Raw genomic sequence first — 142,180 nt, 5'->3', positions numbered from 1 at the left:
TCCCTAGCTGGGTGACAAGGTCTCCGAGCCTCTTGTTTTTAAACTTACCTTTAGTTGAGTGTTGTTGTTTTGGTACAGCTTTAAAAACAGTTTTTAGTTATTTTTATGGTATGCTTGTAAATCGCCGTCAGACTCATGTGGAAACGGACGCAGAATTATTATTATTTTTAAATCCTTGTGCCCAAAAGCATCATGATGAATTTATTGATTTGACCATGAAAACAATTTATGGGTCTCCTACTTTGAGCAGGAGTGTAGAAAGGGGTCTCTATTCTGTTCTGCTTTGTATTGTCGGTGTGAAAAACTCGCCTGTCTTACAGGAGAATCCGAAGACGGACCTTGATTGCCCAGCAAGGCTTGGCAGAGCCCAGCAGGCTGCAATTTGCCAAATTCTGTCTAATCCAACCCCATCTCCCATCCGCATCTCTCCCTGCCAAGGTCATTGATCTAATGCCCAGCTCTTAACTTGTGACACGGGGACTCTGCCAAGAGCCAGACACTGGCACGGGTCTTGCCAACAACTCTGGCCAAGGAGTGACACCTGCTGGCAGCCTGTGGCATTGCAAGCTCCTGCAATCCCTGGGCAAGGAAAACAAGGGACTCTGAACCATGGGTAGGCAAACTAAGGTCCAGGGGCCGGATCCGGCCCAATAGCCTTCTCAGTCCAGCCCGCGGACAGTCCGGAATCAGCGTGTTTTTACATGAGTAGAATGTGTCGTTTTATTTAAAATGCATCTCTGAGTTATTGGTGGGGCCTGCCTGGTGTTTTTGCATGAGTAGAATGTGTGCTTTTATTTCAAATGCATCTCTGGGGTATTTGTGGGGCTTAGGAATTTGTTCATCCCCCCCAAAAAAATATATATATATATAGTCCGGCCTACCACATGGTCTGAGGGACAGTGGACTGGCCCCCTGCTGAAAAACTTTGCTGACCCCTGCTCTAAACACCAGTTGTGACAAATTCCTGATGGAGGAGCCTATTGATGGCTACTAGCTGTTTACGAACACTGGAGGCAGGGACCATGGAGGCAATGCTCTGCATCCATAGTCAGAGGCAGTAATGTTCCTGAATGCCAGTTGCTGGAAACAGCAGAAAGGAAGAATGGGAATCTGCTTAATAATCATGATAACAACAACAACAATTGTGTTATTTGTATCTTCTTCTTTGGTGATCACTTGTAGGCAAGTAGAATTGTCTTCAATGAACTTGGTGTGTCCGTAAGAGACTGTGGAGGCCAAGTCTGGCTCCACATGCCCTTTGACAGCGGGGACATATGTTCCCAGGCGGGAGTTGATCACGGTGGGGATTTGCCAAACGTGCCTTTCTCTTATCTTGTTTCTCCCTTTCATCCTGAACTCATCCTTCTTCAAAGTTCATGACGCCTTTGGTAGAGGCTGTTCTTCCACTGGAGTGTTCGTCCATCGGACCAGATTGCCCTAGCTACTCTGGGTGGCTCCAAACAAAATATGAAAATGTCAACCATTAAAAACTTCCCTGAACATGGCTGCTTGTGGGTTTCCCACAATATCTGGTTGGCCAGAGCAGGATGCTGTGCTAGATGGGCTACTGGCCTGATCCAGAAGACTAGTCTTATGTTCTTGTGCTTCAGTTCTGACTTCCTCTTTGGCTTCTCCTTGCTTCTTGGCTCTGTCTCCTGATTTGTCCTGTGGGCCTCACTTAGCCAGCAGTCAGGAGGGCCGAGGGGGTGGCTCTATTGCTCCTCGTTCACAGCTCCTGGCTCACCTCCGGCTGTTTCCCAGGAAACTGCCTGGCCACTGAGAAGATGGAAGGACCCCGGGAGCACCATTCTGCTAACCCAGCTGCCAAAACTACCAAATCATAGCAGGACAGAAGACTGTGGAGCGGGGCTACAATAAGCCTCTCAGGACATTCCTCAGCCCATGCCTACGCACACTCTCCCCAAGCCACAGTCATTGCTGGTGATGCATTTCACCCTCCTTGAATAATTTCAGCTGGCTGAAATGTGTCCTTGAATTCTGGTCATGCCTCTTGTTTGCTTGGATGAAGGATTGGGTGGTGGCACGTGTGTGTGTGTGTGTGTGTCCCCAAAAAACTAACCTGCTGTACAAAGGAACAATTACATCCATTGTTCTGCCCACTTTTGACTTTGTTCCCACTCGCCCCTGACACGTGGCCCTTAGAAAGTGGTCCAGAAGGGACTGTGGCCCTCGGGCTGCAAAGGTTTCCCCATCGCTGATATCGATGAAGGCTGCCATCCTATACTCACTTACCTGGGAGCAAGCCCCACAGCTTGGGACTTGATCCTGAGCGGAAGCACCTGCTAATTGCCCGACTGTCCGTTAGGAAACTTTGCTGAGCATGAAATTCATCAAACCAAGTGAAAGCCGAGACCTCACCCTCCAAAACGGGAGCAAGCATTTTGACGTTTAGAAACAGGTGACAACAAAGGGAAATTTTTTTGCAGGTCTGGGACGGTTACGTCAGGGGCTTGCCAAGCTGCTATGCTTCCAGCGACGTATAACTGAAACACTTTGATCTGTGTCAGAAAGGATGGAGCCAGCAGGGGGCAATAGCGGCCCAAATATTTTTTTTCATTTCTTCCACCCTCACCACCCCAAATCTCTGCCTGCCCTATGGAAGGCGTTCTTCAAAAAACACAGGGAGTTCGTCATCCCTGAATCAAGAGCAGTCTTTGGGCTGCCTAGCATGCCAGTCCTCTTTTAATCTCCTTTCTTCTCCCTCTCTTCTACCTCTTCCCCATCTGTAAGGCAGGGGATAGGAAGCTGTGTTAATCTTGTTGGAAGAAAGTGAGGCACGTTGATGGGCGACGAACACACTGTAGAAAAGTTGACCCTGTTATGGTCTGGCACCGTAGGAATCATAGAATCCCTTCGATAGCTTCAAGCCAGGATCACTTGTGAGAGAAGTGACTGGGAAAATGTGCTGGAAAGAGTGGATTAGTGGTGATAGTATCCTGTAACCTCTGGGAAAACAAATCAGAAAGGATGCTTACTAAACAGGTCATCTAGAAAAGCCCTTAAGGTAAAAGGTAAAGGACCCCTGGATGGTTACGTCCAGTCGAAACAGACTATAGGGTTGCAGCGCTCATCTCCACTTTCAGGCTGAGGGAGCCAGCATTTGTCCACAGACAGCTTTCTGAGTCATGTGGCCAGCAGGACTAAACCGCTTCTGGAGCGATGGAACACCATGACAAAAGCCAGAGTGCACAGAAACGCTGTTTACCTTCCTGCCACAGAAGTACCTATTTATCTACTTGCGCTGGTATGCTTTCAAACTGCTAGGTTGGCAGGAGCTGGGAGAGAAAAGCCCTTAGCATTATAGCATCAGCACAGTATGGTGTTGTAGTGCTATACCTTAAAAAAAAGTGCAATATTGTTATAAATATTTCTTATTAAATTAATTAATTTATATTAATAATAATTGAAAGATTGATTTAAAATTTCAAAAACGAGTTATAAAACAGCACCCGGCGAATGCCCCAAATGCCCCCAGCCCCAGCAGCACAGGTGTGAATGGGACACAGCAAGAGGTTCACATGGAAAAAGCACAAGACTCAATAGTGTAGGAAATCGGAGCCCCTCCACGCCGGTGCCTTATTGCAGGTGAATTCTGTAACATGTTCTTGACACAATCATAGTGCATTAATGGGGGATTCATTCTGCTTTATTGGTTCCCTGTGGCGCTGCCACAATACCGAAACAGAGCATTTTTGTGGTCTAAAAGGTTTGCAGGCACAAGCGGTATGGAAAGCGGGATTTCGTGTGACTGCCCCAATAGCAACCGTCCTGAACGTGCAATTAAAAGGATATCCGTAAGGGCCCTGGATGGCCTTTCTGCTTGCAGCTGACAACAGAAGAGCCATAACTCTTCTGGAAGGAGCTTTGCATTTCCCTCAAGTATTAAACGCTCCAGCATCTAACCACAGAGGCTGCTGCAGCACTCGGGTACAAATTGCGTCCCGCGTCCCAGGAATGGTCTCCAGCTTAAATTAAGCCCTCAGGGGGTGGGGGAGAGAGAAAAGAAATTGTTATAAATGTGGAAGTTGTGAAACGGGTCAGACCTTCCACTTCAAAACCAAAGCCAGCATACCCCTGGGGTTAGGAGGGCAACACCTTCTCAGTTGTTTGCCCTGAACAGCTGTTGCTTGCTTAGCCCAAGTGATACGGCCACAAAGACCGAATCCCATACGAGGGTAAACAACATGTCAACTAGTAATTAATGTCCCAAATGTCCTGGCATTACTTCGTCCTGCGTCAGCACTTGCCACAGATTAAAGTTTCCTTTTGTAATGGGATAAAATTAATTTTTAATAAAACGCCTGGCATATGTGTACAGCACAGTATGCGAGCTCATTTTAATTCAGGGCGAGCTTAAGGTCTGTCAGCTTTGGTGGAGGGTGGAGAGGCAAGGAGTTCATCTAAGACAGGGGAGAGGGAGCAGGAATTCGGAAACACCAGAGGGTGTGAGTGTGGATGAACCTGTTTCCTGCCTCTGTTTGGTGACCCTAACATCTGGGACAAGAAGCAGAAGGCCATTCTCCTGCCCTCACTTTCACCTCCAAATTGTGAATCACTTTGTGACCTGTCTACTTTGATTAATTTAAAGGAACTGCTAAGAACTCTAAGCTCCTTGGAGGAATGTTGGCATCTAACTACATGAGTTAAGCCCTCAGCAGAGTTATGTTAGTTATACTATAGGAGAGGCACATCCAACAGGCAGATCATGATCTACCAGTAGATCACAGGACGTCCGTGGTAGATAGAAGCTCAACAACTTTGGCTCCCCTAAAAACGCTAAATTTTTCCCCTGCACCCCCCAAAAACGGGGCTTTGCTCCTCCCTAAAAAATGCTCAGCAACTTTGACCTGAAAAAGGGGGTAGATCACTGCCAGTTTTTAACTCTGTAAGAAGTAGATCGCAGTCTCTTGGGAGTTGGCCACCCCTGCTATAGGAGGTACAGTGGTACCTCTGGCTACGTACTTAATTTGTTCCGGAGGTCCGTTCTTAACCTGAAACTGTTCTTAACCTGAAGCACCACTTTAGCTAATGGGGCCTCCCGCTGCCACTGTGCCACCGCTGCACGATTTCTGTTCTCATCCTGAAGCAAAGTTCTTAACCCAAGGTACTATTTCTGGGTTTGTGGAGTCTGTAACCTAAAGCGTATGTAACCCGAGGAACCACTATATGGGGAACCTTTACTGAACAGCAACTCCCACCAGCTTCAGCAAGCACAGCCATTGGCCAGGGGTGGTGGGAGTCGAAGTTCAGCAATATCTGGAGGGCCCAAGGTTCCCTGCACTTGTACTTGAGTGTGACTGAATGCTGGGAAAGTCAGACAGAATTTATATGGTTGTGTATATGCAGATATGGCTGTACATATTCAATGGTACCTCGGTTTACGAACTTAATCCATTCAGGAAATCCGTTCTTAAACCGAAACCATTCTTAAATTGAGGCGTGCTTTCCCTAATGAGGCCTCCCACTGCCGGTGCCCTTCCACCATTTTGCTTCCATTCTTAGACTGAGGTGGAGTTCTCAAACCAGGACACTACTTTCGGTTTTGCAGAGTTCGTAAACCGAATAGTTCGTAAACAGGGCTGTTCTTAAACCGAGGTACCACTGTACTATATATACCAAGAGAAGTGGGTGGCGCTGTGGTCTAAACCACTGAGCCTCTTGGGCTTGCCGATCGGAAGGTCAATGGTTCAAATCTCCGTGATGGGGTGAGCTCCCGTTGCTCTGTTTCAGCTTCTGCCAGCCTAGCAGTTTGAAAGCATGCCAGTGCAAGTAGAGAAATAGGTACCACTGTGGCAGGAAAGTAAACGGCGTTTCCTTGCGCTCTGGTTTCTGTCACGGTGTTCCGTTGCTCCAGAAGCGATATTTAGTCATGCTGGCCACATGACCCGGAAATAACTGTCCAGGGGTCCTTTTACCTTTACCTTTTACATATACTATTATCAGAGCCAGTGTAGAGGTTAGGGGACAAGACCACCCCCTGCCGATGAGTGGCTTGCCTAGGTGTTTCCCCACATTGGGAGCACCCTGTGGTAATTTGACAGAAAAGCTCTTCAAGCATACAAATCAATACTGATTTGTAAGCTCAATGTGCCTAAGGGTGTTCACCTGGAAGATACAACCTTTAAGATCAGTAGGACTTACCAAAGGGAGAGCTTGTTTGGAGTCAGAGCATTAATGTGACTGATGCCATTCTTATTAACATAGAGGTTTTCAGTCCCAGTCACTTAGTCAGATAGGGTTCTAGCTGAAGCTGGAGGGTTCCAGACAATCCTTCGGATTCTTGTCAAAGTTCATTTTTTGCAGAAGGCAAGGCAAGGCAAAGTTCATGTTCTAGGTAGCACCCTGGACAGCTCTGTGTGGTGCTAAGGCTGGAGATTCCTAAGTACAGGCTCAGATGTTGCTTCAGCAACAGACCATCCCAGACCGGGACCTTCAGAGACCTTCAGCCCCATCTGGGTGGTTAGCTCTGCCTTCATTGGAAGAAGCCTCTTCCAATTAATAGAGCATTGCCTGCTTCAGCAGCCACTGGTCCCAATCATAGAACTGTAGAGTTGGAAGGGACCACAAGGGTCATCTAGTCTACCATGACTGACCACCTTATCAAGGAGCTCCTAATAAGTTCCAGGGGGACACCATGAGTGGATTCCTGAGATATCACTTCAGTCTCCTTGTGCCTTTCAGGCTTTTATGCAACCCTAAAGCTGCTTTGCATGCAGGAACTTTTCCTGCATGCAAATTGCATTTTCTGGGTTGGGGTGCTCAGTTCTCTGTGCTCCCCCCTCATCATCTCCCCTCCCCTACCAACAAAGTTGATGACTATTCTGTAACAAAAAGAGACACATTATGTTCCATCAAAACAACCCAAAGTCATAAAATATAATTTAATTCCTCGAGAAGGGTGAATCTGTAAGTGGTAATTATCACAAATGTTCTTCTATTTTTATGCTAACACTCTCTCTTCTCTCTTTCTCTCTCCCCGTAACTAAAATTGCCGCTGCGGCAAAATGCAGCTTTTACCACCAGCTACAAAACCAGCATGGGGGCGGAGGGGGAGGCGTTCCAGTCTCCCTGGATCCACGAGATGAGGGTCAGCAGGAACCAAAACGAGATGAATGTCGCTCGCATGTGAGAAAGTGATGATCTGGGGAATGGGTCCACATGGAAGGGTCCCCTTTCCTTATGTCAGCAGGATGCCCTCCAGGTGTCATCAGACTCCAACTCCCATTAGCCAGAGCCAATGTGTCCAGTGATCAGGGATGATGGGACTTGTAGTCCAGTGAGAAATGGAGGACGCCACATTGGCTACCCTTGGTGTCTTTGACCCGCCATTCCTGCCAAATTTGCAACTTCAGCCTCTAATTAGTTCTAAGCAGTGTGGTGATTGCCTCACTTAAATGATAATTGGGAGGGGGGGAAAGGAAGGAGAACACCCCTGGATGCTTCTCTTGAGTTCCCTGGATGTTCCCCCAGAGTCCTTCTGACCATTACCATCCTCTTGAGCTGACACTCCAGCAATGGGAGCCCTTGCTTGTTGCTGGCCTGGGCTAGCTAAATGATCGACCGAGTTGAGTGATTTGCAGAAGCCGGCGCAATATGTCGATCATGTTTGACTTCCCACAACTCCCTGCTGTAGCATCACTCTGGGGCAATGTGCAACATTTTTAACAGTGGGCCGTCACATGCCCTGTGAAAACCAAGCCAAGGGCAATGGGTGACTGGTCAGCCCAATTGCGTAGTAGCTATGGAACCTTGGCACCTGCAAAGACTCAAAAGTCGAGCACAGTCTTCCCCAACCTGGTTGCCCTCTGGAAATTGCTGAACCACAACTCCCATCAGGCCCAGCCAACATGGCCAATGGTCAGGGATGATGGGAATTGTAGTCCAACAACATCTGAGGGACACCAGGCTAAGAAAGGCGATGTGGAGGCTTGTGTTCACATTAGCATTTAAAAAACAACAACACGGGGACAATGTATCTCTAAAATCCCCTTAAGGCAAAACAGGGATGTTGTTGTTTAGTCGTCTTAGTTGTGTTCGACTCTCCGTGACTCCGTGACCCAGAGCATGCCTTGGAAACTCTCACTTTCTTCTCAAAGCTTCTCCTTTTTTTATGTCCATGGAGTTTTCGTGGCAAAATACTGGAGTGGTTTGCCAGTTCCTTCTCCAGGTGGATCACATTTAGTCTAAACTCTCAGCTATGACCTGTCCGTCTTGGGTGGCCCTGCAAGGCATAGCTCATAGCTTCTATGAGTTATTCAAGCCCCTTCGCCACGACAAGGCAGCGATCCATGAAGGGGAAAACAGGGCTAGCCTCTGGTAATTTGAGAACAACAACTGGAGTGTATGATGGCAGAAAGATGCTTACTTTGTGCATGGCCGAGAGTGCAGACAAAAGAAATGATGGGAAGGAAGTCAAACGACCATGTGGCTGGTATGGTTTGAGAGTAGTAGAGGGAGGCCGATGAACCCTGAAAGCAGTTTTTGGCATCTCCTAAGCAGATCGCGTCGTGCTCTTCTGCACTCACAGGCCCCACTTGGGGCGTGGGGGACAAGTGGTAGGAGATCGTGCCGCATACTTGTCAGGCAGCAAATCCTGTCAAAGCAAAGGTGGGGGAGTAATCTCCGCGGATAAGTTTTTCTGCAGTTTCAAAAATCAAGGAAATATTATCTAATAGTACTTAAAACACACACGTGAACGCACATGCAGCACTTGTTGCTATAACAACCGTGCGGCCTTCTCAGTCTCCACTGTGCAAGCTGCATCTCATGTCACAGCTTCAGTCAAAGTAAAGGGAAAGTTTTCTTTCCCCTCCTATCTTCAAATGTAACCAGTCTCTCTTCACAGGCAGCATTTTTTTTTGGCAGTCTCAGCCCAGTATATCTGAAGGAGCCCCATCGTTCATCCTAGACACTGAGGTCCAGCGCCAAGGGCCTTCTGGCGGTTCCCTCATTGCAAGAAGCGAAGCTACAGGGAACCAGGCAGAGGGCCTTCTTGGTAATGGTTCCCACCCTGTGGAACACAGCCCTGTTCAGGCAAGTTTTTAATGTATGACATTTTAATGTATTTTTAATCTTTGTTGGAAGCTGCCCAGAGTGGCTGGGGAAACCCAGCCAGATGGGCAGGGTACAAATAATAAATTATTGCTGTTATTATTATTTCTCAGAGGTTTTAGCTTCCTGCTCCTTCTAAATGTCCATATCCACGATTCCCAAATCTATTTCCCCTCCACTTCTGACATTTAGTCTTCCGTCCAGTCTTGTATCTCTCGCTGCCTCACTGACATTTCCCTCCAAATGACTCACCGGTATCTCAGACTGAAAATGGCAGCACCTCAGAAACTCCACCAACCAGGAAGGCAGCTGAGGTCTGGGCCTAGCAAGCGCCATGTGACTCAGCTTAGGCCTCAGAGTCCCTGTCCATCCTTGAGCTTACCCAGGCTATCTGCTTTATGGTGTGGATGTGGCCAGCTTTTGGTTGGTGCCATGGTAAAGGTAAAAAAGGTAAAGGACCCCTGACAGTTAAGTCCAGTCACAAACAACTCTGGGGTTGCAGCGCTCATCTCGCTTTACTGGCCGAGGGAGCCGGCGTACAGCTTCCGGGTCATGTGGCCAGCATGACTAAGCCGCTTCTGGAGAACCAGAGCAGCGCATGGAAACGCCATTTACCCTCCAGCCGGAGCAGTACCTATTTATCTACCTGCACTTTGAGGTGCTTTCGAACTGCTAGGTTGGCAGGAGCAGGGACCGAGCAACGGGAGCTCACCCTGTTGTCACAGGGATTTGAACCACCAACCTTCTGATCGGCAAGCTGCTGCTCCCAAGCTCTTGCATGGAGCTAGCCAATGTCCTGAAGACCTTGCTTGCCACTGCCTGTGGGACATACTTACTAGAACCAATCCAGCAGTGATGGGAACCATCATGTTCATGTGTTCCACGCTTGCTCCATTCACATAGAGTTATGGTCTAATTGGCTTTCGTCAACCTGTCACCCCTGAGACGTTTGGGGCTGATGGACGTTATAGTCCAAAACGTCTCAAGGATACCTGGTTAGCCAAAGCTGGCCTAATTTTTATAACAGGTGAGCTGATCTCTCCCTCCTCACTTTCTAGCACTTTAGTTGGAAGTGAGCCATTGGCTGCAGAGGAAAATGTCTGACGTCAACCAGTTCAAGGTGATATGGTGTGAGAAGTGGGCAGAGTTCAGCTACACATACATCTTGTGTGGGCAACTTGTGTGGGAGCCAGTGTGGTGTAGTGGTTAAGAGCGGTAGTCTCATAATCTGGGGAACCGGGTTCGTGTCCCCGCTCCTCCACATGCAGCTGCTGGGTGACCTTGGGCCAGTCACACTTCTCTGAAGTCTCTCAGCCTCACTCACCTCACAGAGTGTTTGTTGTGGGGGAGGAAGGGAAAGGAGAATGTTAGACGCTTTGAGACTCCTTCGGGTAGTGATAAAGCGGGATACCAAACCCAAACTCTTCTTCCAAACTCTTCTTATTGTAAAAAAGGGGGGGAGATCCACTCTGCCTTCCCTGTGCCCCCCCCCCCAAATACTGGACACAACTCTGTGTGCCTGCTCAGGGGCCACTTCAGGCCAAAAGAGCTGTGAAGGGAACAAAGGCAGCTGTGTTAGTCTTGTTGCAGCGGAAACAACAAAGCATCACTTTGAAGACTAACACATTCATTAAGGTGCAATCTATCCTGAACTAAGTTCACACTTCATCAGATAAAGTGGACTCTAGCCTTTGCGGTTCTTTCTAGGCAGTGAGATGGGCAAAAGGGCAACCCCCCCACACACTGCTTAATTGGCAATGTACATGTTTTCTTGTCAGATGCTTCCAGATTCAGCTCCCAGCACCTCCATTCCCAAACAGGAGTGGTCAAGGAGCACATTCCCTCAAGGTGATCTGACAGATTCCGAATATCAAGAGCAGGTAGAGGCGGTGCCGGATTAAAACCTGTGGAGGCTCCTGGGCAGTCAAAACCTCTCCTGCCCCTCGCAAATTATCTTCTAATACTTGATTGTCATATTTTTCAATATCAAATCAATATTATCTTGATCCGTTGTTGTGGGGCCCCTAAAAGGTGTGGGGCCCATAGGCCTACTCTGCCTATTTTGTAATCCAGCACTGGGTAGAAGCAGAGATAAATGTGGCTTAAGCCACATCCCCTCTCATATCTTAAACCCCATTCTCTCTATTTACTATCACTCCCTCTTCTTTCTGCCACCTCCTCCCTCCCCACCCCCTCCATGCCCCATTTCAGCCACAGACCCCTCTCTTTCTTATTTCTGTCACCCACTTCTCTAACCCACCATTCCTCCCCACTCAGCAGACTACCAGGGGAAGAGATGATCATTTTTGCCCGATATCTGAACTGATGACTCAGCAGAAGGCTTTGGATATTAAGCCAGAGCCCCATGAAGATGTAAGTCTGCCCGCTGTCCATCCCTGGTTTCAAAGGAGAAGGCAGAGAACAAGGCTAGGAAACAACCCTTCTTGAGACACTGGGCTACCCATCACAGTAGACAGCAGTAGGCCAGATGGACCAATGGCCTCATAAGGTGGCTTCCTATTTTCAAGTCACCACCACTCACCCTTTTGGGGAAAGCAGCTGGAGGATGTGCTGGGGCTGAGCTCAGCTACTTGGCTCCTTAATGCACACAGGTGGCACTGTTGTCTAAACCACTGAGCCTCTTGGGCTTGCCGATCAGAAGGTCAGCAGTTTGAATCCGTGCAACAGGGTGAGCTCCCGTTGCTCTGTCCTAGCTCCTGCCAACCTAGCAGTTCGAAAGCACGTCAAAGTGCAAGTAGATAAATAGGTACCACTCTGGCGGGAAGGTAAACTGTGTTTCCATGCGCTCTGGTTTCCATCATGGTGTCCCGTTGCACCAGAAGCGATTTAGTCATGCTGGCCACATGACCTGGAAAACTGTCTGTGGACAAACGCTGGCTCCCTTGGCCTGAAAGTGAGATGTGCGCCGCAACATAGTCGCCTTTGACTGTGCACCACCCATAGTCCAAATATGCACACTAAGTGGAAATGCTACCACTTACTGCCCCAACTTACTGCCGCCCAAACACAAACACACGCACACCTAAATTCCCGGTTTATTAAAAAAATGCACAAGTAACTAGTCCAAAGCTCAAACTTTTAAACTGATAACAAAATACAGTCAAGTGACCCAGAGGTCGAAAAGCCATCTAGGCTAGGTTCCTCTCGCCCTCCGTCAGCTGTAACCCGAATCTTAGTTCAAAGTTCTGTTCCCCAGGATTACCTGGAGGGCTGATCATGTGTAGGGGATACTTGCCGTGTAAGCCAGCCCTATAAGAACAGGCAGGGAGCCTCATAGGGCTTCAGAACAGCACTCCTTGTTCTGCAAAGAGCCTGGCATTTATATATATATATATATATAAAGATGCTGCCTTCACGCTTTCAAGCTTCTCTCCAAAGCTGTGAGGATTGTATAACCAGGCAGGTATAATTGGCAGGCTTTCTCTCTCCCGCCTCCAGCTTTTGTACAACATGCAGGCAGAGTTTGCCTCTCCAGAGGGCCCTGGGTGACTCACGGCTCTGCTGTGCCCACCTGCGATGGGCTTTCTGGACCGCCACTGATGGGAAGCTCTTTTGCTCACTATCCTGGGGAAAGGGGAAATCCTCAAAGAGCCGAAGGAAAAAGAGGCAAAACACAGAAGCATGAGAAAGGATGTTTACTAGTGTGAGTCAACAATGGGCTTTTAAAACCATAAGATTGTGGTGATCTCTCGAACATCTCTAATGGCCTTTCAGGTGTTGATGGGCCGTCTCCAGGGCCGGATTTAGATGGAGAGACCCTAGGCTACTGCACTTTTGAGGCCCCTCCCCACCCCCCACCCTGACAACTAGAAGAAAATGGAAGAGTGTTATAAACAAAATTGAGTGAAGCCAAGAATGATGACGGGTATTAAAAATTCTGCACTTCACAATTTCTCCTCTAAAGGACATATGATATTATTGTTAAATACCATGGTGATTTTAAAAAATGCATAAAATTAACACTGAGAAACTTCTGCAATAACTGAACTTTGTAAACCTTCTGTAGCCTAGGCAGGTCGGCTCGTCCTCTTATATACCTGCTGTGATTGACAAGGCATCTGACCCTCACCTGAATCTCATAGCTCTCCTGTAGCTGCCTCTGATTAGTTCATTTAACTCTTGGGGGAAATAATTAGCATCACACGTCATGTGCATGGAAGTTCCCGAACCAATTTACCAGCTAGAAGGATTACTCTTAATAGCACCAGTTTTCCTATACCTTAATATTGTTGGATAGTTTTGATGAATTGCAAAAGCATTTTTAGTTTGCTTTCTGTTGCCACCCTGGAACTTTTCTTTATTAGTGCCACTTTGTTTTGTACGATTCCTTGCAAATGAAGGAAAACAACTTTTCTGCTTGTATATGTTGATAATATAATTTTGGTTACTGAGGACAAACAAGGTTTTACAAAAACAAGATTGGGTGCAGGCCTGGCCAGGACATAGGCGTCCTGAATGTGACAAAGGTGACCTGTGTGTGTGTGCTTGCTTGCTTAACAGCTGTTGGAACTTCAGGGTCCCTGCTCTCCCTTCTTACGGTCTTTGTAGTGGACCTGGAGACTCCAATAGAGAGCATTCCATGTCAAGGAGGAGGGCAAGTGGGCACCCTATCAAATGACAGGGCAGAGGCTACACAGAGCACGGCCTTTTCACTGGTGGTGCCCATTGTATGCCTCACTCTTCCCAGACCTGTTCTCTTTTGGCCTGTATTTTGGAGCTTTATAATTTAGGAAGAGTTTGTAAGAACTGGTTGACAAGTCTTATCAGTTGCTGACGTATGAGCAGATTTTATTTGCTACTATTCTGTACTTCTGGTGCACCAGGGTTTACACCAGCATAATATAGTTGGCCAGGATGCCAGAAGGGATACAATTTACGAGCTTTCTCCATTATCTGCACAACAGGGGGTGTTCAGTCAACAGTGCAAAGGCTGAGCGGAAGCATTTCCTGCTGGTTACCTGTTTTCAGCAATAGGGGTCACTGTTTGGTAGTACCCGATTGGTTAGCTGTCAGATTCTAGAGCTCCCTATTGGTGGCTCTTAGATAATTCACAAAATAGATAAATACACAAAATACACAAAATTCATAAAGCAGTAACATACCAAATCTCCATTGCTACATATTGGGTGTATATTTCAGCGGACTTCTTAGAGTTCATCTGCACTTTCTTTTGTTCCACAATTTCGAGGCACAGTCAGAGAGGTTTTTTCTTTTGCCTGCCACTTTCCTCAGGGAAAATACCCCATGGTTAATTGCTGAAACAGAACAAAAGTCAATCCTCAGAAAACCTTATTCTCTTTTGTTCCAGTTCTGCAGTAAAGAACAGGTTTGTGTTTTGTTTTTCTGAGGAAAGCGGCAGGATAAAAGAAAAACCTCTCAGACCCTCACCTAGAAATCACAGGACAAACAGAAGAAAACGTGGGACAAACAGAAGTGAGAATGAATCTTGAAAGCAGGGTGGTCCAACTTTTTATACCAAGTGGACTGCAAAAGTACTGTGACACGGAACTGCCTGGTCATGTGGAGAGGGAGGGAGGCCAAAATTTGACACCCTCCTAGCCCTCGTGCTGCCTTCCCAAAGCCAGATAACTGAGGCACTGGGCTTTGGGAAGGTGGCATGCAGCTCTGGCAGAGTCCACCTCCTTCCCTAAGCTGGAAAAGTGCTAACTAACTTTTGGGAAGGAGAAAGGAGGACTCTAGGACCCTGTGAGACCCCTTATACCTCTTTCCCAAAGCCCAGAGCCTTGCTTACTTGGCTTTGGGAAGGCTGCAGGGTGAGGTGTCCAATGTTGCTGAGGGCCACCAAAAAGGCCTTGAGGGCTGCATGCAGAAGCAACAAATGGGACTCCCCCTTCTCAAGTCAAGATGCATCGTACCCAAGATGAGGCAAATTTTATTTTGGCGAGCTGAGGAAGAAAATCCCTCTCACCCTCGCAGTAAAAACACAGCAACTATAAATTAGTTAGCCATTCGATGCCCTTTCATGACACCCAGAATTAGCTGCCTGAGGCAGCCGCCTCATTCTGTCGAATGGTAGGGATGGCCCAGCATTGGCCAGGAAATGGTGTACCTGAGTTGGAATCCATGAAAGACTGCTCTTTGAGGGCTGGTGCAAAGGAAGGAGCTGCCTGCAGGCAAACAGACAAACCAGAACAGCCCAAATATAGGCTGTTGAAAGGACAAACATGATGAGACTGTATCTCAGTGGTAGAGAAAGCTCTATAATCCAGAGGAACAATAGCATTATTAAATTCCACTTAAGATATAGTAACATTTATTTTTAAAAATGGAAAGTTACTCTTAGTTTATCAAATGCCTTATTAAGCATTATATACAACCATGCAGGTAAGAAAAGCCCAACAGTTCCCCCCCACTCTACAGAAATGCAGCCTGGGTAGGGGGAATTTCGAAAGGTAGGCTAGAGGCTGTTTAACCCTTTCCCCCACCCACTGCTTTTCTGTGCCAAGTCCCATCATGGCCCAGCTGCATATTTACTCACAAGTAAGCCCCAATCTACTCTGTGGGGCTTTCTCCCAGCGAAGCACCCATAGCATTGCAGCCTCTGTGACACAAATCGGGGTGGGTGGGAGAGACTTGTGCTGCCACAAGCCCGATGTTGTCAGGGTACAACTTCCATTACCCCTCACCATTGGGCATGCTGGTTGGGACTGATATGTGTTACGAGTCCAGCAACATCTGAACAGCTAAGGTTCCCCATTCGCAATTTAAACATTCTTCATTAAAGTGAGAGAATACAGATTTTCTGGGTGCAGTTTTTTAAAATATAAAATATATTCAATTATATATAGGCCTGAGTCTATACATAGCTCTGATAATAAGGAATGCATGAACTGTTCAATGCCTCTCACATCTCTCATACTCTCCAGGGGGTCCTGGCAAATCATTGCCTTTCAGGGAAATCTTAGGAGTTGTGTCATTTTCCTCGCGTGCAGTCGCACGTGGTGGAACAGCAGCGGGGAGCTAGGACATGTTGTCAGACTACCATTCCCATCCTCTTCACTACAGAGTTCTGCAAGGCCAACACAGAGACGAAGGAGAGGGAGGGGACTGCCAGGCAGTGACATCCTCCAGATTGCTTGTAAATAGGGAGGCTGGCTGAGAGCAGACTGGGTTCGGTGGGTCAGTGCCCCTTTTGCCCCAGTGGACCCTCCTCCTCTGGGTAGCTGCCACTGGCTGCTTGCTCCTTGGTTGTGCCTGGCAAGAGCAACCCGACGAGGCAGAGGAGCAGGAGCAGTTGGCAACACTAACAGCATACCCTCCCACATTTCCCCAGTGAAAATAGGGACATCCTATTCCATAATAATAATGATGATGGTGATAATTTTATCATTTATACCCCACCCGCCCATCCGGGCAGCTTCCAAAATATATAAAAACATAATGAAACATTACACATTAAAAGACTCCTCTATACAGGGCTGCCTTCAGGTGTCTTCTAAAGGCTGTATCTCCTAGGTTTGGGAGTCACATAACCCGCTACCGTCCAATGAAAATAAGGATGTCCTAAGGAAAAGCGGGACATTCTGGGATCAAATCAGAATCCGGGGTGGCTTCTGTAAATCCTGGCCTGTCCCTGGACAGTAGGGACACTTGGAGGGTTTGTGACAGTGAGCGGGTAGACTCTCAGAGATAAAGGGGGTGTCTTGTGGGTGTTTTGCCACCCCTCACAAAACCTGGAGCTAGCACTTTCATTAAATGAGTTGCAGCGATATTTCCCCCATTTTGTCCAGCAAAGCAAGAGGGCAGCTTAATTATAACACGGAGAAGGCCGCAGCCTGGAATCCTCTCTCATTTGCCCACATCCCTCTAAAAATATATAAAGAGAACAGACAGATTTGCTCCCACATACAAAACTTCTTTTTTTTGACAACAATCCAGGTATGTAGAAAACAGAGCGGAGCTTCTGGCTGGACGTTTCTGTCAGGGTAAATATTTTTCTTCTTGCTAGAACGGTTGGAAGACAGCCATGGAGGCAGTTGAGTTGCCTTGAAAATCCCAGAGTTTCAGCTGCTGAGGACTTTCGTCCCTGCTTTCTGAGCCAGGCTAAACGTCCTGTAATGAATCATGCCTGCCAAATTGTGGGATTTTGCTGCCTCTGGGAGATCCCCTGGAAAGGGACAGAGATCTCAGAACCTAGCAGAACCTAGCAGAGTTCTTCTTTTTTGAAAACACCACCACAAAACATTTATGAATGGGGACACTGGGGTGGTAAACTGTTTTACCAGAATTCTGACGGGGATTGCCATAAGTTAGAATATTGGTTGCCGGGATAAGCTTGGGCCCCTGAGAAATTTCTAATAAGAAGATTCAGTTGGGTTTTGCTCATGCACAGATCCTAACTGCCATACCTAGAAGTGGGAAATGATATTCCTCCAGGTCATTAGATTGGCTTATGACAAGGCTGTCTTCTCCTGTAATAGTAGAGATAATAACACATTCCCTAACTGTTGATAGGTCCACAGAATCATTTTCTCCTCCTGAAAGTGGAGTTCTTCAGAAAGCCTGTCCTGTTCCAACCAGCTTTGTCAGGGATGGCCCATCCTGTTTTGCCACCTGAGGCGAAATGAGAAGGTGCCGCCCCGAGCACACGCAACACGAAGTGCAGCCCACCCCCAGTGAAGCTTTGCTTACCTGCGTCACACAAGATTGCACTGGGAGCCACCATAGCTGTTTCTCCTCACTCCTCTGGTGGCAGAGGAAGGGAGTATGGCAATGGAGACGCCCCTTGGATTCTGCTGCCTGAGGCAGCTGCCTCAGTCTGCCCCATGGACAGGCCGGCCCTGAGCTTTGTGTTAACCCAGGGATGAGGAACCTGTGGCCTTCTAGATGTTGGTGGACTACAATTCCCATCTTCCATTGCTGTTGGCCATGCTAGCTGGGGCTGATGGGAGATTGAGTCCAGCAACCTCTGGAGGTTCAAAGGCTCCCCATCCATGCTTGGAAGGGTCAACAAGACCCAAATCCCACCCTCTTGAACCTTGCAGAAAGTGACCAATAATCTTGTCGACACAGATATTGATTATGGGGGACATCCGGTTTCCTATTCTGTCCCAAGGAGAATTCAAAACAGCCTGTACCAAAGCAAGGGCATTCATGACTTAAGTGTGCCCTTTCTGGAGCAGAAGCTAGCATTCGTTTTAAATAGAGCCCTAACTGTTTGAAACCAAGGGCATGTTGTGTTTGAAAACCATCCATTTATAATCCTTTTGCTTCCTACTGCAATCACTGGGACTTAAAAGTACTAAACATTGGCTGCATTGTCCCCCTGTCCCTGGTATGCTCTCTGGGCAGGGTCTCACCTTGGTTGCTTTGCACAAAATAAATGCTAAATGGTAGTAGGCAATGGGATGTTAAAAGGAGTTCTCCAAGCATCAATAATATCCACAAAGGGAAATGTTCTTACACCTCCGTCGCCTTGGGCAATGCTGTTGCCCTGACTTCTCAGCTCCCTTCTGCCAGCACCAAGTGTGTGCCCCCCCCCCCCGTTGGGTCGCAACCAATTCCTGGGGCTTATTTTATTCTGTCAGACGCCTCCAGAATAAATACCCAAGCCAAACAAGGAACGATGTGGCTGTTGGGTTAGAAGGGGCCACCCGGATTAAACTGGAGTCTGCAAGCTCACTAAGCTTGTTTGTGGAGGTGGCTTCTGAAGCCAAGGTTTTCCAGTTTGCTCTGCACATCTTGCTTGCTGTAAGTCAATGCCACAATGTCCAGAGAGGCTTGCCCCCTGGGCAAGCTGTTTTAGGGGGGCACCACCGTTTAATGGTGCTGGAATTATGGTGCAGGAGGAGACTCTTGAGAGTCCCATGGACTGCAAGAAGATCAAACCTCTCCATTCTTAAGGAAATCAGCCCTGAGTGCTCACTGGAAGGACAGATCGTGAAGCTGAGGCTCCAATACTTTGGCCACCTCATGAGAAGAGAAGACTCCCTGGAAAAGACCCTGATGTTGGGAAAGATGGAGGCACAAGGAGAAGGGGACAACAGAGGACAAGGTGGTTGGACAGTGTTCTTGAAGCTACCAGCATGAGTTTGACCAAACTGCGGGAGGCAGTGGAAGACAGGAGTGCCTGGCGTGCTCTGGTCCATGGGGTCACGAAGAGTCGGACACAACTAAACAACTAAACAACAACAACACTGTTTAATGGAGTTACTTGGCACCAGTAGAGGGCAAGGTGTTGTATCAAAGAATCATAGCATTGGAAGGGACCCTGAAGATCATCTAGTTCAGAGCTTTACAAACTTTCCATGTTGGTGACACACTGTTTAGACATGCATCATTTCATGACACAGTAATTCAGTTTTACTAGCAAACAAGAGGTTAGTTTAATCTCTGGTTTACTAGTAAAACTAAATTACTTTCCAGCCCCGGGCGAAGCAGAGGGAACATCCGTGTGACACACCTACACACTGCAACCGACACACTAACGTGTCACAACACAAGGTTTGGAAAGCTCTGATTTAAACCAACCCCCTGCAATGCAGGAATATGCAGCTGTTCCTTACAGGGATCGAACCTGCAGCCTTGGTGTTATCAGCACCACACTCTAACCACCTGAGCTATCCTTTGTCACAGGCTGCAGTGCTGTGCATGTTTGCTTTAACTTAACGGGTCTCACTTGTGAGCAAACATGTATAGGATTGTGCTGACAGCCTCTGTTTCCCGAGGAATGTAGAAATGAAAAACATTGGAGAAAAAGGTGGTGACAGAAGATTTTAAAAGGCAGAGCATGACAGACAGAAAAAGTTGAGCCATGGGTGAGTGCTTTGATTGCAGGCAGGGCTATACCTATTGATTCTGCACTTTCATCACACAGATCTGATGTCGAACACAGAATTCAGTACCCTAACAATCTTAGTGGTTCACCTTTAGGTGTGTTTATTATTGCCTTCTGATATAATAATAATAATAATAATAATAATAATAATAATAATAATAATAATTTATTATTTGTACCCCACGCATCTGGCTGGGTTTCCCCAGCCACTCTGGGCGGCTTCCAGCAAAGATGAAAAATACACTAAAATGTCACATTATTAAAAACTTCCCTGAACAGATGTCTTCTGAATGTCAGGTAGTTGTTTATCGCTTTGACATCTGATGGGAGGGCGTTCCACAGGGCGGGCGCCACTACCAAGAAGGCCCTCTGCCCGGTTCCCTGTAACTTGGCCTCTCGCAGTGAGGGAACCGCCAGAAGGCCCTCGGTGACGCAAGTAAGGCCCCTCCAGACTCATATTTTTTTATGGGTGTATTCTGCAACAGTGCATTGGTGGTGGATTTGTTCTGCTTTATTGTTATTCTGCAATGCTTCCTCAATGTTACCATGCTACTGCTGTCCGAAGGGACTACAGTGGGACCAAAAAACCCCAACCAAGAACATTTGTGACATGGAAAGTTACCGTATTTTTTGCGCTTTCACTGCGCAGCGATCCCTCTTGCTATTCTGGCTTCTGAGATTCAGAATATTTTTTTTCTTGTTTTCCTCCTCCAAAAACTAGGTGCGTCTTGTGGTCTGGTGCGTCTTATAGAGCGAAAAATACGGTATCAGATTTCAGCAGGATGTTACAGGATATATACTGATTGGAAATGAAGCAGTATAAGCACCTGAAAACATTTGCAGGTATAGTATTGAAAGCAGGATGCTTATGACCTCCCCAATGGCATAATGAACATGTGGAAGGGCCCTCGGTCTGCTTTTAAGGTTTCGTCTGCTGTTTTAGGTATGCTGAAAGTAGCCTGAAATCTGGTGTGCTGAAGGACGGTAGAAAAAAATGATTTAAATTATCAAACAAAACAAAAAAGGTTATTGTGGGACATCCCAGAACCCAGAGAAGAATGTGAGTAGGTTTTCTGGTCAGCATTCTATACAGACTATATCTTTAAAGCACATTCAAAGTGCATTCTTTCCCTCAAAGAATTCTGGGGCCTGTATTTTGCCCCTCACAGAGTTCCAATTCCCAACAACTGTAACAAACCACAGTGCCCAGAATTCTTTGAGGGATAGAATGTGCTGCAAATGTGCCTTTACGGTACAGCATGCACCCAGCCACTAGTGATAAAGCAGAATAAATGAGTAAACGACAGAAGCAGAATAAATGAGTAAATCTCAATGGCTGGGAGCCTTCATTCCAGGTATCACATTACAATTTGTTTTGCATTTATCCTCCCCCACTTGAAAATGGGCAAAGGGGTCGAACGGATGTTTGGACTGTGGACAGAGACTGTACAAATGTCCTAGTTTTGTTATGAGATTAGGATAAGGCCGTGCTCTGGGGAGATATCATATCACAGTGTTTTTTAAACCTTTTTCCTGGATGCTTTGAAAATGGGGCTCTTTCCAGGGGGAGTGTGTCTCCAGTTGGATTTGTCTAGAGGGCAAATAAGGGGTAATTGCTTCTCCCCGTCTAGGATATCCCTTCAGATATTGCTGGACTCCCATCAACCCATCTTGCAAGGGACGATGGGAATTGTAGTCCAACGAAATTTGGAGGGCCACAGGCTATCCATCCCAGCTCTGCATACCCTCCAACATTTCTCTGGTGAAAATAGGGACGTCCTATTCAGTGGTAATCATAATACCTCACCCATCTGACTGGGTTGCCCCAGGCACTCTGGGCAGTTTCCAACATACATAAAAACATAACAAAACACTAAACATTAAAAAACTTCCCTATACAGGGCTGCTTTGAGATGGCTCAGGAGTCGGGTAACTCCATACCCTCCAACATTTCTCTGATGAAAATAGGAGCATCTTAAGGAAAAGCGGGACATTCCAGGATCAAATCAGAAACTGGGATGGCTTCTGTAAAAGGTCTGGCTCTGGCGTTTTAACCCATTCACATGAAACCTGCATCTCTCAGAATTAAGGGCACTATTTTCTCAGCCTTACCTACCCCGCCGGGTTGTTGTCAGAATAAAAAAGAGGATGTCAAGAAGTATGTACGCCACTTTAAACTCCCTAGAGAAAGTATGTTTGCCCCCCCCCCCATGTACCTGATGTCATATGATGCCACACCTGTGACTTCAGGTACGGGGCAGGTGGAAACACGGTTGCCCATGCACAACCAGGAGCCTTAAAGCCTGCTCCTGATGGTGTGTCAGCAAGGAAAACAGCCTTAGGTTCTACCACCCATTGGCTGGTGGGAGCCGGAGCTGAATCTGCTGGATCAGCGGCACAGGGAACACCCTCTCATAGCCAATGCCTGGCATAGCTCTTTCTCCCAGGTGTTCATAGGCTGCTTGCGGTCACCCATCGGTGAGAGTGAGGTAGGAGCACAGGTAGTTAGTTAAAAGAGCCTAAACCCATGACCAAAAAAAAGTGTGCTTAAAATTTGCACATGCCCCTTTATATATACAGAGGTGGATTTACGGTAGGTATCTGAGCAAATTACTGGTGGCTGGGGTGTGTTATTTGCTGTTTGACCTGCAGCCCTGCAAGCAAAAGTTCTCTCTCTCTCTCTCTCAAAAACTAAGTTTGTTTTTAAAGTGGGATGGAGACAAGGGCAAGAGCATGATAATCCAGTGCAAAAGATTATGGACCAGGAAGTGCAAGATCAGGGTTTTAATCCCTACTCAGTCAAAAGACTTCACTAGGTGGCTTTGGGCCAAGCAGTGCCTCTCAAGCCTAGCCTACCTCACAGGGTTGCTGTAAGAGTAAAATGGGGGAGGAGAACCTTGAGCTCTTTGCGGGGGGGGGGGGGGGATATATAAAACATGGGTTGTGAATGTAAAAATTACCATATTTTTCTGTGTATAAGAAAACGTTTTTTTTACTTTATTTGTGTGGTTTTTTGTCAAAAGTTGGGTGTCATCTTATACATGGATGGTTAAAAAAAACTTTGAGAGCGATTGCCCCCCCCCCAAAAAAGGTGAGAAACTTTCCGCCACCGTTGATCGTCTGGATTTTCACTTCTAGAGATTTGGCAACCCTAAAGATTTGTTTTTTGTTTTAAGAAAAGGGTTTTTAAAAATAGGGGGGGTGTCTTATACATGGAACAATACAGTGATAAATAAAAGGTGCCAGCACAAAAGCACTCCGCACATGTTCAGAGGCACTCTCTTTTTCTTCTTCATTATTTCAAATCTTTCCATTTCAGTATGTCCTGGGGCTGAAGACCTGAACCTAAAGAAAGGGGGAGGTTTTCAGGCTGATGAATCGAAGCCTTGCCAAAAGAGCCAACTTTGGGTATTTGCTTTTTCTTTTTCCTGGTCACCTCCAGAGCTCTGCTCATTCACACACACAGCTGAAGGCGGGCAGTTGGCATCCTTTGACTGGCGTCCTTTTAATGGGCACCCAGCCGAGGGCTTGTTAAGAGGCTGAGTCCTCCTGGTGCCCACCTGCCTTGGGAGAAGAGGATTAAATAATTCAGATTGCCGTTGGTGAGCAGCCAGCTGCCCCTCCCCTCCTCTCCCCACCCCCTCCCACCTCCTCTCTTCCCTGCCTCCTCCTGCCCTCGCGTCTCTACCTACACAGTTCCCCAACGCAGCAGGAATGAGGTTTGAGCTCAGCTACCCTCAGTTGCCTTTCGCAGAGAGGGAAGTTGGCACCGGGCACCTCTGCTGCTGCTGCTGCTGCTGTTGAGGGGGGTCCGTCTCTCCCAGGGAGCTGGATCCAGAAGGGGGCTGGCAAGAGATCCAGAGACCCCCATCCCCATCCTTCACAAGAGGGGCAGAGTGAGTGGGGGCCACTCTTCCTTGGCGTAGGCTGGAAGAAGACACGGGCTCTGCTACAATGGACCCGAAGGAGAGGAAGAAGATCCAGTTCTCTGTGCCTGCTCCCCCTAGCCAGCTGGACCCCAGAGCGGTGGAAATGGTAAGGGGGACGAGGGTTAGGGTCAGGGGGGCAGCAGAGGCGGCTTGGGACTTAGGGATCAAGTTGCTGGGAAGTGCGAGCTGGCACTGATTTGCCGGAGTCTCTCGCAGGCAATCTTTCAGCTTGCAATGCAAATAAGCACATCCAATGTGCTTCATGTTCTAACACACAGAGAGAGAGACGGGAAACACAGGAACTTCGCTCTTAAAAATATATATTACGGTGAAGGAAGACTTGCTGAAATCTGTGGGACTTATTTCCGAGTCCTCGGGTTAAGCGCGTCTGTGAAATGCCCTTTGTACGATGCGTATTTCTTATATTCAATGTGTGTGGCTCCCACTCTTTTATACTGTGAGCATTTTAGTGCTCCCTTTTTTTAAACGTGTTAAGAGTTTTCTTGTAATTTGCATCATTGCAGTTTTAACTTTGTGTAAGCCTTCCCAGAAACCTGTTGAAGAGCGGGGTGTATGAACCAGCTAAGTAAGAGAATTTAGTATTTGAAGCATTGTGTATTTACGTAGGGATTTCAGTGACTTGCATGCAAGTAACACCTGTAAATCCAGGACCAAAATTAACTAATGAACCCAACCAGGAAAATACAGTTAATGAATTTGAAATGCACTCTGTTTTCTCCTTCCGCAGGTGCACATACACGCCCAGATGTGCACTGTTCGCTCTTCTTGCACAACCACCCCTGAATCAGAGCTTATATAAAAAGTAGGCACTTTTTTCCACGATGGGCATTTAAGTATACATTCCTGCACACCCCACATTCGGTGTGCATCCAAACTTTCTTTTCATGCTTTTATTTTTACTCCAATGAGCAAATTCTCACATCAGATGCAAATCCCTGCTTTTCACACTTGCCTTTGCGCTTTCTGCAATTTCACACTTAAACCATGCAATCACACACATACACACACGGCGAAGAAATCAACACTTTGAAAATTGAAACTTTTGGCCAGTTTTTTTGTTTTTTACAACCATGGTTTCTGGTCCTTATGGTCCTCCACATGCAACTGCTGGGTGACCTTGGGCCAGTCACACTTCTCTGAAGTCTCTCAGCCCCACTCACCTCACAGAGTGTTTGTTGTGGGGGAGGAAGGGAAAGGAGAATATTAGCCGCTTTGAGACTCCTGAAGGGGAGTGAAAGGCGGGATATCAAATCCAAACTACTACTCTTCTTCTTCTTCTTTGGAAACTTCTCAGTGGAAGTGTGAGGACAAGTCCTGGTGGAATCTCTGAAATCAGAAACAGGGTTCTTAAAAACAGGATCTCCAGAGATCAGGGGGTGGAGCATCTGCTCTCTACTCTTTGCTCCTCCCTGTGACCAACCGAAGAGAATGTGCAATGCAAAATAAGCAAATATATGTGTGTTTGCAGATGCTCGCTTTTTCAGAATTTGAGTTACCTAGATGCAGATTTCTCTCTCTCTCTCTCTCTCTCTCTAATTAGTTAATTCCACGTGCCCACATAGTATACATAGCCTCCGGCCAGAGGTTTTCTGTGAGTGGCGTTGGGCAAATAAGTCACTGGCTTGCAAACTCTGTTCACCATCCGTAAAATGCCAATACTTACAGCCTATCTCTTGGGTTTGTGTATGTAAGGATATGCACGCCCACATCCACACATGCATAATCATAATGTAATTTGCACACTAAAAGTGCTACAGAAATTATTATAATTTCTAGGGCCACGATCTAGTAAGAAAGATGCCCTTTCGAGTGTGAGAGTTAAGCACATGTTTAGACCTTTCTCGTGGAAATCAGTGGAACTTAACTGTATCAGTGTTGACGCTATCGACTGTACAACATTGGTGGATTGCATTTATAGACCACCTTTTTTCTCCACAACAACCTTGTGAGGTATGTTAGTCTGAAAGGCAGTGAATCTCCCTTTCTCTTACACACACAGAGCATGGATTGGCTAGAACAGGGGAAGAATTAAGAATCACAGCCTTGTGGAGTTGGAAGGGACACCGTGGGGGCATCTAGTCCAACCCCCTGCAATGCCCAGTGCCGGGTTCAAACCTACGACCCTGAGATTAAGACTCTTATGCTCTGCTGACTGAGCTATCTCAGGAGACTGTTAAATCTTGGTAGCAACAAATTCCTAATTCCAGAGGGGTACTAACAGCAACCAAAGCAAAGGAGACTCTTTTTGGACCTCTGAAGACTAACCAATATATGGCAGCTGGCGTAAGCAGGGAATAGATTATAGAAAAGATCTTGTCATATGCACAAAGCTGTCAGCTATATATGCATACATTCCATGAGTGCAGCTGCACAAAATTGTAAATATGAAATGCTTCTTGCAATAGGTGCAGCTTAATGGTTAACACCACCTGTGCTGCTTTAAAGGGTCCAGCCTTCTCCAATAACCTCTTACTGCAGTGGAGGTAAAGGTAAAGGACCCCTGGACAGTTAAGTCCAGTCAAAGGTGACTATGGGGTTGCAGTGCTCATCTCGCTTTCAGACCGAGGGGCACAGGTGGCTCTGTGGTCTAAACCACTGAGCCTCTTGGGCTTGCCGATCAGAAGAGGCTCAGTGGTTTCGGACTGCTAGGTTGGCAGGAGCTGGGACAGAGCAACAGGAGCTCACTCCGTTGTGCGGATTTGAACCGCCAACCTTCCAAGCGGCAAGCCCAAGAGGCTCAGTCTGAACCTCACAGTCTGAAACCACTGAGCTTCTTGGGCTTGCCAATCAGAAGGTTGGCGGTTCAAATCCGTGCAACAGGGTGAGCTCCCTTTGCTCTGTCCCAGCTCCTGCCAACCTAACAGTCCGAAAGCACACCAGTGCAAATAGATAAATAGGTCTCGCTGTGGCGGGAAGGTAAACGGCATTTCCATGCACTCTGGTTTCTGTCATGGTGTTCTGTTGCAGCAGAAGCGGTATAGTCATGCTGACCACATGACCCGGAAAGCTGTCTGTGGACAAACACCGGCCTGAAAGCGAGATGAGTGCCGCAACCCCGTAGTCAGCTTTGACTGAACTTAATCATCCAGGGGTCCTTTACGTTTACTGCAGGGGAGAAGTGAGCCTTCAGTCTTCCTGGGTCTTTGGCAATGGAGTCCAGTCAGATGATGGCAGTGCCTTATCCTTGAGAGAGGGAGGCAGTGGACAGATACTGGCCCTACAGGTTCATGAATAAAATATTGCGGGGCCCTGGTAAGCCCCACCCAGCGTAATCAATCACATGCAGTGGCGTAGCGTGGGTTGTCAGCACCCGGGGCAAGGCAAGTAATTTGCGCCCCCTAACCCATGGATTTGCGCCCCCTAACCCTAACCCCCAGATGTTGCGCCTGGTGTGGCCGGCCCCCCCTGCACCCCCCACGCTACGCCACTGATCACATGACACAGCACACACACATCATTTGAATGGCAATACCAGTGACGGATTTACATATAAGCTAAACAAGCTATAGCTTAGGACCCCACTCTCTTGGCGGGCTCCAAAAAATTTAAAGCAAAAATAACCTGGATGTACATTTCCAAAATATATGATAAAAAAAAACAAATAAAATAAAACCTACATACAGCAACAGTGTTTTGTGTTGTGTAGGCTCCTATGATGTAAGTCATGGGCCCCGCCTGCAAGCCTGCTCCCTAAAATATCACTGGTTTGCTCATTTCTATATATAGGATGCCTACATTCTACATGGACTGATTGCATGGCAACATGTGCAAATGGCTTTAGATACCTATTAGGTCCATAAATTACCATATAGCATATATTCAACACAAAAAACAGTGACAATTTGTTGTTGACAAAGGACAGCTGGACATTTATGAAGGGCCCCATTACCTTCAGTAGCTTAGGGCCTCATCAAACCTGAATCCAGCCCTGGGCAATACCCATCAACATTGGGGGCTCTGGCCCTCTCAAATATTTTATGGGGGACCAAGGGGACCTTGGCTCCTAGGAGTCGACTCCTATGTCTGAGAAGGGCTGTCCCCGAATGCCCTTCCCCTTCTGCATCAGGGTCTTCACCCCTAACCCCTGAAGATGAGGAACCTGACTCCAGAGTCACCATGACAGAAACACAAGCTGATATGAAGGTGGAGAACACCAGGAAGTATTCTTTGTTGCACATTCACGATGATTTGTTCTCATGATGCTCTTGGGGTCGTCACACACAACCCAGCTGCCTGCTCCTGCAAAGTTTTTTAGAGTTGGTCACATACTTCATGTCCAATCGGCGCACATCCTGTAACTCCCTGATGAAATTCCATAACTTTTCATACTACAGATGTCCTGGTTTATTTCTGTCTTGCTTTTGTTACGCTATAGCCCCTCCGGACAGCAACAGCACTGGGGGAGAATCGTGGAACAAATGAAAGCAGAATAAATCCACCCCCTATAATGCACTATGACTGTGTCAGAAACATGTTGCAGAATACAATAAAACAGAGGTACCCGAAGAGTAATGGGATATCAGCAAGAAGTTTCCAAACAGGCAATGATGGAAAATGAAGTACAGTGGTACCTTGGGTTACATACGTTTCAGGTTACATACACTTCAGGTTACAGACTCCGCTAACCCAGAAATAGTGCTTCAGGTTAAGAACTTTGCTTCAGGATGAGAACAGAAATTGTGCTCCGGCAGCGCGGCGGCAGTGGGAGTCCCCATTAGCTAAAGTGGTACCTCAGGTTAAGAACAGTTTCAGGTTAAGAACGGACCTCCGGAACAAATTAAGTACTTAACCCAAGGTACCACTGTAGTGTGAGCACCCCAAAACTTTTGCAGCCACAGGCAAGATTAGCAGGGCAGCATATTATTATAATTATATAGCTGCCCCAATATCATCACAAGCACAAATAATGAAGAATGCACAGGGAGGGGAAAGGATGCCTCGAGGGGGGCCTTAAGTGTTCCTAGGGAAATTTAAGTCCTTCCAACTCTTCCCCACCCCAACGCTTTCTCGTATGCTGAGCAGCAGAACAATAATATATTGAATTATGAAGAGCTGAGCTGGCTGCTTCTTTCCTCATTCGCATCTGATGTGTCTTTATTTCCTCCCCTCTGAGCAGCCAATGGAGACCAGCAGGGACCCAGCCATGTTCTCTGGCATGCCAGGGAGCTCTTGCCAGCCAATTCAGCTGCCTCCTCCCAAGATGCAGGCATGGGCTCTCTTCCCAAGCCACTTACGTAGCTGAGGGAGGCATCCCTGAAATCCAGGCACCTCTGGCAATTACCTAGGGCTGTGTTAAAACAGCACTTTATTCCTATTTCCTTACCTGATCATTTTTTTTTGCCTTTTACATCCTCTTCCACATGAAGTAAAGGCCACTTCTGGCCATCTAGCAAAATCTAGTTGACATTTAGCACTCATCTCCCTGTTAATTGCTTTGTCCGCAACCCCGTTAACCTGGAAAATCGCAGTACAAAATGTGGGGGGGGGGGTGGTTCTGGCATAGAGGTCCTCCCTGTTGTTATCGTGTGTGAATTGTGGGTGGGGGGGACAGAGGTGCACATGAAGGGTGGGGTGTGTGTGGCAACGTCTTCGATGACATCCGCTGTTGAGTCACACCACGCCCACCGGTGGGAATGAAATGTAGAGCGGCAGGGTGGTATATCGGTCAAAAAGCCACAGTTTCGTAACACAGCAGGTGATGCAATGAGAAATGAATGTTACGGACGGGGACAGAAGTGCTGGCATTTCAGCTAGGGAGACAAATGCAGCCTCTATAGCTCAGTCGGTAGAGCAGGAGACTCTAAAGCTCAGGGTCGTAGAGCCCCATATTGGGCAAAAGATTCCTGCATTGCAGGGGGTTGGACTAGATGACCCTCGAGGTCCCTTCCTATTCTACAATGCTATGATTCTATGATTCCCCATGTCCGAATGCACCCTAATTTGCTTCTATGGTCGTGGAAGGAACAGGAGAGGCAAGCCAAAAGCAGTACAGTGGTACCTCGGGTTACCGTATTTTTCGCTCTATAAGACGCACCAGACCACAAGACGCACCTAGTTTTTGGAGGAGGAAAACAAGAAAAACAATATTCTGAATCTCAGAAGCCAGAATAGCAAGAGGGATCGCTGCGCAGTGAAAGCAGCAATCCCTCTTGCTGTTCTGGCTTCTGGGATAACTGCGCAGCCTTGCATTCGCTCCATAAGACGCACATTTCCCCTTACTTTTTAGGAGGGAAAAAGTGAGTCTTATAGAGCAAGAAATACGGTACATACGCTTCAGGTTACAGACTCCACTAACCCAGAAATATTACCTCAGGTTAAGAACTTTGCTTCAGGATGAGAACAGAGGACAGGGCATGGATGAAACTGGTGGTCCCAGTGCTCATTCCCAAATCCAGGAATGGGGCCCTAGTTGCAGCTCCCAAACATGCTCAAAGTCTTGTCTCACAGAGAAGACCTTGGGGTACTTGGCTTGTGAATTTGTACAGGCAAAATTGGCAGGAGTGGTGTGTTCTCAGAACCTCACCCTTAAAAAAAAAAAGAATACATTGCCCATCTTTTTATGTGTCATGTTCCTCTGCAAAACTAACAAATCCTCCATATGATCTCCGTTCCAGATCCGCCGACGAAGACCAACACCAGCTTTGCTGTTCCAGCTGTCAGAAACATCATCCCCTGGTGAGTCTTAATTCTTCTTATCAGGCCAGGGAAGGGGGGAAGGAGAAGAGGACAGGTGGCCTGGGGTGTGGACTAGACAGGCCTTTGGCTTTTCTTATATCCTTACGTCCACAGTGGCAGCATTTGAATATGTATGAACATTCAAAAGTGGTTTATATCAAGTCAGAATGTTGGCCCATCTAGACCAAGAGTGAGGAACCTATGGCTCTTCAGAAGTCACTGGACTACAATCCCATCATCCCTGACCATTGGCCATGCATGCTAGGGCTGATGGAAGTTGTAGTTCAGCAACATCTGGAGTACAATGTTCCCCGTTCCTAATTTAGATCCTTCAGCTGGAGATAGCAGGGGTACAGACAGGGGTTAGGCAGGAAAACAGGTAACAGACTGTATGGCAAAGACCTTCTTTTGCAAAAAACAAAATCCAGACACTGTTTCCTTGAGAACAACAACAACAACAAAATTTTAAATCTTTTTGGGATAAGCTAAACAACCTTCCTTCTGGTTCCTGTTCTCGATTTATAAAATCACTGCATGTGTATGATAAGATGCATACCGAACATTTCAAAATTATTCAGATGCCTGTAAACCCCAGTAACCCAAGGCTGTTCTGGAGCTGTTACATTTGATTGGCTTGGTTTTACAACTTTTTTTTTTTATTTGTACATATGACGTCAGCCAAAGAACTCTGGTTACAGAGCAACTCAGAAATACAACGCTATAAATCAGCAATCCCTTAGCCTGCCCCCCCCCAAACAACCACACCTCTGTCAGGTTGGCTGGTAGAATCTCCAAACTGCAGATGAATAGAAGTTAGAAGCTGAGCATTTTGTGGTCTAGGCATACAGGCAAATGCCTTATATCAAGCCAGATGATTGGTCCGCCCTGCTGACCAATCGTCAATTTGGTGCCCTATTGGCGGTTTTCAATTAAAACTTCCTTCAGGTTGGCGAAAACCGGTAGGTGCTGACTGGCAACTTCTCAGACAGGGATCCTTCTCAGCCCTACCTAGAGATGCTGGGGCTTGAACCCGCTACAGCCTTCTTTATGAACCCCTCAGCTTTGAGCCTTCCCCACCTAGTGCGTTTGTGGCTGGGGTGAGACACGGCCTGGAGTCTGGCCAGTTCACAGTCTTAGCTGCTACAATACATTAGCTGCTTAAATATAAGTGATATCCTGCATAAACACACGCTAAACAACTTAAAGATTCAGAAATCTTTTGTAAGGGAAATGCAAACTAAGAACCAAGGAAGGGAAATACCGTCTCCCCCTGCCCCAACATGGAAAGCAGAGGCAACTTCCAGCTGCCTTCCGTCCTCCCCATAACAAACCTTGCTTGTCAAACTGCACTGCAAGAAAGCTCATCGCTGGAGTTTATTTCTGTGCTCAAGGTTCCATCCAAGCAGCTGGAAAATAAGACTATGTTCCTCGGTATCTCTTGCTAGAGGTGAACAGCCTTCCAGCCCTTGTTAGTTCCTTCTCTGGACAATAGCCTCCCTTGTTGTACAGGGACAGGCAGGGCATGAAGGACAGAATCTACCTATTCCACGGGCTGATTCCCTCCCAAGGAACTTTCCGCAACACATCCTCCAGCTATGTTTATGTGGCCAGGAAACTTTCACAGTCGGAACGGTGGGTGAGCAGCGTTGTTGCTTAACTGCAGCTGGAATTTGCCAGCGGTTGGCTCCGTTCCAGACCTCAGAGTTCAGCCCCGCGAGTGCAGCTTCTCACAGCGCACATTGGGGTGTCTTAACACACAACGGCTTAATTTCTGAAATGAGACCTTGCATGCTTCCAGACCGGGAGGCTTTATATCACACATAGTATTTATGAGTCTGTGATTGACGTATATTTCGCAAGACCTCTGTATTATTATTATTATTGGATTATTATTATAGGATTATTATAAATGCACTGTGCAGAGGTCCTGAGCGAACACTTCCTCTGAGCTGCCTTGTTGAAATTCAGACGTGTCTTTAGTAAGCAGCAATAAGTGGAAATAGGTAAAGGCAAAGGGACCCCTGACCATTAGGTCCAGTCATGGCCGACTCTGGGGTTGCAGCGCTCTTCTCGCTTTATTGGCCGAGGGAGCCGGCGTACAGCTTCCGGGTCATGTGGCCAGCATGACTAAGCCGCTTCTGGCAAACCAGAGCAGTGCACGGAAACGCTGTTTACCTTCCCGCCAGAGCGGTACCTGTGTATCTACTTGCACTTTGAGGTGCTTTCGAACTGCTAGGTTGGCAGGAGAAGTGGAAATAGACACACTTAAAAATCAAAGAAGAGTGTGCTGGATCAGGCAAAGCACCCCGTTCTCACAGTGGCCACCATGTGGGAAACATGCAAGCAGGATTTGACCAAAACTGCACTCTCCTCTCCTGTGGTTTCCAGCGGATGGTATTCAGAAGCATTGCTGGCTCCAACTGGGGAAGGCAGTGCATAGATCATAGATCATGGCCCTTTCCTCCATGAATTTGTCCAGTCCTCTTTTAAAGCCATCCAGGTTTGTGGCTATCCCTGCCTCCTGTGGGAGCAAGATCAGTAGCTGAACTATGCACTGCATGAAGAAGTACTTATTTTTATCTGTCCTGAATCTTCCAGCATTCAGTTTCATTATGAGAGAAGGGGGAGGGGACCTTTCTCCATCCACTATCTCCATGCTGTGCATCCCATAAGGAACAAAAAAGGCTAGGTTGTGCTCAAGTGAGGAACAAACGGAAGCAGCAGTGTGGCGATGGAGCCCACCCACAGAAATGTCACATAACAAACAGCCCGTCACAAAAATCCACTTGTGATTGTGGACGTACACAACAGGTAATTTTTTACTGGTCTGAAATCCAGGTGGAACCACTAAAAGGCAGACACTTTGGTGGTGGTGATATGTCCATGATGCAAAAACATCTGAGCAGTTCTGCAACAAACTCCCATCAGTGTCAGGGTCTGGGTGGAGGAGGAATGGTGCAGACCACCTCCCCAGCCTGACTCTTCCAGAGAAGAAGGAGACAGTTCAGAATGACAACAGAAGTTTGAGGGAGGTCACAGCTCAGAGGCAGATGAAGGGGAAAGCTGGGAAATAGTGGGAGAGGAGGAGGAGGAGGAAGAAGAAGCACTAGGGGAGAAACAGCTGATGGACTCAGTGTCTTTAGATAGCATTCAAGACCCGCCCCCCTTTCTCCCAGAACACGGTGGGCCTTGAAAGTAGGAGAGCAAAGAGCTCAAAGGCAAAGGGCACTTTCCAGGACCCATAGCACTGGCTCATGAGGAAGTGGGAGAGACAGAGGGAGTGGGGTTTCACTCAGAGCAACGCCATTATTCTGAGACGCCACACTCCCAAGCCTCTCTCTGTGAATATTGCATAAATGCAGATGGTGAGGACTTTTCCTTGTCTTGTCCATTCCTGGCAACCTGCCGTGGGGGTTGGATCCTCGGCTGCCTGACAATCAGGACACACTGCTAGCCATGTTCATGCAGAGGTAACCAGAGGTGGTGCCTATGGGTGAAGATGTGCCCACAGAGACCTTCTGTGCTGCCCACACAGTCCCTTAAATTAGACTTGAAAGAAGCGACTCTGTTGTAGCCAGTAAAATAGGTGTGCTTGGTCCCTGGGTGTGGGTGGTTACCTATATTTTTTACCTGTTTGGAATGTCCCCATGATTGGTGACACCTTGCTAATGCATTCCCATAAGCCAGGCATGTCCAACAGGCAGATCGTGATCTACCAGTAGATCACTGGATGTCTGTGGTAGATCACCGGTAGATCAGTGGCTCTCCCCAAAGAAGCTAAAAAACTTTGGCTCCCCTAAAAAAGCATCTTTGCCCTGCATCCCTTAAAAACAGGGCTTTCCTCCCTAAAAAAAGCTCAGTGTCACTTTCCTTCTCCCTAAAGAAGCTCAACAACTTTGACCTGAACCCCAAAAAAGGGGGTAGATCACTGCCAGTTTTTAACTCTGTGAGTAGATCGCAGACTCTTGGAAATTGGCCACGCCTTCCATAAGCCATTGCTTTCACTCTGGAAGATCTAAACTCCAGGTGGCTACATACTGGTGGGGGAAAGGAGCATGCGAGATGCAGGATGCTGCCTTGTACCAACTCAAACCACTGGTTTATCCAACTCAGCATCACCTGCTCTAACCAAGCAGTGGCCCTCCAGGGATTTCAGGCAGGAGTATTTCCCAGCCCTGTCAGAAGATGCCTGGGCCTGGGGCCCTTCTGTAAACAACGAATGTGCTCCACCACCGATCTGTGGCCCAACGTACAGAAATGGCTTCTGCGGAGCTCAGGCACATTAAGCAAGGTTACGATCTCTTGGGATCATGGACACGTTTAATTGGAGAGGCTCTTCTTCCCGCAGAAGATCTGGGCAGCTCCTAACCAAGACACAAACAGTATTTTTTAAAACGTGAAGATAATTTTCAGAAAACAAGATACACAGAGGAAGCATTGTTTATCCCTGGCAGTTGAACATTTTTTCCAAGCCAAAAGGTCTGGCAGAGGCCCAGGATGAAACCTGGGTTTTGGCTAACCACTGGAGGGTGGGTTCCAGAGTCCCATCTTTCTGAGTCCTCTCCTTGTTCTAAACGCCATGCTCAGCTGATCTAAAAACAGGGATGGGAATCTTGTAGCCCTCGAGATGTTTGCCGGACTACAACTCCCATCATCCATGGCAACTGGCCTTGTAAGCTGGGGTTGTTGGGAGTTGGAATCCAGCAACAGCTGGGCAGCCAGAGGCTCTCCACCAAAAACAGGGTGGGGCAGAATGCCCAGATGCTTCTTTAAGGAGCTAAGGAGAAGAGGGCATTTCAGCAGTCAGGCTTGGTAGCCCTCGTACTGTTCCACTTGGAAATGAAGCTCTACCCCTATCCCCATACCTTCCAACATTTCTCCAGTGAAATACGGACTTCCTATTAGATAATAATAATAATTTTACTGTTTATACCCCCCCCCCTTCTGACTGAGTTGCCCCAGCCCCTCTGGGTGGCTTCCAACACATATAAAAACATAATAAAACATTAAACATAAAAAAAACTTCCGTATACAGGGCTGCCTTCAGATGTCTTCTAAAGGTTGTATTTTCACTTATCTCCTGAGATCTGGGGTTGCATAACTCCATACCCTCTGACATTTCTCTGATGAAAATAGAGACGTCCTAAGGAAAAGCGGGACATTCCAGGATCAAATCAGAAATTGGGATGGCTTCTGAAAATCTGGGACTGTCCCTGGAAAATAGGAACAATGGGGGGGGGGGGTCTACGTTCCCAGTTGCTGACACGGGCCTGATTTTGAAGAAAGGCCTGTGCGTTGGATTGCGAGAGGGGTGGCTTCTCCACAGAAAAGGCACAGTTACAAAAGACTTTTTGGCTTGCACTGACTTATGCCCACCAATAGCTCCATTCATCAGTGGACCCCATGAAGCTTCAACAGGGAGGCAGCTGCTCCCACGCTAGGCATAATGGATTTAACCAGGTTATTACTGCTGAATAGGAGGTGAAACATTCCAGCCTGGTTCATAAATCCAAGCAGCTGAGCAGGTACTCTCTGAACACGACTGCAGGCAATTCCATGCAGGAAAGCTATTTGCGTAAGCGGCTCACTGTGCTGTTTGGGGTGGTTTAAAAACATGCTGATGAGCTCCCATGGTTTGCAGAGGCACTGTTGAAATCAACCCAATGCGGGGAGCCAGTCACACAAATAGATTGCTGTGCCAAGCTGCCTCCGCACAGTCAAGTTGCCAGGCGGTCACCTGCCTGGTTGCTTGAATGCATGAATGAGACGCCCTGTGCCACCAGCACAACTTTGCCACGAAACGCCTATGAGCGCCTTTGCACCTCTCCCGGTGTCCTGGAGCAGGCCTCCCCAACCTGGTGGCCTGCAAATCCCAGCAGCCACTGCCAATTATCAGGGATGGTGGAAGGTGTCCTCCACAACGTCTAGAGGATGCCCCATTGGGTATTTCTGTCTCAGATTGCGGAAATTCAGATTGCAATTCTACGCCTCTCTGTTGTTTGCTTTTACTGACGCTGCTCTCTTTTCTTGTTTGCTTCTTTCTTCACCTGCTCGCTGCAGAAGACGAAGGTTCTCCATACCAGGTCAGTATCACCGGTTATACGTAGGAGAAGAAGGCATGCAAAGGAAAGGAGCAGTTGGGTGGAAAAGGCTACAAGGGCATATCTGGTTTAATAGTCATTCCTTGTCCCCAGAGATTCCTGGAGATGTTGGGTTGCCTGTCATACAGTCATACCTTGGGTTACAGACGCTTCGGGTTGTGTGATTTCGGGTTGTGCACCGCTCCGAACCCAGAAGTACTGGAACTGGTTACTTCGGGGTTCGGCGCTTGCGCATGTGCAGAAGTGCTAAATCACGCTTTGCGTGTGTGCAGATGAACCAAATCGCATCCCGCATGTTGCGGCGCTGCGGGTTGCGAATGTGCTTCCCGCACGGATCACGTTCACAACCCGAGCGTCCGCTGTATCTCAGCTTTCTTCCATCCTGATGGAACGGCAATTTGCACAGGCAGGATTCCTAGGTGCAGTGGTGTGGGGTGAAATTTTTCATAACGGAAACAGTTAGGGCCAGAGGAGCCAGCTTGCAAGTTCAGTGTAAGGTCAACATTGTGCACGCCTGAGTATTGCACCTCCCTCCCTAAACAGGGCAGAAGCTTCCTGGGCTTTGGGAAGGAGGTGCCAGGCTTCTGACAGAATGCCAGAGCTCTGCTGCCTCCTTCCCAAAGTTGGGCTATCATGGGAAGGTGGCAGGAGGGCTCTTGGACCCCATCAGAGAGAGAACCAAGTAGCATGTCCCCATTATTCTTTTTTTATTGGTATACTTAGTGCCTCTTACTCAGGGCCGGATTTAGGTTTGATGAGGCCCTAAGCTACTGAAGGTAATGGGGTCCTTTATATGTCCAGCTGTCCTTTGTCAACAACAAATTGTCACTGCAAATTGAATATATGCTGTATGGTAATTTATGGACCTAATAAGTATCTAAAGCCATTTGCACATGTTGCCCTGCAGCTAGTCCATGCAGAATGCAGGCACCCTATATATAGAAATGAGCAAACCAGTGATATTTTAGGGAGCAGGCTAGCAGCCCATGACTTACATCATAGGAGCCTACACAACACAAAACACTGTTGCTGTATGTAGGTTTTATTTTATATGTTTTTTATCTTGTATTTTGGAAATGTACATCCAGGTGTTTTTTTCCTTTAAATTTTTTGGGGGCCCCCAAGAGAGTGGGGCCCTAAGCTATAGCTTGTTCAGCTTATACGGAAATCCAGCACTGCTCTTACTCAGCATTGCTTGGGAATTCTAAGAAACCAAAAAATCAGTGCTGTGCAAAAGCTTCAGCCCTCCATCTTAATTTATAATGGTGCCCCATCGTATCCAAACATGGACAAAAACCTGCTTCTTGACCTCAGGAACCATCATGAAGACTTTAGTTCGGATATCTCAAGAGGTGTCCAACTGCATAAAGAACAGACAGCATTCCAAAATACACAGTAAATTTCACAGTAATGGCACGCCAGCTTTCTTTCAGGGAAGCTTGTTCCCCATCATTGATCTCTTTGGCTACACAATGATAGGATTCTGAGGTGCCCTAATTTTCTCCAGAACACATTCTGAAAAGCATTGCTGCATTATATTCTGGAGGAATGCATTTTCACTCTGCACGTGTGTGTGTGTGTGTGTGTGTGGCTGCCAAGGAAGGAGGCTGCTTCTGAATTAAGTGCAGGGTGCTTACTACCCCTCAGTGCTGTTGCGTAAGCACAGCCAGCCTCCCCCTCCAAGTATCTATGGGTGTGAGGAGGCAGAATTCCTGAATATGGAGGAGTGGTTGACTTCCTTACTGCTTCTCTGAACAAAGGCTTAGAACAAAGGCTTGGAAATCAAAACTCCGGCTTTTATGCAATCAGTGGGTGGGGAAATGGTTCTGCTTGAAGAATATTGCATTCTCGCAGCATTCAAGCTTCTGCTTGCATGAGTGTCAGAGACAGTGCATGAGAGCCAGTGTGATGTAGTGGTTAGGAGCAGTGGATTTGTAATCTGGTGAACTGGGTTCGCTTCCCCGCTCCTCCACATGCAGCTGCTGGGTGACCTTGGGCTCGTCACACTTCTCTGAAGTCTCTCACCCCCACTCACCTCACAGAGTGTTTGTGTGGGGGAGGAAGGGAAAGGAGATTGTTAGCCGCTTTGAGACTCCTTCGGGTAGTGATAAAGTGGGATATCAAATCCAAATTATTATTATTCTTCGTAAATGGGGGGTGGGAATTGTTGGTTCAAGGTGAATAATTCTCAAAATAGGGGGAGGCTGAGGTTTTGTTTATTTGCTAATTAGTGGATCAGTGTATTTATTTGTTTATCAATTGAATATTGCTAATATTGCTTGCTACTATTTATGTGGCTTGTTCCCCACCCCCACAGATGTTATATGTAAAATTAATGTATGATATGATACCCCCCTTTCCCCCTATAATATTGTGTATTGTGTATTTTTCTTTGCGACCTTCAGATCTTTCTTTGGATACCTTCAGATGACAAGCGACTAATAAGTTTTAATAATAATAATAATAATAATAATAATAATAATAATAATAGTGAGCAACTCAGGGTTTATCTGCACCTCTGCATGCCCCACTGCTCCCCCAACCCCAGGGAAACCCATTCTTTGGCGCTAAATCCAAACAAATGGCAATTGGGTTTTCTGCAGACTGCCATTTGTTCCGATTTAGATCTAAAGAGTGAGGGAAAGTCTGGAAAGCATGGGACAAGGAGAAAAACACTTGGACCCATGCTTTCCAGGCCCAGGACAAACAGGAATGTGGACGAGCCTTTAGCTTCGTGTACTGTGCTGAATAGCAGACTTTAGCTAGCAAAGAGGAAACTCACAGGAGAACTGGAATGAATTAACCCAGGAATTCTCAAACTTTGTGCCAGTGCATGCTAATAAATTATTGTGGCGAGGTCAAGTAAATACGTAACAGAACCCAAAATACTTGATGAGGGGTGCTAGTTCGAATAAAATAATCACAAGACGCAGCGCATGCACACCATTTGAATGGCAATGCCTATCAACTTGGGGGGCAAGCCCCCTCAAATGTTTTCCTGGGGGAGGGGTGAAGGGACTTCAGCCCTAGTTGGCTCCTAGGTACTTGATACAGTGGAGTCTGCAGCAGGGTAGCTAGTCGCTCAGGCGCCCGGGGGCAGGGCAAGCCATCCATGGAGGCCAGGCGCTCTGGGCGGACCTGCATGGAGTCCACCCACCGCTCCCTGCATGAGTCCCTGCTCTGAGGTTGCCTCTTTCCACCAGCCTTCACTGGCTTGCTGATTCTCCCTCATCTCTGCAGCAGAGCGTTCAATCACACTTGGCACAGAATCACAGCAGAATTATCCACCCTCAAAGCAGGCTGCACATGACTGGCGTCTCTGCTCAGGTTGGCATTGCTCAGATCGGCAATTCATTTAGAAACTTCAGCAGGCATCAACTCTTGGCAACCTCTGAGACAGTTGCCAGGGCCCCAGCACTCTGGCAGACCCACTGATACCTGGGGGTTTCTTCTTCTTCTTCTTCTTCTTCTTCTTCTTCTTCTTCTTCTTCTTCTTCATTTTTCTGGCCTGATGTTCTGAAAAGCAGCAGGTCAAGCCCCCCCCTTTTTTTGCCACAGTACCTCCAACCTAATATCGCTGTGAGAAATGAAGTGTGGTTAGACCCATCAGCCCAGTCCTGCTTGGAGCTAAGGAAGTCCATCGGGCCCACTGACAGAAGAGGGGGCCGACCCAGGGCCTGTTGCCCAGAGGCCCCACAAACCTGACAGACACAGGAGAGGGTAGAACCCTTTGGAGGGAAGAAGGAAGGCTTTAGGTGTGTAAAAGTTGGTCCACGTTTGAGCATTATTTAGCTGCTAATCAAAATCCACCCCTGCACATATTTACATTTGTATAGGAAGCAAAACTTTGGGCTTTCCCATGCACACCAGTAGGCAATCCCTTTTGTGTTTGTCCTTGCCTTCTCATTTGCTGAGCCTATTGTGCCAGTTAAGTACCTACAGGGTGTGCATATAGATAGCTGTGCTTGGGGTTTGTTTGTTTGTTTGTTTGTTAAAAAAAAAAAAAGAAAATTCCCCACCCAAGAAGTCTGCAGAGGCCCACACTCAGGCTATTGCAAATTGCTTGTGCAGTTTTCTGCAAAGCTGAGGCATAGGAGCCAACTCCTAGGGGCCAATATCTCTTTGACCACACCACCCCCATAAAAAAATTGAGGGGCTGGGGGCATTGCCATTCAAATGGTGTATGTGTGCCATGACTTGTGATCAGTTATTTGGTACAGGACTTACTTGCCCCCTCCCCAATACAGTATTTTATTCAAGTTGGCCCCTCTGACTGAGGGATCAAAAGTGTGTGTGTGTGTGTGTGTGTGAGAGAGAGAGAGAGAGAGAGAGAGAGAGAGAGATCTTCTAACTCTAACACACCAGCAAACACACAGTAAACTCCATTGTGTGCAAACCCTGAGAGTGAAGTCAGAATGAGTGCTCAGTGAACAGTAAATAGTCTACCCTCCCTGGATGCTCAGTAAGCAGGTCGTCTGCAAGCAACTGTTTCCCCAGAACGTTTTTAAGATGGAGAGGGAAGAGAAGAGCGGCACAGCTGCCCTCCTGCCACACAGGAAGGCCCCCCCTGTGGCAAAGCTGACACCCCCTGTGCTCTGAACAGCAGCCTGAAACTTAAACCCAGCACGTGACACTTTTCGGAAAAGCTTCGCCTGCTAAATTTCTGCTTCTGCCAAGCCAGATGAAATAGATGAGGCAGCCACCCTGTCCATCGGTGTGGCCTGAATAATTGCTCTTTTGTTTTTTGAACTGAGGCATGAAAAAAGCCAGAGTTCTAAAAGGTGGCAGAGAGACACAGGACACAGTTTGAACTGAATGTGTGAATAATCCTGTTGCTGAGAGAGAGAGAGGACTGGCTGACTTTAGAAGGCAGAGCTAGACTCTTCCTTTCTTCAGCTGCTAGGTATCCTTCAGGCTCCCCCATTACAGACCCTCCATGTGTCCCTATTTTCCAGGGTTGTTCCTGATTTAGAGAAGCCATCCCGGTTTCTGATTTCCTGGAATGTCCTGCTTTTCCCTATTTTCACTGGAGAAATGTTGGAGGGTATGGAGTTATTCGACTCCTGAGCAGTCTGTATAGGGATTTAAAAAAAAAAAAAAAAAAAAAGGTTCAGTGTTTTATTACATTTTTATACAGTGGTACCTTGGGTTAAGTACTTAATTCCTTCCAGAGATCCGTTCTTAACCTGAAACTGTTCTTAACCTAAAGTACTACTTTAGCTAATGGGGCCTCCCGCTGCCGCTGTGCCACCGCTGCATGATTTCTGTTCTCATCCTGAAGCAAAGTTCTTAACCTGAGGTAATATTTCTGGGTTAGCAGAGTCTATAACCTGAAGCGTATGTAAACTGAAGCATATGTAACCCAAGATACCACTGTATATGTTGGAACCTGCCCAGAGTGGCTGGGGCAACCCAGTGGGGTATAAATAGTAAAATTATCGTTATGGAATAGGGCGTCCCTATTTTCATCGGAGAAATGTTGGAAGGTTATGCCATTATTTCAGTACCTCAGGTTACATACGCTTCAGGTTACAGACTCCGCTAACCCAGAAATACTACCTTGGGTTAAGAACTTTGCTTCAGGATGAGAACAGAAATCGTGTTCTGGCGGCACAGTGGCAGAGGCAGGCCCCATTAGCTAAAGTGGTGCTTCAGGTTAAGGACAGTTTCAGGTTAAGAACGGACCTCCAGAACGAATTAACCTGAGGTAACCTGAGGTACCACTGTAATAGTAAGCGCGGGGGGGGGGGGGAGAACATGAAGGCCAGGGGACTGCAACAACTGTGAGACTCTTCGTCTCTTCATTGAATGCCCTTCACTTGGGCATTGCAATCTGCAATTCTGCTGCACTAGAAGACCTTGGAATTTACTCAAACAAACAAAGAATGCCCCATTGGAAAGTCTGGCTCTTGAGCTTATCCCACCCCTCTCTCACACACACAAACACACCCTAAGCCTGCAGAGAAAATTTATTCCTGCTTGCATTTTTCCATGACTTCCCCTTGATCTTCAATCACATTAAATTCCTCTTTAATATGCGACAAAGTACTGTTCTGGAATGGGATCCTGGGGACAGCAAGTCAGGAGCCAGAAGCTTAGTGCCTTTGAGAAAGACTGGCTGCTTTTCAAACTCTCCCCATGACTTGTCTGTTGTTTTATCAGATTATCCCTTTAATCGCTGAGTGTGCCGCCCCATTCCCCAGTTGGCAACTTGCTTCCCCCCCCTTTTTTTCTGGAGTGGGGGAGGTAAAGCCCTTGGCAGAGGTCAGACAGAATGCGTACCTTTTTCACCTGTTTCCCAACCCCAAAATGAGTGGGGAACATGGACATTTTTCCAAAATGTGATCAGAGCTTTTGTCCAGTGAACAACAACACACACACACAAAAAGGGAAGGAAAGGATTTTGCTGGTTTCCAGAGCTGGATAGCTAGGTAATGGCTAACTTACATAGCAGTCAAAAGCTGCTTTGAAAAAACTTTACTGCGATTAATCATCTGGGTTTTAGCTCATTCGAGTAATTAAATGTGAAAGTTATTTCCAAAATCTATATATTTTCAGATTTCTTTTTTTAAAAAGCTACTGAAATATTTAAGCTACCGAAAGAACGTGTGAGAACTCACAGTTTAAGGCAAAAGAAAGGCCATCGTTTTTACATATGTACAAAAAAAAAAAAAATCCTTCCATTCTGTATTACAGTTACATCAGAAGAACCAAAATAACCTCAACAAAGTGTGAACATAATTCTCAGCCCTGCCTTTCAAATATTTCCATCACCAATTAAACAACTAACACTTCAGTTGCTTAATTTTCTGATTAGAGGCTGCAAATTTAGTAATGCGGATCTTATTTATTTATTTATTTTTAGTTCCATTTAAGAAGCCCTGTCTAACGCCATAAACACCCTCCCTTCTCTGTGAACTGGAGTTCAGGGAGGAAGTGGGGCCAGTGAAATGAGCTGCATCTGGCAGCACCAGGGAAGGGTGGGGAGGGAATAGATGAAGGCAAGATTTGGTGTCTAAATGATGCAGCAAGGAGACATTTCAGGGGAGGAGACTTTCCCGAGGGCTCTGCTTCGGGTCCCACCATGCCTTGGGCCAGCACTGGTGAGAAAGACAAAAGCAGATTCTCTTTTTCAAGAGAAGTACACATCCTGCCACTTCTCAGGATCATTCCTGGGACTGTTTCAGCAGTAACCTGCTCCTGCTTTTCCCAGAATGCCTCTGTCCACACCACCCCTTTCTTTTCCCTGAGGTAAACAGGTGTCCTCACGATCCTCTAAGTATTACCGATGTGGGTCAACAGCCCTGTGCCAGAGGTTCCTCCTTGGGCCTTCCCCCCACCTCCAATATAACTCTTTACTGTTAAAAAAAAAGCTTTACATTATTATTTTTTTGTTGCAGCTGTTCACAGCCACTGTTCCCTCCATCTGGTGCTGCATTTATTAACTTACGATAATGTTTATTTCACTACTTATTATTACATCGATATCCCATTTTCCCTTCAAGGGAAGCTCTTTGCTGTGGCACATGGTTCTTCCTCCTTCCCCATTTTATCATCAAAACAACCCTGTGAGGTAAGCTAGGCAACTGTCCCACGGTCAACCAGGTAGCTTCATGGGTTGAGTGGGGATTTGAACAATAATCTCCCAGGTTCTAGTCTGAGGCGCTAACCATGACACCTCATAGGCTCTCAGGGGTGCTGACTTGAATAAAATATTGGGGTAGTCCAGGTAATAACCTGCCCTGCATAATCAATCACAAGATCACATAATCGATGCACGCCATTTGAATGGCAAGACCCATCAACATTGGGGGAGGGGTCCCTTCAGATATTTTATTGAGGGTGTGAAGGGACCTTGACCCCTAGGAGTTGGCTCCTATGAAGGCTCTCCCCCTGTCAAAGTGTGTTTTTATTTTTTTTAAAAAATAATACTTATTAACTTTCCATTTTATAGCATATAAATACAATCTTTGTTTTTTCACGAAGTTCATGAGCTCAACGGAGCTCGAAGTGATGTGAAAAAACAAAGTCAAAGTGTGCTTTTAGAGGCTTTCTTCACCACATGATCCCAGCCGATCAGGGATAATCTTGTGAATGTGATGGTGTCATTAGCACCATTATGTCCTGCATTGCCCTCTTTCATGGCATGAGGGGAAAGTAAATACATCTCCAGTGCCGAGGCATCATGTTCAACATGCTCTTCCTTGACTTACCACGCTACAGTGAAACCATCACAGGCAATGTGTAGGCCTGGTTGTCTTGGCAACAAGGATGCCGTCTCTCCCCTCCCATCAAATCCTCACAAACCTTTTTGTATGATTTTCTCTCCGCCACCCCTATCCCGCACGAAAGATGGGGCACTTGTGTATTAAAAGCAACTGCCTGCCTCCTTTTGGCTCAACGCCGCTTTCCAAATCTGTTGCGGTTTTGCCTTTGCGCTGTGCACGAGGCAGTCTTTCAGGCAGTTTTGATGTTGCCGGGAACAACATTACAGCCAAAACAAGCATCGCTAAACAAAGGGAAAACATATTTAAGGAAAACCGAACGTAATTCCAGACACTGCAAAGGAAACTTAAAAATAGCAACTCTCCCCTCTCCCTTTGTTTTATTGAGACACCCTGAACAGCTACAGGATGCTTCAGGCCCTATAAAAATTCTCTTGGGAAGTCTTGGTGGTGTGTTTTGCTTACACTCATCTGACCAGTTACCATATTTGGCATTGGGAAGGAAAGTTCACCAGTGTCAGATTAGGACACCTCTGTGTCTTTCCAAACAGGAAGTCATGTTATTGGCCAATGGGGCCAAGATTCCCATTCCTTGGAATGAAAGGGGATGCCTCGGTCCTTGCTAGTAGACTAGCAAGAGATCAAGAGATTACCACAGTGACCACTTGTAAGGAGCCCATAACTAGGGTTTGAAAGAGTGGTCAGTTTCAGTTCTCTCATATTCCAATCTTAAACCCAGTTCTCCAGGTTTCTGGAGCAATTTGTTTTGTTAGAGAACTGTATCATAAAATTCGGACAACTGCAAGGTTTGAAGGATAGCTGAATTTTGGCTGTCGTGTTGTTTCGGTGTCCTTAACTGCAAACTGAATCGAGTTTCCTGGTGACATGGCAGTAAACACTTACGCAGAGCTTTTAGGGCATAACAACATAAAACGTTAAATGTTAAATGCATCATGGATATTAAATTATAGGAATTAGGGGTTCCTTCCAGACAGGTGTGTATTGTGGGCTGACAAGTGCTCCTTGCGCATGCAACTTTTTGGCAGAGCCCATGCAACGTCATTGGTATCAAAATGCCAGCCCCTGTTCCCCCTGTAATAATAATAATAATAATAATACTTTGGATTTTCCCATTCTAGGGTAAAAGATCTGGTGGTGCTCTCCAGAAGTTGTTGGACTACAACTCCCATCATCTCTGACCGTTGACATTGCTGGCTGGAGGCTGATGGGCATTATAGTCCAACAACATATGGAGGGCACTATGCTGCCTATCTTAGCTTAGACCCGTTTTTGTAATATTTAGAAAACAAGCATTTAGAAAAATCTTGCAGGCAGTAGGCACCCCCTTAGAAGCGTCTCTCTCCTTTCTTGCTCTTCTTAGATTATGACTGCTATATTATCGAAAAACATGGTGCACCTTCCCTGCATCCAAATTATCATTATAGTTACCTGCAAGATTTTACTGATGAACTCATCATCACAGTTAATTGACTGCAGTTTCTTTAATTGGGTTATAATTGGCATTTATTTGTGTGCCCCTCCACAGGAGATCTGGAGGGTGGCAACACGAGAATGGGCCTTTTCTGTGGTGACTCCCATTTTGTTGAATGCTCTCACCTGGTTTCTTCATTGCATATCTTCGGGTGCCCAGCAAAAATATTTCTCTTCAACCAGGCCTTGAGCTGTTAATCAATTTATGGCCTTTGTGTGTGTGTGTGTGTGTGTGTGTGTGTGAGAGAGAGAGAGAGAGAGAGAGAGATTATCTTTTCCTCCTTTTACTATTATTATATAATGTATCTTGTGTTTTATGCTGTAAACTGTCCTGTAGTCTCTTGATGAAGGGAAGTATATAAATTTAATTAATTGTGATAGCCGTGTTGAAAACCGACAAGTTTCAGAAGCCATTTCCAATGTCAAAGAGTTGGGGAGCAGCCGCTGAAAACAAAATAAGAAATGCCTATCCAAACACACTCAGAATCCTGGATCAAAGCCAATATGTTAATTTAACAAGTGTTTATATGTTGATTTGTTGAAAATAAAATATCGTGCATCGTCACATTCCCCATTCTTTGGGAAATCTTTGGAGAGCTGTGCCTTTGACCCGATGACTCTTGTTTTCTTTTCCCAGAGAGCTTTGGGCGAAGGCTACCACCTTAAAAACAAAAGGAATGCCCCCTGTGTCTACACCCCACCTTCTCTTAAAGGTAAGGTAGCTTTGAATTGTTTGTGACTTGCAATTTTCAGTGTTAATGCAAAAGGGCTTCCTTCTGTCTGTCCTGAATCGCCCACCATTTGACTTCATTGGATGCATCTGCACACATACGCACAAGGTTCTGGAATTTAACACCTTTTAACTGTGTCTATATTGGGACGCGGGTGGCGCTGTGGGTTAAACCACAGAGACTAGGACTTGCCGATCAGAAGGTCGGCGGTTCGAATCCCCTCGACGGGGTGAGCTCCCATTGCTCGGTCCCTGCTCCTGCCAGCCTAGCAGTTCGAAAGCACGTCAAAATGCAAGTAGATAAATAGGTACCGCTCCGGCGGGAAGGTAAACAGTGTTTCCGTGCGCTGCTCTGGTTTGCCAGAAGCGGCTTAGTCATGCTGGCCACATGACCTGGAAGCTGTACGCCAGCTCCCTCGGCCAATAAAGCGAGATGAGCGCCACAACCCCAGAGTTGGCCACAACTTGACCTAATGGTCAGGGGGTCCTTTTACCTTTTTAACTGTGTGTGTGTGTGTGTGTGTGTGTGTGTGAGAGAGAGAGAGAGAGAGAGAGAGAGAGAGAGAGAGAGAAATTCCACTTGCAACTTCAGTCCATACATAATTCCCCAGAAAAACATTGACTGCAAATGCCACCATCTTCGCAATCTCTTCTTCTTCTTCTTCTTCTTCTTCTTCTTCTTCTTCTTCTTCTTCTTCTTCTTCTTCTTCTTCTTCTTTCTCACAGTTGCATGAAACTCCCTTGCTGTTACCCCTCCCTCCGCCCCCCCCGTCCCCCAGGCTGCCAGGGAACTTGCAGTTCTAAGGAAACAGACTCCGCACGCACTTGATTTGGATATGCGAGGTGCCCCCTCTCTTCCCACCCTATGCTTTTATTTTTATATTTTTTCATAAAGAGTTGACAACTCCATCTGCTCGGAAAGCTAACCATTCCACAGCAGTGAAGGTGACCTTGGGCACACAGAGAGAAGGGCTGGGGAAGGAAAGGAATATGTGTGGGCGGGTGGGTGGGTTATGCATGAACCAAACTTTGCATTACCTTGCGCCGACTTTCTTCATTTCAGATGAACAGAACCAAGATGCCAGGGAGATGGGGTGACTCACAGCAGTGTGTGTATGTGTGTACAGTATATAAAACGGGGTGGGTGGGGGAGTCTGATCTGGTCAGCAAGCCAGAACCTTATTCTCCCCTACCTCTTGACAGGTGGGCAGGGTCACCCACCTGCCAGTCACCTGATGATGTCACAATGGCATCAGGCGATGAACAAAGCTCTATGTGGTGCTTTGAAGTTCTGCTTATCAATAGGCTTGAAGCTGCAAGAGTGATGACTCCAAGCATGCTTTTTGCAGGATTGAGTTGCCCCATGGAGAACTCAGCCCTGAAGCTGATGCAGCAGACTTTTAAGTCACCCATCAGCTGTTGGGTGGTGACTTGAGGGCTACTTTCTGCAGGGATCAGCTGCCCAATCGAGTTCCCCATGTGAAGCTTGGTTGTACAGCCTGCCCTACGCCTGGTGCCACACATTATGTGGGCATGGTTTGGACAAAACAGCCGCACAGGCCAAACTGGGGCCCGTGTCAGGACAAATCTAGCCTGCAGGCTGGAGATTCCTCACCCCCATAGAAGACATCTTCTAGGGGCTAAGGTCCCTTCAGCTACCCCAATAAAATATTTGTGAGGGCCACGCACACCCATGTTGATGAGCATTGCTATTCAAATGGTGTGCCTGCACTGCATCTTGTGATCAGCTACGCTGGATGGGGCTTACTTGCCCCCCCCCCATATTTTATTCAAGTTGGTAGCCCTGTTATGAACTATACTTCTCTGCATTTCTCCTTAAGCCATGCAGCTTTTAAATGCTCCAGCCAGAAACATATAGAAGTTTAGTTTCTTTCCAAAAGGTCACATTTTAAGGGCAATCTGTTCCAAGCGAGGCCCAACTTGGAAGTGGAAGAGGATTAAATGACCTTCTCCCCTACCAGTCTCTCAGTGGCTGTACGGAGGACAGTCCTCTGTTTGAAGGACTCGCAGAAGCTGTCCTTCCAAAGTCCATTTTAAAGATAAAGGGCCTTGAATTCGCTAGCACCTGAGCAGCAGCCGGAGCAGCTACACGGATCACCTGGCCTCAGTTTCCCCACCATAATGAGATAGCTCAGTTGGTTAGAGCATGATGCTGACAACGCCAAGGTTGCAGGTTTGATCCCCAAATGGAACAGCTGCATATTTCTGCATTGCTGGGGGGCTGGACTAGGCAATCCTCAGGGTCCCTTCCAACTCTATGATTCCATGATATTTTCCCTTTCTCTGTAAACAGAGTAATTATTTCTTCATTTGCATTTATGCACAACAATCAACACGTGTCCGTTTTATGCAAGTCTCCCTCTTTCTTTGTGTGTGATGCATTCCCACTTTTTAAGCAACGCATGAGCAGCTTCTTCCGGCAAACAAATATATAGATATGAAAATGTTGGGAACTCGGAACTGTATGCGATTAATGACACACAAAATCTGAGCCAGAGAGCCCTCGATTTGAGATTAATTCATAACTCTGGCGCCTGGATCCCTTTAAGTGGGTGCTTTGTTTCAAATGCCTTAAGTCAGATGTACCCCAAACACTATCAGGCTCCTTTGGGGTAGGTGTTGGTATCAAGAAAAGGCCACTGATAATTAACGGCAAATTACCATGATCAGGTTTGTCCTCCACAAAAGATGAGCCTCCAAGTGCCCCTATTTTCCAGGGACAGTCCTGGATTTTCAGGAGCCACCATGGTTTCTGATTTGATCCTAGAATGTCCCACTTTTCCTTAGGACGTCCCTATTTTCATCAAAGAAATGTTGGCTGATATGCATTTTGAACATACCAGGAAGAAGTATATAATCAATGTGACTCCCTCTCACAATAGATGCCCTTCTTGGTCATCAATGATACTTCCATTACATATTTCCTCAAGGAAATATCCACGTTGAAATCACTGCAGAAAGTTTCACTCACTAGAGCATATTCTGGCATTGTTTAAAAACCTCCCACCCAAGTAGGGATCTGAAGGCTGAAGGTAAAGCTTGAGTTTGACTTGAGTAATCCTTGGCTCCCTTGGGAAGGAAATAAACATAGGCCTTCCATTTTGAGCGGGAGAACCAAAGAACTCTGGTTTGCAGCTACATTTAACAGCGATGCAATGAAACCAGAGTCTGTTGAAACTAACATCAAGGTCACTGCTGAGGAAGCCCTGTCTTTGCTGCTGCCTTCCAAAATATAACATTAACACAAACAGCTGACGAGGATCACAGATGCTGGTTTCTTGAAAGCGCAATACCTGGAATTTCTGGAGGTATTCCAAACACTTCTTATTACCTACTTTACACAGAGAAAGAGAGAGAGACACACACACATTAAGCGTCAGGTTGTCACTGCAGTTCCTTCCAAGCTCTGGGAGCCAGACTCAATTTAAATTATGTTTAAACTCACTGTCGGTCACATTAGGAAAACATGTTATTGGCGTCACAGTTAAGCCAAGTGTTGGTCCCTGAGCATACATTAACATCACAGTCTCCTGGGCCATTTATCCCTGGCATGCTAATATTGTGCACACAGATGCCAATGGCCCAGTTCATATGTGATTCTGAGCACATGGAACACCATACAGGTAAGGTTTTTCTAAAACATGCCCCACATTGTACTTAAATTGAGCCTTGAACCTCCAACACCTTGTACTTCTGACTGTTCATTCCCCAGTGCTGCTGAAATCTATGCCGCAGGAGGTTGCCATTGACTTCTTACCACCGACGTTTAGTTCTCATTGTGTCAACTTTCAACAGACAGGCCTTACTCATCCCTTCACAAAAGCAAGCCCTTTCTTTTTCGCTTTGACACATCACCTGGTAGAAATGAAAGGCAGTCGTTCGAAGCACGGATGTGCGCACACACACACAGAGCTTTCGATCCAGTCGTTTGCATTTTCCAGTTTTAGCACTAAGGTCAGCACCAAGAACATCCACTCTCCCCCACCCCCTGAGTGACAAGTGGCGCTAACTTCCCAAACAGAGGTTGGAAGCGCCAAGGCAGTTGGAGGCCAATGTGTTTGACAACAAAGCCCTATTTAAAGACCTTCCCTTGTGCTGCGCTCCTCTTCCCACAATCTGCTGTTTGTGTCATGAGCGCTGCCAATAATCGGCAGCATTTCCTGTAGAACGCAGCCTGGAGAGGAGGGCTTCCCAGGAGAAAGGGAACGGCCGCAGCAGGATTCTCGACTCTCTCCAAGGCTCAAGGCCACTTTTGGGTGGTGATGGGGAGGGCAGGGAAGGAAGAAATTGTAAAGAAGGCTGTGCCAGGAATTCTGGAGAAAGGCGGATTAAAGTGGGAAATGATGCAAAGAGGAACAACTGAAATGAACATAGGAATGGGGAAATCAAGAGAGTTTTACCTATATGGAAGTTAGGCCGAGCAGAGTACAAGAGAGTGCTCTACAAATATCCAAGACGATTACTATATTATTAGCTAAGATTATGGTTGTGTGGGTGCTGTCAGTAATTTGCAGGCAGGATTCAAGAGTGTGATACAACATTGGTTTGTGCAACTGATGTAGATGAAAGAGCTCTGGACCCCCTTCAAACGTCCTTTGTATTGCGCATTTATGGAGATTTCTGCTCATGATAGTATCGGGGCAGTTGTACACCAACCCACTTTCAGTATTGTTTGTGCCTGCAAATGTTTCGGGTGAACATAGGCCTTTTGCTCCAATCGGGACATGTCCGGTAGCTTTCTGCTGAAATCCTGCAACTTTTTATTATTAATAATAATAATAAATGTTCTGGGGGTGGGAGAGGGAATGTCCTCCTTTCATTGCACTATAGCGCAGGAGTGCCCTTCCAGACCATAATAATGCAGGAATGCCGTGGTGGCACTGCAAAGCAACAAAAAAAGCTAAATGATGTGTGGGCAGTCCAGTATAAACCCACCACCAATGCAGTATTATTGCATCCAGGACATGTGGCAAAATACTGTACATATGCAAAAGCAAATCCACTATTTAAAAAAAGTTTTTTTTGCCATGCAGAAAGATGACAAGGAAATGCATTGAAAGGTGTGGTTTGAAACAGTGACTAACAGGAAAATTTATAAAGACCCCGCAAGCAAATCCGAATGAATGCTCGTTGTCATCCAGCCACCCTGAGAACAGATTAGATCAAATGGTCAACAAAGACTGGCAACCCCCCGCATAGCTCAGTTGGGTAGAGCATGAGGCTCGTAATCTCGGGGTTGTGGGTTCAAACCCCAATAGGGGCAAATGATCCCTGTATTGCAGGAGATGGGACCAGATGACTCTTGTGGTCCTTTCAACTCTCTGATAAGTTCTGTGGAAGCAAATTGGGATGAATGCCAGACATTGTACATGCCTTTAAAGTAGGGCATGGAGCTGCGGCCCTGGGAAGGGTCTGGATGTAGCCCTTCAGGCCTCTCTGGGAATTCTCCCCAGGAAGAGAAGCTCACTTTGGTTCGAGCCAGTGCAGTTTTTAGATAGGTGCCTGGGTCGTGTCATGGGTCAAAGGCAAACTCCCATCTCACAAGCCGTGGATCAGTCGGTCGTAAACGGCTGGTGCCACAAACCTGACTGGTGTTAGGCGAAGGAGTAAATAGACTGGGCTGATAGATAAAGCCAGAACTGGGGGGCTGGGGGCTGGAGATGAGCAGTGTTTGGAGTGCACATGCCCCCGTACTGGAAATGCGCTGCCTGTCAGAAGAATGTGAGAAACGGCTTGCCAGAATGGGTGTGTGTGTGTGTGTGTGTGTGTGTGTGTTTCACATCCTTCCTGTTCTCCGACAGGGAATGCTCACTGCCAGTTGCTCGCCCCCCACAAAGTGCTGCACTCATCCATTTCCCGTCAGCCTTTGCTCTCATCATCACTCCCCCGCACCTATTGTTCGCACCTGTCTTTCTCTAATTCTCTTCTTCTTCTCCCCCCCTCCCCAAGCTATTTGATCTTCTGAGGGGGAGTTGGCACATTGCCTTCCCACACATACCTAAAGCTTTTACATTGTTTGGTGGCTGCTGCTTTTAAAGGGGCTCTTATCTCTCCTTCCTCCCAGGGAGAACTGGGGTGCGGGTAGGGGGGGAATATTGAGGCCGCGGTGGAAGTAATGAGCTGTAGTCTTGCACACAGCCATGCTTGTCCGCTCTCCCTTGATTTGGCAGGGGTGGAAGAGACATAACGATGATGAGATAAAATGTGAGGTGGTGGGGAGCTGGAGAGCTCGCCTGCTTTTTCCCCTGAAAAAGTGGTGTCTAGGAACCATGCACAGTCACCCAGCAGTACTGCTCCCTAATCCCTTTTTTTATAGTTAAAAGTAGCTGTGGAAGCCTGAATTAGATTGGAAGAACTGCTTAACCCTTTGCATTCCAGCCATTTCCCCCACTAACCCCACTTTCCTCCCCATGGTTGCTTTCCTATTCACGGGGTGGGAAGGGGACCTGTCTTCCCCCGCCCCATGGGCACAGGTGGACATGTCTGCAGATTAGCTCAGTTGGTAGAATATGAGACTCTTAATCCCAGAGCCATGGGTTTGAGCCCCACGTTGGGGGGAAACAGATTCCTGCATTGCAGGGGGTTGGACTAGGTGACCCTCAGGGTCCCTTCCAACTCTACAGTGCTACGATTCTATGAAAAGCAAAAGGTGACCAATGCATAAAAAGAAAGGATTAAGCACCTCCCCTGCCTTGCTACTCTGTAGATCAGTGGTGGCCAAACTTGGCCCTCCAGCTGTTTTGGGACTACAACTCCCATCATCCCTAGCTAACAGGACCAGTGGTCAGGGCTGTAGTCCAAAAACAGCTGGAGGGCCAAGTCTGGCCATCACTGCCATAGATCAAACATGCTGCCAACCTCCCAAAGTATCGTATAGCCATATAGCATCTTGCTTCTCCTTACTAGCATTCCTCAAGCTGTTGCTGACAGGACCCAGGTCCCTGGCTGGCTCTTCCTGCTGTATTTACATCCCTGTCTTCCTTTGAGGTGTGGCATATATTATTCTTCCCATCTAAGCAGCTTACAGGGCAAATACCCGGATGGCTGCCAGAATTAGGGCAGGCCCACCTGCCTCCCCAGGGCATGAGTGACAGCATTATAAGTGGAATTTATGTCTTTGTGTGCATGGTGCTCTGCAGAGTACAAGAGGAAAGGGCATGTTCACATTACTGCTTCCTCCGCACCCAGCGCTTTTAATTTTTGAAGCCGCATTCACACGGCATTAGCCACAATCCGCATCAATCCTGTAGTTTTTAGTGGGGTAGGAGAGAGCTGAAAAGAAATTCACATCTGGCAACTAATGCACCCCTTTGGTTTCAGATAGCACATGGGTAGACAAGTCTAAAACAAATTTTCATGGCCCTCCATCAGCTATGGTGGCTCAGTTACCAGAAGTAATTTATTTAGCATTAGCTCTAGAAGCGCACACTCGATTCTCACCAAACTAAGCCTCTGAATGTATATTTTGCTCTAGGAGGCTTAAGGATACTTTTAGGCAAACTAAGATTCTCCATACTTTATTTTAAGGCATTGGGGGCAAATGCAAAAGAGGACAAGGCCCTTGCACCTTCCATAGCTGTGCAGAAGGTGGGATTTCAGCCAGACAAGCAGACGCTGGTGAAGTTCCCTCTTCTGCAAAACTGTTCCCTGTCGCATCTGGACACTCTGCTTTGCATGGGTATCTTTTCGAGCTCATGTTGCCCTGGCTTCTATCTAGTCTTGGTCACCCCTGTCCTCAATAGCACAGTCATGTGGGGGAACACCCTTTCTGCAGATTTTGCAAAAACCTGCTGTCAATGGAGGGAAGTGGCCTTGTAATCTTAGCTCCATGTGCCCTTTGTCCCTGGCTAATGCAAACACAAGTAACTCTAAGTCCTCCCTACAACGCACAAATCTGGGATGTCGACATGAGCCTTAAGCTTACGTTCTGACCCACAAGCAAGCTGCAGTTTCCCCTTCACAGAGCTACAGTTCCCAGCACCTTTTACACTTCCCAGAATTATTTGGGGGGTCATTGTACCTTAAATGTGCTTTAGATGATGGTGTGGATCTGCCCTACAGCCCTTCTTCTCCTGCTTGCCCAGTGGCGTAGCGTGGGTTGTCAGCACCCGGGGCAAGTAATTTGCACCCCCTAACCTGTGGATTTGCGCCCCCTAACCCTAACCCCCAGATGTTGCGCCCGGTGCGGCCGGCCCCCCCTGCACCCCCCACGCTACGCCACTGTGCTTGCCCCAGGGCTCCAGTCGCCAGATAAGCTGGTTTTTAAAACAAAAACAACCCCTCCCTGCCCCAGCAACCTCCATCAGGATGGCAGGTGGATTTCCACACTTTTAGGGTAAATAAACTACTTGGCTAAACACAACCCTGTCCCTTTCAATCGAAGGATTTGCTTTTCAGATTTATACATTTCACTCATGAACATGAACATGAAATTTATTACTGTCAGAGACCAGCTTGAGAAACGCAAAGGGAACTGCAATCCCAAAAGCAAAACAAACATTTAAAACAATATACAACAATGGATTTTAAGTTTAAAGGTGTGATAGGCATATAAACACATAAAAACTTTAAAATAGACTACCTTAGAGAAATGACCCCAAGTCGCCTGTGGATCTGACATTGGGAATTTTCTTAACAAACTAGATTGAATCGTGGGAGGCTCTGCACCTACAGATCTGTGCACAGAATCTGGCGACAATCCAGCTCATCTTGTGGTCTTTGCCTAACAAGATCGAATTTTTGCTTTACCGGAGGTCAGCAAGCCTCACCAGCGGGGGGGTCAATGGTTTCTCTACGGGCCTCATCATTAAAGGGACATCTAAAAAATATGTGTTCGGGGCTTCCTATATCCTCCAAAGGACAGGTGCAAATTATCTGGTCATAAAGGATCCTTCCAAGACCAGCGAGGGCAGAGCCGAGCTTCTGGCAAGTGTAAATGCCCTTCTTGGATTTTTGGATACAAGAAAAAAGAGATATGCTGCTGGTGCAGCTATATATCTCCCGATTTCTACACTTTTGTAGTCGGGGCACCTTAAGCAGTCCTGTTGTCTCTCGGTGTCTATAATTCTTTGCCTAACCATTGCTTTTGCTTGGCCCAAGCCCGGTCTTAGAAGGGCTTGAGCAGTCGAAGGATTGCTGAGAAGAGATATGATAGCCACCTTCAAATATCTCAAGGGTGGTCACATGGAAGCTGGAGCAAGCTGGGGGGAAATGAACTAATTCCTATGCCCCACAAATAACCCAGAGATGCATTTTAAATAAAAGGATACATGCTACTCATGTAAAAACACGCTGATTCCCAGACCGTCCGTGGGCCACATTGAGAAGGCGATTTGGCTGCATCCGGCCCATGGGCCTTAGGTTGCCTACCCCTGGTCTAAAGTACTGTATGTTTGACCTTAGGTAAACAAACAGCAGGGCTTGTGTAAAGGAACGCAAAAGAAGGTGTGTCTGCAAAGAGGGTACGAAGAGGAAAAAGTTGACACTACCAAATAAAAAGCCTCTTCTGAACAAGGAAAAGATTGTCTCTCTCTCTCTCTCCCTTGTGGTTTTTTTTCTTCCCCAAACAAGGCGAATCACATTCCTCACTGAGGACTAGGTCCCTGCCAAGTTTATTGAACAAGGAAACCATTTCCCCCCATTTGTGCAAACTTTTCTATAGAACTTTAAGTCAGTTCAGGTGGTGTGGGAAAATTCCCGCCCTACCCTGCGTGCCTGTACTTTCTCAAAGAACTAATCTCTTCTTTTTCTAAATAAATGCACATCGATGTTCTTTTGATCCCATCAAAACCAAAGTTTCGTCTGTCAAATGTTAAGGTGCTCTTATTGTGGGCAGTGTTTCAAATTATCGCCTTCAGAGATTCTGTGATTGAAAAAGGGACAAGGTAAAAAAAACACCAACAAACTTGCTGATCAGACTTTTCAGCTGCCATGGAATGTTTAGGGACATTCTGATTGCTAAGGGTGAAGGTGCCAGATATAGAATTATTTATAACACTTTGGTATCTCTGAGAAAACTGAAAGGTCGTTTTGGCTGGCGGGGGCGGGGGGACACGCTGCAGTGCCCTGGGTCAGGGAACGGTGAATGTTTCTGGCAGCAGGGGGAGAGTAGGAGGAGAGACTGGGTTATTAATGAGATTATGTCTGCTTTGGGGTTTGTCAGTTTTAACAGACCTGTAGATGTGGAAGCTGCAGCAGTGGTTTCTCTTGCTCCTCTCCCCGCTCAGTCCCTTTACCCCATGCTCTGCTCCCCTCCAACCAGATGAAGCAAACAAGCTCCTTCTGTGACCCCCAAAAAGCTGGAGGGGAGGTTGGGCAATAGGACTCAGTAGGGAGTGGGGAGGAATGGAGCAACATGGCAATGGCTTCTTGCGCAGTTCCAGTTCTGGATTAGCCAGGTATGATAAGTATGACAACAGGTATGATCTTAGGCTTGTGTGACCTAGGACCCCACAGTCCTGGATTTACAGAAGCCATCCCAGTTTCTGATTTGATCCTCAAATGTCCCACTTTTCCTTAGGACATTCCTATTTTCATCAGAGAAATGTTGGAGGGTATGGAGTTATGTGACCCCCTTTAGAATACATCTGAAGGCAGCCCTGTATAGGAAAGGTTTTTTTATGTTTAATGTTTTATTATATTTTAATATATGTTGGAAGCCACCCAGAGTGGCTGGGGCAACCCAGTCAGATGGGCGATGTATAGGTGATATTATTATTATTATTATTATTATTATTATGGAATAATGTTGGAGGGTATAAACATGTCAGGGAGAAGGCTAGCTAGAACCTTCACCATGACATGAAGGGACATTATTATTATTATTATTATTATTATTATTATTATTATTATTATTATTAATTCAGTCCCATGGACTTCTCCACCTGTGCTCTGAAGGTTCACCATCTCATTGACTCCAAGGCAGATGGTTCTGTGAGGTCAGCCAGGTGATATGTATTAGATTTCATACATTTATTTTGACCCACTGGCCTTTAAAAAAATGTTAATTGTTTCCCTGCAGGTCGCTTTAATGAATTCTGGTGATTCATGCAAAATTTCTGCAGACATTTTACTTCCTACTAGGGTGGGAACATAACACATTGTGTTTTGGTTTTGGTTTGGTTTTTTTTTTTTTTTTTTAAATGAAATTCAGCACCAAGAAGAGAACAAGTACATGGATTTGCACGTGCTAATACATATATAAAATATACCTTCAATAGAAAATACATCTCACTGGGGTGGGAGAGACTGTGCTGTGAGCCTGCTCAGTCTGTTTTTTCAGGTGCTCACTACTGATAGGCTATTTCAAGGCCTCCTTATAGTGATAGCAGGAGAAGGTTGCTTTGCGTGGATGGAAATCCTTCAGAGTTGCCAAACACAGCAGGAGACCTGAGAGGCAAAGGGCAAGGGGGGAGAGGAATAAAAAAACATGCAGGGTTTGGAATCTGGATGGGCTGAGTGTTGCCAGAGGAGGTTGTACGGATCAAGAGGAAGGAAAGAGGATGATAACTGAGGACTAGGGGAAAGAGGTTGATGTCCCCAGAGGATCTCCCTTAGCTGCAGTTGTGAGTCTAATGTGGTGCTGCTTCTAGGCGGGAGTCAGGAGCAAGACAGCAGAAACTCACAAGGTGTCAGTGAAGTTAAATTCATTCTTCGAGGTTCTCCAGTTCCAAACTCCCATTTCTCTGTGAGCGCTCCTAAGCAAATCTCACCTGCCGAATTTTCAATCTTTGACAGCTGTGCAGCGCCTAGCGCAAAGCCATTTGGAATCCAACAGTTCCTGGATGGATGACGACTACCCCGAGGATGTTGAGGAGGACGAGGAAGATGAGGACGAGGAGGAGGAGGAGGAAGCTCAGGATTCAGATGACACCGTGAGGGAGATGCCCGGCCTTTGCAAGCCCGGGGGTAAGCAATGACAATAGCAAGCAGACACACGAGAGGCGGGGGAGGGAGACTGTGGTGCCAGCAGGGGGCAGCAGATAATACCCATCTTGCGCTTGGCATGGCTGGGCCTGGCAGCTTCTAGGTAGCTCCTACAGTGGATGAGTCACACGTCAATTTGTTCTGAAGCCATTGTGTTGGTTTATTAACGTTATTACCTGCACAGCACCATCGTAACACCAATGTTGCATTTGCCCTTTTGGGTCAGTATAGTATGAATGGATAGGGAAGGGAAGGAAAAGGGGAAAGGAATAATAAAACACATTACACTGTAGGAGCCCACACCAAAACCAGGGGAGAGTATTTTCTGGGAATTGCAGAAAATTGTTTTGCGCTGCCTTGAGTCTAAGCACCATAGCAAAGGAAAGGAAAGTTTAATCATTCATCCGAAACCACAGCAGAGAAAAGGATATGCCTAGATTATGTTCCATAGGAAATGTAAATATATATAAACAGCCCTTCAGACTGAAGGCTGTTCCGAAACATCCTGTTTCGAGCCACATGCTTCCGGGAAGCCCGCAAGTGGAGTATGGCAGGGCCAGCTTAATAACACATCGTTTTCCAAGCCTAAAATAGATGAATACTTCCCCACTCTCTGCCTGCACTGCTACTGGCAACAGGAAGCAGCCAAGCTTTCATCTGCAACAAACATGGATGTCAATGCTGCTGGGATACAGAGCGGGATGAGCTGACCACTCCAGCTTCCATGTTTTCCTCTCCTCTCCTCTCCTCTCCTCTCTTCTCTTCTCTTCTCTTCTCTCTAGCAAACTTCTTGCCTTTGTGGTCGCAGCAGGAGAGCCCACTTCAATATATAGGGAGAATCTACTGTAAGCTCAAGTTTACGTTGCTCCATCTCCGCAGAATCCAGTCCTGCTCTTACTGTCTACTTGTAATCCAAGTCTAGATCTTAACTGCCTAGCCTTATGGGTGCAAGTGTGGACCCATCCCCTAGGACTTTGCCTCCCGCCGGCTCCTTGCCAAGCATTTCCCAGTTTGTTAAAAACCTAAATTTTGCACACAGAATTAAATATGCAAAGATAACCAGCACAGACCTGAAAATATACATCGTCCCCAATACATCTGAGGTTAGTCATCGCAGTCCCCCTGCAACTGGGGGAATGAATTAGCCATGACTCACTTGGGTTCCGCTGCTCAGCCATGACTCATTTACCTGGATCAAGGCCATCATCTGCAAAGTGAATTTGAAATTCATCATTTGGGTTTCTTCAACCCAAAACTTGGCTTTTTGTGGAACTGAGAGCTGCATGCATGTTGCCTGCCTCTTCTAAATCCTGCCCTTGAATCTTTCTTCATGAAATGCATAGTTCTTCCATTCATTGCCAAATCGTTTAGCGCTTGCCTTCACTGTTGGTTGCTCTTAAAAGGATAGGATATATTCATAGGGGGCAGGTCTAGTAGCCATGACAAGCCAAATGGAACCTCCACAATTCAAAGCAGTACAGTGGTACCTCGGGTTAAGTACTTAATTCATTCCAGAGGTCCGTTCTTAACCTGAAACTGTTCTTGACCTGAAACACCATTTTAGCTAATGGGGCCTCCTGCTGCTGCTGCACCGTCGGAACACAATTTCTGTTCTCATCCTGATGCAAAGTTCTTAACCCAAGGTACTATTTCTGGGTTAGTGGAGTCTGTAACCTGAAGCGTATGTAACCTGAAGCGTATGTAACCCGAGGTACCACTGGAGGTTGTTGGGGGGAAATAGCAAGTGATGGCTCAGCCGCTCAGCTGCCTACTTTTGACTTCTCAGGGACATCTGGCTATCTGCTGCTGCAGATACGCCATGTCTAATCCAGTGAAGCAGCGCTGTTCTTAATCAGAAACACCAAAGAGTCTTGTGTCACCTTAAAGACTAATGCATTTATTGTGGCATTTGCTTGAAGGCTTATGCCATACTGAATTCAGCAGCCTTCGGGGCTCTTGGCTTGTTGCTTTTTGCTGCAACAGTCTAAACACGGCTGGTCCCCTTGGAAGTTCTTAATCAAGAAACTGGCTTCTGCCATCATAATGCCACTGCTTTTTTTAAAAAAAAAAAGTTTTGCAAGTTTTGGCAACCTTATAATTTTGCTAAATTCCAAACTATTGTTTCAGACATTTCTTTTCACTCCACGTCAAAAAAAAAATCAAATTATAATTCTCCGCTTTGGCATTTATCCTCCCCTACTCCCAAGTCTTGGTTGAAAGATAGAATTCCTTCCCCTGACTTTTCCCCATTTCCGCTGCGCGTGCCCCCCCCCCCACCATAAAACGCATTCGCTTCAGCCTGAGGTGATAGCTCAAAGGGTGCTCTGGAGAGCAGGGAGGGGCTGGTTCTCGAGGTCAAGTCGTTCTCAAGCAGGTGGGCTGTTTCCATGGCAATGCTCTTCTATTTAAAGGGCTTTCTCCCGCTGTTCGCCATGTATCCCACTCGCTGGGGGGTTCGCTGCATGTACTGAATACATTTCCCTTCATTTAGCACCTCTGCTGTCAGGGAGAAACCTGTAAATGGTTCCTCCTCCTCCTCCCTTCCCAACTCTCTCTCTCTCTCTCTCTCTCTCTCTCTCTCTCTCTCACACACACACACACACACACACACACACAAGCTCCTTACCCCCAGTATGGGGAGAAGCTGCTAGTCTCCTAGGAAACCATCTTCCTCAGCAGGAAAGAGCTGTGAGATGGAAGAGGTGGCATCTATACAAGGCATCTTTCTCTCTCCCACCTCCAGCCCCTTCTGTCCACAAATTCACTCCCTCTTGCTATATCAGAGCAAAAGGTCTGGAGTTTGGGGGGGTAGTTGCTAGGTGTCCGGCAGTTTTTAAAAAAGCAGGCGTCTGTGGATTTCAGATCATCACGAAATTGTGGCCACATGGAGCCTCTTTCAAACTGCAGAGGGAGGGCAGGGGGAAAGCGGAGAGGAGGACGGTGCCAAGTTGGTACGTGGAGATGGCTGGGGTTTATAAGATCCTAGCGGGAGCTTTGTGATCACATGCTGATTCTCAGGCTGTGTCTACACACACACATTTACTCTGCGTCTAGTGGGCTCCCATTCCAAGTTTGGGAACTGGCGTACATATAACATTAGCCACAATTCATATTTCCCGCAACATCTTGTGAAATACGGTGCTGGATGTGTTCCCCCTGCCCAAACCAGCTGCAACCTGAATAAAGGGGGAAAGAACCACCTCACCGTGTTCTGCGCCAGTGATGTGTTGACAGCATCAGTCTGGGCAACCACAGGGACTGGAAACTTGGTTTCTTTTCTTTTCTAAATGCTGCCGCACAATTAGTTTTCCGTGTCGCACCAGCAGTGTGTACAGGGCATTGAAAAGGCAATGGTGTTTTTGGGTCTGGCTGAGATGGCAAAGTTAAGATGTTTAATTAGAGAAAAATCATTACTGGCATCTGTTAAGCACCGGAAATTTCGTATGGGCTTTTTGTGCGAGAAAAGAAAGCGAACTTGTAGTATCTGGATTTGAAGATTGAAAAAAGACTGGTTTGTAGGTAATAGAATGGTTGGATTTTAAGGAATGGATATTATATGTTGCTGCAGGACAGAGACCTGGAAGTCTTTTGACTCCTTTCTGTCTTTCTTTAGTTTTTCCTTTCTTTTCCTTTTTCTTTTCTTCAGTTCTCTCCTGTTCTTGTCTTTTATTCTTTCTGACTTTGTTCTTTTTTTTTTTTTTTTTTTGCTAAGTAGTTATTTTATCTATTTATCTATTTATCATATTTCTTTATTGTCTATCATAGCATCCCAGTTGGGCCCAGCTTCCAAGGCAGCCTTGCTCAGGCAATGCACTGGTAAGAAAACACCTTCCTCTCATGTCAGATCTGCGTCCTAGCAATCTATCCGAGAGTTACATAATCAGAGAAATCAGCACTGGAGCTGTCCAAAGTCAAACAGCCCTGTGGGCTTTGCAATTGTGCAAAAGAGGGAGTCTCTTACCCTTTCATGATAAACTGCACGTGCCAAATAGCCTTGCAGACTATTGTGAAAGTTACAGGAGGCTCTGCCCATCTTTTTTTCTTAATTTTGCCTTAATCGGAACTTATGAGAGCTCTGGTTAAACAGCAAACAAGCAAGGAGACTTCCGGTAAAGATGGCGTCAGGTCAGAAAGTTGGCTCACACAATTTTAACCAATTTTCAATTGGTTTTAACCAATTATTTTATCAACCTTTTCATAACTTGGAACATGCAAGGAATGCCTGCCGGTCTTACAAGGGAAATTCAGGAGGTGCCAAATCTACATCAAGTGTTTTAAACTTACAAATTGAATACGCAAGATGTATATAGCTTTCCATGCAGAGGCATATCTAGGGTCCCTTGTGCCCTTGGCAAGGACCTGTATTGGTATTCTCCCCCCCCAAAAAAAAAATCTCTTTACCACAATAGCCACAGTAGAAATGACAACATTGCATGCGACCCAAGTACGCAAAGTGTCCAGAGTGAGGGCGAGGCGAGGAGGAAGGGCCAAAAAATTGGCACACCTTTGTGCCATGGTGTGAGAAGGATGGGCAGCTTTTCCTGGGTTTATCTCTCCACACCAGAAGCAGCACTGTGCCACACACGTATTCATCATACCCCCCGTAGTCTCCATCTACCTTCATACCACCCTGCCACTTTCCCTACCACTCAGCTACCAGCTGACACAGATAGCTGAGGCAGGGAAGAGAGGAGATCTACTGGGTGTTATTAGTCCCAGGTTCATAGGGACAGGAGCCCAGCAGGAGTGGCAAGGGAGAAGAATGTCAAAGAGCTGAGCCGCTCAATCAGCGGATATATCTATCCCGAGATTATACACCCCTTAGATGCAGGTCAGGAATGTGCTTGAATGTTTCACCATACCCCCAAAAAATCCCAAACCCACATAGAAAAATACAACATCCACTTCTCCATGACTATATATGGTAGTACTCTTACATGCATTTCCCATCTGTACTCTGAAAGTGGTACAGTCTGGCTGGAGCTGTATTATGTGTCCAAATATATCTCCTTCTGATCCGCATCTTAGATGTCAGCACTTTGATAGAATGCTAGATTGCTGCTTTCCGCACATGTATTGCATTCACTGGGAATTGTGTGGGCGTGACATGTTAATTTACTTCTGTTATCCTTGGCTCTTAATAATTTGCTTTTCCCCCTCCATCACTAAATGATCTGTGCATATACTCTCAGTGTTTTTGACATCGACCGCCTGCTTTTTCTTTTAAAGCACAGAGCAGCGCTCATGGGGCTCCATCACAGCACTGACCTTAGCTTCCGCAGCACTACAATATCAAGTGCTCCCAGATTGTTCATTGGTCCATATGTTTGTGTGTGTGTGTGCCACCTTCTCACTGTTCGGTGTGCATTTGGCAACGCTGGCTGTTGCTTATGGTCCTTCCAGATATGGGCTTAATACTGCGAAAGATTGTTGTTGAGGGATTGCTGCAAAGAAAACAACAACCAACATCTTGCATGTGTGTAGAGCACTGATCCCACAATAAATGTATATCTGGAAGCACCCTTGGAGAAGATTGTGTTGCTATAAAACCAGTTGAATCACAAAGATGCTGCAGCCTCTGTTATCCTACCTGATAACATTGCTGCTGGATGCCTCCAGATTTAATCCAAGACATAACAAGAAGGCCGCATCATGTTTAATTAGAACACACATGTACATGGTCTTCAGACTAGCGAAAGAAGCACACAGGCAGAGGAGACAACATACAAACTCCAACACACACAATGGGGCATTTGTAGGTAGTGACATTTTCTCTCTCCTTTTTCCTCTTCAATCACCATCACGGCTGCCTGAGAAGTCTTGGAAAACAAGCCCAAAGAATCTGAGCATCCCATCTATCCTGCACTCTCCAAATCACAGAAACGGAAAGGTAAATGTTTGTGCGACAACTGCTGGGCTTAAGTGGGATTTATCACTTGGGTTATATGGGTGAAGGCAAAAAGCTTTTGAGAGTTAAAGATGGCATGGCAGCAGCAGCAGCATTGCCCATGGGGTGCATACTTTGTTGTTGTTGTTGTTGTTGTTGTTGTTGTTGTTGTTGTTGTTACCACCCCACCATTTTCCGTGACAGAACTCAAAAGAGCTTACAGATAAAAATAAGAACCACTAAAAACATAGGGGGGGAATCATTAAAAAAACAAGTAAACATTGATCTATTACAACTATATAATATATAAAACCTGTTAAAACCATATGAATAATTACAATAAAAACAGCACAGCATCAGCCCTTTCATTCAAAGCAGTCAGTTCCCAAAAGCCTTTTGGAACAAGGAAGTCTTCACCTGCTGGCAGAAGGACAACAAGGAAGGAGCCAGTCTAGTTTCTCTAGGAAGGGAGTTCCAAAGCCTGGGAGCCGCCACCAAGAAGGCCATCTCCCACGTCTCTCCCAAGCGCCCCCGCGAGGTGACAGGAGCAAGAGAAGGGTCTCCCCTGAAGATCTCAAAACCCAGCCAGGTTCGCATGAGGGAATAGAGTCCTTCAGATAGCTTGGACTGAAGCTGTGTAGGGCTTTATAAGTCACAACCAGCATTTTGAATTGTGCCTGGAAACCGACAGGTAGCCGGTGGAGTCGTACGCTCCATACGACAAGCCCAGGTAAACAATCCGGCTGCAGATCTTTGAGCCAGCTGAAGTTTCTGAGCACTTTCCAAAGGCTGCCCCACAAAGAGCGCGTTACAGTAATGCAAATGGCCTGTAACTTAAGTCGTGCATTGCCGTGGCCAAATCAGATAGCCCAAGAAGCGGGCACAGCTGGCTGTGCAGGAGAAGATTATGCAGGATTCTGATGCTCTCAAAAAAAAAAACTTTTGAAAGCTGCGAACAATGGCAGTGGTGGGCAACTCTCTCTCTCTCTCTCTCTGCCTTATCACTGTCATCTGCCTGTAGGAACTCTTGTCCTTCTCCAGCCACGGTCTCCATGGAAACAGAATCATAGGCAGATCTGTACATATTTTGTGAGTAGAGAAGAGGACTCTCAATAAAATGTTGTGGCGTGTCCCTTCTCCACAACAGTCCCTTTGAACAGGAACCTTGTACCATTGTTGAGGGCTTTGAGACGAGCCCTTTTTTTCCTTTCCCAGAATCCTCTGCTGCACCATATAGTTGCCAAGAGTTAACTGTCAGGGATAGCTGCCAGCCCTGAACGTCAAGGTTTCATTGCTTATGTACTTGGGGAAGAAGAGTTTTATAGGCTTGTGGTGTGCCCTCACTGGATCCTAGTGCTCTCCTCTAGGATACTACTGGGGATGGTGGATGTTATGTACTGAAGTTCTCACCCTGGGCCAGCAGGGGGATACTGTAGGTAGTTTTCACTCAGGTCCACGTCAGTTATTTTAGGCAGGAAACCCTGGGTTGTTGTTGCTACAATGTTGACAGCCGGTTGCCTATAAAAGCAGGCTGGCTGAGCTGTTTGCTGTTCAGTTCTGTTCCAGCTTACAAAATAAAGAGCTGCTTTGGAGAAATCGCTGTGTCGTCTGCCATGTCTACCCACTATTCAACAGTGGACAATGGGCAGGATGAGGCCCACCAAGCCATTTGAAGTGGCCTGCTCCGGTCTTCAGAGATCAGTCTGTGAAAGACAGAGATTGCCCTCTTTACTGCAATGTGTAAGGCTTCTCAGTTGCACAGAGAGCCTTCAGACACAGAGACTATTAAAGCTGTTTGATCAGCCAGCAGGTTCAATATTATATACATACATGACTTAACAGCGAAGGCAGTTGACTTTTTTCCCATTCTGTCACTGCAAAGCTTCATGAAACGAGGTTTTGTCCTATCCACGTGAAATTAGGCATAAAGAATATGCCTTGGGTGGGTTGAGGGCAGCATAATATGGTGAAATTTCAGAAAACCCTGGAGAAGAATGGCTGAATTAGAGCAGTTCACACGTTTTGTGCTCAGGTTCAGGCACCCCATGTTACTTGCCATTATTATTATTATTATTATTATTATTATTATTATTATTATACACAGTCAAAGCATACCTTACATTTACCCATTTGGGGCTGTTTCCATTATGTGGAAAACTTGCGCCTGTTTCAAGAATCTCCTTTCTTCTGGTCAAAATCTGCTGTGTATAAATCAATTCCCATTCTAATCAGTCATTTAACTAAGAGTGAGTTGTTCAAAACATTTCTCGTTGCCAAACACTGGCTCTTCCCAGAGGGAGCTTGCTTCCCAGAAGAAAAATGGCCATCGCTGAGGAGGAGGCTGCTGTGGAAGACGGTGGGTGGGAGGAATGGAGCCGCTGTGCTTGTTTTGGTGTGTGCAAAATGCTTCAGCACGAGTCTGGGTGCGTTTGTGAGTGAATTTCTGCTGCGTATGTGTGTGAGAGGAGAGTGTGTGTTAGACAAAGGGAAGCTGCCATGACTGAATGGGATTTGCAGTCTCTGGCTCCCCCCACCCCTGGCCGCCGCAACTTCTTTTGAGATCTCTGCCCTGTTTGCAATCTATGATCTCAGCAGTGGATTTGGGCCCCATACATTTAAAGCATGTGGCTTTCCCTCAAAGAACCCTGGAAACCGTAGTTTGTCCTCACAGAGCTACAGTTCCCAGCACCCTCAACAAAACACAGTTTCCATGATTCCTGTGGGGGGGGGGATATGTGTTCTAAAGACTTTTAGAAGACATCTGAAGGAAGCCCTGTTTAGGGAAGGTTTTTATGTTTGATGGATTACTGTATTTTAATATTCTGTTGGAAGCCGCCCAGAGTGGCTGTGGAAACCCAGCCAGATGGGCGGGATATAAATAATAAATAATAATTATTATTACTATTACTATTATTATTATTATTATTATTACTATTATTATTATTATTAAGGCACTTTATATGGTTATTGCAAGCTATTCTGTCTTAGCTTTAGGCACTTAGAGTGATAACAGCAATAGACTGATGCGAGGCCTGGTATTGTTCAGGACCCATTGAGCCAGTTCATCATCTTCATCATAGTTCGTTCCATGGTTGAAGAACCATATCAGGACTAAAATACAGTCCATTACGGCAAAAGCGGGGATAATGTTGAGATAATTATAAAAATAGCCTCCTTTAGACGGCTGATCTAAATATTACTAAGATAATAATTGCAAAGTTGTTTTGACATCAAGGGCAGTATAATTCTTATGTATTATGGGGTGTGTCCCCCTCCCTGCTCCCACTCCCACCACCAGAGGGGGCTTAATGGAATTCAGTGAAGATTCTTTTCAATAAACGAAATAAATTATAGAGGGTTTTTTTTTAACCCTTCAGTTTAAGCAGAGGCGGATGAGGGGGGGGCGTTGCAACCAAGCTGAGGGTTAGCCATCCCTGCTGTAAAGGATGCTTGCAGGGCAAAAGATGTTTTGTCACTTCTTGCTCGTCAGCGTGACGCTTGTTCCCATCAGGTGGGCAGAAAGTATCCTTTGCTGGATCCGTAGAGGAAGTCCCCAATGAATCTGAGCAGCCAGAAGGTACTGAAGGCGAAGCCCAGGACCAGCAGAACCAGGAGACAGAGGTGGGACCGGAGCAGGGAGACCCGCCACCAACAGGTAATGTACCTGAACAAAGGAGCTCTGTCTCTGGTGGTTGCTAATCAGCACAGTGCCTAGCTTAGTCCTTGGCTTTTAACATGTTGTTGCATTCCTAGTGTTGCAAAAGGTGTTTAAAAAAATTGTATGTTTTGCCTGTTTGCCTCACAAGAACCCTGAGTAAGGCTGAGTAAGGGGCTGATCCATGGGCAGAAAAAAATATTTATTTGGTTTTTCATATTAAAGTTTTACAATCACATACCCAGCATCCAAAAAAGATTCCAAAGAATCTCCTGGACTTCCCTCCTCCCCTCTGTGAGTCCTATTGTAAATCATTTCCTCCTGCATCTTTTATAATAATAGAAATCTTTTACATCTCCATTATGTCCAAAATTCACCACTGAACTACAAGTGTTATTCCAATCCTACTAATGATTTTAACTGTTTACAATGGTTTTTAAGACAAATTATACATTTCTTCCATCCCTTACTAAAATTTTGGTCTTCCTGATTTCTGATTCTTCTGGTCATTTTTGCCATTTCGGCATAATCCATCAACTTAATCTGCCATTCTTCTCTGGTCGAGACTTTATCTTCTTTCCATCTCTGGGCCTCCTCTGAACTATTTTAAGTTCACTTTACAATGCAAAGGATAAGTATAATGCTGGTTTAATACTGTGTGACAACCATCTCTCAAACTGGGACCTCTTCAAGAATCTGCTGTGGTACATGAGATTATGTTCTGTGACGTTAGACATGAAAGATAATGACTGACTCAAGCCCCCCTCCCCCCATGAGTTTCACATCAGAGTAGTGATTTGAACCCTGATTGCCCTGGTCCAAGCCCAGTGCTCTATATTGTATATTCCACACTGCCTCTGGTTTAAGATCATGGCTGGGAAGTGAATGATCTATTTATGACTAAGAGTATTTATCTCTCGCATTTGGGCCCTACAGAGCCCCCCACCAACAGCAGAAATGGCTTCCTCGCCCTCAGTTTCCCTATATAGCTAAAAGGCTGCCTTAGCTGGCTGGTCTAGAACTACCTGATTTTCAAGGGTCTTGGTCTGCATTCGAAATTAGCCAGGCGCCACTCGCGTTTTGCAACTGGCAACCAGCCCTTTGCGGCTGGATGGAGATGTCCGGGTACCACCTTTGGTGCCTAGCATCTCCCCTTGCCTGGCTGCAGTCAGCTGGTCTACCAGGCACCTGATGAAATACCTGATTCGTCCAGCAGTGCGGTCAGATGGACAGGGTGCAAAAAACAAATTGGTGGTGGTGGTAGTGATGTGGTCTGGGTGATGTCCCATGTCCAGAACAGAAATTAATCCAGTGAATATGATCATTATTCACTGTTGTTGTTTTCAGCCTACAAACAATATAGAATGATTGTGTAATAAGTCATGTTTCCCCTATCCGCTTTGCACTGACTTTCCTTTGCATTGAAATGATTGGTGCAGAATAACATAATGATAATGCAATTATGAAAAGTTCAACCACAGTGAGACGAACAATGTAGGCTTCGTCAGAAGCCGAATGCAGAACAGAAGGAGTCCTGCACGTGACTGATAAAAGGTGGAACGGAAGTTGATGCCTTCTTGATTCCCCAACTGTGACAACCATCTCATCCCCTCCTTGAGAGCCAGTGTGGTGTAGTGGTTAAGAGCAGTGGACTCATAATCTGGTGAACCAGGTTCGCTTCCCCGCTCCTCCACATGCAGCTGCTGGGTGACCTTGGGCTAGTCACACTTCTCTGAAGTCTCTCAGCCTCACTCACCTCACAGAGTGTTTGTTGTGGGGGAGGAAGGGAAAGGAGAATGTTAGCCGCTTTGAGACTCCTTAGGGTAGTGATAAAGCAGGATATCAAATCCAAACTCTTCTTCTTGCTTTGGATTTTACAAGGGAAGATTACTTCTTTTCAAGTTAGTTTAGAACCAGTTTTGATGGTCCCAGCCATTCAGCAGGAAACCCTGGGAATAGGAGCCACAGGAAAGAGCAACAGGCTTCTTACATGGAAATGTCAGCATCTTCACAAATGATGGCTGCCAGAGGAAAAACCATCTTTAAAGTGATTTGAAACTGGTGTAAAGTTTTGTCATGTAGATGCCCTTCATGTCAAGAACTCCCCCCCCCCCCTAAATGCTTATGTTTTTCCTCTCCTTCTGTAGATCATGTTATGGAACTAAGTCGCTCCAGCTGGGAAGAGAGACCTCCCTGCGCCCTGAGCGCCGAAAACCGTTCCTCCCCACCCCCTATCCACACCACCACCTAGCGCAAGCAGTGAAGAGGTAGAGTCGGGAGCTGTCCCACTGATGGAAAACTCTCCTTTTTCACCAAGATGGATTGGGTTATTTCCTTTTAACAACTTATCTTCTCTTTTCTGTTCCAGATTTGTCTTTCATTTCGCAGTGTTTGGTTTGTGTTCCGTGAATTATTTAGCACAAGGGAAAAGGAGGTGGGGGGAGGGGGAGCCACAGTCGCTGGTATCCAAACCTCCACATTCAGAAGGGATATATCATCTTTCTGACGGCCAGAGGCTGGCCACATATGTCAAGAGGGTGGCTATCTTTACTGTGCCTTTGCTTGTGAGGTTCCGGGGTTCGGGGGTGTGTGCATAAGAGCTGTCGTTGTCCACAGGGCTGCTCGTTTGGTGTAATCCAGCATGGCGGTTCTTAACATTTTTTCACCCATCCAGATCTGAAATTCTAAAACTAGTATGTGAGACCAGTGAAAATAACCAGGTAGCTGGCCTGAAGACCATCGTTAGATTCCCAGAAATCCAAGTTTGAAAATGTACAACTCACAGCTGAATTTGAACACCTCTTTCTCTCTCTCTCTCTCTCTTTCACCTGCCTCCCCAATGCCCCATTCATCTCTCTGGAAGCTGCAAATTAAAATCTAATCATTTTGTATAGTTGAAACTGCTCTCCCTCCCTCCCTCTGCTCTTAGACCCTTACTCCGCCACCTGTGTATTGGGCAATGCCTTTCCATGTGCCTCTCTGCTCTATTAAAGCTTTGTAAATAAACGAGATGTTTGAAGAGTGTTTTATGGAGGGGTGGGGGGGAATGGTCACCAGCCCTGAGCAAGCCAGCTCTTTCCTTCACTGCATCAGCCAAGCATGACAGAAGGAAAGGGTTTCATAACAGCAGGAAGCATTTTATCTTTTGCAAATCAACCCTAAGTGCATGAGCCATGATTCATGGACAGGAGGACAGGGTTCAGGAGGTAAAAGGCTTAATTCCCAATGACTCCCAATGGGTGGACTAGGACCATAGCTGTCAACTTTTCCCTTTTCTTGTGAGGAATCCTATTCGGAATAAGGGAATTTCCCTTTCAAAAAGGGAAACGTTGACAGCTATGACTAGGATACTCCGAGTCTCTGCATCTCCCTTAAAACAGTAACTCTTGCTGCCAAAAGGCAGACCAGCTAAAACTCTTGTGGTCTCGGATTTTGTGGGTTTTTTCTGCAGGAAAGAAATTCAAAGGCTACTTAACACGTTTGCTTCCAAGACAGCCTCTACTTTTTTTGTGGGAGGAATTCAAGCCGATGTCGGAAATTCAGGTGTACGCAATTAAAACGGATTAAAGGGCTCGGTCACCCTGTGCGCAATAAATCTGCTTTTGAAAAGAATCTCAACTTTTTACTGCTTGGAAATTGATGAGGAAATGCCTTAAACAGTGATGGAAAGGTATGTAAGCGCCCCACAAACCAGGATGTAGAACAATGCTCTTTGTTGTGTAACTTCCTTGTGGCCCAATAAACATCAACGCTCAATAAAGATCGGATATAATCTAACTTCTGGGTAAGCTTTATTCAAGCAACTCAGGATGCTTACAAACAGGTCAACTGGAGAGGCCCTCAATCAGCAACAGTTGACAGGGCTGATGGATCATTTACAACCTCCCTTCACAGTCTGCGTAAGAGATCCTTACATATAAATAGTCCGAGTTTTTGATGGGGTGAGGTAAGATCGCGGTGGCTGCCTGTACACTCCTCCAACGATACCTATTATGTACGTATTAAACTTGAAAGCGAAGCCTGCTGCTTGCTTGTGTCTGGTACAATCATGCACACCTTATTTGAGAACTAGATTCAAATCACCTCTCCTGGCATGAAATCGCCTGTACAGTGGTACCTCGGGTTACATACGCTTCAGGTTACATACGCTTCAGGTTACAGACTCCGCTAACCCAGAAATAATGCTTCAGGTTAAGAACTTTGCTTCAGATTAAGAACAGAAATCATGCCCTGGCGGCGCGGCGACAGCAGGAGGCCCCATTTGCTAAAGTGGTGCTTCAGGTTAAGAACAGTTTCAGGTTAAGAACGGACCTCCGGAACGAATTAAGTACTTAACCTGAGGTACCACTGTAATTGTGAGCACTTGAATATGCGGCATGAAATGTATACAAACATTTGTCTCCTGAAATGTGAAAATGAAGGGGGAAATTTATATTTTGAAGCTAATATTTCTAAAAATGTCTGCAGCAGAGCATGGCATCCAACCCCTTGCATGCAATGTGGCTGGCTGACTTTGGCTCGAGCAGACGATGAATCACTTGTTCATCCCTCCTCAGACAGGCGTCCTTGTTTTCTTTCTGTCAAATGATTGACTTTGTACAACTGTGTATGTCCACTGGGTGTTTGGTTGATTTCCCCCTCCACCTAAACCCTCCCCTCTCCCCCACCCCACCTGGACTCTGCTCTCAGTACACAGGAAAAATCTACTCCCTTCTAATACTTTGCGTTAGTATGGAAACTGGTTTTTTCAGGCCAGTTCCCAGCTGGGACCGTGCATATAGCAAAGAGACATTGTTGTTGCCAGAGAGCCACTTGCAAGTCGTCACTCGGCCTTCTGCAAGGAAGTGAGCAAAGCCAGCTGGGTCTTGGCACCTATCCCACTTGAGGAGACAAGGGCTGTTTTCATGCCGCCTTAACTGCTCCAATCTTGCCTTCTCTTAATCAAGCTTAGTCTGTTCCTTGATCCTTTCCAGGGGAGCTGCTCAGAGCATGTAGCAGCTTGTTCTCATTTGGCTAGCACATGGTGTGAGGGGATGAGGTGGCAAGGTCTGGGTAGTGGAATGGTGCCCAAACCTTGGCGTATTTTTCGTTCTCCAAGGCCTCAGTCGTAGGTAAGAGGGCAGACCGACGTGTTTCAACTTGCCTAGAAAAAGGAATCCACACTCCAAGGAATATCATATGTGAACGGGGCGACTCGGGATAGTTATCCAGACTATAACATCAATATACGTATGTAGCGTAGATATGCCCAGTCTGAGTGCTCCATTTTCTGCTCCTTCAGCCAACGGAAAGTTCAGCGCAGGCTGAGTAGTGTCAATATTTGGAAGAGTGGGAACCCTGAAGGTTCTGGGAAAGTTTGTGGGACTTTCCTGTCCGTGTGGTTTCTCGTGTCAGCAAATCCTTGTGCAGAGTCAACATGTCTTTTCCCCCAGCAACCACTTCTGTTGCATCAGGAATCAAGTGCTGCACTTATCAAAACAGCAAAATCAAGTTGCTAGGACATTGCAGCCCTGGCTAATTCAGCAAGTCCACTGCAGAGGACTACATGGAACAGGCTTACCCACCTGTCATGGAGATCAGCAATTCAACTTCTCCCCACCTCTGCCCCATTTGGATTCAGGATACAGGCTGAAGACATGTAGAATCATAGAGTTGGAAGGGACCCTGAGGATTGTCTCATCCAACCCCCTGCAAAGCAGGAATATGCAGCTGTCCCTTATGGAAATCAAACCTGTGACCTTGGTGCTCTCAGCACCATGCTCTAACCAACTGAGCTGTCCTCTGAAGAACATGAAGCGACCATCTTGTTAAACTAAGCCAACCTGGGTCTGGTCAGTGCTGTCTGAGAGCCACACATATGCCACACTGCGGAACCTCAGGCCTACTGGGCGCAACCCTCCATGTCCGTCTTTCTGGCCCATGGGTTTCAAACTACACTGTGCCCTCTCTCCCTAGGCCAGACCCCTCACCTGCCCTGCTCTCTAGAGGCTCCTCCTCAAGTGCTTTCACCCGGTTGGCATGTGCCCTTGAAGTGTGGCAAAGCTTCTCGTGGGCCTGGTTGAAGAGATGGAGGAGGAGTGTAGAAACCCCTGGTTTCTGTGTGGCTGAAATGTAGCCTACCGTACAAAATCAGGGGCTCTGCCCTTTTGCCTCTAGACTCACCAACCGCTGGCATGTAGCATGCAGAAGGCTGCCCATCAGGAGAGAATGCAGCCCTCAGGGCTGAGAAGGTTCCTCACTCTTGCCTTAGGCCTAATGCTGAACAAAAAGAAATGCAGACCCTCCAAGTGTCCCTATTTTCCAGGGACAGTCACAGAATATCAGAAGCCATCTCAGTTTCTGATTTGATCCTGCAGTGTCCCACTTTTCCTTGTTGTTTGGTCGTGTCCGACTCTTCGTGACCCCATGGACCAGAGCACACCAGGCACTCCTGTCTTCCACTGCCTCCTGTAGTTTGGTCAAACTTCATGGATCACTGCCTTGTCATAGGGAAGGGGCTTGAATAACTCAGAGAAGCTATGAGCTATGCCGTGCAGGGCCACCCAAGACGGACAGGTCATAGTGGAGAGTTTTGACTAAATGTGATCCACCTGGAGCAGGAACCGGCAAGCCATTCCAGTATCCCTGCCAAGAAAACTCCATGGACAAAAACAAGAGGCACTTTTCCTTAGCATGTCCTTATTTTTACCAGAGAAATACTGTATAGGATTGTATGGAGTAATGAGACCCCCCGAGCCAAGGTTATAAGGAACTATATCACCTTGAAAAGCATCTGAAGGCAGTTCTGTATACAGAAAAAATGTGTAATGTTTTATTATGCTCTTAATATGGGAAGCCACCCAGAGTGGCTGAGGCAACTTGACAGTTAGGTGGATGGGGTATTATTATTATTATTATTATTATTATTATTATTATTATCATTATGGCCATCCCTATTTTCTTTGGAGATATGTTGGAGGGTATGGAAATGGGGCAAGCCACACACAGGCATATTACAAAAATTACAGTCCTAAGAGCTCCAGGAACTCTGGCCAAATACTACTAAATTCAGTGCAAACCAAATCTAGTGAGGCTCTCTAACTAAAAGGGCCTCAGTCCAGCTTCACTGCTTTCCAGTGCTGCAAGCTGTATGGAGATGGCAAAAGCCCTTACAAACCACAGCCTTTGATATGATGTAATCCTTCACATAAATATCCAAGGATTGAACTGAGGGCAGAAAATCTCAGAGGTGAGTCAAGAGCAAGGGTAACTTACTGCTCCGCCTCCCATCAAAATGAATGGGAACCATCAACAAATACAGGTTTTTAAATATATAACAGTATCACTCAAGACACACAAAATTCTCCACAGGGTTGCTGGCTGTTGCCCACAGCCCGGCAATCTCTGCAAAGACAGGCACGTGCTGCTTTTTTTAAAAGTAGAGCCTAATAATCCCACTTGGTACTGAATTGTCCCTTGCTAAGCATTTTTAGGGAGTTCCATGCTTAATAAAACCCTTTTGCAAAACTATATTTTATTTGCCAGTTTGAAAGGAGGAAGCAAACGTCAGAAACAATCCCTGTGAGCCTCACAGCAGAAATGATTCTGCTCTTGAAACTGAAAGAGCTCAAAGACACGATAGCCAGCCTCTTTTTCTCATACTGGTTAAGCATAACAATAAATTCCACACCGAATGCTGGGTTAAGTGGAACAATAAAAGTCACAGCCCAAATGTCAAACAGCCTGTCCAAGGGTCTGAGTCATAAGTTTGCAAGCAAGAAAAAGAAGAAAAAAGAAACCAGAATTATCAGCTGTAAAGTTCTTTGGCTTCTCCTCTCTTGTCAACATACGGTACTATAGAGCTTAATCAATCCATATTTACAGTACAATACATATTTACAGTAAAGGGTTACTATGCAATGCAGCATAATTAAATGACTACAGTTACAAAAACAGATACAGTGGTACCTCTGGTTACGTACTTAATTCGTTCCGGAGGTCAGTTCTTAACCTGAAACTGTTCTTAACCTGAAGCACCACTTTAGCTAATGGGGCCTCCCGCTGCCGCCACGCCACCATCGCACGATTTCTGTTCTCATCCTGAAGCAAAGTTCTTAACCTGAGGTACTATTTCTGTGTTAGCGGAGTCTGTAACCTGAAGCGTATGTAATCCGAGGTACTACTGTATATATCAAGTTGAGGAATTTCCAGATAGGTACATTTTCTGTTCAGTTTAATGATGTTCCCTTAACAGCCATCTATTAGTATAATTCCACCTGGCTGCTGCAGAGACAGTGATGGGGCAGTAGGGCTTACTGCATTCATTTGACTGATGGACCAGCAGCCATGTGGCTCCTCCTTCTGGGCCAGCCCTACCAGTAGACAAGGGTGAGCCTCTTGTCTCAGGCAGTGATTGGGATGAATGGCGGATCGGTGTCCCCCTGCTAATCTGCAGCTGCCTTCACCTGCCAAGCCACTCAGTGCTGCCATTTTGTTTGCTTGCTGGATCCAACCCACCCCTGCCCCACATCGCAATCTCCACTGCAGCACTCTCAAAGGCCTCTACAGACCCCACAAGTCCTTGGAGTGTGGTGACTCTAGCACATGTGTTAAACTTTAAGCAGTATTTGCGGTTGTTGCAACAAACATGGTTTAAAGTTTAACAGTAATCAACACCAAAGCATTATTCTTTGGGACACTTTCACTGTGGTCTAAACCACTAAGCCTCTTGGGCTTGCCAATCAGAAGGTTGGCACTTCGAATCCATGCAACGGGGTGAGCTCCCCTTTGCTCTGTCCCAGCTCCTGCCAACCTAGCACTTCGAAAGCACATGAGTACAAGTAGATAAATAGGTACTGCTGTGACTGGAAGGTAAACAGTGTTTCTGTGTGCTCTGGTTTCTGTCACGGTGCCCTGTTGTGCCAGAAGCAGTTTAGTCATGCTGGCCACTTGACCTGGAAAGCTGTCTGTGGACAAACGCCGGCTCCCTCACCCTGAAAGCGAGATGAGTGCCGCAACCCCATTGTCACCTTTGACTGGACTTAACCGTCCAGGAGTCATTTACCTTTTTTTAACCTATTCTTTGGGACCACCACTGGTCACTCCACAGCAGACGGCACAAATTTGGGGAGGTGGGGGAGACAGACCAGATGCAGCAAGCAAACAAACCAGCGTGGTATCTATTTATTGCATTTCTATCCCACCTTTTTCTCCCTCAACCCCCCGGTTCTTCCCCTCCTCATTTAATCCCCCCACAACCCTGTGAGGTATTTAGGCTGAGAGGCAGTGACAGGCCCAAAGATCTTCAGGGCCGAGTGGGGATTTGAATCTTGGTCTCTCAGGTCCCAACCACATGGATCATGGCAGAAGATAGCCCAGGAGGACTTAGACAGCTAACGCAGCAGCAAAAACTATTTCAAGCCAGAGGCGGCAGCAGGGAGATCAGGCCTACCTTCCTCATGTGGCACAATGTCTTGAGGCAGCCCTATCCTCCTTTCTTCCTAAACCATCTCCATTATAAAGACAGTTACATTATAGTTACATTACTTTAAGAAACGGTGTCTGCTTTTTTTCCTTTTCCTCCCTGTCCTTTTCCCTTTCTTAAGACTGAAAGCCTGCAAGCAAGACTGTCTCTTGCTTTTTGTCTTAGCGCAGCACTTTATGGTACAGGCTTCCTAAATAATAAATAATAAGCAGTCAGCTTGATTTTTCTGGCAAGCAACATACCCGGCAGGAAAAATAACATCTCAATGAATCTTCCTTTCACTGCAACAAGACAATGCATCCACTCCTTGTATCCAATAAAGGCAGTGTTTGTGCAAAGAGCTGTATGGGCCAGGTGTAAATAAGTAAATTTTTATTTATGCCCTGCCCTCCCCGGGCAAGAGCAGGCTCAGGGTGGCTAAAGGCTGTTGAATTGAGGCGAGGAAATTGTGAATCAGTAGCTTCCTGTGTCTGGAATCCCTTCCTCAGTAAAATTAAGTCCACAGGGATTTGCAAGCATTCCAAACTCACACATTGAATGCTGTTTATTTTCCAGAATGGGTGTGCAACTTGGTGTAAATATTGCATTTCTCTCTCTGTATACGATTGCCATTTGGCCAATCTGACGCCAGACCAATCAGGCTATTTATTTTTAAAGCTCAGCTACGTAATTGCCCAGTGAAATGGTATACAAGAGGGAGCGTCTCCTTTTCCATGTGTTTTTCTTGGTTACAATCAGAGTCTTCTAAGCATGTTGCCTAGTAAGCATTAAGATTTCCATGATAGGCAGTGAGGGCCATCAATGTGGAATGCATGTATGAAAAGCCGACTTAAAATAATGGCAGCCTTCTGCATGGGACCTATTCCCAAACAAACAGGGATGGCATTAGACTGCATATAATGGGGAAAAATGGTTTATTTATATCATCTTTTATAAAACAAACACCACAGAGTTACAGAAAACACATGCCTCTAAACACAAAACTTCATTATGTATTTGTTTGTGTGTCTGTAAATGCATGGCTGACAAACAGAAAACAGAATTTATTCAGCTAAATATTCTGACTGCTATCTTTGTCAGTAACACAGCTGGATTTCAGACTCCAGGCTGCATGCTAAGGTGGCAGTTCTATAAAATCTGAAGGCAGTATCCTCAGGGAGGAAACATCCGCTGTAGAAATGGAAGAGAGGCTTACAATGTGCAATCCTATACATGTTTAGCTGGAAGTAAGTCCCACAGTGTCCAATGGAACTTACTTGTCCCTAAGCGTGCTTAGGATTGCAATAAAACCTGAACTTCCTTTTTCCCCACACGTAAGGGAAAAAGAAAGTACAGTAAAGCTTTTGCATCAGTCTCAGAAACCTGTCTGTGGAGAATCTATAACAACTGCCAATGTTTTAAGACCACGTAAAATGATGCCATAAAGTAAATGCTGTGTTCTTTTCTTTGCTGTAACTGCATTGTATTATTATTATTAGAGCGGGTAAAGGATTGCAACCATAACTGCATGTTGAAAACAGAGGTAACGTTTTCATATGCTTCATTTTCACCATGACTATGCTGAATTTCTGACTTACGTGAGCCATGTTGGGATTGGTCTGAAAAGCAGTTTAAAACTGAAGAACAGAACTTGAAATAATATTCTCCCAGATTAAGGCACTGATTTAGATATCTCAGGACTCAACGGCTTTTTTTCCCCCCTGTGGGAAATTTTCCTAAATGAAAATGTTGGACTCCAACCCCCAGCAGCCTTAGCCAGTGTGGCCAATGGCCCAGGAGTGATGAGAATAGTAGGCCAACAATATTTCCAGGACCATAAACTCCCCATCCCTCTCTTTTAACAGGGATGACCTATGCCATCAAAAAGATTTATTTATTTATTTAAAGGAATATTACTACATTTATATTGCACCTCTCCTCCAATGAGTTTGATGTGGCACTCCCCACTTTCCATTTTATCCTCACAACAACCCTTTGAAGTTAAGTCAGGCTGAGAGACGGTGAGTGGCCCAAGATCACCCAGTGAGCTTCATGGCTGAGGAGACTTGAGGTCCCCAAGGTCCTAGCCTAACACTCTAGCCCAGGGTGGTCCAGCGCACGCCCCAAGGGCCACATGTGGCCCTCAAGGCCTTTTTCTGGCAGGGCCCTTGAGTCCTCCCACCTCCTTCCTAAAGCTTAGTTGGAGATTTCTCAGCTTTGGGAACGGGGTGGGAGGGCTCTAGGAACCTGCCACAGCCTTGCACCTTCTTCCCCGAATCCAGAAGCAACTTGCTTATCAGTGTTGAGAAAGCAGTGTGATGGCTTGGGGGGGGGGCACCAAGTTTTGGTCTTGCTCCCACCCCCACCCCCCACCCCCCCCGCTGTGCAACAAGGCAGTGTGTGGCCCATGAGTTGAAGTACTTTTGCAGACTTGGTATGAAAAGTTGGACTGCCTGCTAGCCATGACACCACACTCGCTCTTCCAAGTTTACCGGTAGTTGCTATTCAGACAATGTATTACTTACACTTTTACGCAACCTTTTAAAACCGCCTGTAAAATGTAGAGCTGCAAAGCTTGCAGACTAGCAAATAGCGATGTCATTCATAATTAGGCACCTACATATTTTTCCAGCGTGAGGAAAGGAATATAGACATGCAAAACCTGTAACCAGAACTGTATTAATAATGAAAAAGTCCAAAACTTCAGTAACAAAGGAACGGGCATAGGTTTGTGCAGAAAAGGTGGGGGAAAGGCCATGTATATCTTTCTTCAAAATAAATAAACACTTGTGAGCAACAGCTTAGATAGCTATCTCTCTAGCTGTTATGAAACAGCAGCTAGAAACATATGCGGTCTTGTACAAACTTGTTGATCACTTTCTAAGAAACAGTCACCTGCCCTTGCCGATTTCAACAGAGACACAAAACAACCTCATCTCACTGCCTCCCTGATCTATGTTTGTGTGCCATAATCCAAACGGTTTACAATTTTTACTCACTCTGTCCTGTCTTGCATGAGCAAATCTCCTTTTCCACCTCAGACTCAGCCCCACCTACAATACTAATAGGAGTGGAATTGATTTTCAGAGTTGCCTCGTTGTCACTTTACAGTATGAAAGACATTGTACACAACTGGTAGTGGTGCTACTGCTATTACAACGGAACTGGAAATGCAGTATGTCTCACAAAAGCCTAGTCTCTTCTTCATGCACACATGCAGATTACATCGCATACAACAGGACTGGGGAACTTGTAGCCTTCCAAATATCATTGGTCAGGGATGATGGGAGCTGTAGTCCAAAAGCATCTAGCGGCCAAACAGCCACCACACACGTGTCTTCCCTCTCTCCCCCTGAATACAAAATACTGGGGACAAACCCTCAGGCTAGTAATTAATTTCTCCCCACTAAGACCCTGATGTTGGGAAAGATGGAGGGCACAAGGAGAAGGGGACGACAGAGGACGAGATGGTTAGACAGTGTTCTCGAAGCTACAAACATGAGTCTGACCAAACTGCGGGTGGCAGTGGAAGACAGGAGTGCCTGGCGTGCTCTGGTCCATGGGGTCACGAAGAGTCGGACACGACTGAACGACTAAACAACAACAAACGTCCGACACTGAGATCACGAGTTCTCCCCGAAAAATCACAACCCATCCCCATGAAACCTCACTTTCAGTTAGTTGATCTCTCACACACGTGTCTGCTTTATACACACGTATGCTCAGCCCTCCCTGCTACTGTGCGTCCCAGACTCCTAATAGATCCGTTTCACAAACTTCAACCACTTCCCGCACCTTTTCCTTCCACACCGGTCACATTCCTCCATCCCAACGCAACCACTCCACTCTTTTTGTATTTATGTTTTCCCAGCGGCCGAACCCTTTGCTCCTTTCCCCCTCCCTCCAGCCAATAAAAGTGTCCCATTGCTCCAACAACTACCAATCAACACTCCTACCGCACTCCCACCCGCTATCAGACAATAAGTACCTCCCGCCTCCTCTTCTTTTTCCAACCAATCACTGCCACAGCCTTCACCTCCCAAGAAACCAATGGGCTGAATCCTACACGGAATCCCGCCCAACGACCTGAACGCTTCGCGACGCGCTCTAAATCTCGCCTCTCTTCTCCCACCGTGAGGGATACGCAAACGTCTTCCTTCCAACCAATGGCGTTGCTTCCTCCTCCCCACCCACCCTCCACGCGCCTGCCCTCCGCTGTCAACCATTTAGCGCTCTCTCTCGCTTCCTGCTTTCCACGCCCCCGCTCTGACTCCGCCCCCTTTTGCTCTTGCTTTCGGAGAATTGACTGAGGGAGGGTGCGCGTGCCGGCTTGTTTTTTTTTCCAGGTCACGCTGAGATCACGTGATAGGAAGTAGTGTCCTGTCCGAAGTGGCGGTTACTTCCGTCTATTTCTGTCCCTGCCCCCCATCCCTTGTTCCTGTTGCTGAGGGGAGGCTGAGGCCTTTGGGCAGGCAGTGGCCCATCAGGTAAACGTCTAGCGATGGGGGAAGGCCGGCCTTGCAGTGTAGGATGAGGAGCTCGTAGGGAAAGAAGAAAGACAAGCTCGTGAAAATTGGGGCATTTTTAGATATCTATAGATATATATTATTGTTAGGATGAAAATTAATACTTTGAATTTTGGTGTGTTCAAAACGGTTCACATGCATTAGGTCAGGAATCCTTAACAATAGCCCTGTAAGGTAGGTCAGTATTATTCGTCCTCATGTTGTAGTTTTGGGTCTATTAAGATGTGTGTATTCATGGTGGCTTACTTCTGCTGTGGCCCTGAGGTGAAATTTCTTCTGGGGGCTTCATGAGTCTCATAGCTGCAACGTTATTAACCTATATGCTGCTGTTGTCATAATAATAAAAATTATGATAAATAAAAACCATATTGTTGCAGGTTTGGGTCTATTGCAACAAATAATGGCGCCTTCGAAGATTAACCTTGTTTATTGTGGGTTGAGATTTCCCAGGCTACATCCCACACTTCATCAGGCGATTTAAGTGTTGCGTGTTGTTGACAGCTACAGGTGCATGGCAGTACAAGGGAAATAAATAGTGGGGTCAGATTTGCAGAGATGGGGAACTGAGGCTTGGCATAATGAAGTTCATGATGGATCTAAGATTTGGACTGGGGACTTGCTGATTCATAGTTCTATGTCTTACTTTGTAGATGTTGCCATGGTGGTGGGAATGGCAAAAACAAAAGAGAGAAGAAGCTAGATGTTGCCTAAAATGAAGGACTGTCACTAAATAGTATTTCTAATAAAAAGTAGTTATAATTATAGTGCTCATAATTTAGTCATCCTTGCATCAATCCTGTAAGGTTGCAACTTTTGGAACACTTGCCATTTTAGGCTGTTGCAGCAAAAACAGGCTTTTGCTACCTAGAAGATTTATCAGAATTATTGTAGTGTAAGTTCCTGTGGAGTAGAGCAGTTCGCCTAAGGCCTCCTAATGGCTATGATTGTATATAGGACTTTCAGTCACCATGTAACACTTGTAATGTGTATAAGCACCTACTTTATAGTTCTTCTTATTCGCATAAAGACTTCCAGGTCAGACAGTAGAACTATTATGTAGGCTTGATTGAGCCTGACCACATGTGATTTTAAGGTGGAAACAATGAAAAGAAATTGAAAGAATCTTATAATGCATGTGTTTGGCAATGAAAGGATAAGAGGAAGAGAAATTTTAGTAGACTGGGGAAAGGAGAAGTGCTTATTTTCCTTAAAAAGTACAGGAGACAGGAATGTCCCCAGAGATCATCTGATGAGTAACAGTCAAAGCATGCAAAAATGGCTTGGCACTTGTCAAGGAATTAGCAGATGTAAAGTAAGTAGCACAAGTGGCATCTGCCATAAGAACTCAGTAAGGTAGGTCAATATTGTTACCACTATATTGCAAATGGGAGCTCAGGCTAAGAAAAATAGATCGCCTTGGATCAAATAAGTGAGTTTGTGGCAGAGTTGAGATTCTGCTGAGGGGCGTGAGAGGCTTCCTGGATCATTGCTTAGTGCATGGATAGGCAAACTAAGGCCCAGGGGCCGGATCCGGCTCAATCGCCTTCTAAATCTGGCCTGCGGACGGTCCGGGAATCAGCATGTTTTTACATGAGTGGAATGTGTCCTTTTGTTTAAAATGCACCTCTGGGTTATTTGTGGGGCATAGGAACCCGTTCTCTTTTTCCCCCTTCAAAATATAGTCTCCCCCCCCCCCCAAGGTCTGAGGGACAGTGGACTGGCCCCCTGCTGAAAAGGTTTGCTGACCCCTGGCTTAGTGTCTCAACCAACATGCTACATTATTAAATGTATCTTTCCTCCAAAGAGGTCTCCATCCCTTCATATTATCCTCACATCCCTGTGAGGTAGGTTAGGCTGAGAATTGATGACTGGCCCAAGATCACCCAGTGAGTTTTATGGCTTAGTGAAGATTTGAACCCTGGTCTCCCAGGTCCCAGTATGACACACTAACTTACGTGATAGCATGCCTGTGTGGGGCGAGTACTGCTTCCTTGTGTAGGAGAGGTCAGGTTTCAAAGACTTTGCCTTCTTCCTAGCAGAACAAGGTAAATCTAAAAAAGGAGTCAGAAGTGTGGGGGCAGGGATGCTATTTCTGTCAAAGTCAATCTGTGTTTTTCTTGCCTACCCTAAATTACCACCATGCCTGTTTCCCAGCTTGTTCTCCCTCTCTCAGCATCATTTTTGTCTCATCCACTGGGAGAGAGCAACTGAGTCAGAAAGGTGTAATAATTATAAATATATATTGAATCTAAATGGATTTGAGATGAATTAGGCAAAGAAGTTTAAGATCTTATTTTTTAAAAAGATCTCCAGCCCATTAGGTTCCCAGCTTTTAGGAGTGGAAGTGATGAGGTGATGTCAAGAGGTGTTTTGGCCAGTTTGAAGAAGCATAAATCTAGGGGGAAGGGGTGAGCCCCCTTTTATGGGAGCAAGGATTGTGGCTCATGCTTGGATTGACAAACTTCTACTATTTGTACATGTTCCTTGAAGTCCCTTTGGTTGAACGGTGGGGTGTTGAAAACAGATACCAAGGAAGGGAATTCTACTAGCCGAATCCCACTGATTAAGATTTGGATAATCAGCCTCATTGTGCATTGTGAACCCCGTGGGAACAATAAGAGAAGTGTTGATATTAATTAAATTGGTTAAACTGTGTGGAGAGGAAAACTACAGAAGTAGCTAAGTAGGTGAGGAGCTGGTGATGAGATGGAGGAAAGGGGCAAGTGAGGGGCGGAGGTGGGGTCTGAGGAGAGCCTGGGTTGGGATAGTGGCCTCTGAGGATGGGCATTGCAGGAAGTGTCCAGGCTTGCTGTCTCCTTGCAGCTTGAGCAGGTCGGTGTTCTTAATGAAAATCCAGTCTAGTCTGAGAATGCTCTTGTCATGTTATACTCTGTGTATGTAAATTGGAAATGTTTTCATAGTCTTTTTCCTTCAAAATAAATAAAAAAGTTATTTACCAAAAAAAAATGCTCCTGTTGCTGGCTGAAGTTGGCCCTCAACCAGTTATTGAGAGCATATGATTCATTTGCTATACCATCTATGCTGATTTCTCATTTGCTTCTTGGTTCAGTTTGGATCGCTGGTTTTATTTATCTTTTAAGGCCGAAATCCTGTACCTAACCAGGAAGGGAGTCCCATTGAACGGCTGAGTAAACATACAAAAGATTATGCTGCACGGGCCCTAAATGGCAAAGAACCAAGATGCCGAGACTCCTTTTTAGTCTAGGCCAGTGGTTTTCAACCAGTGTGCCATGGCACCCGGGGTGCCTTTGAATGATAGCCAGGGGTGCTGCAGGCAACACTGGCCTCTTTCTTTCTTTCCCTCCCTCCTCTGATGCCCTCTTGCAGCTCTGCCTTGAGGAGAAGACACTGAGGGAATACTCCACAAGGGAGGGTGTTCAAAAAAGGACGAGAGGCTGCCAGCTCTGCAGGCAAGGGGTGACATAGCTGGGCTCCTGAGCCACACAGGGGTGCCGCAGAAAGAATGGAGTTGGTCAAAGTGGACTCAAAAAGTTTGAAAACCTCTCCTCTAGGCTAGCCTTCCCTTGCTGGCTGACCAGAGTAGGAATCCAGCACCTACCTTGAGAAAGGCTGCCAACTGCTTCTTGCCATATTCACATGGCAGTTTTCTAAGGTTAAGGGAGAGACCTTGTTGTACATCTGTGGCTTGTTTAGCAGGAGCATATGATAGGACCTTCTTTGTTGCTGAATGCCTTGCCCCAGAAGATTGATTTGGCTGCCTTCCTGATGACGCTTCGTTCGAAGCTAAAGACTTTTTGTTGTTGTTCAATAGGCTTTCCATTTCTTTAAAGTTTTAAATGTGTGTTCTTGATCATACTTTTTGCCCACTTCCTAGTTGCCATACTAGTGGGTTTATATTTTCTGCTGTTTTATGGGTTTAACCTTTAGTTTCTGCATTGTTGCCTCGTGCGCTTTTTATGGTGTTGAATCACGTATGTGCCGTTCTCTAGCACCTCACTGAGTCGGCAAAGCAGGACAGAAATAGCGAGGGAATGGTTATTTTGTTGGGTGATGCGTTGGTAGCTTTGAAGGAAATGTTCCAGAGTTGCCAAAGGGAACTTTAGACTTTTATGCTGACGTTGTAGGCTGAAGAGGAATCAAATGAATTTTAAAAAACCTGATAAAAAAAGAACAAACCTTGACTACAGCTGGGAACTAGCAAATAGAGGACTTGAGTAACAATGGCACTGAGTAACATTAAAAAAACAAACAAACCAGCAGTAGATCTGCTAGCAAATGGCTCTGAGGGGAAGAAATGGAAAAGTACAGGGAGGAAGTAGAAATCAAGTATACAAAGCCCAGGTAATAATGGTGGGTTCAGAGAAGATTTCTTAAACAGGTCCAATCCACTAAGGCTGACTTGTAGATGCAGACCCTGAGGCATACCACTAAACTGCCAGACTCAGTAGCACAACTGTCCCAAAGCTTGTTTTTCTCAGATTTGCAGGTGATAGCTAGTTGACTGCTGTGCAGTGAGGAATGTGATTGCATAGTCTCCTTTTGTAAAAGTTGGACCTTCAGGGCATCTTTGGGTGGGATGTTGAAAAAAGTCACACAAACCTATGCAGGATAATTGTGGCGTGACATCCCACATGACAGTTGCATGCAGCAATATGCCCCATGCATGATGAAGACTGCAATCATAGCCCCACTTACCTGGGAGCAAGCCCCATTTAATTCAATAGGGATTCCTCTGAGTAGACATTGGTAGAATTGTGCGGTAAACCATCCAAATTTTGCACCACAGTTCTGCTGCATGCCAGTGCAGGTACCATGGCTCATATCTTTTCCTAGAAGAAAGACCTCAAGCCACTCCAAAACCTCCTCTTCCCCAGTCCCACGCTTGGCAAATTTGCTATTTGCAAATTCCAGCTCAAGCTGATCTGCTGTTCAACTAATATGCATATTGGAACATAGTTAACTGGCTTTTGGACTTCTTGAATTTTCCAGTTCAGTTGTCTGCTGAAAAACTGTATCAAACTATGTTTTACCAGAGAACAACCTTAACCAGAAACCTTTAATAGGAATCTGGTTTTAATATGTGATCCACATCTGCCTATTCATATTCAAGAGGTTTTTTTGGTTATCCTTCAGTTCCATCCTTGGGTTGAACCTTGAACCTGGAACACAGTTTGATTTCCTTCCTGGCTGCCTTCCCTTCAGTTGCAGGATCAGGGACTCATGGCTGCCTTGACAGATAACCTTGGGCTCCACTTAAGCCCTTGTGCTTTCGGGGGCTTTGCTACAGCTGCTGGATTCTCCCTCCTCATCACCATAACCAGCTCTGAATTCTGCACTGTAATTTCGTTCCTTCGTGGTGTAGCTCATGGGTAGGCAAACTAAGGCCTGGGGGCCGGATCTGGCCCAATCGCCATCTAAATCTAACCCACGGACGGTCTGGGAATCAGCATGTTTTTATGTGAGTAGATTGTGTCCTTTTATTTAAAATGCATCTCTGGGTTATTTGTGGCACCTGCTTGGTATTTTTACATGAGTAGAATGTGTGCTTTTATCCAAAATGCATCTCTGGGTTATTTTGTGGGGCACAGGAATTTGTTCTTCTTTTTTCAAAATATAGTCCGGACCCCACAAGGTCTGAGGTACAGTGGACCGGTCCCCTGCTGAAAAAGTTTGCTGACCCCTGTATGGGGAAATGTTGGTTGTCTGAATTACATATCCCTCCATGAATGTTGATTGGCTTGAGAATCAATGACATCTATCAGGTTTTAGCCAACTGAGAGAAAATCCTTCCCAAGCAGCTTCTGCAAGCTAATTCATCAGTCATAGTAGTATCTTAAGTGGCTTTAAATGGTTGCCTCTATAGTGTTGGCAGAAGTAGGGGCAGCTGGAAAAAACAACAAAAGGCAGCCATGCTGATATGTAAGCTAGAGAAGCAGAGCCCTCAAGTCCACAGTTGGGCAACGCCTTTATTATGGCCAACCAAAACGTTGCAAAATGGTGTGCCAGCTGCAACTTTTGAGTTCTCCGGTATGCATGATCAGGCAGGATGTTACCCAAAGCAGAGGCTGTGTGGATACGGACATCAAAAACAGAACAAAATAGACCCGCTGTTGAAGGTGTGAGCCTGCATTTTTATTCAGTTTGAAGGTGGAGGTTGCAGACTGGCTCAGGTGTCTGCAGTTGTTAAGCTACGTCTAGGATTCTGGGATGGAGAAGCAATGAGTGACCCCCATGTTTGAAACGTAAAGAGTGGCTGTTACCCAGATCTGCCTTGTTTAAACAGGAACACAGACAGATGCTTCCCACAGGCAGGCAGATAGATTCTAGCCTAGATAATGAGCCAGGCGGTGCTCGGAGCACCGCGTCTATCTTTACAGTTGATGTGCAGCTCCTCTTAGCAAAACGACTTTCATCAATCTTCATTCAGGAAGCTGCGCTGACAGCCCTCAACCCACCCACCCCAACTCCCTTCTTTGGGAGACAAGAGAACAAGCCCAGTCAGAACTATGCTAATAGGAGTAACTAACACCTGCCTAGCAAGTGATCGCAAAGAAGAGATGGAAGGTGGCGCTCCTGCGATTAGGCCTGCTCGGAAAAGAGAGAAAAGGGGGTTGCTATTGTGGCAGTCACATTTAAACGTGTGTGTGGTCTGCCAGTTGATACAAGAAAATTCAAGCCCCAGGTGTCTCCCATGTAGGAGGTTCGGCATTGCTGCTATTTGTGTATACAGTCATATCTTGGATCCCGAATGCCTAGAGTTGAACATTTTGGCTCCTGAATGCTGCAAACCCAGAAGTGAGTGTTCTGGTTTGCAGGCGTTCTTTGGAACCTGAACGTCCAACGCAGGTTCCGATTGGCTGTAGGACCTTCCTGCAGCCAATCGGAAGTCACGCCTTGTTTTCCGAACGTTTGGAAGTCAAACAGACTTCCGGAATAGATTCTGTTCGACTTCCAAGGTGCCACTTTATATGTGTGTGTGAGTGAATCAGCCTTCAGGATAACTCTCTCCTGCCCTCGGATCCCTTGTCAGTGGCATTGCCCTACGAACAAAGTGGAGACCTGAGAGAGGAATGTATTTTGCTTAACAGATATATTTGGTTGGTTGGTTTATGCTGCCAAAGAAAATCGTGTCCGTTCAGGTCTTCAACTCGGCTCTTCTGGGGTTTAACAGTCGTGTTCCTCAAGCAGTGGGGTGAGAGGCTAGAGAGCAAACGTGCTCAGCTGTTTTCAACCTCTTTGAAAGCCAGTCTCCCGCCCACTCTTCTAGACCACAGATAGCAGCCTTGTTTGTTTGTTTGCTTGCTTGCTTTAAAACTGGATTTTATTTTTAAAAATCCTATAAAGCATAATCTAAAACAGTTGGATTTTCTTCTAAGCGTCGATGTCAAAAGGGACCAAACTGAGTCAAGGGGGATGAAAAACAAAACAATCCAGCTGAGTTGACAATGATTCAGTCACATGCTGGAGGAACAACACTGCTACTGTTAACACACTCTCCAGAAGAAAGGGGTGAGTCAAGAACGTCTGGTATGAAGAGCTGCCCTGCAGGATCAGAAGAATGTCGGTCTAGCCCAGCATTCTCTTTGTAGTGCTGCGCAGTGGTTAGAGTGTGGCCCTGGGACATGGGAGAGCAGGGTCAATTGCTGGCTCTCAGCCTAACCTACCTCACAGGGTGTGCTGGGAAAAATGGGGGGGGGGCAGACTATGTTCAGCACCTAGAGTTTCCTGGAGGAGCGGGAGGCTGTGCATATTTCTCACAGGCTACACAGGTGCCTTTAGGAGTTCACAAAGGGGGTGTGAAGGTAGCCTCTGGTAGCCTAAAAATACTTTGGAGAGGAAACTTCTTTTTTTAAGAACTCTCTTTTTTCAGTTTTTCCAACAGGGGGAAAAATGATTTTGGAAGAGCCATTAAAAATGGTTCTGTGGAATATTTTCACTTTTGGAATGGGTGAAATGTTATTTGACATGAGGTTTCTTTTGTTTACTACAAAATTGGTGGTTTCTCTTTTCAGCCTTTTATTTCTCTCCCTCCCAAACCTTTCAGATGGCAAAAATCAAGCTACATGTGCTGAGGTAGCATGTGGTATAACAGTTTTTCAGCTTGCTCTCTCTAGCGCTGGGTATGGTTGCAGTGTTACTTGTACAAAATAAGGCAGTTATATTTCAGGAGACTGCAATCCTATCCTAAGGATGCTTACCTGGGAGGGAGCTCTACGAAATAGTCTTGGATTTTCTTCCCCCAACCTGGGTGACCAAAATCCACGGTCCTTTAACCTCTCTTCTTCATGGATGCTGTATACCTGTTCTGAAAAACCCTCATTCTTCTGCCAGAGATCCACTTGGGCAGGGGGTGGCAATGAGCAATTTTACTGAGCGATCCTATGACAGCTGCTTAAGTGGTGTTCAGACTTCTGCACAGAGCGAGGAGATGTGTAGAGGCACCGATGTGTATTATTCAGGAATCACAGATGGCTGAACTTCTTCTTTTGTTTGAGACGCTTGGGTCTCCTGCAGAAAGTGGAGGTCCCAGTTCTTACTCAGTTATGTGAAGTGACATTTCCCTCCCTTCAGTCGAAGCTAAGTGGCTTAAGAGTCTTATTTGCACAGGGGCTGACACACGCGTGCATATGAAAGGGCGCTTGCATGTGTAAATTGTGTTGGGCTTTTTCCCCCTTGCAGGAAGTTTACAGTTGGAAGGTCTAACCCTTTCTCAGTTGCTGCTGTCATATATTTCTCTGGCAAAAGCTACTGCTTGGGAGATGAAATTGTGCGTGTGCATATTCATTCTTGGGAACTGCTTTTCCATCTTTAAAACGTGATATGTGAAATGTTATTTGGATGCTTCACTTTTCATATGTCTGCAGGCCCTACTTTCTTATTTATGGAACCTAGCTCTGGGGGAAACAAAGCACAGGGATCTTCTGACATATCTAGAAAACCTGCGATCTGACTGTCATACTTTGATCCGGGTTGGGGGGGGGTGTGGCTGGTGTTCTCCAAAGATGCTGGAAATTAGAGAGAAGCAGATAGGGTTTTGGGGGTACTTGGCCAGTAGCTGCTGCTGGAGTCTAGTTATTGCAAAATCTTTTTCCAGCTCTGCTGCCTTTTGGGTAGGGAAATTGAATTAGATGACCTTTGGTTCCTTCCAAGTCTCTGAACCACCATCTGATATAACAGTTGCAGCTATTGTGAGTGAGGGCCCAGTTCTCTCAACTCCCATCTGGGCTTCAAGGAACAAAAACTGGAATGAGGTAGACCAGCGTTTTCATGCTTCCTTTTTATTTAACCCAGAAAAACAGATACCAAAAAAGGAAAAGAAACATGGTGTGTTTCAGAGGTGTAAATTACTCTCCGTTTCTTGGCTGTCACTACGTGCACCCAAAGCATTAACCTGCATTTTGGTTTCCTGCTGAGGACCTTGATCTCATTCTCTTTCCCACCAAGACGATCTCACTTCCCTGTTCTTTCTCTCCAGCCCCCCTGCAACCCCCACTGCAGATGAGCCATTGACAGAGTCACGGATGACACGTCTGCACGTGAGAGCCAACCCTTTCACCCTCCTGCCTGAGGATGAGCAAGCTGTGGGGCTTGCAGAACGGTGACCTGGAGCAGAGTCTTCCCGCCATTGCATCCTCTCTTTCCCACAGCCTCTCCCCGCACCACTTCTTCTCTCCCGAGAGGAGGCGAGCCATTTCTGACGTGCGTCGGACCTTCTGCCTCTTTGTGACCTTCGATCTTCTCTTCGTCTCGCTCCTCTGGATAATTGAACTGAACGTGAGTTGAGGAGCTGGCCTTTGTGAATATGGTTTCCTGCTTCCCCCCGGGGTTTGGCTAAACGAGGATCCCAGAAGTGGTTGTCCCTGAACATGTTCATATAGCAACGGCAGTGAGTCAGGCTCAGTTTAAAACAAAACAAAAAAACAGGGAGTGCCTCTCTCTGAGACTCCAGGCAGGCAGAAGGCAGTGTGGCAGACTCCTCCGAGCTGGTTCCCCTCACCGCCTCTGCCTTGAGCTGTCAGTGTGCTGCTTTCATCGCAGCCCACAAGTCTGTCCGTTGCCGGGTATTGTTAGCTCCCAGGGTGAGCCTGTTCCGGTGGTGATGCTGCTTGGGCCAAGAGCAACTCGTGAGATTGAAGCCCCGTTCAAGGTTGCTGCACACGGTGGAGCTGTACACAGTGAACAGGAAGTTGGGCCGCGCCAGGTAGCCCCTTCCGCATGGCATCCCCATGTACAGAGCAAACCGTTTAAAGGGAGGGAGTCTTCACACATATATAGTCTTTCATGGGATCTGCAGGCTCTTAACACACAGAGTTCAAGATCACAGGGAAGCCTGTGCATGCTGATGCTCCCTCCCTCCTTTCAGACCTTTGTGTTGCATGTGTGTTTGTGTGTGAGGGAGTTGGGAGCTGCTGATCTGGCTGTCCTGCCCAGCCACATAACGGCTTGAAGGGCCATCAGAGATCTAACTGTCACCCAGTTGCAAATCACTCTTAGAAATTAGCCATGTGCTGGGTGCCTTTTGCAAGTGGCGCAGGTCCAACTGCAACCACGTGGAGAACTCTAGATTCCAGGTTGGCAGCTGACATCTCCATCCGGCTGGCCTCTCCAGCTTTCTTAAGCGGAAGAGTTTATTCATTGCATTTATTTCGCACCTTTTCCTCTGAGGAGTACATGGCTCCCCTCTGTCTTCAGTTAATCCCTGCAATGACTCTGTGAGGTAGGTTAAGAGGCAGTGACTGGCCCAAGGTCACTCAGTGAGCTTCATGACTGAGTGGGGATTTGAACCCTGACCTCCCAGGTCCCAGTCTGACATGCTAGCCACTACACCGCACTGGCTTCCTGGAGTACTTATGCTATGGGACAGCTCTATAAGTTCAAGTAGGTAGATAAATTTGAGGAAAGCAAAATGTCACTTAGAGAAGAATCTGAAATATTTTCCTTGAAGCTTGCATTTGTTTTATTTGATGTTCTATGAACTGCTTTGAGAATTTTTCTTTTAAATATAAAGCAGGATAGAAATGAAATGAATAATAATAATGTTTCACTAAAAAGAAAATGTGCCTAGACATTCCGTTGTGGTGACTGTAACTCAGGTTTAAGGTGCCATTTGGCGATATCAGCTTATATATCTGAGTTTCTAACACTGTGGCAAGTCCTTGTTTTACTGCTCATCTTTAGGTCGAAAAAGAGTGAACTCTTCTTCCTCCTCCTCCTATTATCCGGGGGTTCTTTGTGAGCTCATTTTGGCCTCAGAAGGAGTAAACCAAATCAGAGGCTGAACTGAGTTAGCAAATTGTTAGTCCCAGATTTAAATGATAAACAAGCCTGAGATAAGCAGTGAGTCATTGCTTAGAACTGTTCTAATCGTTGGGCTGAAAGGAAGGATAAATCCAAATGTTGTCCTCGCCCACAAAGAAACCCACACAAATCTGGACCAGTGCACGCTGCAAGCTTGTGGCAGGAAGACCGATGACTCAAGCAAGTGACCTACACGCTACAGAAGCGGGAGCCAATCTGACCTTGCAGGAAAAATTCCTGACCTCACATGTTTTCAGATGGCTCAACTAAGCATCAGGAAAACCCTACCCATTAATATAAAGCAATGCTATGATTCCCCTAGAAGCAGTGATTGCTGGCACCAGCATATTAAAAGTCAGGGGTGAGGAACCTCTAGCTTGGATCCCAGTTTGGCCTGTGTGGATGTTTTCTCCAAACCTTGCCCACCTGCCCTACACGTGATGTCATATGTGATGTTTGGTGTGGGGCAGTAGAGACATGGTTGGATCAACTGCACAACCGAACTCTCTGTGGGAGCTCGAATGCTCAGCTGATCCTCGCAGAGAGCAGGCTTTAAATGGTCACAGGTCGGAGCACTGCATTAAAAAGTCCCAGGCTGGCATTGTGGTGTGTCTTAATTTATCTGACTTTAATCTTGCCAATCTGCAGGCAACCAAAAGCATCCAGGAGAGTCTGAAGTATGAAATCATCGAGTACAACTTTAAAACGTCCTTTTTTGACATATTTGTAAGTATCCTGACAAAATTGTCGCTTGCAGTAATAGCCAAGGGGAGACCTGGGGGTGGGCATGGCAGGCGGAGTGCAGGGGGAATGGCTTTGCCAAAGGAGCCATGAGGTCAGTACACAGGCAGCTTCAATAGTCTGTGCATTTCACAGAACTCCTTGCCTGTTAGGCCCTATCTGGATAAGAGTCCTGTGAAAGCCTGAAAGTTTGCCTATTCTTGGTGCCAGTTGAGATTGATTCATAAAAAGAGATTTTAACTTCTCTGTGTTTTTGAGACCTTCACAGTGGCCTTCTCATGATTTGCCTCTTGTGTTCCTTCTTATTAGCTCTTGGCTTTCTTCCGGTTTTCGGTGCTGCTCCTGGGATATGCCGTCCTCAAGCTCCGCCACTGGTGGGTCATTGCGGTAAGAAGTCAACTTTTTATCTTGCTCTCATAACATTGAATTGCAGCTGTAGTTTGTTTGTTTGCTTGTTTGCTTGTTTGCTTGTTTGCTTGTTTGCTTGCTTGCTTGTTTGTTTGTTAATGGGCTTCTCTCTTTTCTCCCCACCCTCCAGATCACTACATTGGTGTCCAGTGCCTTCCTGATTGTGAAAGTTATCCTTTCAGATGTGAGTTGCTGATAGCAAACATAGGTTCTACTCTAAATCTTTATGGTCCCTTTCCAAAGTCTTGGAGCAAATTGCAAGCCTTTAAAAGCAGACGATGCAAAATTTCAGGTTTTTTTTAAAATGGGAACATTTTAAACTTCAGGGCTGCTTGCTGGTTTGGGGGTACAAATGGGTGGTTACAAGTGCTTTGGGTGTAGTTGTTCCACGACAAATACTGGAGATCATTTCATATGAATCATGTCGTCTCCTTTTTCCCCCACCAACAGCTGCTGAACAAAGGGGCTTTTGGCTATCTGCTGCCCATCATTTCCTTTGTCCTTGCCTGGCTGGAAACATGGTTTCTGGATTTTAAAGTCTTGCCCCAAGAGGCTGAGGAAGAGCAATGTGAGTCTGTGTTGAGTGAGGATGGATGAATGGAAGAAATCTACTACCCCGGTAAAATTGCTTTTGACAGCCCTGCTAGTGTCGCGTCCCATGTGTTGTGAGGGGGGTGAGGGTGGCAGCACTCAGAAAGCAGATGACCTTAAGGGTTCATGGAAGCAGGTTGCTGTATTTACAGTAGGTATCGCTGGATCTACATTCTGATGCCTCAAGGCCTTTTAATATGTTAGATTAGTCCTATGCGAGGAAAGCATTAAAAAGCAAAGTAATGCAAAAGATTATTCTTCCGTTCTGTGTCTTTGGGGTTTTGTTTTTGTTATGTTTTTGCATGTTGAGAAAAGGGTTTAAAGACGACAAAACTAAGCAAGCACTTTGCCACGATTGGATTAGGGAAACGCTCAGGGTTGCTTGGAGGAAAAAGCTCTCTATTGCATTAGATGCTTAATTGCTTTGGAGATATGATAGGCAAAGAGGCCATCATTCTCCATGTAGATAACATGTCTTGTCTCCAGCTGAAAGGTTGAGGGGGGAAGCAGCTTGGCCAACTCCTAAAGGGTGGTGATAAATCTGCCTATCTGTGCAAAGGTGTCTGAGTGTGTTAAGCGACAATGCGCTGCCTTGTTGTTGTGCAACAAAATGTCCAAGTTCAGAATACACCAAGTGCATCTGCATACATTGATTAGGTTTCCTTTTGGCTTTCTTCCTGTGATTCAGAGTTTGCAGTGCGTATAGTGAGTCAATGAGGTGAAGATATTTCCTAGTATTCTTCCATAACCATGAGGGCTAGAAACTTGTGCAGCCACAATGAGGTTGGAAAGGATGTCGAGGGTGATCCATTCTGTTCCATATGACTCTGGTGGTCTCCCTCGACAACCAAGGGCCCACGTATTTAAAATGCCAGGCCAACATCCTTCTGCAAGCTCAGTACTTGGTTGAGAATCTGCAAATTGAAGTTGCTGGAAGTGAAATGCTTCAACCTGTGTGCTCCTTTCACTAAGCGTAGCTCTTCCCCCTTCCCACACCTGCTCAGGCAGATCTTCAGCTCAAGCCACCAAGTAAGGAGGCCAGCCCAGTCCTGGTGTGCTCCACTGTTCAAGCTTAGGAGGCCAACTTTTGCCTCTTTCTCCAGGGCTTGTGCTTCCCTGGTCTTTCATTCCGAGCTGCTCATCAAACTAGATTCCCAGTTTGCCCTCGATGAAGTTATTGTTCTCAGTTTATTAAGGGAGGCAGAATTACTGAGAGGATTGCTGGGTCTTCTCAAGCACAGTTTTGCCCTTTCTCAAACAGCTTTTCCTCCCTCATCTGGGGGTCACACGGGTTGAGCCAGGGATATAAATGCAATGCAATATAAATGAGTTGATTTCCGCCCCCTCCTCTTTCCAGGGTACCTGGCAGCTCAAGCTGCTGTGGCCCGAGGACCCCGCCTTTATTCAGGGGCGCTTTCAGACGGCCAGTTCTACTCCCCTCCAGAATCCGTTGCAGGTAATGACATTTCTTCCAAAAACTTGGGTATGTTGTATTTCTGAAAGTCTGTCTCTAACTGAGCACTGGTAAAAATAATAACAACAACAACAACAACAACAACAACAACAACAACAACAACAACAACTCACTCCTCTCTTTAATAATAATAATAATAATAATAATAATAATAACAACAACAACAACTCACTCCTCTCTTTGCCAGTTAGTTAATGTGTGCAGAGTGTAATATGAAAGTTGCAAACACACGAGATTGCCACTCCTCTTCTGAGCTGCAGTAACCTAAAGCTTGTTTCAGCTCAGCCAAGCTCTCTTAACTTCTATGTTACAAGAAGGGGCCAGTCATAACATGTACATCCCATAACAGTCATAACATGTACATCCTATATGCCCCATTTCTACAGCATCCATGCTTGCGTTCACAAGAGAGAGGGAGAGCACAAAAGGTTATTTCAGGAACTCCCAGCCTATTTCCTGAGAGATAGTAGTGTGTTGCAAGACATACATGGACCAAAAGGTCCTATGGGCTGTATCTTCCTGTCCACACAGGAGGCAGCCCACTGCGTCTTTGCATGATCCAGTGTTCTGGCCTTCCTTGTCTTCTGCAGAAGTTGAATTGGGAAGAGGTAATTCTGTTGCATCTGCATTAGGTGACACTGGGATCTGTCACTCAGTCTCAATGCAGAGATGCAGCACTGTTGTTCATCCTCTAAGGAGGCTACCTGCTGCATCTCTGTGTGAATTACTTCTCTGGGCTACCTTCTATTCAGGCAGCACACTTAAGACCAGTGACTCAGGCAGAAACCCAGGAGAATTGGCTGCCTGGAGGTGGTTAATTCCTACTCCGGCATGCTCCAGCCATCAGATGACTCTTGCTCAGCAGCCAACGGACAGTAAATGCCTGATATTCCTAAAGATGAACTTGTGTGAACAAACAGCCTTGAAATTGTGCAATGCTGCTTCGTATCCCATGCTTAACACTTCCAGATCTCCCATCATTTAACTTTTAAACATTTCCTCCCCCCCCCCCCCTTATTCTCTAGGATCAGATGACTCGGATGATGAACTTTTGGGAAAGAGGACATTAACCGACCAGGTAAGCCCAGTGGCGTAGCTAGCTGCTCGGGTGTCCGGTGCGTCCTGCAGCCAGCTGCCCATGAGGGCAGGGCAAGCCAAGGCAGGGCGTGCTGCGTGGAGCCTCTCCGCAGCCTCCCCCTCAGCTGTAGGGCGGCTGAGGCAGTGGGCAGACTCGGAAAAGCAGCACAGAACTTGCAGGCGGTCCGCCCACCGCCTCCCCCTCAGAAGAGATGCGTGGCTCAGGCACACTGCAGGCCCTGTGGTGTGACGCCCAGCGCCCCGCGCCTCACCTAGCTACGCCTCTGGATTAGGCAGATTCATGGAGGAGAGGACTGTCAAAGGCTACTAGCCATAACTGTGCTCTGCCTGCAAAGTTGCAGGCAGCAGTGCTTCTGCTTTCTGGAAATCACTCAAGGGGAGAGTGTTCCTGCAGTGGCGTAGGAAGGGGCGTGCAGTGAGTGCAGGAGTTATTTTTTTCAAAAAAAGGTGTTGTGAGCCCCTTATCTATCTATCTATTGATCTGTTTATTTTAAAAACACATATTTTTGTCATTTTGTCACCACCACCCCTCAGTGATGACACCCGGGGCAGTCCGCACACACCACACACACCTTTCCTACGCCACTGGGTAAGCCTTATGTGAGCTGAGCAGCAATATGTAGCCCCTTTCGCGTTTGCTTTCAATCAAGCGGGAAAGCCTCAGTTTCCAAAGATTGCTAGCATGGTCAGGAATACACCTCAGTGTTGTGGGGGCTGCATGGACGGCATCTTGCAAACGCAATTGTTTCCTACATCTCATTCATGCCTTACAGGTAGGGTTGTTTCCCTTGGCGTAGGAGGGTTGTCCCTAGCCACAAGCCCTTGTTTGAACACTGTTACTTTCATTCGCAACACGCAGGGTACATTCCGTAAATGTTTCGGCAGCATACATGGCCCACCAAAATGGTTATCACAGGCACATACTCAGTTTAACAGAAGGGGTAATGCATTGTTGAGGGGCTGGCGTGTAGCATAATGGCTAATCGCATGGGCCAGAAAGCCCCTGGTCTAAATTTTGGCTTGGCTATGAGAAGAGGCTTGGGTAACTCAGCTAATCCACTGTCTCTCAGCCTCCATTTGCCCCGATCTATGTTAAGCCCACTGTCCTCTCTGGCAGCCAGGTTGATAGGTAAAGGAAACCAGTGTAGGCTTAAGACTAGTTCCAGGTGGTTTGTAGTGGTTAAGTGTTGTTTGTATGTACTCGCACCCAGTCACCAGTTTTTAAAAAAGCAATAATTGAATTTCATAAATGACATTATTATTATTTATGCACACTTTTTTGTGTATGCATGCATTCTTCCAAAAGCTTCTTTAAATAAGATTCATTTCTGCACGCTGTGTTCCTGTTTTTAATGCATGCACATTTCATAGTAACTATAATATAATTCCCACGGTTATGTTCCCAATGTACTTTGGTTTCCGGAATCGACCTGTTCAATGCCTTCAGGCATCAGTAATTTTAGATAGGCTTGTACCACTCTCACAACTTGCAGTGCAACTGCAGACACAACAGTAGAGCATCCATTGTGTTATTTTAGGTAACATGGGTGCACTCACGCACACACACAATGAACATTCTCCTCCTTGTCTTTTGGTAAAGGTTCAGATGACTGCCAGAAAAACATGGATTGTTTCTCTTGTTTTTAACCAACATGCAGCCTTGGAGTCTTGATTATAACAAATTTTTATAGTTAGCTTATCAAATTGATTAACTACCCTCAAACTCTGTGAGGAGAGTGTGAAATACTTCAGAATTCTCAGAATCCCAATCTTTGTTTTGTGGAAGTCAGGTGTTTTATATATATATATATAATATGAGAGAAGTCTGTTTCATGATGTGTACATTGCTCTCATCTCCTGTTGGCCACCAGGGGGCAGCATTAATCCAAAGCAGCTGACTCTGAATTTTCACTTTGAGCATCCCAAATAATTTGCTTTGTACATTGCCATTTCTTTACTTTTATGATTTCTTACCTGCCCTTCACCACAAGGTTCTGACATTGCAGAAATGCAGTGTTAGAATCAGTTGAAACATTGGTAGTCCATTTACAATTATACTTTTGCCAGACCATTATTGGGTTTTTTCAAACTTATGGGTCATTGTTGATGTGGTTTGGGTACGTGCCTGCATCCTGGGAGGACCTTATCCTGCCTGGAGGTAGTTGCTGCTCACTCCATGTGAGCAATTGAACGACAGCCAGTGCATCCATATTATAAGCCACGCTTACATACTTACCTACTTGAATTGCAGCAGCTCTCCGTCTGCTGCCAGGTGGGGATGGGAAGAAGCAGGAAGGCAGGACTGAAAGCGAGCTGGGGAGGGGAGTGTTAGGCTGGTGGAGAGGTTTGGTTTCACTCATTTCAATGGGTCTACTCTGAGCACAGTCTCATCTGCACTATGCATTTAAAGCAGTATCATACCACTTGCCTACGCTCCAAAGAATCCCAGGAACCATCATTTATTAAGGGGGCTAAGAGTGGTTAAAGGTAAATCACGGGGATTCAAACCGCCAACCTTCTGATCGGCAAGTCCTAGGCTCTGTGGTTTAACTCACAGTGCCACCCGCGTCCCTTGTTAAAGGTACTGAGCCATTATTCCCCTTGGAGCTGTAATTCCCAGAAGTGGGGAATAACCACTCTGAGAACTGTAGCTCTTTTGAGGGGAATGGGGTGGTGCTGTGGTCTAAACCATTGAGCCTAAGACTTGCCGATTAGAACTTCAGCGGATTGAATCCCCACGATGGGGTGAGCTCCCGTTGCTCGGTCTTAGCTCCTGCCAACCTAGCAGTTCGAAAGCACGTCAAGGTGCCAAGTAGATAAATAGGTACTGCTCCGGCGGGAAGGTAAACGGCGTTTCCGTGTGCTGCTCTGGTTCGCCAGAAGCAGCGTAGTCATGCTGGCCACATGACCTGGAAGCTTTACTCCCTCGGCCAGTACAGTGAGATGAGTGCTGCAACCCCAAAGTTGTCTGCGACTGTACCTAACGGTCAGGGGTCCCTTTACCTTTAACAAACTACAGATCCCATGATTCTTTGGAGGAAGCCATGACTGTTTAATGTGGTATGGTGCTGATTTAACTGTATAGTGCAGGCGGGGCCTGGGACTAGCATTGGATACAACTCAGAGGATGTGGAACTGGTGCTTTATCCCTAAACTGTGGACTGTTTGTCATAGGAAATGAATTAACTGTTAGTTTTGTCCCAGGAAAGAGAATACATCCAACAAGGCAAAGCAGCAATGGAGGTGGTCGACCAGATCTTAGCCCAAGAGGAGAACTGGACATTTGAGAGATGCAGTGTAAGTTTATGGTTCCTGAAAGATGACTTATCGCCCTTGCAGGGGGGAGGGCGGAAGCGGTGTCAGTCTTCTGATCAGATTTCGAAAAGAAGTAATCATCTATTTTAAGCTGGGTAGGGCTGTTCGGCTCTCCCTGAGCGTAACCTTAGCATGTTTACTTATAAGAATCTTGGGGAGCCTTGCCATGAGATGAGAGAGCCTTGTTTTTCAGTAGCTGCTCTTTTAAATGCCTCCCCCACATGGTGAAATAGCGGTACTGTCTTTATTTTGCACACCACTTAAAAGCTTGTTCTGCAACTAAACAGCATAGAAAATTAGGATGATGACTTAATTTTCAAAAAGAAGTAATGCTTCAATTGTGTGACTCGACACCCCTCCTCCCCTCTTGAGATTTATTTATTTTTTTAAGATGCATATTTTTGCTATTCCTGGTGGGGTGTTTTTTTGCAATTCCTGCTTTTGCTATTCCTACTGTGGTTTGTACCTTGAACTTGTGCATCTTCTGATAGCAGCACTGAAACCTGGCGCTTAGAGGAGAGGGTAGAATATTAGCATGCTGTTAAACAGCCCTGTGTCCTAGCGATGGGCAAGAGGCCTAATTCAATGCTGGAAGTTCTCGTAGTGCTGCACAGCTCTGCCCTTCCCCTGTGGAACTCATGTGCCCTCCACCCCTCTCATGCAGGAGTTTGGTGACACGGTTCACTCTCTGGAAATGCCATTCTACGGCAAGGTGTTCATCCTGAAGGTAAGTTGCCTTGACTTTTCCTTTGAAGCCGATGACTTGCAGAAGTCGCAGTCTTCCTCCTGCACCTTCAGTTAAAAAGAGATTGGGGGGGTGGCATGGAGGCTGTCGCACAGGAATTAAAATCTGGAAGGAGTGTTGTTTGTAGGATTGGGGGAGAGGAATCAGAACGGGTGAGGCAGCCATCCATTCTGTCTGGATTCCTCTTTGGCGATATTGGGTGGGGGGTGGGATGTTAATTTGCTTCTACCAGCGAAACAAACTTGTGTTTCTGCTTGCTTTGCCAAGCATGAACTGAACTTGTGTTTTCATTTTCTGGGAGCACGGAACGTGTGCTGCCCAGTGAAAATAAGACCATTGCCACGGGGCAACTAAGCTTCCCAAAGATCATCCTTTAGTTTCCATTGGCTTGGGTTAATTTCATCCCTCTTGGAAAACTTCCCTGTTGGAGAACTTGGGTGGCAGCAGTCTTCCTTTTTCAACAAATCAGGGCTGGGCTGGGAACCGTTTTCAGCCCAAGGTCTGAAGTCCCTTTGGCATTATTTACTATGGTCTGCTTGCCAGCAACGGATGAGGCCAAAGTCACAGCCATACATCCACATGCTCCCCCATAATTCACACATCAAAGGAGTCTTCATTTAAGTGACCTTTCTTGCATCCTCCATGCAGGCATTCCCATGCCCTGCAAGGCGTAGGAAAAACCACAAGGCAAAAATAAGGCATTTTCATCCATTTTCATTATTAATTCCCTCTATCCATTCTTGCTGCCCCTTTCCTCCCCATATTCAAGGCTCTTTAAGACTCTTCAGAGGCTTTGGGGGGGGGGGCTGCTTGTCGCCTCTTCCTAGCTAGGTTCCCTTTGCATCCCTTGGGGGACTTTGTAGGCGAACCCCCCCTCAGAGGAACAGGGCAGAGCTAGTAAAAAAGCTGGGCGATTAACAAGCCTCCCTCCCTTGCAGGCAATTCTACAGTGTCCTGCCGAGATAGTTTACCAGGAGATGATTCTTCAGCCGGAGAAGATGGTCCTGTGGAATAAAACCTTGTTAGCATGCCAGGTAGGTCTTGGCAAACTCAGCTGCTAATTACTTATCCCTAAATTTTAACTCCTGGCTTTAGTCACTCTCAATCTCCTTTAGTCTTTGATGAGGGGCAAAACCAGGAACAAACGAAAACCTTTTGTATGTGCCTCTCTCACCGCTGTGAATTGTAGTCTGTGTTTCCCACTTAGGGAGGAAGTTTTGGGTTAGGGTGGATTGTATATTGAGGTCCTTCCTTGATCTCTGTTGGACGTGGCAACCTTTCAGGTTTTTTCCTGTCCTACAGTTTCTGCATACTTCCTTGAGCTCCTCAGAAGCTGCTTGTGATGAAGCTGCCACCGAGTGCCTTGTTTCACCTTTCTTAGCATGAACGGGGAAGCTTTTGCCGCTTGGGAGTTTGACACCATTTGCATGGCTGAGGGATGGGTTGCTACTTCTGCACTGTGTTGTGGGGTTTCTTCCTGAAGTGCCTGCGGGGGAGCAGGCACACAGGGCAAACAATTTCACATTTAGTTGAAACAGAACTGAGGGGTGGCAAAATGATTTAGAAGCGCAAACCATCTAATGGGATAAGCCCAACCCTGTTTAAGGCTCTCTGTGGCATTCTGCAAGGTTGTTCATGGTGCAGCTTTTAGATTTTGTTTTCTTGCAAGCATGAGTCCTTCTGTCTTAGTTGATGTCAAAGTCCTACACGGAGCCCTGCACTCAACTGAACCAAATGCTATCACAGTCCCGTGCCCCCATATGTAACTGGGAATTGTTTTTGTGACGGTGCTGAACATTTCCCATCAGGTCTCTGTCTTTCCCATAGGCAGTATTCCTGGAGAGAGAGGGACTGTGTTTTCTTAGATAGATTTATGTCAGCAGAGGTAGAGGGAAGCATCTCGTTTTTCTTCTTTCTCAACAGATCTTGCAACGGATTGATGACAACACAAGTGTATCCTATGATGTGGCAGCTGGTGCTGCTGCTGGCGTTGTGTCACCCAGGTGAGTCCTGGTTTGGCCTCGACCCTTGACAGTCCTTTCTTTTTAAAGGAGGGTGGTGACCTCTTGTTTTGTGTTCCCAGGGACTTCATAAATGTGCGTCGGATTGAGAGAAGGAGAGACCGGTACATTTCATCAGGGATGGCAACAGTTCACAGCGCACGTCCCCCTACTTCCAAATATGTCAGGTATAAGGGTCCTATGGATGGTGCTTTGATCTATTTTATTACCTGTAGGTTTCCTCCGATGCACCGGCTTAAATCGTGCATAAGTCTTTGACTTTTAATTTCTGAAAAATAAAAAGTTTCATGGACAGTCCACCTGGACAAGACACAATGCAAATTACACCAGCACTTCCCAAAATGAAAATAAGACCTGGGATACTTCTAAAACTGGGTAGCCTAGTATGTAATGTGAAATGAGACAACATGAAACTATATGGTAGTTTTATGCATAATTTAGGGGGACTCCTCAGATATTTAGAAATAAAAATTAAAGGGGGGGGGTTAACAACCTGGTTAACCAAGGACTGAATGTCTTCTAGAACCAACAGAATGCTAAGCTGGGGTGGGGAGAGAGGAAATTAGCCTGGCTGAACCTCTGATTGTTTAGTATCCTGGAGAGGTGGACATTAGGTTCAGAGGAATCTGCACCACAGGGCTAAAATATCCCCCTCCCTGTACTGTATGGGGAAGTTTTAGGAGGAAGCAAAGGGGAAAGGGGATGAGCAGTCTTGTGATGAGCAGAGCTCTTGCCTGAGCATCAAGGCCCCCTTTGTTATTCTCAGAGCCTCTGCCTCAGGTGACCAGCCAGGGCGTCTTTGCTCACCAGCTTCATTTTTCTGACTAATAGCATTAAAAAGTCATTGGCCTTTAGCTCAGCGTCTGCGTAGCTCTTGGGGGAAATCTGTGAGAAGGGCAGCGTACATTCCCCACATTGCATGCGCATGATGAAATACAGTGCTCCTTGTCTCTTTGTCTTGATCAAGCTGATTGGATTTCTAGCATTTGAAATGTGTGGGAAGTGGTTGAAAACATGAGTTTTCTACATCAGGTGTCCACACACTGAAACGGAACAGGCATGACACCTGTTGCCCCCTGCTCTTCTCTTCCCAAACACCATTCCCTCTAAACTGCTGTTGCCTTTCTGGTTTCCACTTTGCTAGGCAAGAAGTACCAAGGGCACTGCACAGGTGGGTTTAGTTTCCCTTGGATGGGGGTGCACGGATGACTTCAGATTTCTTTTGTAAAACTTGCTTTTGGCGACAGCAAACACACTCCTCCAGCAAGTCAGAAGCTTGCTCTTTTAAATGGGAACTGAGGCACTCCCATAGAAATGCAGCACATGCACAGATGCTCATGGCTTCTGAAGTTATTAAGGGCCTGGCCTGGGCCCAAGGTATCTGTAAGAACTCATTCCTCAATGGCCCATGCCATAAAACTCCTGCTGCATGTATCAGCATCTTCAGAAAAGTGCTCAGGGAGGGGATTTTCTGTCTCATTTATGGAAGAGGAGACCTGCCAGGATCTTCTTTGTGCTGGGGACTGAACAAAGTGTGGCTCTAAAACCGTATCGGGGGCGGGGGAAATTCAGTTACTCATAAGAGGGGGGGAAATTGGTATGTGCTTGATATTTTCATGATGTCAGAGTACATTGCTTTGGGCACAGGATTTTATATATCAAGCCCAATTCTATCATGGGCAACCTTCCAGGGGCTGCATGATGGGGGATGGGGGGGTGGGGCCACAGGCAAAAGTAGGTGGGGCAATGGGTATGCCTCTTGCAGATATCCCACCCATGAAAAAGGCCAGGTTACTGCAAAACTCTTCCGTACTCCAGCCGGACAAGCGAGAGGCATGGTCGCAGTTCAAGGACACATTCCAATCAGGAAAGAACACTTCTGGGCCAAGCCAGGGGAGAGGGGGCATGGCTTAGGGAGTCCGGAGGGCCAGGTGGAGAGACACAGAGGGCCACATTCAGCTCCTGGGCATGTGGCTCCACACATCTGTCCTAGGTAATAGCCAGCTATTAAATTGCTTCCGCTGTGACAACTCTCCCCGTTGTTGGCTTTTTCCAGGGCGGAAAATGGTCCAGGTGGTTTCGTTGCTCTGAAATGTCCCACTAACCCGAACCTCTGTACCTTGTTCTGGATACTCAATACAGACCTCAAGGTAAGGCATGTCTTGTTCCTGAGTGTTTTCAGTTGAATGAGCCAGATTGTGACCATTTCTCTCCTGCTCTACCACTGTTGTGTTTTGCTTTTTAAATGGCTCGCTGTCACCTCCAAGGTCTCAAACCTTGGAAATTTCTGGGTCCTTATTAGACTTTTTCATGTGAATCAAACAGCAATGTGGCCCAGATGCTGTAGTGCCATTAAAATCCATTCCTGCTCCCCTCTGATGAATGTGGTATGTGTTTGTACTGCTGAGGATCAAGATGTGTCTTGGAGAACAGTCCAAGTGAGCGGCGAGGGCTGCTCTCCCTCCAGAATGCAGAATCAGACCAATTGCATAGCTTTGCTAGCCAATGAGTGCCCTGTTTGGGGGTATAACTTGGACCTGATGAGATGAAAGAGAGGCGCTGGGCAGAGGAATATGCAAGAAAGAGGGAGATTTTAAGGAGACCCTACGCTGAACCACCCTGAGATCTATGGGTATAGGGGCAGTATACAAATTTAATAAATATAGTCGTAGTGGTGGTAGTAGTAGTAATACTATCCTGTGGTGTTTATATACCTAACATAACAGTATTACCTGTAACAAAATGTTGCGGTGTGACTGACAACCCACCAACACAGTTAAGGATTATCGTGCTTGCCAGCTGGGATCAGAAATTGCTCAGTTCTGCAGTTGCTTTCTCTGTGGCATTCTTTTAATCTTATGGTTTAAGGGGAGGAGCCATAGCACCATTGAAGATCGCATGCTTTGCATGTGGAAAAACCCCAAGTTGAACCACTGGCATCTCCAGGTAGATACAGTGGTACCTCGGGTTACATACACTTCAGGTTACAGACGCTTTAGGTTACAGACTCCACTAACCCAGAAATAGTACCTCGGATTAAGAACTTCGCTTCAGGATGAGAACAGAAATTGTGCAGCAGTGGGAGGCCCCATTAGCTAAAGTGGTGCTTCAGGTTAATTACAGTTTCAGGTTAAGAACAGATCTCTGGAACGAATTAAGTTCTTAACCCGAGGTTCCACTGTATAGCGAAAGCGCTCTCTTGTGAAAACCAGAAGAGCTACTGCCCAGTCCATGTGAACCACCCTTGAGGTAGGTAGACTGATGCATTGATTCAACATAAGTCAGCTTCCTATATTCCTGTGTTCATTTCTACTGCCCCAGCTTAAAGTGAGCAGTGGTTGAGCACATGCTTAGCACTGGATGCCTCGGGTTCATTTAGTGGCATCTCCAAGCAAAGGGGATGTTGGGTAGCAGGGCGGGCAAAGACCTGAGAAATGCTGCCAGTTTGGGCCAGGCAGACCACTGCAGCTTCAGAACCTGTATCAGTGTTGAAGATACAGTGGTGCCTCGCAAGACGAAAATAATCCGTTCCGCGAGTCTCTTCGTCTTGCGGTTTTTTTCGTCTTGCGAAGCAAGCCCATTAGCGGATTAGCGCTATTAGCGCTATTAGCAGTTTAGTGGCTATTAAAGGCTTAAGGGATTAGCGGATTAGCTGCTAAAAGGCTATTAGCGGCTTAGATCAGCTGATAAGCGGCTTAGATCAGCTGTTAAGCGGCTTAGCGAACAGCTGTTAAGCGGCTTAGGGGCTTGGGAAAAAGGCGGGGAGGGGAAAAAAAACCCCAGGAATCGCAAGACATTTTCGTCTTGCGAAGCAAGCCCATAGCAAATTCGTTTTGCGAAGCACCTCCAAAACGGAAAACCCTTTCGTCTAGCAGGTTTTCCGTCTTGGGAGGCATTCGTCTTGCGGGGCACCACTGTACTTCTCTGGCTTCATCCTTCGTCTCTTCTTGCAGGGCCGGCTTCCCCGCTACCTCATCAACCAAACCTTGAGCGCCACCATGACGGAATTTGTTTTCCACCTGCGCAAACGTGTTATGGAGGTCATGGCGAGGTCTTAGGTTCTTGGAACTCCTTGCTCTGATGTTGCCTTTTGAGAGTGCTCAAACCCAACAAAGGTCCAAAGAACTGGAGTATCTTTCTTCTTCTTCTTCTTCTCTCTTCCTGCCAGAGAACAAAGACAAAATCTCACAGCTGACGTTCTGGATCAGGCTGAAGAGCCTTTCCTTGTGTCTTCAGGTTGTCAGCCAGGTAAAGGGCTGAAGGTGATGACCAAATGGCAAGAGGGAAGTGGAGACAAAGCAGGTGGTCCGTGCCCAAGCGAATTGGTGAGAAGCACCAAGGTGGCTTCTTCGAGCCTTTCACCGATGATCAAAGTTAACATTGCTACTAGAACTTGAGCCATGTATGGATTCCAATGTGCCAAATTCCTTCATGATCATGCTTCCAGAACCTGCTAAGTGCTTACCTGTATAGCCCCCTTCCTTTCTCCCTGGGTGTAATCATGATTTGTGTGTCCATAAACTTACCCAGTTGCCTTCCGTGGCGAAACAGAAGTGCACCATCAGATAACCTGCACACACAGTCCCACGGCTGAAGTGCAGCAGGTTAAGCCAGAAAGTGTCCCAGGCGCTGCTACTGGTCGTCCACCTTTCAGCATAGCTGTGACGGCGTCAGGAGGTTTTACTACCCCAATGTTTGGATGAAATTTGCCTATTGTATGCTTGGTAATGGCCAGAGAGAACGAAATCTCCTGCCCCCTGTCAAGTACCTGGTCTTCAGTGGTGCACCAAAACTGACAGCTTGGCTTGAAAGCATTGCTGTTCCCAGTTCCGTGTTGCTTTATTTTTCAGTTTCTCCTCCTACCCATGAGTAGCAAAGACTATAAAATAAGCTTCCGTAGACTAAACTGACCCAGTGGTTGGTTGGTGGTTCCTGGGTTTGATTGCGGCCTCATCACTCTGGAGTGGGCTTCAAATGTTAGTAATGGAGGGCCAAGATCTATAATCGGTTCTATTGACTTGTTAATATAGAGAGAGGTCAGAGCCCTTATCTGCCACTCCAGTGTGTGTGTGTGTGTGTGTGTGTGTGTGGTGGAGGAGCATCCTTGGAAACTTCCTGCCTGGTGCCTATCAGAGCTAAGCATTGAAAGCAGCCTGTTGTTTCATGAAGCATGAGCTGGGTTTGCCATAGAAGTGAGACTAGTATAGACCTATCACCAGAGCAGATGTTTATATTAACCTCCTTCCTTCGCTCCCCAGAGTCCTTAAGTTGCCTTCCTCTGCTCTCCTGCATTTGCTGTTGATAACCAGTGTTCTCCAGGTGAAAAACTACGTAGCTCATGAATCAATCTTCAGAGCCTTGAATTCTTGAGTTCTGTGTCTCTTTCCCCACACCCTGCCTTCCTTGGGTGTAGAAAGCTGGAGATGTGGTGGACATAACATCTACAGGCCTTTTGGTCTGCCAATGACTGAATTTGCCTTGAGTGGAATCGGCATTTCTAATCCCTTCAGAGGATCAGCTTTGGGACACAGGAGGGTGGGGCAGAAGTGAAATGCCTTTGCTTCAACATAATAAGTGCAATAATCCTGGCACAGAGCTAACATGCAACTTACCAGAAGTGTCCAAAGTTCTTGGCCTCCAATGTCAACTGTTGTCCAAAGCCATTTGGGTTAAACCGCACTGACTCCTGTGATTCTCCACTTCAGCGGGACAGCTTTCAGCAGAAGTAGTATGGGGGATTGCACAGAGATTGCAGCCTTAAGGCAGATTCATGCACTTTTAAAGGCTCTAGAATCAGAATTAGTCTTGTAGCGAGAGTCACGCATGGCTGCTTGCTCGCTCAGTGCATTTTAAGACCCCCCAAGGCAGGACTTGAAGTCAAAAGGTTGAAATGAAAGCAAATAAATATATTCTGCACTGGATTTCTTGCGGGGAGTAAACTGCACACCTGGCTTACACAACAACGTAGCAACTAGCATGTGTGCCAGACCTGTTCTTGCAGGCGTATTTTCAGCAGTTGAGCCCCCCCCCCTTTTGTATACTGGTTTCTCCCCTTTGCCTTGCCTCTGTTTGTGTGTTTTGTGCAGTGGGTGGAACTTGTAGGAAGTCCTGTCCCCTCCATCTGATATCTTTGTCGGAATAGGGAGGCTTGTAAGAAGCTTTTACTATTGCAGGGTGGGGAGAGGCTTCCAGAGATGAAAAAGAGGCTCGCCATCCAGGGAAGTTGTCCGAAGTGACTTGCTTTACAATATTTCTGCATTTTTTGCCAGCATCGGAGATTTGCCCGAGTTCCCGTTTCTAAGAATCGGCTATTAATCTTATTAAAGCGCCTTGGGTTGTTCGTAAGCATTTCAAATGGACTGTGAAAAGGGAGGCTTACAGACTTCGTGAATCTAATGCACAGAAACTGTTTCCTTTTATGTGTGCATGGGGAGTGGACCTGCACACCTCATTTAAAAAGCCACTTGAATAACACATATGCCTTTTGCATTGATTCTTTGTTACTTGATCTAATAAAATCTAGTGACAACTTTCCTCTGGCTCAATGTGTCTTTCTGCCTAGCATGGGATATCCCTTCACTTTCAGTGCTTTTGAACTGCTAGGTTGGCAGGAGCTGGGACAGAGCAACGGGAGCTCACCCTGTTGCGGGGATTTGAACTGCTGACCTTCTGATCAGCAAGCCCTAGGCTCTGAATCCTACTTCAATACTAACAACAGGACAAAGCACAGACCCTAGGGCAGTTACAAAGGGAGAGGGCAAGATGCACAACACACAGCTCTCTTCTCCATCAGAAGGAATGGTTGGGGAGCTCAGGAAGAAGAGCTATGGGACACCACTGCCTCCTCACATAAGCCGCCAGAAGCAGTCGCCTCACTCTGCCTAATGATAGGACCAGCCCTGCTAGGGTCAAACAACCTACTTGGCAATTAAGCTCTTTGGGTGCAAGCCACTGTCTTGCCCACTGTAACCAAACTTGCAAAGTAGCTGTGAGGATAAACTGAGGTGGCTCCATTTCTGCTACCCTGAGCTGCTTGGAGGAAGGGCTGGTTGCAACAGGAATAGATGGCGGGATTTCTCCCAGTGGATAACAACACAGCAAGGCCTGGGTTCTGCTCTGCCTTTCTGTGCCTCTGCACCTTTGGCTTCATGTGGCTCCACAGTGCCTCGCAACTCATCTAATCCTGCGGTCTCTCTTCTTGAAGATACGAAAAACAAACCTACTTTTCATTCCATATAAACATGGAGGCAACATACAATACACTATTTCATACTCTGCAGTTTGTTTTAAGGGCTTTAAGCTATGGTGGAAGGGGGAGAATCTCACATGATCACTGCTTATGACGTGCAGATGATATTTAAGAGAATTCATAGGACTCCTTTGCCTTCCCACCCCCCAAGCAGAATTCCTTTACTACTTGGACTTAAGTCTGCCCCATCCATTTTCTCTCCATCTTCTGTTTTAGCTTTGGTTTTTATCGCGTTTCAATATGCTGGTCTCGAGCCTGTCTTAGCACTTACAACACATTGCAAGAAAGAGAGAGAGATGGATTTCTGGTACAAAGTTTGCAGCTGCTGTTGTCATATAGAAGACGAACTGGAGAAGAATCCATTGGTGGTTGGGTATGTGTTACAAATCAGCTTTTTCATTTAGCAAGCCCCGAGCTTCTGCCAAATTTATAATAAGCAATGGCAGACAACGGCATAAATTAAGGTAAGTGTGTTCTGCTTTCAAAGTGATGCTGTACGGAAGCTGGCAGTTCTGGAATCCATCTCTCAGGAAGTGGGAAGTACAGAATATTGCTGTTTAGGGCCCCAGTTGGCCAGACAACCTCACCCTTTCCCAGGATATTCCATTTCATCCCCACTCCCAACAACCAGATGGCATTTCCTTCCTCCATTAGAGCTCTGTGTCTAAATATTTCAGTTCTACTTTTGCAAATCTTAGCATTCCCCCAAGCCTGCTGAAAACCTCCTCCTCCTGCAATGGTGTTTTGGTTATGTAACTTGCAGGATTCATCATGAAAGGATTCCGCCTTTCTTGCTTTCACAGTTTAGCTACTGTTTCAATGTACGGTGCTTTGTTTGAGTCACAATCTTTGTGTGTGCCTTCACAAAAGCCCTCTTGAATTATATACACACTTTAATTCTAGGGCTGCAACATTAAATGCTTCTATTAATCAGCTTTTAATTAACTGGTCTACTTTAATTGAGGGTGACTTTTTAGTCTGAAAAATTATTGTGAATAAATGTATGTAAAGGTAAAAGGACCCCTGATCATTAGGTCCAGTCGTGGCTGACTCTGGGGTTGCGGCGCTCATCTCGCTTTATTGGCCGAGGGAGCCGGCGTACAGCTTCCGGGTCATGTGGCCAGCATGACTAAGCCGCTTCTGGCGAACCAGAGCAGCGCACAGAAACGCCGTTTACCTTCCCGCCAGAGCGGTACCTATTTATCTACTTGCACTTGACATGACCTTCTGATCGGCAAGTCCTAGGCTCTGCATATGTATGTAGCAAGGCTCAAATTCAAGGTTTCCAGTCCCAACCTGGTATCTACCAGGCTAAAGAGATGCATTGTGCTCGCTGCAATGGTAAACCTGTGCCCAGGCTGTACTGCTTTGGACTGAAGTTGCAGGAATCACAACATGAAAGAAATGTTTCTGTGCATGAAAACAATTAGATTGTCAGGGAGAAGACTATGCCTTTCCCTCAATATGCTAGCTGTCTCTGTGCAGGGACTATTTTTATACAGAGAACAGTCCCTCCAAGTGCCCCATTATTCAGGGACAATCTCAGATTTACAGAAGCCGTCCTGGTTTATGATTTGATTCCGGAATGTCCCGCTTTTCCTCAGAACGTCCCTATTTTCATTGGAGAAATGTTGGAGGGTATGGAATAGAATGTTCCTGGGGCTTTTTTTTCAGCTGGAACTTGCCAGCACCTCTCAGGTGGGCGCCATTGCATTCTTAGAGAACGAGGGAGGTCTTCGTGGTGAGTTCCAGCACTTCTTTTCCTAGAAAAATAGCACTGGACTTCCCTATTTTCTTTGGAGAAATGGAAGAGGTTATGTGAGAAGCATTTGCCCATGTGAGCTCCCACTTTCAATCCAAAGTGATAAAGCCCAGATACCAGATACAGTACCTAGGAAGATGCCTTCTATTGATCCAGATCATTGCTCCATGTAGCACAGTATGGTTGACAATGACCAGCAAAGATTCTCCAGGGTTTCAGACAGGGGGCAATCTCAGCCCTACCTGCAGATGTCAGAGATTGAGCATGTGCTCTACCACTGAGTTATTTGGTAAGAAGTAGACCCAGGAGTCCTGTCTCGGTTTGAAGAGCAGCCATTGTGATGCTGTTTGTTTGTTTGTTTGCTACCTTTCTGTTGCAGCGACACACTTCAGTATTTCAACAAGTTGCAGAAACGACGGGAATTAGAGGCTGTCAACTTGTGGAATGAACCAGTGGACAAGACTCACGTGGAACGGGATGATGATCATAAACTCCACATGTTGCTGGAGAAAAGGTCAAAAACGCGCCGGGGATCCGAGGTATGTTGTCCTTGCGCACGGAATATTTTTGTTTGGGGGGAGAATTTAATTGCAAGACATTTGCCCACGTACAGTCTGATACAGTTGGTTCATCTGGAGGAATATGTACCAGACAAGGATGTCAACAGACAATAATTATTGTGTATGTGTGCCCACAAACACAGTGATGCATTGATGTAAGCATTAAGATAATATAAACCGGTTTCTAGTTTCTGTCGCACTCTAGTGTGACCCACAAATAAAAACCAGCATAGGGCTATACAGGTGGGGTTGGCTAATGGCTTCCATTGAGTTATATTGGGCCAAAAGAAACTTATTGGAGGAATTCAACCCTTTCCTGACAAAAATAGCATCGGAAAAAGCAGTGAGGTACCCCTTAACTGTCTGCCACATTCTGCTGTTTGCATCCATGGATGGAAGAAAGAAAAGTGATGTAACATAGACGCGATCTGCATGGGTGGCATGACCTTTAGGAATAGGGGCCTCAGTGGGGTTCAGTGTGTTAATGCACATGTAGGTGCACACACAAAGCAGTCCTTTAGAGATCCCTGTAATATATAGGCCTTTCTCCACACATACTTTACATGATGCTGGGCATTTTGCTGAAAAACATAGCTTAGTGGTTCATTCTTTTGACGGTCTCCTTTATCCTGACAAAGGAATACCGACGCTTGAGCTTTGACATCATCGCTCACCGGCAGATCCGTCGGAAGATGAAGGACCGATGGAAGCAAATCCTAGAAGTCTTGGGTATGGTGTCCTTGGGGGATTTCCACCACAGACCAAACTGGAGAGTGTTAGGAGATCTATTACCCTTACTCGCGTTCCTTTCTCTCAAGTTTGGTTTTAGTGTTCCATGACTAAAAACTACTAGAGTCTTCTCCCTGTTTTCTTTGGAGGGGTGAAGACTATTATTTACCTATTCTTGGCCACTGTGAGAGCAGGATACTGGATTCCATTCCTATCCAACAGGGCTGCTCTTGTTATTATTTATTGAGTTGGTTTTTGGAGTGGATATGGGCGTAAATGATCTCATCCCAATGTAGGGTTCAAAGCTGAAGCAGATGGGCTCCTCACTGTCACGTCCAGCACCTCCTATGAATCCCTTCGCAATCCTCAAGAGGCCCGCAGGATCCACACTGCCCTGGCTGAGCAGACAACCATTTTTGGCTGGCATCGTGGTGGTCCACCTGAGAGATACCTCTTTGTCATTGTAAGTAGAGGAAGGATTCGGTAGAAACTTCTGTTGGGGCATGTGCTTGTCTGTGCAGTACATCACCGCAGGGACAGAAGCTGTGGGCCTAACCCACAGTGGCATAGAAGCTACCATGGAGGTAGGAGCAGCACGCAAGCTCCTCCAGGTAGCCTGATTGTGGTTTTCAAAAAACTGCTCCAAGGGTCATGAAGCCTCTGTGAGTCGACTCCTTCTAATGTGCTGATTGGCCTTATCAATCCTTTAATAACTTGCCACCCCTCTCCCAAATATGTTTCCTTTGTCCTCCAAGTTAAGGGTGACGTTTCCCCTCCTCCTAGAGTTGGGAGTGTGATGCCAAGTTTTCTGTTCAACATAGAAGGTGGTGCCTTTAGGACAAAGCAATCTTTTTGAAATTCTCCCCCTTCTGCAGGTAGCCTTGTTAATGGCTAAAAATACGTGGCGTTTGCTTGCTTAGTCAGTTCTCTCGCTTTGAGGCAGAAAGATCTCAGTTTAATCTTTTCCTTTGTCTGGAACAAAGGTTGATTTCATTGGCATACTATGCCCTTTTAAAATGTGGAGGTTTTTTTGGGGGGGGTTATTAGGTTGTTTTAATTTTGATTAAATATTTTGTGGTTTTATATTTTGATATTGTTTTGTGAACCACCCTGAGACCTCTGGGTATAGGGCGGTATATGATGATGATGATGATGATAGGAAGAATGCTTTATTTGCAATAATTAAATAATTAAATAAAGGGTGTGCTAGCTCCTGTTCTCTTCTTCTTCTTCTTCTTCTTCTTCTTCTTCTTCTTCTTAGAAGGCCAAATAGTTTATTGGGAACTATTTTCTACAACAAAGGGTGGATGTCTCTAGGCTAGAAAACGGTCAGAGCAGAACAACAATAAATCACTTTATCTCTGCTTCCCCCTTTTGAATGCTTTTAGACTCAGACTTCCTTTAATAAATCTAATTTATATTTTATTACCAGATACTTGTATCTTTGTAGTTAATTACATACTCCAACCCTACCCATTCAGTATTAGGCCTGTGCTACTAAGAACCTTGGAATCTCCCTCGTGACAGAGGCTCCTTGAAGTACTTTGGCCCCTGCCCCAAACAGGGACCATTTCTTCGGTTTGTTTTATATGTGTTTCCCTCACATCCTCTGTCATTTAAAAGCTGGGTAGAGGTAGTTGGCAAAAATTAGTTTTTTGTTTGCTTAAAGATTTGGGGGATCCCTGACCCCTTTGGTGACCCAAGGATTGCCACTCTCCCTCCTTCCATTATTTTACCTCACAATTACTGTGAGGTAAAATTTAATTGAATCCGATACTTACTCCTGCCTTGGTGTGGGCATCATTTTTAAATTTTCTACTTCAGGTGTCTTAGGCCAGCTCTATTGTGGGGTCTCAATGGACCCAACACTATCACCTTTTTTCTTTATTTTTGTCACCTTTCCTCCCCTAGGACAGGCTGCTTCTCCTTGATGTGGGAGATGAATTCCTGTCAGCGGCTCGGCACTTCTACCCCGTGGAGGACGAAGAGGACGATGGCTCTTCCAGCGATGGAGGACCTACAACACCTGGTCCTGTCTTGGTCACAATGAGCAGCGAAGCTCAGGAAGAGACGGAGGAGGGCGTAGACAGGGAATAAGCCAAGGAGAAGACGGAAGTGAGGCAGACACTGAAGAAAGAGTGGATGTGAAGAGGTGGATGCAACTCAACCTATGGCTGGAAGAACGAATGTATTCAGAGTAGACTACTGAACCGCAAACCTGTTGGAAACTCCCTTTGACACAAAGAACTTGCGTCCCCATTTCCTATTCATGCTTTGCCCTTTTTCTTTTGTATTAATGTCATGAGTTAACAAATAGCATCATTTCTCACAACGCTCAGTCTGTAGTTTTCTATAAAACAGGAGGTGAATATTTGGAAGCAAAACATAAACCAAAACGTAGAACTGAAATGTTCTCCATGGCCAAAAATGGAGACTGCCTTGATACCTTTACTTTAGGCTTTGCCACTCAAAACTCAGAATAACAACAACAACAACAACACCCTGCCCATCTGGCTGGGTTCCCCAGCCACTCTGGGTGGCTCCCAACAGAATATTAAAAACACGATAAAATATCAGACATTCTCAGGGTGATGAACAATAATATCTCCATATTTTTCCAGGGCGTTTTCTCTTGCCTATGGCAGGGCCAGAGGCTGAGATAATAGAAAGATATCTTTGAGACTCTTTCTTCCCTTTATGAGCTGAACTTTAGTTAGCTATGAGGCTTTCCATGGAGTATAATAAATTACGTATATGACATAGAGGACTTGCAAACTCGTTTTAGCTGAATTCACTTCAGATTCCTTTAGCACTGAGTGTACACAATTCTGGTCATAAGGCCGAGGGTGTGGAGACGCTCTTTCTGCAGTTGTGCTGCACATGCACCAGAATGTGGAATTTCAGCCTACAACGGAGCACATTGAGAGTCTAGACTTGCTGTCCACATGTTTGCTTTAAAAAAATTATTTATAGGCCTTAGTGTGGTTTAAAAAGGGGCAGGCTGTTGTTCCCACTCTGATGCACTGTACAAACTATCCCACCCCACCCACCAATTATTAGCAGACAGGAGTAGCCGGATATATTCAGCAAATTATGCCAGTAAAGGCCAATTAGCTTAATCTGCATGATTTGTACAGCTCACAGGTTTGGGTGTTTGGCACAGAAACTGAGTTACCCTGATGCTCTGTGTTTTGGGGGCCAAGGCTGTTGAGATTTTTTTTAGTTTTGCCTGAAGTTGTTCAACTTTTTCCCCCTCCCAAAAATCTCCCCCCCCCAAAAAAAGAGGGAATTTTAAAAAGCTATTTTTAAGGAAAATCACTAAAATCTAGACTTCCAACATGGGTTGCCATATGTTTGGATTTTCCCAGATATTGAACTGATTTCCACCTGGAAACTGTTTCCGACTGCCATATTCCGACTATGTATGGGAAATTCTGGATGTATGGCAACCCTACTCTGTGTGAGAGAGGAGGACAGGGCAGGAGGTTGTTAGAAGTGGTTTAATGTACAGAACATTGGCATAAAAATGGGGGGGAGTTCCCCCCACCCCGATGAAGCATAAGTCCCAGGTTCCCAGCTTTCACTTTGAAAAGCAAGTACAGTGGTACCTCAGGTTACAAACACTTCGGGTTACAGACTCCACTAACCCAGAAGTAGTACCTCATGTTAAGAACTTTACCTCAGGATGAGAACAGAAATCGTGTGGCAGCCGTGGGAGGCCCCATTAGCCAAAGTGGTACTTCAGGTTAAGAACGAACCTCCAGAACGAATTAAGTTCATAACCAGAGGTACATGTTAAGCAGTTGTAGAACCAGAGATGCAAGGCAAAAGGTGTAGGCAGGTATCCCTCTCTTTTGTTTCGAGAGAAGCTTGCCTGTTCCCACCTTTCATTTATGTATGTTTGCTCATATATCCAGGATTTGTCTGTCAGAAATAGCATCCGGGTGGAATTTCCGAAAATCATGGCAACCCATGTTGGAAGTGTGGATATTATTTTTATTTCTGGAAGTGTTGATTTTGATTTTCCTTAAAAATAGCTCAAAAGCTTCAATTTTATTTTATTGAGATTTTGCAAAAAGAAAAAAAGGAAAAGAAAGAAAGCTTAGGCAAGTTTGGATTTTCACTTTTTGAAATATGGCAGCCTCATGAGAAGAAAAGACTCCCTGGGAAGCTGGGAAAGATGGAGGGCACAAGGAGAAGGGGATGACAGAGGACGAGATGGTTGGGCAGTGTTATAGAAGCTACTAACGTGAGTTTGACCAAACTGCGGGAGGCAGTGGGTAACAGGAGTGCCTGGCGTGGTCTGGTCCATGGGGTTACGAAGAGTCCAACACGACTAAACAACAACAACAGCCCTAGAGTATTTGCTTTCTCTACCACACCTGCCAAAAAAATAATCCTGTGGATGTCCATGGCAAACTGCATACATAAATGTTGCCCATTGGCCATGCCTGCCTATAAAATGTTTTTTTTCCCCCTGTCCTTTCTACAAGAAGGGTCCTTTTCCCTGTCCATTTTTGTGTGTGCTTCCAGGCCACCTGTTCTCCTTTCATCACCCTCTTCTCTCCAATCTCTCTGTGTACAACCTGTCCCTGATATACAAGCCGCCTGGAGCCTGGTGACAGGGATTGCTGCTGTCCCTGTTGCTAATCCCCCTGGCTCCTGTTTCTAAATAGCAGAGTCTCCATTTGCGGGAAACAAAAGGCCCGGCTGGGGAAATTTCTCCCTTTCTTCTCCTTCCCCACAATATCCCAAGCATGCGATGGACCCAGGGCGGCCTTTTCCTGGAGTCTGGATCGCAGGTTTCAAGCATCCAGCCTAGAGGTTGGCAAGAAATGTTGGAAACTGCTCTACTTGTCCCTCTTGGCAGAGACATGCAAACACATATATCTCTTCCTGTCACTATCCTTTCTGACAGCTGAGAACTGCTAGGTAATTAATGAGTCTTCTCCCCCACCCCACCCCCAGCCTCCAGCTCATTTAACAACTTTCCTTGTGATGATTTTGTTCTTCCTTGTCAAGGTTTCTGTGGTTTTACACCTTTCGCAGGAATCTCAGGCCTCTGGGAAGGGATACCCCTGCCTTTATGTACAGATGCCCACGTTAACTGTTGCACCCTGGTTTTGCATTGAAGAGATTGAAAACAGAACCACTGAACTGTCAAGTTCCAAGGGGTACCACGAAGGTCATCAAGTCCAGCCCCCTGCAAAAGCAGGAATTTTTCTGCCAACATGGGGCTCAAACCCACCACTCTGAGCTTAAGAATCTCATCCTCTACCAACTGAGCTATCCAGGGTCAAGTCACACAATACCTTTATATGAATATGTTGGTGCAGCCACTTTTGGAATATCATCTACCCATATCATAGAGCTAGATAGTATGCTTTTTAAAAGAACACAACTGTGTAATGTTCAACTAAACCTGCAATCCAACATACCCACCTCAGAGTAAGTTTCATTGGCCTCAGAGGGACTTACTTCTGAGCAGATTTGCATAGGATCACGCTGTAAAATGATGAAGGGCTTGGAGTATCGACTTAGAGCATCCTGCGGGGAGCTAGATGGAAACTCAGTCCGATTTGGTAGGGCGCAGTCGGAAGGGATGGCAACGTGCTCTTCTTTGACCCCCCCCTCCCCACAAAAGGCAAGTGGGAAGGGCTAAAACCTCTCTTTCCTGCTGGCCCATTGCCTTCTGAGGCACAGCTGGTGATCCTTTGCATGTGGAACTCCTTGCCCCAAGACTTCTCTGTGTTCTACCAACCAATAAAAGCTTTCTTTTCCCAGTGGCTTTTGGTTCTGCTGCGGCTCAGTTTAATTTAATTCGTCAGCCTGGGTTTATTGTTTTCTTGCTCTGTGCTGCATTTGTGTTTTTACTGATGGATTGTTGTTTTTTGGTATGCCTTTTATATTTTATAAGCCGCCTTGAGCAACTCTTTTGTTTTTTGTAGTGGGGAAAGCAAGGTATAAATCTTTGTGTAAATAACAAAATGGCAATAAGTGTGTGTTTTTTGTTTGTTTTTCCCAACTGCCTAAGCCTTAACAGTCTCACTCCCTTCTTGGCCCTGAGCAAAGGTCAGCATATTATGATCCTCACTATGGGAAAACAAATAGCTACTCCTCTGTTTTTTTGGCTAGGGGCCTTGTAGGAACAGCAAGCCAAGTTATAGTCCCCCTGGGCCACAAGTGTGCTGGTAAGCCGCACATTGATGCTTCACTCAGCCCAGTCTACAGCTGCCTCCCCCTCCCCCTTGCACGTTGGGTCTGTTCAACGTGAGCCGCTCTGTATGCTATCTGCAATGGGCAAGCAATGTTTTTCCCAAATGGATGCTGGAAGGGAAAGCAGATGCAGCCTCAGTTTCTGCTTGGCCTGGAGAGTTTGTGGGTTTGTCTACGAAGATCTGTCAGCCCCCCTACTGCCAGGCCATCCTGAACTCTCCCAAATTGTCTGATCTCAGAAGCAAAACAAGGACCTCTCTGCTTAGTACAGTGGTACCTCGGGTTACAGACGCTTCAGGTTACAGACACTTCAGGTTACAGACTCTGCTAACCCAGAAATAGTACCTCGGGTTAAGAACTTTGCTTCAGGATGAGAACAGAAATCATGCGGCAGCGGCGTAGTGGCAGCAGGAGGCCTCATTAGCTAAAGTGGTGCTTCAGGTTAAGGACAGTTTCCGGTTAAGAACGGACCTCCGGAACGAATTAAGTTCTTAACCCGAGGTACCACTGTACTTGGATGGGAGAAGGTCTGTCGGCCAAAATACTGTTGAGAGAGAATAGGTCTGCTCTGCTGTGTTTATCTTATTGCTATTATTATTAAAAGTGGAAGTCTGATATTTTGCTATCCTGTACAGATCTACATAAATAACATCATTATTATTATTATTGCTATATTTTCTATACTGCCTTTCATCTGAGGATCACAGGGCTGTTTACAATTTAAAAACACAAAAATGCACACCATAGATTACCCATTTCATACCACCTTTTCTGTGCTGTTGCCCCGATTGCGGAATGCTCTCCACAAAAAGGTTCACCTGGCACCATCTTTACATTTCTTACAGCACCGGGCAAAAACATTCCTCTTTACCCAGGCCTATGGCTATTAAATAACCTATGGCCTCTAACAGTGTGGGGGAGAGGACTGTTACGATGGTGATTATTTCATTATTAGGCTGTCCATCAGTATGCTTTTTACTATGTTATTATCTTTGATGTTCTGTAATGTGTTTTTAATGTTGTATACCACCTCAGGATCTTTTGATAAAGGACGTCATATAAATCAAACAAGTAAAAAATAACAACAACAATAAAAAATGCCCCTGCTCGCTTTGCTCACCACCCGCCCCATCTCTGCCAAAGCCACCCTTATCCTTATCCTTTACATCTCGCCAAACTTCTGCTTGCAGACTTGGGCCACCTGTTTTCCTCCTCACTGGCCTCCAGTTCCCTCCTTTCCTCTGATGCTGTTGCAATGGCCCAGCAGAGCCCATTTTTTCACCACGCTGCAGTTCACAGCAGCACCTGCTGGTGGCCACACAGACTGCAGCATGACGACATCCTTAGGAAAATATGTAATGGGAGAGAAAAGCACTTCATAACCTCAATACTTTAAAAATGGAAGCAGTGTACCAGAATGCAACATAAAAACTGGCATCTGGCTGGCCACTGTGAGAACAGGACTACTGTTCTGGACTACAAGGGCCATGGGCCTGATTCTGCATTGGTTTTAAAAGCTGTATGTGGTGTTGTTGTTAAAGATACCCTCCCCTTCCCAATCTCTGTAGTTCTCCTGTAACATTGTCCTCATACTTTACATACTTTACAAAATGAGCTTCACCACCTGCAGCATAGCAGGCCGTCTAAAACATGGCATAGTAGGCTGACAAGTGCATGGCACCCGGGAGCAGAGCAATACCTTTATGCCCATTCCTAATCCTGCTTTTACTGGGGCATGGCAAATCTGCATCCCCCTTGGAGGAAAACGTATTTAATCCCACCCCACCAATTTCCTCTTGCAAATTCCTCTGAGAGTATTCTCCTCTCCCAAAGTTGGGAGAGGAGGTGAGTTAATGGGCAGTGGGAGGCAGGGAGAGTTATGCTGTGTCACACACACACACACCAGCCTCCTGCAGCTGTTCCCATGGTATGGGCTGAAGGCACAGAAGGTTGCCACCTTGCTGAAGCTAAGCAGATCTGTGCCTTGGATGGGTGTTTGCCTGAGAACGACATGCCTGGAAAAACACACTGATACCACTTTGGGTTCTATAGAAGAAGAAAACTAGAATATAAATGTACAGTGTTAAAAAGTTATCCACCCTGTCTCCCCACATTACTGGTGCAAGACAACCATGAGTTTTGGCAGCACTGGCTGCCATTCTTTTCCTATTAAACCATCATTAAATGTGGGATTGACTGTACCCTTGCACCTCCCGTCTTATCTTAACTAGGGGGACATTACTGGGATTTCAAAGGTGGAATTGAAGTCTGGGAGGAATCTCCCCAAAGTGGCACTTTGTCCTGGATCTTAGGCAAGTCAACTTTGGGGGGTCCTGGTTTTTACTTTTTGAAATACAGCAACCCTATCTTAGCTGAATATCTTATTCATAGTTAATATTCCCCATACCTAATACAGTGGTACCACGGGTTAAGTACTTAATTCGTTCCGGAGGTCCGTTCTTAACCTGAAACTGTTCTTAACCTGAAGCACCACTTTAGCTAATGGGGCCTCCTGCTGCTGCTGCACTACCGCTGCACAATTTCTGTTCTCATCCTGAAGCAAAGTTCTTAACCTGAGGTAATATTTCTGAGTTAGCTGAGTCTGTAACCTGAAGTGTATGTAACCTGAAGCGTATGTAACCTGAGGTACCACTGTAAACGAGAAGGATGCAGGTGGCGCTGTGGTCTAAGCCACTGAGCCTTGGGCTTGCCGATTAAAAGGTCAGCTGTTCGAATCCCCGCGATGGGGTCAGCTCCCTTTGCTCGGTCCCAGCTCCTGCCAACCTAGCAATTCAAAAGCACATCAAAGTGCAAGTAGATAAATAGGTACCGCTCCTGCGGGAAAGTAAACGGAGTTTCCGTGTGCTGCTCTGGTGTCAGTGTTCCGTTGCGCCAGAAGCGGCTTAGTCATGCTGGCCACATGTCCTGGAAAAACTGTCTGCGGAGCGGACAAATGGCTGCTCCCTCGGCCTGTAAAGCGAGAGGAGCGCCGCAACCCCAGAGTCGTTCGCGGCTGGACTTAACTGTCAGAGGTCCCTTTACCTTTTAATAAATGAGATCCTTGGACAAGAGGGTGATACATGTTAGTTCATTTTGCTGCAGTTTGTAACTTTCTCCCCCCGCAACCCTTTGGGTTGATGAGGGAAAATGGGCTGCAACCTGCAGGCTGAGTTTCAGAGGAATCAGCAGGACTGCTTCACCCAGACCAGAAGTCTCTTGTTTCCTCTGCCATCCACACCACTTTCCACGTGCTGGATGCTCTGACCTTTGGTCACGTTGGAGAGGTTTGTGCTGTTATGTTAGGAAGTGGTCCCACGTGGAGGGGAATGCTTTAAAAAGAAAATAGGGGGGGGGGGAGAGGAACAGCACACAGAGCAGGCAGTTACCACCTAGAAGGTTGTGCGCTTGGTTGTGTATGTGCTAATCTGCCAGGATTATCTTTTTATGGTTTATTTCATGGCCTTTGGAGACAACCGCTCTCGCTCTCCCGACTCACCTGCCACCCAAATAAACAAAATACAGCTTGCCTCTCCATCCAGAAAAGGACACACTGATAGTCCCCTGCCAAGTCCTTATTCTATTTTTAAAGCACAAACCCATTTAAAGACCAAGGCGAGAGAGAGAGAGGGGGGAGCATCTTTCCAAATACAGAAGTACAAGAATGCTTTTAAATCAGGGTAAGCTGATAAGAACGTGTGCTTGGGAGAAGGGAAGGCTCTGCTCCAGCTATTAGAGGTCAACAGTTAATGGGGTGGTTGGTGGTGGAGGAGGGGGGCAAACCCTGATGAGGTGTATTATTGATTAGTGACCAAAATGTCTGTCATGATGGCCTGTAGGTTATTTGTTTATGGGGGGGGGATAAACAAACGGCCTCAACTGCTCCATTTCAGACCACAGGTGTGTGCTCTCATCTGCAGGTCCTCTTTCAAAGGCAAGATTCCCAGTTTGCATTTTTCAAAACAATACCACCAGACCCTCCATGTGTCCCTTTTTTCCAGGGATAGTCCCAGATTTACAGAAGCTGTTCCAGTTTCTGATATGATCCCAGAATGCACCGCTTTTCCTTAGGATGTCCCTATTTTCACTGGATAAATGTTGGAGGGTATGGAGTTATGCAACCCCCGAGCCAAGGAGATAAGTGACTATACAACCTTCAGGAGACATCTGAAGGCAGCCCTGTATACATTTTTTTTTTAGTGTTTAATGTTTTTATATATGTTGGAAGCTGTCCAGAGTGGCTGGGGTGGGGTATTATTATTATTATTATTATTATTATTATTATTATTATTATACAGGACATCCCTACTTTCATCAGAGGAATGTTGGACGGTATGCAACACACAAACCGAAACGCAGCAGTCTTCTGAAATTCACACTTCTCTGAATTTTGCAATGCAGCTTTCCAGCTAAGAAATATGCACCAAAAAGACACACACAAGCTGGGATAAAGTGTGCATATAAATGCATATGATAGTGAAAAGAACATACAAACTGCGTTGTACGAAGGGGAATTGCTTGACAGTACTGTGTAGGTTAGGCAAATTTGCGTGCAAAGCTGTGCGTACCAGGGGAAATTCTCATTAAAATGCTAATGAATTTTCACGAGGCCTTTTTAAAACATTGCTAACGGATGTGGAAAATGGGATTTAAGACTGGGAAAACTGGGAAAGGAAACGCTACTTGCTGCTCTCTGTTCCTTTTTTGCAGCTGTAGGAGCTTGGTGGTCTTCAGCCCTTTCAGACGCTGTTGCTGCTGTTGGGCTTCACCTTAGACCAGACCGTGGCACAGCAGTGGGTCCTGACCCCCCAGTGTCCTAGCTGAAAGCATCTCTTTTGCTCTAACCCTTCAGCAGTGCCCCCCTCCCCCATATATATAAATAGTATTCAGGAATCCTGGCTCTGAGCCTGCCGAATCACACTGTCTTCCCAGTAGAATTGCTAGAAGGATTTGGCAGCCTTGTTGGTTTTGGGTTATATAAGTCCCTCCCGGCCCACTCCATACCTTGTACCATTGCCAAATGCCCTGGCCCTGCTCTGGCATCACGAACCTGGCCCAAAGGCTTGGATTAGCTGTCCCATCCCTTCCTCCTCCCACCGCAGGGTCTCGCCCACATCCCCAAGGGGCCAGATTACCAGGCCTGCCCCGTTATGCCCGTCATCCTAGTGACCTTGGGCTCCTCACGGGCAGAGACATGTGAAGGCTGGGCTGCAAAGGGTAGCCCGAGCCTGTACATATCAGGCTATCTTTGGGGTCAGTCGCCAAGGTCTGCCCTAACTTTGGTTACTGTTTGTAAGAGACAGTTTGGTTTCGGAGATTGCTAGGGAAGGGGGGAGCTTGTGCATGGAGTGGGATGGTTATTATCTGAGTACAAGTGGGACCAACAACAAAACGTTGCGCTGTGTTCCTCTTCAGTGTTCCAGCCAGCCAGCCAGCCAGCCATGCCCTCTTCCAGGATACCATTCCCTCCTGTCTTCCCCACTTGTGTATCCCAAGTTGGTAGCCATTACATGTCCCTGAGTATGATCAGGTCCTATTGCACTGTGGAGTGTTCCTCTTCAGTGTTCCAGCCAGCCAGCCATGCCCTCTTCTAGGATACCATTCCATTCCCTCTGCCCCATTTGCGTGTCCCAAGTTAGGAGCCATTACATGTCCCTGAGTATGCTCAGGTCCTATTGCACTGTGGAGTGTTCCTCTTCAGTGTTCCAGCCAGCCAGCCAGCCATGCCCTCTTCTAGGATACCATTCCATTCCCTCTGCCCCATTTGCGTGTCCCAAGTTAGGAGCCATTACACGTCCCTGAGTATGCTCAGGTCCTGTTTGTGTGCTTCCCTCAGGCTGTTGCTACACAGGTTGCTGGACAAGATGAGCCACTGAGATGACCCCCCACTACTCTTATGACAAATGTGGCACTGCCCAACCAACTTTAGTCTGCCCTCAGCTAGCCCCCACCTGCCTGCCTGCCTTCTTACTCACAACATGCCCAGAGAGTGGCCTTCCTTGCCTGCCAGTACCGTCCTCCTTAGTCTCAGAGTTGCCGTTGCAGAACTCAGCAGGGGGACAAAACTAAAATGAGTTTGCTCTGGCTCTGCCTACTGCTCAACTGCCCCAGTGCTCCCCCCCCCCCGAGGGTACTCAGGGGTTATGTAGTATTGGCACCTCCTCTCCCCCCCCCCCATGTTAAAATTGTGGCACTTAGTGTAAGAACTTCATGGTGAGTACAGGCACCTGTTTTTCTTTTAAAAAGGCACTGGCATGGCCTACCATTTTTGTTGGGCACCAGACACCGCTGCCTTGACTTCTTTGGCCATGTGAAAATTACAGGAGCAAGGCTGCTTGCCGCATTCCTGCAGTGTGTGTGTGTGTGTGTGTGTGTGTGTGTAGGGGCTGCTATTTGCACCGTGCAAAACAATTAGAGCCCCAACAGAATTCTGGGATATGTTTACACATGTGACAAACCCGAATGTGATCCACCCTTCCGAAGGAGATAAACACATTCCGCGCTGCTCACGCCATTCCTTAAGAGCACAATGCCAAGGCATGGTCTTGTCAGACAGCAACCCCTACAAAGGTATCTCATGCTGTTGGGCTCAATTTCTAGAGGCGTAGCTGCCTTGGCAGCAGAAGCAACAAAGAGGTCTGCAGCCTAAGGAAAACAAAAACAAATATAGGACGAAGCTGCCTTATACCAAGTCAGGCCATTGATCTGTGTTGTGTTATTAAAAAAAATATTTAAGGACACACATTCCACAGCAAACCATTCCTTCATCCTTCAAAATTAGGAAATATTCTCTGAAGAAATAGACACTTTATTTTAGTACATAGGTCAATACCAATGTCATCTTGGCTCTCTTGGTAACGCCAAATATTTCCCCTGCAGTAAAAGGAAATATCCTGGGAAAACCTTTTCTTTTCACCTACAAATCCATCAAATCCTGTGTATGAATAGGAGAGGTCTATGACAATGGTTTCAGAAACTAGGGCATTTACCATTTCAAAAGAATGGTCCAGTCTGGCTCGGGTAATGCATTCGGCAAGCATTATCATGGATCTTGACAGACAGCAGACAGGCCACATGCTGAAATTTCTGTTGTAGACCTCTTTCTGTAACGATTCTATGATGCTTTTGGGTGGTCTTTGGCTAAGGACTTGGGCAATTTCTAAACTCTTTAAAAGTTGTTACACACTTTTGTTCCGGTTCCTCACCATCATGAAAGGTAGTGGGACTCCGTTGCCACACAAAAATAAATATATCCCTTCCTTCTTTCTACTGATTCCTGCCTCCACCCATTCTTCTCTGACCAATCATGGACATAGGGGACTCTGAGTCCCTTGGGAGATTTGGGCTGTAAAAAGCAACCCCAAATTTTCGTATAACTTAGGGTGGATCTTCACACAAGAAAAAAAAACATGCTATAAGTAAGTTTGAAATTAAATTGTTATAACAAATGAAGAAAACGCTATGGGAAATCGCAAATATTTTATTTATTTTTTGCTCTCCAGCACCATATGGTGTTGCATGTTTATAACACGTTCAAAACACTGTTTTTTGACTAATGTAGCTGAGTCCATAGTCCACAATGACTGGCAGTAGCTCTCCAGAATTTTAAATAAGTCTTTCCGTCTCTGTCTGCAGGCACCAGGGTTTGGACCTGTGGCCTTTAGGATACAAATCACAGGCTCTGCTACTGAGCAGCCCTTCCCTTGTGGCACTTTTAAGACTAGCAAATATATTGTGGCAGAAAGAGTTGTCCACTTGACTCCACAAAACCTTATGCCACAATCCATTTTTAAAGTCTTTTAAGATGTTGCAAAACTCACTGTTATTTTCACATAGGCTGGAGACAGACGTGGGCCTTTCCAGTGAACTCAATGGCTGCATTCTGAGGCGTTTCTTTTCAAACTCCACATGACTTCCAATGCTAAGCCTGCCTTCAATCATAGATTTACTCCCTGGATATGTCCTGGATATCCTTGGGGAGTCACAGATTTCGACAAGGGTTTACATGCTTTGATCTTTGTGAATATGCAATCAGCTAGCTATAAACTGTTAGCTAATGAATTGGCTCAGGCACATTTTCAACAATGGAGCTCAGGGGATTTGTGGAGTTGGGTGGAGATTTCGGTGAAGGGGAGGGGATATTTGCTGATTCAACATCTCAACAACATCCAGGACGGAGCTGCAAAAAGATGTTGTGACTTAAAAGGACAACTTGCAATCACTTTTGTGTGTGTGTCTCTGTGGGTTGTGTTTACCTAACTTTTACTCAGCATATACCCATGGGGCTATACTACGCTGTTAGTTGAATACATCCCATAATAATTGGGGAGATCCATGCTCCTGTGCAGTACCTGTGTGTATGTGTGTTTGAAGCGGGACTTCCATTCACACATCCTGGTGTGGGGCTGACTGTGATGGAAGGGTGCTCGTTTTGAGGGTGTTTTACCTCTGGCAAGTAAGGAGGATTTTGCATTCATACACATGTAGCAGCAGCTCCAGGAGGGAGAGATCCCAAATGGAGACACAGAAGCAGCTTAATCCTGCCCCTTCCCACTGTTTCCCTACTGCAGTTCTTGTCCCTGTGGGCTCCTCCTTCCACCACAAAGTTCCAGCCATGTTCATTTGTAAGGGTAAATAAGCCATGTTACTTTCCCTCTTTCCCCAATGTAAGTCGCGTGAACAGCTGCATGCTCCTTGACCAACGCAAGCTGGACTGAACCAAACTCTGCCAGCCAATTTGATGTTTTGTTTCCGAAAGCAGCAAGGTAAGGTTTGCTTGGTTTTGCTTTGCTTCCTAAGGTGTGTTGCAGCATGAAGTGACCTGAGAGACTGACGTCTGCTTGTGAGGTGGCACAGAATCAGTGGCCGACTTGGCTTTCTTCATAGCTGGGACACCAGCTTCCTTTCCTTTGCACCCGTTGGACGTCTGTGTCCCTCTTAAGGGCGCACATCCCTTGAGCGTGAAAAAGAGAGATGAGCAACTTGGCCGGGCAGCCTGATAAAAATGCAGGTCTTTGAAATTAAGGAGGTCTTTGAAATTAAGGAGACATTTTTTCTGTCATTCCCCTCATTTTTATTTATCTTATAAGAATACAATAAATCACCATACAGCATTCCACTATGATCAATATTTTTTACTGTCTTCAAAAGTAAAGCAAAGGACAAGAAATACACAGTGGATTTCTCTACAATTCTTAATGATTTGTCTATAGTTTATCATTCCCTATGGGGAGGAGTCATGAGGTGTAAACTGTTTCTTGAACCTCTTCTGCCCAGGTTAAACCCTCTTCCTTTCCTTCTCTATGAGCCCCTTAATTCAACTTTGGCTCATCTTCACCTCCGCAAGATGCAGATGTTCCTCATTATATATGCATTGGGAAATTTTTACTGAGTCCCTGTACCCCAAGTCAGGTCTATCTGGGGAGGAGGGTGAGAGAACGCCACCTCAGAAGTTGTTTAGTCCCATTAACCTCTCCCCGTTCCTCAAGTACAACATTCGGATTCCTCTCCACCCACCAAACACCTGCGCAGGCCACATTGGCTGGAACAGAACCAGGAGCATCGCCAATGTCTTCCATACTCTCTCACTTGCCGCTAACCCTTCAACCTTCCTCTTCTTTCCGCAAGGAGCCCTCATTCTCTCCTGCTAAGCTCACGAAGCAGGGCTCCCATCACCATCCATCTGCAAATAGGTTTCACCCAGCTACGTGAAACCACAGGGAGGAGGGCCCTGAACCTCCATGAGCTGCTTTGTGCATGATGTTCTCATTGTTTTCTTTTTCTCTCTCCTTTAATCCAGGGGCTCTCCCTAACTCTCCCTGGGGAGGTAGTCCTTTTTAAAAATAAAATAAAATAAACACCACCGCAATGCACGGTGCAGAAAGGAAAGCACAGGTGGCAGAAGTGCGCGATGCTGTACATCTAATATATACATTCACACACAGAGATAGTCCTAGTCCTTGCCCCCACCCCCAAGAGTTCTCCGTTGGAGTGGCATCAAGGTGGCTTCGATCCTACCAAAACTTTTCTATGTGCCTGGGCCCCTTCGGATTGTCCTCATGCAGCAACAGATGTGAGGGGCCACCCCCCCCGAGGCATCCAAGCCAGTTCCCGAAGGAAAGTCCTTGCGTTGGGGAAGGGTCCCGTACACTCAGCCTCTCTGGGCATCCTGAGACATGGAACGGGACAAGGAGCGGGGCAGGCCTTTCTTGAAGTCGGGGCAGGTGGGCTGGATGACGAGGGGCAGCTCTTTGGTGATCTCGGCCACAGATTTCTTGTCGAGACACACGCCGGCTGCCGGCAAGGACTCCACAGACTCTGAGGGGGTCGGGGTGAGCTCCCTGGCGCTTAGCTTGGCCGGTGTGAAGATGGGCAAGGGCAAAGGCCTCTGGTAGGGCAGGTGGTAGGAGGTCAGAGGTTCGCCCAGCAGACCCAAGCGAAGGATGCCCCATGGAGACCTCTGCACTATGACCCGGGCTTCCTGTTGCTGGCGGTAAGTTTCTCTGCGCTGTTTGTCTGCTTCAAACCGAGACCAGCTGCGGAGAAAAGGAATGGGAAATTAATCATAGATTCACCCCACAGCTCGGCTTCAGGCAGGGGTGCCCAAACTTTTTTCTTTTTTTCTTTTTTAAAAAAACTTTTCATTAAGCAATTTCAACATAACAAATTATCAAACCATATAATCACATACATTATTTTTTTCCTTTTTCCCTCCCCCTCCCATCCTCTCTCTGATTTCTCTGCACATATTATTCTCTGCATGTTATAAAATTATACATATCCTTACCTTATCTATCTATCATGTTCTCAGCCAATAAATTTGTGTATGTTTATTCAAAACCTGCCAAGGAGTCCAGTTCATTTTGTTGTCTTTTTAGATAATTTGTAAAAAGTTCCCATTCTTCCTTAAAGTCACAGTTGTCCTTGTCCCTCAGTTTGTATGTCAAATTTAGCCAACTCTGCATAGCTCACCAGCGGCAAGAGTCTTGATAAGACAAGGATGGAAGAATGAGGAAATCCCAACAAACTTTTTTCAAAGAGGGCCAGATTTGGTGAAGTGAGCATGTGTGAGGGCCAACCAGAGTTGTTGACCTTTTTTTAGGATTGAAGTTCTTGAGCTTTTTTGGGGATTTGACCCCAAGAAATAAACTTCCACAGGAGACGGATTAAAATGTCCCTGCAGACACTGCTAAACTAGATGGCCCAATGGGTTCAGTTTAACGCAGCTTCCTAGTTTCCTACGCTCTTCTTTGTTGAAAAGGTTGACAAGCAGAGACTAGGCAGCCATCTGACAGTGATGCCCCAGCTGCATCCGGTGTTACAGATCCTGCGCTGAGCAACACCTCCTTCTGATATTCTGTGCATCCTCAAAGCCCCCCTCTCCCAGCCTTAAAACCCCACACGCCTTACCATCCCAGCCCTAGCCTGGCAAATATGATTAGACTGCTTCATACCGGGCGAAATACTTTCTCCCCTGATTTCCTTGCAAAGGGTGTGATATCCTTGCAAAGGGTTAGAAAGGAAAGGGACAGATTAACCGGAGGACAGATGTAGCACTCAAAACCAAACCACCACAATCGCTAAAAGCAGAGGCTCCGCTTTCGTTGTCAGCGGTGAGCGATGCAGTGGCCGCATTTGCTGAGGGCACCAAATTATTCAGAGCGGGGGGGGGGGGAGCAAACAGCGCCTGGAAATTAGCTCTGAAAGGATCTCTACAAGCTGAGTGAATGGGTAACAAAATGTCTAATGTGCCTCAATGTCATGCACACTGGGGCAAACAAGCCCCCTAACTTTATACACTGTTGGGGCCTGAGCTGTCTCCCCCTGCACTTCCTCTTTGACATGTCTGGCATCTCCAAGACTTGACTGTATCATAGAGCCATAGAGCTGGCAGGCACCCCAAGAGCAATGCATGTTTAACCTCTCCCAATACTTGGCTTTATCTAGGCTTCCTTGGGAGGACCCAGCCAGTAGACTTCTGTAACAAATACAAAGCCGCCTGGCTGGATTATAAGTTTGGAGCAAGCCTATCATCCCCACCAGACCCAAGCCCAACACTCACCCTTCCTCAGGCCGAGCGGTGAGTGAGAGGTCCTTCCATTCCGCACTGAAGGATTCCTTCCGGGATGTGTCTCTCTCGGATACCTGGCAGCTCAGTTCGGCTGCGGCCAGGTTCCCTGAGCTGCGAAGGACCACGGTCTTTCCGTGCATCGTTGTGTCTGGGCTTCTGCTCGAACTAGGATGAGTTCTCGGAGTCTCCCTTCGGTCTAGTCTATTGTCCCTGCTGCGGGTGATTTATATAGGTTTCCTGAATGCCGATTCCAGAGGGGTTGGCATTCAGAGCTATATCGGTCTTGCAAAGTCACCGGTGGAGCATTCTGATACCGGACACCTCCCCTCCCTTCCCCCTGGGTGCGTTTGCTACTGGAAACCAAATTTGTGACGTGACAATATTTTTAATACACTTTTAACCCTGTCATTTCCTGGCAGCAACTTGTGGCTGTCGACGGGCCGTTTCATTAATTTAGCACGGAAGATCAAAACACACACTATTCTGAGACGGGAGCTGGAGAGACACTATAGAAATAATGTTTGTTGCCATTTAATTTGGTGCTTCCAATCTGGGATGGATTCTGTAAATCCAGGACTGTCCCTGGAAAATGGGGACACTTGGAGAGTCTGAGATCTAGATTCTAATCTTTGATCAGCAGTGGATTTTACTTCCCTTGTATCATCTGTAAAATGGGAATGTGTTTAACTTCAAGGATAAGTAGTGATTTCGAAGGAGGTTGAGCATTTTATGTGAAATCCAGTTGATTACTAGGGAAAATGCAAATGTTTAATCCAGGGGTCAGCAAACTTTTTCAGTCGGTCCACTGTCCCTCAGACCTTGTGAAGGGCCGGGCTATATTTTTTTGGGGGGTGGAAATGAACAAATTCCTATGCCCCACAAATAACCCAGAGATGCATTTTAAATAAAAGCACACATTCAACTCATGTGAAAACACCAGGCAGGCCCCACAAATAACACAGAGATGCATTTTAAATAAAAGGACACATTCTACTCATGTAAAAACACGCTGATTCCCGCACCGTCCGCGGGCCAGATTGAGAAGGCAATTGGGCCACATCCGGCCCCTGGGCCTTAGGTTGCCTACCCATGGTTTAATCTCCCCCCTTTCTCTTGTTCACTCTTCATCTCAGATGGGAAGGTTTTTTTGAGAAAACACATGGTTGCCGGAAGAAGACTGCTGTGACATGTGGCCTCATCCATGTGGATAATGAGAACGCTTACCGTTATGATCTCATGTGCTGCAGGGGTACTAATTTCTGTAATGTACATGACCCTGTATATGATCTCATATGTCCCTACGATGTCACTATGCTGACATGAAATCTCAGCAGAATTTCTGGAACTTTCTGGAGAATGAAACGAACTTAGGTGTCCTGCCTCTGACGAAGACAAGTTACGAGCAAGGGGATGCGATTCAGAAAGGCATTTGGTGATGGATGGACGGATTATGGGATTCAGCGGCCGGAGAGGTTTGCACTGAGCCAGCACATCTGAGTAACGACGCGTCTGATGGATGAAGTCATTGGGAAAGAAAGATCTTTCCACCCACTCATTCCCCCTCCCCTCACTACCCCACTCTGGTTTCAGGAGGACCAACAGCCCTCCCTCCTTCCCTTCTTCTCTCTCACACAGACACAGTGCCAGGTTCAAAGGCACTTTCAATCAGCCCCAGAGACAGAATGTCAAAACTTTGGCATAACGGGGAGAAAATGTCCTGAGTGGATTGAGCTGTCTCCTCCTACAGGGTGAGGTGGGGACAGGGGGCAACGTGACAAGCTGACTGGGCAAAAAAGTCACTCAGTAAGGAGTGTTGTGGGCAGAGAGGGCAGGACTCTTGATGCACATGTCTCTCTGTGCGTGCAAGAGATTGTGGGAGGTATTGGTTGGAGGGAAAGCAGAGGGTGGCAAAGAGAAGGAAAGCCAGTGAGTGGTGTGTCAGGCCTTGACCAGGCAAGAAGACTGGGCTCAAATCCTGGTACGAAGGTCACTTGAGGCCAAGTCATCCTCTCACAACCTAGCCTGCCGCACAGGGGCATTGTGAGGACAAATGGTTAGAAGCGTAGGCATGCGTACCCGCCAACATTTCTCTCATGAAAACAGGGGCGCCCTATTCCATAACAACAATAACAATAATTTTACTATTTAAATCCCACCCATCTGACTGCTTTTGAATTATGGTGCTGGAGGAGACTCTTGAGAGTCCCATGGACTGCAAGAAGATCAAACCGATCCATTCTGAAGGAAATCAGCCCTGAGTGCTCACTGGAAGGACAGATCCTGAAGCTGAGGCTCCAATACTTTGGCCACCTCATAAGAAGAGAAGACTCCCTGGAAAAGACCCTGATGTTGGGAAAGATGGAGGACACAAGGAGAAGGGGACGACAGAGGACGAGATGGTTGGACAGTGTTCTCGAAGCCACCAGCATGAGTTTGACCAAACTGCGGGAGGCAGTGGAAGACAGGAGTGCCTGGCGTGCTCTGGTCCATGGGGTCATGAAGAGTCGGACACGACTAAACAACAACAACTCCGTTGCCCCAGCCACTATGGGCAGCTTCTAACATATACAAAAATATAATAAAACATTAATTAATTAATTAATTTTTAAGCCCTTCTCTATACAAGATTGTCGTCAGACAGATCGGGAGTCAGATACTCTCCAACATTTCTCTGATGAAAATAGGGACGTCCTAAGGAAAAGCGAAGCATTCCGGGATCAAATCAGAAACTGGGATGGCTTCCAGGACTTTCCCTAGAAAATAGGGTCTGTGTATGCCATCCCAAGCTCCTTGGGGGGGAAAGATGGGGTAACAATGTGAAAAGCAAAAAGAACCACATTCACACCTGTCAGAGCTGGCTCCTGGTCCCAGCTCACAAAGGACCAACGCTAGCCGATAGTAAAGTGTCAAAGTCTTTATTGAAGAATAGTTTCCATTTCCAATCCTCAGCGTCCCAGCTCTACGTCTGGAGTTTAGACCGGCGAAGCTCCGTCTGAGTCTCCGCCCCCTGTACACCAGTTTAAGACTCTAATCTTACTCCACCTCTTCCTTCTCTCTCTCTTCCTCTGGGTCCTACTACCCCCCGGGGTCTCCTCCCTCCTGGACTCTTCCGACGCAGACGTTGACCCCTCTGACTCCTCCCCCTCTCTTCGGCGGGCTTTAGGACCTGGCTCCCTACCCGGGCTGCCCACCGTGCCGCCCTCCTGTACATTTGAACTTGGTGCGCGCGCGCGTTTAACTTTCCTGATGACCTTTTCCTCGCTCCCTGACGAGGGTGTGGCCACTCCTGCCTCACGTTCTCCCGCTGCCCGCGCGCCACCTGATCCCGATGCCTGGGACTCCTCCCCCCTACTGCACTCCGGGGGGGACGCTGGTCCTGATTTCCAGCTGCTACTCTCTGAGTCCCCTCTGCCCCCTTCTTCCCGAGGTGTCCCCCTGGGCACTCCCCTTGCCCTGACTATGGGGGCCCCTTTCTGTGAATCCTCCGAGTCACTGGAGAGACTCAGAGACCTCGGATTGCTGTCATCGCTGACATTTCCTTCGGACTCCTCCCCCTCGCTCTCCATTTCCTCCCTCTCCTGTGACTCTGCTCCTGAACCCCTGACAACACCATACATTGAAAGCACTATGTGCCACTGTAAACAGTCATGGCTTCTCCCTCAAAATTCTGGGAGCTGGAGTTTGTTAAGGGGGCTGAGAGTCGCTAGGAAAACTCTATTCCCTTCACGAAGTTACAAACCTCAGAGTTCTCTGAGAAGAGGGCTTAATAGTAAAAACCACTAGGCAGTCTCCTCTGTTGTAGGAGGAGTGGGGTGATTCGCAGGCCCCCCTGCCTCTTGCATGGAAGGGGGTGCTGTCTAACCTTCTGCCAGCGGGGCTCTTCCCTGACAAATGGCACAGACCCCCCCCCCTCCCAGCCCATCCTAGTTCCTGACAGTAATTTGGTTATACTGGATGAACAGCTTCAATAAAGTGTCCTTTCAATAGAGTTATTAAACGCCTATCCAGTGCGAGATAAAGCAATCCGTTCCCTCGCCCCCAGCATTGCCAGAACCTCCATCAAGCTCCTGGAAAGGTCTTCTCAATTACTCCACGGCGAGCGGAAGAGTGTGCGAGAGAAATGGCCCCAATTTAGAGAGGCCCCGCAGGCTGATCCTGATGGTATCAGCCCAAAGTACTCGGGACTAATTGCATTCGGTCAGCCTGGGCTATAAAGCCACTCACCCAGAGCCGGTTGCGTGAGCCGGACACAGCCAAGCATTTCCCCAGCCATGAGCGCCAATGGTATCGCGGCTGTGGCCGAAAGCTACCAGAAGTTCAACCCTCGGGCCTACCTGCAAAACAACTACATGCCACCCCGTGCCAACTTCACGAGCGAAGAGTTTGCAGTGCCCTGGAAACTTCGCTGCCTGGCAGATGCCTTTGCCACGGGTAGGTAGACCTGTAATTGTTTTCCTTAGCAAACCTGGGTTTCAAAGGTGATCTCCTTTTGTCTCGTTTGAAAATCTTCTGCCTTGCCTCTTGACAGGGCCGGCCCACCCATGAGGCAAGGTGAGACGCCCACCTCAAGCGGCAGGATTCACAGGGGGAGCAGATCCCAACGCAAACCTTTATTCTTCCCTTGCTCCTGATGTAGATCTTCATTCCCCTCCTTCTTCCCTGGCTGGGAGGCAGGCACCATTTAGTGGTTCGGCCTCAGGTGCCAATATGTCTTGGGCAGGCCATGCCTCTGGGTCATTTTTACCTTTTCCTTGACAACGTCACCATCCATCAGAAGTAAGCTGTCCAAATGCGGAGCTGTCTAAATTTGAAAAAAGTGCATTGCAAAAAAAAAGAGAGAGCTCCTTTGTAAACTTGGAGGGTGGGGAGTAAAATGGACCTCAGCATCTTTCTAACATTAATTAATTAATTAATTAACATTAAATAGTTAGCTGAACTAAAGCAACTGACTTAGATTGGGTGAGATTTTGGCCTTGTAAGAAGCCCCATTAATGTGTGGCCCCAAAATTTTGCTTTCCCCTGAAACCAATCCCAAAGTTTAGTGCTAGTTTAGTGCCATTTTGAGTTCCAGTATCCTTAGGATTCTTTAAATGCTCTTTAGATGGTGCGCATGCAGCCCAAGTCACTTGTTTTTTTAACCATCGCCAGAGGCTATCAACCACAGAAGTGATCGCAGGTGTAAGTCTTTGCTCCATTAGCTTGCTTAGCATAGGACTAGACAGACCAGCTTTCTGGTCTGGTGTTTTATTTTCATATTGATAGTTATTGCAATTTCTCCCTTAAAAAAAAAATACTTCTCTTAAATAAATTTCTTAATTGGATTTCTGAGCTGTGCCTGTTTCTAGAGCCCTGAAACTTTGCACCAAATACTGAGGATTGTAGCCAATGCTAGTCTTAGTCAGAGTTAAGGGACACGACTAATCCAGGTTCATGAATTTGAATGGGTCTTCTCTGAATAGATCTTCGTTGAATACAATCCTGATACTCTGGCAATCTTACAGATTGATATATTAGTTGCAATCTGCTAATCCGTACAGTTTGTCAGTCATAACCTCTTTACCTTTTCATCTGCTGGCAAATAAACCAAACAGGACTCAAGAAGCAGGAGGTAAACTGAGATGCTGGGGTGGGGTCTGCCTATAAGATCTTTGCTCTGTGCTGCTTGGCGCTTAAGTTTAGGAAAGGTGGCGACTTGCAAATTAACTGAGTTCTCTTGCAAAGTTTGCAGAGTGGCTGAGCCATCTCACAAAGCAGGCTGCTTTGATAGACTGTGATAGATTCCTGCTGTGATCTACTGTGGTAGGTTCATGGGACTTTGCAAGAGCTCCATTAACATGTGGCCCTGAAATTTCAGGTCCCCCCTCCAAATAAAACCCACAACTGATGCCAAAGTTACCGTAAGTGCTAATTGGACAAGGTTGGATTTGGGGGTGGGCATTAACTTGTGGCCCCAATTTGCTGTGTCAATTACTTAGTTTGGGGGTGGCACAAAAAGTGTAGTTCTGTGTGTACAGTTCCCAGGAGCCTTTTGGCGGCGAGGTGTGTGTGTGTGTGTGTGTGTGTGTGTGTGTGTGTATTCTTAAATGAATGTACACAGCCAAAGTAGGAGACCACACTGCCACATTTTATCCAGCTTAGAAGGTTCTTTTTATCATATGTGGTGGCCTTGTAGTAAGGTTAAAGCTTACTGGGAAATGATACATAATATAATGAAAATGATGTTTAAAATAACCTTTGTAAAAACAAAAAACAAAACCAGAAACTTTTCTTTTAGGAATTGTAGGGACAGAACTACCTAAAATGTATTGAAACTTATTCAGGTACGCTACTACAGTAGCAAGTATGTGACTTGCCCCAAAATGGAAAAAAGCAGAAGTCCCAGTAAAGGAAGAATGGATGCAAAAACTTGTGGAATATGCAGAAACGGGGAAACTTACCGGAAGAATACGAAATCAAGATAACATTTTATATATATATATAAAAGAATGGAAATGGTTTATTGACTATTTACAGATAAATTATAAACGGATAAAAACATGGGCAGGATTATTGTAATATCCTGCAGTTTTATAAGAGTATATATTTAAAGAAGATGAATAAATGAGCAAATTAAGTTAATTTGGATATGCAGAAGATATTAAAAACTAATTTAAGGAACTGCAGAAAGAGGGGGAAGGAAGCCAAGTTTTGAAATATCAAAATGAATGTAAAATTAGTGAAATGTATAAACAGAAAGAAAGACAGAAAGAAATACATTTTATTTAGCTTAATCAGTGAGATCATGAGTGTGAGAAGGGCAATTGACCAATGAGAGGGGAGGATTCTTGGAAGGCGGCTATGCTAACCACTATACCACCAACGCTGCAGATGAGAGGGGAGGATCCTTATGGGCAGGGGATCCTGGAGGCGACTGAGTCACTTCTACAAGGTGTGAAGGAGGACCCAGATGCCTAGGCTTCTCTTGCCAGACAGCGTGTTGCGATGTGGAGTGAAAGGGATGCTAGTTTGGTAGGTGGCTTGCGAGACATCACAATATGGAACCGCTCTTCCGGCTATGTGGAAGACTTAAAATGCAATTCGTGTGCAGATTCTTACAACTCGGCTGGCTTGGAAAGATCCAGAAAACAGGACCATCTTTCAAGCTGCCCCTCATTCCTCCAGGCCTTGATTGGCTGGGAGCTTCTATCTGACTTTCCCTTGGGCATATTGTCAATCAGCGATAAGGTGACCAAATGCAATAGAATACAAGCCTCTTGTGCCTGTGATATTTTATTAGAAGCGGCAATTTTGGCAGGAGCTGTTTTTCCTGTATCTCCTGAACTACTGTATCACAAGTACTGGATCCTGCTTGCCTCTCAATATAATTTCGGTGGGAAATCTTCCAGTGAGCTGCGCCTCCATGGGATCAAATCTTTTGGGGTCAGGAAGTGGGAGAAGGGGAGCATTTGCAGCAGGCATCTCCATTACATTTCCCAACACAAACAGAAAAGGGAACCGAGTAGCCTGGATTCTAGGTTTCTCCTCAAGATACGACTTTAGCCATTTGACTTCCACCCTTCACCTTATGAGAAGGTCATTTCTGGACAGAAAATTAGGGGCCAGGGTATTGAATCCTCTTTTATGATTGTATTTGGGAAAAACTTGCACTCCCCCTCCACCCTCATTATGAATACAGATTTATTTATTTTCTAAGAGGTTTCCAGTATTTTATGTACCGTATTTTTTGCTCTATAAGACTCACTTTTTCCCTCCTAAAAAGTAAGGGGAAATGTGTGTGCGTCTTATGGAGCGAATGCAGGCTGCACAGCTATCCCAGAAGCCAGAACAGCAAGAGGGATTGCTGCTTTCACTGTGCAGCGATCCCTCTTGCTGTTCTGGCTTCTGAAATTCAGAATATTTTTTTTTCTTGTTTTCCTCCTCCAAAAACTAGGTGCGTCTTGTGGTCTGGTGCGTCTTATAGAGCGAAAAATACGGTGATTGTTTATCGCCAGATATGATTGCACCTTAGTTCTTTATTCTCACTCCTTGCAGGGGAAATCTGCGGCCGCACCCTTATTGATATTGGCACAGGCCCCACCATTTATCAGCTCCTCAGTGCCTGCGACTACTTTGAGGAGATAGTGGCCACAGACTACCTGGAAGTGAATCGGACCGAGATACAGAACTGGGTGCTCGGTGAAGACTCCAGCTGCTTTGACTGGTCCCCTTACATCCAGTATACCTGTAAGATTGAAGGCAATGGGTAAGAAATAAATGCTGGAGAGAGAGGCATGGCTTCCCAAGGAAAAAGCCTGGGGATGCAATCATGGTTACCTGTGATCTACCATGCCTTACCTGGCTGCTGGCGCTGTGGTCTAAACCACTGAGCCAATTGGGCTTGCCGATCAGAAGGTCAGCGGTTCAAATCGCTGCGATGGGGTGAGCTTCTATTGCTTTGTCCCAGCTCCTGCCAACCTAGCAGTTCGAAAGCATGAAGTGCAAGTAGATAAAGAGGTACTGGCTGTGCAGTGCAGGTGACAAAGAGCTTAGCAGAGGGATGGGAAACCTATGGCCATCTAAGTATACCCATTACAAAGCACCTTTTTTATAATATACTGAGGTAAAACACCTACAATATATGATTACTGCGGCAAGACTGCTATATGCACAAAGACTGTTATACGCACAAAGAAAAGCGCAGCCTTACCCACTATAGAAGAATGGCTGATAAAATTATTGGACTTGGCTGAGATGGCTAACATGTTTAATTAGAGAAAAATAATTACCAACATTTGTTAATTTGGTAATTTGGAAATTTCTTATGGACTTTTTGTGCGAAAGAGAAAATGAGCTTATAATATCTGGATTTGAAGATTGAAAAAATGCTGGTTTATAGAGGATAGAATGGTTGGATCTTAAAGAATAAATATCATATGTAGCCGCAGGGAGCTGGAAGTCCTTTTATTTTATCTTTCTTCAGTCCCCCCCCCCCTTCTATTCCTTTTCTCTTTCTTTCTCCTTCTTTAGATTTCTCATATTTTCTTCCTTCTGACTTTGCTCCTTTTTAGATTCAGAAACAACTATCTGACTTTTAGGAGACATCTGGAGTTTTTAATGTGTGATGTTTTACTGTGGTTTTTTGATTTGTTTTGAAAGCCTTCCGGAATGGCTGGGGCAACCTAGTCAGATGGGCGGCATATAAATAACAAATGATTATTTATTTAGGGAATCGTGGAAGGAAAAAGAGCAAAAGCTGAAGAAGAAACTCAGAAGGATCCTTCCCATCGATGTCCACCAGGCCAAACCTCTAGGTTCCTCTCTCAGCCAACCAGCCGATGCTTTGGTCTCTGCTTTCTGCCTGGAAGCCGTGAGCCCTGACCGACCGAGTTTCGACCGGGCCCTGCGGAACGTCACAACGCTTCTCAA

General features: G+C 46.2%; 5 protein-coding genes across 7 annotated transcripts in view; 4 read left to right on the top strand and 1 right to left on the bottom strand.

The window, feature by feature from the left end:
• The first annotated feature begins 23,562 nt into the window (after window positions 1–23,562).
• PPP1R1B (protein phosphatase 1 regulatory inhibitor subunit 1B) lies at window positions 23,563–71,557 on the top strand. Its single transcript, XM_083408785.1, has 9 exons — window positions 23,563–23,926; window positions 30,456–30,516; window positions 36,577–36,599; window positions 46,971–47,046; window positions 58,821–58,991; window positions 62,775–62,825; window positions 64,828–64,899; window positions 68,408–68,551; window positions 70,699–71,557. The coding sequence occupies exons 1-9, from the start codon at window positions 23,846–23,848 to the stop codon at window positions 70,800–70,802; spliced, it is 783 nt and encodes a 260-aa protein (XP_083264911.1). The 5' UTR covers window positions 23,563–23,845; the 3' UTR covers window positions 70,803–71,557.
• Window positions 71,558–82,287: 10,730 nt separating this feature from the next.
• Window positions 82,288–110,725, top strand: STARD3 (StAR related lipid transfer domain containing 3). 2 transcript variants are annotated; one of them, XM_083408718.1, is made up of 15 exons: window positions 82,288–82,480; window positions 91,977–92,275; window positions 94,448–94,525; window positions 94,850–94,927; window positions 95,079–95,132; window positions 95,399–95,516; window positions 96,897–96,995; window positions 98,039–98,091; window positions 101,316–101,408; window positions 102,091–102,153; window positions 103,110–103,205; window positions 104,095–104,174; window positions 104,255–104,359; window positions 106,249–106,342; window positions 108,146–110,725. In XM_083408718.1, exons 2-15 carry the CDS (start codon window positions 92,072–92,074, stop codon window positions 108,248–108,250), a joined length of 1,320 nt encoding a protein of 439 aa, XP_083264844.1. In that variant the 5' UTR covers window positions 82,288–82,480; window positions 91,977–92,071; the 3' UTR covers window positions 108,251–110,725. The 2 variants fall into 2 exon arrangements, with proteins under 2 accessions (XP_083264844.1, XP_083264845.1); XM_083408719.1 differs by lacking the exon at window positions 82,288–82,480 and adding an exon at window positions 88,045–90,010.
• Window positions 110,726–111,586: 861 nt separating this feature from the next.
• LOC310661992 (melanoregulin-like) lies at window positions 111,587–116,822 on the top strand. Its single transcript, XM_083408779.1, has 5 exons — window positions 111,587–111,814; window positions 113,583–113,742; window positions 114,402–114,492; window positions 114,789–114,955; window positions 116,404–116,822. The coding sequence occupies exons 1-5, from the start codon at window positions 111,738–111,740 to the stop codon at window positions 116,587–116,589; spliced, it is 681 nt and encodes a 226-aa protein (XP_083264905.1). The 5' UTR covers window positions 111,587–111,737; the 3' UTR covers window positions 116,590–116,822.
• A 12,932-nt stretch (window positions 116,823–129,754) lies between these two features.
• On the bottom strand, window positions 129,755–133,101 carry TCAP (titin-cap). The gene is made up of 2 exons (XM_083408812.1): window positions 132,767–133,101; window positions 129,755–131,240 (listed from the first exon to the last, which is right to left on the bottom strand). The coding sequence occupies exons 1-2, from the start codon at window positions 132,913–132,915 to the stop codon at window positions 130,856–130,858; spliced, it is 534 nt and encodes a 177-aa protein (XP_083264938.1). The 5' UTR covers window positions 132,916–133,101; the 3' UTR covers window positions 129,755–130,855.
• Window positions 133,102–136,588: 3,487 nt separating this feature from the next.
• Window positions 136,589–142,180, top strand: part of PNMT (phenylethanolamine N-methyltransferase) — a 7,715-nt gene continuing 2,123 nt past the window's right edge. For both annotated transcript variants that reach the window (XR_014504262.1, XM_083409119.1), the window contains exons 1-3: window positions 136,589–137,206; window positions 140,807–141,017; window positions 141,980–142,180. The exon at window positions 141,980–142,180 is cut by the window's right edge. Coding sequence is in view for 1 of the 2 variants with exons in the window: in XM_083409119.1 (XP_083265245.1) it covers window positions 137,047–137,206; window positions 140,807–141,017; window positions 141,980–142,180 (572 nt within the window). In the remaining variant the exon portion in view is untranslated. The remainder of the gene's footprint in view (window positions 137,207–140,806; window positions 141,018–141,979) is intronic.

This window comes from Podarcis tiliguerta, assembly GCF_965153285.1.
Source record: "Podarcis tiliguerta genome assembly, chromosome: 13".
Lineage (NCBI taxonomy): Eukaryota > Metazoa > Chordata > Lepidosauria > Squamata > Lacertidae > Podarcis > Podarcis tiliguerta.
Note: the sequence above shows the minus strand (reverse complement) of the source record. Positions and strands in the feature narration are given on the sequence as shown.

Bases quoted from the DNA above. Each gene is read 5' to 3' on its own strand.
- PPP1R1B (XM_083408785.1), top strand. From the start codon at position 23,846: ATGGACCCGAAGGAGAGGAAGAAGATCCAGTTCTCTGTGCCTGCTCCC. The intron at 23,927-30,455 runs GTAAGGGGGACG...TCTCCGTTCCAG, and splicing joins ACCCCAGAGCGGTGGAAATG to ATCCGCCGACGAAGACCAAC. The intron at 30,517-36,576 runs GTGAGTCTTAAT...TGCTCGCTGCAG, and splicing joins GTCAGAAACATCATCCCCTG to AAGACGAAGGTTCTCCATAC.
- STARD3 (XM_083408718.1), top strand. From the start codon at position 92,072: ATGAGCAAGCTGTGGGGCTTGCAGAACGGTGACCTGGAGCAGAGTCTT. The intron at 92,276-94,447 runs GTGAGTTGAGGA...GCCAATCTGCAG, and splicing joins TCTGGATAATTGAACTGAAC to GCAACCAAAAGCATCCAGGA. The intron at 103,206-104,094 runs GTAGGTCTTGGC...CTTTCTCAACAG, and splicing joins AAACCTTGTTAGCATGCCAG to ATCTTGCAACGGATTGATGA.
- LOC310661992 (XM_083408779.1), top strand. From the start codon at position 111,738: ATGGATTTCTGGTACAAAGTTTGCAGCTGCTGTTGTCATATAGAAGAC. The intron at 111,815-113,582 runs GTATGTGTTACA...TTTCTGTTGCAG, and splicing joins AAGAATCCATTGGTGGTTGG to CGACACACTTCAGTATTTCA. The intron at 114,956-116,403 runs GTAAGTAGAGGA...TTCCTCCCCTAG, and splicing joins AGAGATACCTCTTTGTCATT to GACAGGCTGCTTCTCCTTGA.
- TCAP (XM_083408812.1), bottom strand. From the start codon at position 132,915: ATGCACGGAAAGACCGTGGTCCTTCGCAGCTCAGGGAACCTGGCCGCA. The intron at 131,241-132,766 runs GTGAGTGTTGGG...TTTTCTCCGCAG, and splicing joins ACCGCTCGGCCTGAGGAAGG to CTGGTCTCGGTTTGAAGCAG.